Source organism: Pyrus communis, chromosome 13 (assembly GCF_041283825.1).
Source record: "Pyrus communis isolate YQ-2024b chromosome 13, ASM4128382v1, whole genome shotgun sequence".
In the NCBI taxonomy this organism is placed as follows: Eukaryota; Viridiplantae; Streptophyta; class Magnoliopsida; order Rosales; family Rosaceae; genus Pyrus; species Pyrus communis.
This window is the reverse complement of record NC_142577.1, coordinates 23573165-23685772: the sequence shown is the minus strand read 5'-3', so window position 1 is coordinate 23685772 and position 112608 is coordinate 23573165. Positions and strand designations below refer to the sequence as shown.

General features: G+C 37.9%; 17 protein-coding genes, 1 non-coding gene and 1 pseudogene across 31 annotated transcripts; 8 read left to right on the top strand and 11 right to left on the bottom strand.

Annotated features, from left to right (window-relative positions):
* The first annotated feature begins 3793 nt into the window (after nt 1-3793).
* On the top strand, nt 3794-5167 carry LOC148691971 (uncharacterized). The gene is made up of 2 exons (XM_088683463.1): nt 3794-3996; nt 4436-5167. Exons 1-2 carry the CDS (start codon nt 3811-3813, stop codon nt 5165-5167), a joined length of 918 nt encoding a protein of 305 aa, XP_088539589.1. The 5' UTR covers nt 3794-3810.
* Nucleotides 5168-13002: 7835 nt separating this feature from the next.
* TRNAK-CUU (transfer RNA lysine (anticodon CUU)) lies at nt 13003-13075 on the top strand. Its single transcript has one exon. It is a non-coding gene; the product is annotated as a tRNA-Lys (tRNA).
* A 530-nt stretch (nt 13076-13605) lies between these two features.
* LOC137736437 (transcription factor bHLH74) lies at nt 13606-15541 on the bottom strand. Of its 3 annotated transcripts, none has more exons than XM_068475704.2 (7): nt 15398-15541; nt 14996-15151; nt 14758-14823; nt 14583-14651; nt 14321-14404; nt 14076-14213; nt 13606-13860 (listed from the first exon to the last, which is right to left on the bottom strand). In XM_068475704.2, the coding sequence occupies exons 1-7, from the start codon at nt 15407-15409 to the stop codon at nt 13810-13812; spliced, it is 576 nt and encodes a 191-aa protein (XP_068331805.2). In that variant the 5' UTR covers nt 15410-15541; the 3' UTR covers nt 13606-13809. The 3 variants fall into 3 exon arrangements, with proteins under 3 accessions (XP_068331805.2, XP_088538601.1, XP_088538602.1); XM_088682475.1 differs by lacking the exon at nt 15398-15541 and adding an exon at nt 15245-15377; XM_088682476.1 differs by lacking the exon at nt 15398-15541 and adding an exon at nt 15272-15325.
* Nucleotides 15542-19263: 3722 nt separating this feature from the next.
* Nucleotides 19264-25739, top strand: LOC137737433 (RNA polymerase II C-terminal domain phosphatase-like 3). 2 transcript variants are annotated; one of them, XM_068476898.2, is made up of 12 exons: nt 19264-20319; nt 20454-20586; nt 20687-20742; nt 20837-20894; nt 20982-22418; nt 22682-23278; nt 23361-23507; nt 23603-23865; nt 23969-24080; nt 24204-24461; nt 24742-24788; nt 24888-25739. In XM_068476898.2, exons 1-12 carry the CDS (start codon nt 19604-19606, stop codon nt 24949-24951), a joined length of 3888 nt encoding a protein of 1295 aa, XP_068332999.2. In that variant the 5' UTR covers nt 19264-19603; the 3' UTR covers nt 24952-25739. The 2 variants fall into 2 exon arrangements, with proteins under 2 accessions (XP_068332999.2, XP_088538387.1); XM_088682261.1 differs by having other exon boundaries at nt 24686-24788; nt 24888-25150.
* A 2980-nt stretch (nt 25740-28719) lies between these two features.
* LOC137737348 (coiled-coil domain-containing protein SCD2) lies at nt 28720-34171 on the top strand. The gene is made up of 17 exons (XM_068476796.2): nt 28720-29356; nt 29841-30013; nt 30464-30539; nt 30675-30716; nt 30809-30871; nt 30963-31012; nt 31097-31124; nt 31329-31403; nt 31657-31767; nt 31853-31913; nt 32229-32348; nt 32463-32584; nt 32788-32857; nt 32967-33008; nt 33124-33164; nt 33571-33697; nt 33830-34171. The coding sequence occupies exons 1-17, from the start codon at nt 28991-28993 to the stop codon at nt 33949-33951; spliced, it is 1689 nt and encodes a 562-aa protein (XP_068332897.2). The 5' UTR covers nt 28720-28990; the 3' UTR covers nt 33952-34171.
* A 5511-nt stretch (nt 34172-39682) lies between these two features.
* Nucleotides 39683-43818, top strand: LOC137736861 (serine carboxypeptidase-like 45). 2 transcript variants are annotated; one of them, XR_015954819.1, is made up of 11 exons: nt 39775-40137; nt 40251-40352; nt 40431-40526; nt 41020-41112; nt 41245-41318; nt 41393-41674; nt 41775-41899; nt 42005-42097; nt 42186-42303; nt 42405-42740; nt 42839-43818. XR_015954819.1 is itself a non-coding variant. In XM_068476162.2 (10 exons), exons 1-10 carry the CDS (start codon nt 39882-39884, stop codon nt 42552-42554), a joined length of 1389 nt encoding a protein of 462 aa, XP_068332263.2. In that variant the 5' UTR covers nt 39683-39881; the 3' UTR covers nt 42555-42754. The 2 variants fall into 2 exon arrangements, 1 of the variants encoding a protein (XP_068332263.2); XM_068476162.2 differs by lacking the exon at nt 42839-43818 and having other exon boundaries at nt 39683-40137; nt 42405-42754.
* On the bottom strand, nt 42745-46016 carry LOC137736862 (protein NEOXANTHIN-DEFICIENT 1). Of its 8 annotated transcripts, XM_088682633.1 has the most exons (13): nt 45746-46011; nt 45580-45649; nt 45361-45419; nt 45115-45262; nt 44944-45027; nt 44453-44516; nt 44203-44249; nt 44024-44078; nt 43890-43928; nt 43613-43781; nt 43431-43491; nt 43278-43334; nt 42745-43146 (listed from the first exon to the last, which is right to left on the bottom strand). In XM_088682633.1, the coding sequence occupies exons 4-13, from the start codon at nt 45171-45173 to the stop codon at nt 42891-42893; spliced, it is 891 nt and encodes a 296-aa protein (XP_088538759.1). In that variant the 5' UTR covers nt 45174-45262; nt 45361-45419; nt 45580-45649; nt 45746-46011; the 3' UTR covers nt 42745-42890. The 8 variants fall into 8 exon arrangements, with proteins under 8 accessions (XP_088538759.1, XP_088538757.1, XP_088538758.1 ...); XM_088682631.1 differs by lacking the exon at nt 45361-45419 and having other exon boundaries at nt 45115-45198; nt 45746-46016; XM_088682632.1 differs by lacking the exon at nt 45361-45419 and having other exon boundaries at nt 45115-45198; nt 45580-45646; nt 45746-46016.
* Nucleotides 46017-47793: 1777 nt separating this feature from the next.
* LOC137736860 (pentatricopeptide repeat-containing protein At5g13270, chloroplastic) lies at nt 47794-50734 on the bottom strand. The gene has a single exon (XM_068476161.2). The coding sequence runs from the start codon at nt 50606-50608 to the stop codon at nt 48314-48316; it is 2295 nt and encodes a 764-aa protein (XP_068332262.2). The 5' UTR covers nt 50609-50734; the 3' UTR covers nt 47794-48313.
* A 1722-nt stretch (nt 50735-52456) lies between these two features.
* On the bottom strand, nt 52457-54725 carry LOC137736249 (F-box/kelch-repeat protein At3g23880-like; annotated as a pseudogene).
* A 2210-nt stretch (nt 54726-56935) lies between these two features.
* LOC137736248 (F-box/kelch-repeat protein At3g23880-like) lies at nt 56936-58168 on the bottom strand. Its single transcript, XM_068475554.2, has one exon. It carries the CDS (start codon nt 58166-58168, stop codon nt 56936-56938), a length of 1233 nt encoding a protein of 410 aa, XP_068331655.2.
* An 828-nt stretch (nt 58169-58996) lies between these two features.
* LOC137736247 (uncharacterized) lies at nt 58997-60362 on the bottom strand. Its single transcript, XM_088683462.1, has 2 exons — nt 60139-60362; nt 58997-59360 (listed from the first exon to the last, which is right to left on the bottom strand). Exons 1-2 carry the CDS (start codon nt 60360-60362, stop codon nt 58997-58999), a joined length of 588 nt encoding a protein of 195 aa, XP_088539588.1.
* A 4003-nt stretch (nt 60363-64365) lies between these two features.
* Nucleotides 64366-66000, top strand: LOC137737869 (tRNA dimethylallyltransferase). Of its 2 annotated transcripts, none has more exons than XM_068477442.2 (7): nt 64366-64541; nt 64631-64763; nt 64909-64952; nt 65033-65143; nt 65223-65315; nt 65395-65501; nt 65606-66000. In XM_068477442.2, the coding sequence occupies exons 1-7, from the start codon at nt 64450-64452 to the stop codon at nt 65731-65733; spliced, it is 708 nt and encodes a 235-aa protein (XP_068333543.2). In that variant the 5' UTR covers nt 64366-64449; the 3' UTR covers nt 65734-66000. The 2 variants fall into 2 exon arrangements, with proteins under 2 accessions (XP_068333543.2, XP_088538367.1); XM_088682241.1 differs by having other exon boundaries at nt 65575-65705.
* A 7-nt stretch (nt 66001-66007) lies between these two features.
* Nucleotides 66008-66816, bottom strand: LOC137737870 (light-regulated protein, chloroplastic). Its single transcript, XM_068477444.2, has 3 exons — nt 66553-66816; nt 66306-66467; nt 66008-66204 (listed from the first exon to the last, which is right to left on the bottom strand). Exons 1-3 carry the CDS (start codon nt 66735-66737, stop codon nt 66129-66131), a joined length of 423 nt encoding a protein of 140 aa, XP_068333545.2. The 5' UTR covers nt 66738-66816; the 3' UTR covers nt 66008-66128.
* Nucleotides 66817-68345: 1529 nt separating this feature from the next.
* On the bottom strand, nt 68346-75093 carry LOC148691970 (uncharacterized). The gene is made up of 5 exons (XM_088683461.1): nt 74971-75093; nt 74393-74674; nt 70543-70642; nt 69421-69531; nt 68346-69146 (listed from the first exon to the last, which is right to left on the bottom strand). Exons 1-5 carry the CDS (start codon nt 75091-75093, stop codon nt 68725-68727), a joined length of 1038 nt encoding a protein of 345 aa, XP_088539587.1. The 3' UTR covers nt 68346-68724.
* An 889-nt stretch (nt 75094-75982) lies between these two features.
* Nucleotides 75983-78722, bottom strand: LOC137736959 (inactive leucine-rich repeat receptor-like protein kinase CORYNE). The gene is made up of 3 exons (XM_068476287.2): nt 77710-78722; nt 76576-76894; nt 75983-76325 (listed from the first exon to the last, which is right to left on the bottom strand). The coding sequence occupies exons 1-2, from the start codon at nt 78573-78575 to the stop codon at nt 76582-76584; spliced, it is 1179 nt and encodes a 392-aa protein (XP_068332388.1). The 5' UTR covers nt 78576-78722; the 3' UTR covers nt 75983-76325; nt 76576-76581.
* A 3382-nt stretch (nt 78723-82104) lies between these two features.
* On the bottom strand, nt 82105-89476 carry LOC137736958 (ADP-ribosylation factor GTPase-activating protein AGD3). The gene is made up of 19 exons (XM_068476285.2): nt 88849-89476; nt 88072-88148; nt 87664-87764; nt 87507-87577; nt 86985-87047; nt 86846-86890; nt 86660-86725; nt 86496-86543; nt 86312-86407; nt 86190-86231; nt 85896-86111; nt 85620-85751; nt 85279-85503; nt 85047-85133; nt 84628-84963; nt 83956-84101; nt 83769-83862; nt 82741-83231; nt 82105-82581 (listed from the first exon to the last, which is right to left on the bottom strand). Exons 1-19 carry the CDS (start codon nt 88891-88893, stop codon nt 82467-82469), a joined length of 2496 nt encoding a protein of 831 aa, XP_068332386.2. The 5' UTR covers nt 88894-89476; the 3' UTR covers nt 82105-82466.
* Nucleotides 89477-96619: 7143 nt separating this feature from the next.
* LOC148691969 (uncharacterized) lies at nt 96620-99646 on the top strand. The gene is given in 3 exon segments (XM_088683459.1): nt 96620-96769; nt 96772-97266; nt 99542-99646. Coding segments are annotated over 3 exon segments (750 nt in total).
* Nucleotides 99647-101195: 1549 nt separating this feature from the next.
* Nucleotides 101196-103110, top strand: LOC137737277 (uncharacterized). Its single transcript, XM_068476714.2, has 2 exons — nt 101196-101617; nt 102029-103110. Exons 1-2 carry the CDS (start codon nt 101363-101365, stop codon nt 102929-102931), a joined length of 1158 nt encoding a protein of 385 aa, XP_068332815.2. The 5' UTR covers nt 101196-101362; the 3' UTR covers nt 102932-103110.
* A 126-nt stretch (nt 103111-103236) lies between these two features.
* Nucleotides 103237-106064, bottom strand: LOC137737278 (trihelix transcription factor ASR3). 2 transcript variants are annotated; one of them, XM_068476718.2, is made up of 3 exons: nt 105138-106064; nt 104619-104660; nt 103237-103918 (listed from the first exon to the last, which is right to left on the bottom strand). In XM_068476718.2, exons 1-3 carry the CDS (start codon nt 105814-105816, stop codon nt 103638-103640), a joined length of 1002 nt encoding a protein of 333 aa, XP_068332819.2. In that variant the 5' UTR covers nt 105817-106064; the 3' UTR covers nt 103237-103637. The 2 variants fall into 2 exon arrangements, with proteins under 2 accessions (XP_068332819.2, XP_068332820.2); XM_068476719.2 differs by having other exon boundaries at nt 103237-103915.
* Between the last annotated feature and the right edge of the window lie 6544 nt (nt 106065-112608).

The following is a 112608-nucleotide window of genomic DNA, read 5'->3' as shown; positions in this document are numbered from 1 at the left end:
CCAAAATCTCTATCATTATTCATAGTTTTTGCTTCACTTTTACAATGTCTTCTTCTTCAAGGATGACGTGGGAAATCGATCAACAAAGGGAAGAATTGTTTAACCAATTAGAAGGAATGCTCAATCTCCAGGTGGCCCAAAATGAGAGGGAATAGTATAAAGAGCATAGAAGGAGAGATGACGAAGTAAGAATGGGCAGAGCCTCATATTCCCGTTGAGTCATCCAAGCTGTGGGTTAGATCTGCAGGCCTAGCCATTTCAAAAACCTTGATAGAAACAGGCAACGACGAGGTATGGAACTCTTGGACGATTATTTTGTCCGTAATAGTGCATTCCTTGATACATACTTTAAACGTCGTTTTAGAATGGAAGGACATTTGTTCAACAGAATCATGATTACTATTTACAACCATGATTCTTACTATGTGCAAAAGAATGATGTTTTTGGTGCTATGGGTCTCATTCCTCAGCAAAAAATTACTGCTGCCTTGCGGGATGCTTGCATATGGAGCATTTGTAGATCAAGTGCATGAGATAACGAGGATGGGGAAATCAACCATTCTTGAGTCCCTGATGAGGTTTTGTAGAGCAATCAAATTTATCTACACCGCATAGTACCTCCGGAAACCTACTGATATGGACTTGCAAAGGCTTTTGAAGAAGGGTGAGATGCAAGGTTTTCCTAGGATGATTGAAAGCATCGATTGTGTGCACTGGACGTGGAAAAATTGTCCAAGTGCATGGCAAAGTGCTTATGGGGACAGAAAATGAGCAAAAAGTATCATTTTGGAGGCGGTGACATCTTTTGATACATGGATCTGGCACACCTTTTTCAGGGTTTCGGGAGCTCAAAATGACCTCAACGTCCTTACCCAATCCCCAATGTTTAACGATGTCCTGCAAGGAAAGACACCAAAAGTCACGTATTGCGTCAACGGACGTATGTACGACGAGCCATACTACCTAGTAGACGGCATTTACCCAAGGTGCTCAACATTTGTCAAAACAGTGCCACGTCCGCGAAGGGCAAAGGAAAAACACTTTGCAAGCTGTCAAGAGGGGTGCAAGAAGGATGTGGAGCGTTGTTTTGGTATCTTCCAAGCTCGCTGGGCAATCATCAAAGGTGCTGCCAGATTGTTTGATAGAGAGTCGCTTCGATCCATCATGATGACGTGCATCATTCTTCACAACATGATTGTAGAATATGAGTACGATTATGATGTTGTTGATGAATATGAGTCAGACACGATGAACAATTCAAGAACACGTATATATTGTGCTCATGAAACCATCGAAGAACCCGTCCAACATGAGCCATTAGAAAATGATGGATGTTACAATGAATTGATCATTCAACGATATACTGCACTTCAAAAGCCATATATGCACAATGCTTGGCAAATTGATTTGATAGAGCACCAGTAGGAATTGAAACAAACTCAAGATACTTACGTTCATTTAGTGTGTTTGTTTTTTTTTTATGTGTTTATTTAATTTTATTTGGTGTGTTTTTTTTAGTTCATTTAGTGAGTTTTTTAGTATTTGGTTTGTTTATGTAATTTTATTTGGTGTGTTTAAATGTCTTTTGAATAAAGATTCTCTTAGTATAAATTAATTACCAAATTATGAAATTATGGTGTAAAGTAGATGATAATGAGAAAGTATTTATAGAAAAGTAAAAACAATTTTTTTTAAAAGAATTTTCAAATTTTTTTTCGGATTTTTATTCATTTTTTACAATTTTTAAATTTTTTTTATTCAACTAATTAATCTTTGCCGTTGGATTTAAAAAAAAAAAAAAGAATTCCAACACTCCAGATTGTGCCACGTGGCACAATGGTAACATTTCTAAATTTTAAAACTATTTTTTTTTAATTTATAAAGGAGAATAATATCAACCGTTGATCTCAGATCCAACGGTTGATATTAAATAAGATTTTTTTTATTTTTTTTTAACCGTTGCAAATCTGACAATCCACGTTTTCTTGTCGTTGAGATCCAACGGTAACAATTTGAAACTGCACCGCGGGCCCCATTTGCTAAAAACATGTCGGGTGACGCACCCTTACGCGTGGGTGCAGTGCACGCACTTGACAAATAAAAACAAAAAAAACGGGCTGACGTCAGCCTTGCGTCAGATAGCCTTCGAGCTCGCGGGCTGGCAATTCGTGATGGGCCTAGTGCTCAGGCATGCCCTGTCCCTCCGGCTCCCACACGCTAAAGTCAATAGGCCGGGCTCTCGGGCCCTGTTTGCTGGCCTGTCCCCCAAGCTCCAGCTAACGCTGGAAGTGCTCTAATTGGTGGTGAAGTGTAGGGCACATGTTTGGTTTTAAAGAAGAGAAAGGATAGGATTTTGTACAGATGAAATCACAAGAAACCTACTGTGCTTTATCAAAAACATTTGACAATGAACAATTTAATGCACATTCGTAACGATAAGTACAATTTAATTACGATAATGAGAAAAATAAATTAAAAGCTAATAAACACATTCACGTCACTTTGCCCACCAGGACATAAATGTCAATTTACACATTTGGGGAGAAATTAAATATAAAATTAGGAACGGATCGTCACATAACATAGAAATATGGATTGTTCAAAAAAATAAAAAAATAAACAGTTTAGATCTTTGACCGGGCCCAATTGTACCATCTGATGTGGCAAGCTATGAATACAACCAACATTCAATGAAATAAATTTATTAATTGACATAGCATATAAAAATCACTTGTCACCAATGTAGTATTGCTATTTTTTTTCACTAAAAAACTACTTCTTTTGAAATTAAGCAAATAAAAAAAATATTTAGTAATAAAATATCCTAGTTTTAAAATCATGCTTTCATTAAAAACTAGAGCTAGGCCGCTAATGAATATATACGTTCATTAGTTTGTACAAATGGCATTATTTACTTTTACACATGTATTTCCTCTGTTGAAAAAAATAAAAAAATAAAAAAAAAACAAAGAAGAAAGAAAGAAAAAAAGTGACAACTGTCACCTATTACTTCAACAACCATCGTTGCCACTGTTGTTATCACCACCACCCCACTATGTCTACTTTTATCATTACACACAACTATATTGTTTTCCAATAAATTTTACTAAGCGTCTTTCCATTGTTATTCATACTCACATTATTTTTAAAAATAATATTTATTAAATAGTTGAATTATTTATTTTATGATTAATTATTCTTAAAGCATACAAGAATCAATCTCTTAAAAAAGCACAAAATCTTAAAGTGGCCCTAACAGGTTAATCCTCGAGTGTTCCAATGTATACGAACCTTTCTTTACGATCTCGTTCGACTAAACCTTAATGAAATTTAAACAAAAAAAAAAAAGGACCGATAACATTGAGTACATATAGAAGTGCTGATGGGGCGGGTTTGGGTCGAAGGTGAAAATACCATCTCTGTCCTGCCCCAATCACCTTGATAAAAAATTTCCCAAACCCTTTCGCATTCTCCATTTTTCTACTCTTCATGCACGACCCATTTGGGGCGAACCACGACGACCCGAACTAAGGGAAAAATTGTCATTTTAAGCTTTGCTAGCTCAAAGATCTAGGTTCCATGAACCCAGTCAAGATCCACATCAATTGACGTTACTTATCTGAGTAAACCGTGTCACTCAAATAGGTGGTGTGGTTGCAGCTGTCAATCAGTAGTGAGACCCCTTAAACGTACATTAATCTCCACCTCAGACCTTCCTCCATCTTTTTAAAAGCAGGTCTTGCCCTTCATATGACCCACACAACTCAGAGCGGGAGAGAGAGTGAGAGTTTTCCAGAGAAAACAGTTTGCATGGGTGTATGCGTAGACGAGTTTAGAGCTGCAGCTAACGTTAATTCGACCAAAAGAAGTAGAAATGGCTGGCGTATGCGTAGACGAAAGCAGTACCAAATGAACCCTGAGGATGACCAGCTGGTTCAACAACCAGCTTCTCACGAATCGCCTGTCTCGATTGATCCTCCGCTGTCTCCACGTCAGGTAAGGTCGAGCAGTTTTTTCTAATACATATTAATTTGTGGGTTTTTCTCAAAGAATTTTTTTTAGATATTAAAACTTCTCTGTCATCTTTCACATTTTTTTTTCACTAAACATTAATGCCTTTTGCAAAAAAAAATTTAAACAATGACGTATTATATATAGTAAGGGGCTAAAAAAATAAACTGCTATCGATCCCTTTTCAAACTTTCAGTAAGGAACTTTGATACCGTAATTGTTTTTCTATTTAGTCAATTTAAATGTCGTTGTTTTAATTTTTCTAAAATCGAAATGCTATATATATATATATATAATTTGAACAAAATCTATATATTGATTTCCACATTTATCCTTTTACTTGTTGGAGGTTTTCATTTTTGGCATGTTATTTATGCCTTTTTCTAAGTATAATATTAATTTTCTTGTTTTGAATATTTCTTAGAGAGAAGCAGAATTCCATTACCATATCCTAGAGGTAAAGGATGGAGGAGTATGGCTCCACTTACAATTGAACGACATGGATTATTTACGACTTTGGACTCTCCGAGCTAGAAGGGATGCTATGCGACATTTAACATATCCAACAACGCACAACCGGTTGCCTCCAAGATTACCTTATGATCCTTTGCACGATTTTGGGGTCGACTTGTTTGTTGTACCGCGAGTTTTAGAGTATAATTATCAAACAACAGAGAACATTGCAGTCAACATTTGCGTTATGGATGCAAGTCCTAGCACCAACAATCAAGAAGGTGTCCAAACCGAAGAGGATCTTCAAACAACTGTGCACGAGAACAACAATGTTGATGTGGCAGTGGCTCCAGTCGAAGAAGATCATCAAACTACGGTGAATGAGAAAAACAATGTTGGTATGGCCGTAATTATGGAAGATCATCAAGCAATGATGATAAATGCAAACAACAACGTTAGAGATAACGTAAATGTTGCAAATGAGATGATTTTTCCTAGTTTACATGATCATAGTGCATTTAAATTGTCTTCGCATCACCGTTGTGTGGAAGTGATATTTCTGGATCCTCTTATGAGTTTGGCTATCCAATTGACGATTTCTGGGACATTGGTATGGATCATATGGATTTTGACTTCATCACTTCTCGCTGTCCAAATGAAATTTTTATGCATGCAACTCCGTAACGAAGAGACAAGAGACTAGATGCAAGTCGATAAGTGTATTTTTCTTAGGTACAATGATATTCTTCTATGTATGAGTAATGTTATGTAAATCAACTTTTTTGACTAAATTTATAAACAATGTGATATGACACTAACAGAAAATAAGCACGTTAATTAATTGCAGTTTATTATGGTTGGACCTTATTGTATTACAATTTAGGGTAATGCTAGGGAAACTAAATGTGTAGACTAATTTTTGTAAACTAAATGATGTGGAAATTGATAATTGGATTAATATTTAAGTGTTGATTAACATATTTATTTCTTACTGGTGACGCATCATTTAATTTACAATTTTAGTCTACCTAGTTTACTCTACAATTATTGCATGTTCAAATCAAATGGTAATGATACCTTATTCTTTAGGGTGACACTATCCACACACATCTTTGTACCTTTCACATACTCTTCTTCAAGGTTGGTCTTGAGATTTTGGAGGTCCTAAGTGAGACTCAAACGGAGGCCTTACATGGTTTAAAGTTTTGGTTGCTATATTTCCTTTTATATTTTTTTATTGTATGTAAATAGATATAATGCCAAAATAAATAAATAAATAAATAACAACAAAGCAAAATGAAGCATAATGTGGTGGTCATGTACCTATCTGTGTTCTCTACATTTTTGGTTCAAATCTCCTTACTTTTTAAATACAAAAGTATGGTGTGATGGCTATGTACCTATCATATCACCATACAAATACAAATACCATGATCAGAACCATTCATGTTCTTATTATCATCTAGATTTTATTTTGAGAAAAAATTATGTGCTAAACTAATAACTGGTTATGATATTAGTAGCAGCTTATAATGTACCCTTTTTATTGCATTTTTCCTCACGCCCTAAAGTGACGATGATACTTTCCCCCTCTCTCGTTGATTTTTGTCAGGTTAGTTAAAATTTCAAGATTCATGTCTTAAACAATTAAACCAAATTAATCTAACAGTAGATGTAGTAGTACTATAATTTTCTTTTTAATATGGATGACTAAATAGTTTTCAAATGGAATGAAAAATAGATGACTTTTAAATGGTGGCCAAAAGAATAAATGATTTTGGTTATGACATGTATTTTATTAAATGATATCATATAAGAAAGGGGGGGCCCTTTTAAAAATTATATTGGACTTTTAAGAATTTTAATTTATCATGATATTCCTAACTACAAATTTATTAGCAAAAGTTATCTTTTATAATGAACGAAATTAAACTATAAATATTTAAAAATATAAATAAAATAAAAAACAGTGTAGCTCAAAAAGGCCCCAAATAGTTACCCCGCACATGACCAAAGGCCAATATGAATGAAACATGGTTGAAAAATAAAATAAAAATTAACAAATACAAGAAAGTTGGCAGTCGAACCTGTGCACGGCCACATGAAAAGTACTAGCACTTTTCAACTATGCTAGGAAAACGTATCTTATATATATAGTTAGGGGTGGACAAATGAGTCAATGACCAGTGGGTCGAGGCAGGTATTTGCGGTTCGGGGTGGGTCGGGTTGAGGTGGTGGTATTTATTGGGCGAGGCCGGGTCCAAATCTTTAGAATTACGGGGTCCTGAACTAATCCGTTGCTAAAATGGAATGATCAACAATCATTAATCAAATCTCACTTGGATTGGACTTGTTTCTCCAAGTGACCTAGTCTCTTCTTCCTCTCCCAGACTCCTACTTGGCTTATATTTTCCCACTCATCTCCTCGATGACATCACCAAACTTAGACCATCATCGATTCACCAAAACATCCTCTAGTCAGCAAACCCCGTCTTCCTAACCCTCCTTAATCAGCCATTTCAGTTCCCAACTCGAAAGCCTCTTCGACTCCTTCTCCTTCTCCTTCTCTCCCAAGTCCTAAGTCCTAGAAATTGACAATATCGTAGATCCACCACCTCTCAACACCTGCAAGTCGAGAAACCATTAAATCCGACGAACTAAAAGAAGAAAGTGCGAATGAGTCGAAGATTTGGAAAAGGTGGAAACTTGTCATCGAATCATTAAGCGATGGCGTTGGGACCAATTAAAGTTGCAAATAGAGAGATGACTGAAGTTGCAGACAGAGAGATGATTGAAGTTGAAGACATCGGCAGCGGCAGAGGCCTAGGTGATGCAATAATTAGGAAATGGTGATTTCTTCAGTTTTTCATTTGGGAAAAAGGAAGAGGAGAGAATGGAGATTGTAATACCCTGAAAATTTAAATATATGAATATGTGGAGGAAATCGAAAATAAATTGATTTATGGTTATGAAAATTTAATTGAGGAATTTTAAAATTTTGTTTCCGGAAATTATTATAATTTACGTTGTAAAATGTATCAATAAGTGAAAAAGACGAACATGGCCTGATTTGGCTTAATGTAGTTATATGAGGATGTAGTTTATCCTCATATATTTTATTGTATTTCTTGATGTATTTGGATAGTACTCGTTGATACGAACACATGGGCGCAAATGGAATGTAAATTGGAGTTATAGCAAAAAAGTTATAAACGAATAAAGATAGGGACTAAATGGTCATTTAATTATTAATCTGGAAGGCTCCAAATTTGTTGAAGCTTTGATCAGGAGCCACGTGTGTGGCTATGATGGGAAGAAAAGAAGAGAAATGAGAGAAGGGAGGGGGGACGAACGAATCAGAATGGGGGATAGGAAAGAAAGTGACCAATCAAGGAGAAAATAAAGGAGAGGGAAATGAGAGAAGGGGGAGGCACATGATCCTCGACCCGCACCCTTTGCGACTCGACCCGACCCGGTTGGAAACAATGGTTTTCGAGGGTTCCTCCAGCCAAATTCTCGCAATTTAAGCCGAGTCATCACCTGGGAAGTACCCCACCACCCTTCCTTTACCTTTTCCACCCCAAATCCGAAGAGTTTGGGCTCGAAATCATGAGGAATCGCACAGGTGGATGCGACAGACCACGCCAGGAAATTGGCCAATTCTGGATGCAAACATGTCGATCTTCTTCACCATTAGACTCCCTTTGAGCCCTGGAACAAAGCCCAATCAGTTCGAAGGGCGGTGGAACACCGAGGAAGGAAAATCGAAGCACCCCGTTTCTAGGGTTTCCGATGGGTTTGAGTGAAATTGGGGCTTTTCCCGGTAAAATTGAACTTCGGCCCAGGTATGAAAGTTGTTCCTCTCATTTAGCTCTACTTGCCTGTAAAATTTGGTGAATTTTAGTGTTGGTCGGAATTTGGGATTTTCGTTCACTGGAAACCGCCACCTGCGGCGGCGCGTGGCCAGTGAATCGATGCTGCCTTTTTATGCAAATTTCGATATTCTAATAGAATTGATGGGTTCGATTATTAACACTAATGTTGGATATTTCGGTTATTTGAATATTTCCGAAAATGGTTTAAAAAGGATTTGTGAACTACGAAAGGCTTCATCTCGTTCAAGGATACGTAGGCAATCTAACAGGAGTTAGATGTAGCCTTAAAATAATCGAGATTAATCTTTATTGAAAATTAGAAAGAAGAAAAGGGATAGGGTGTTTAGTTTAAAGGTTAACCTTATGTTTTTGGTAAATAAATTTAGCTATAGATTTTGTGAGAAATTAAGAATTTATTAAATAAATTGTGATTAATGGTAGTAAGTAAACAAGAGTTTATTTTTGGCCCACCACTAAATGTAGTTCTGGAATTAGTTTCCGAAATAAAAATTTTCGGGTCGGGGCGTTACAGAGTTGATGTGAAGATGAGAAAGAAAAAAACATTGGTAGTATGCCCAAAACTGGAAGAAAAAAAAAAGAAGTAATGGAACCCATGGACCCATTTGGAATTAGCCCATTTCAAACGGGTCAGATTGGGTTCGGTTCTCAAACTTAAAATCCCTCTAGCCAGCCTGGCCTGTTACATTTTAAAACAGATAGATCTGGTTCCTCCAAATTTGGCCCAGCCCAGCCCAGCCCGTGCGCAGCCCTATATAGAGTATTAAGATGGTTTTTAGAATTCGGTTGACCCAAAAAAAAAAAAAAAAAAAAAAGGGTCGTCTTCTTCCCTCGCTTGACAGAAGGTGATGAGTGCCAAGAAAGTGGTGCATAAAAATCACGTTTCCACAGGATTTCTCTGGAATTTGGAAACCACCTTGCCTGGTTTGCACCATTAATTGTATTGATATCGTGTCCTCCTAATTAGAACTGGAACAACACCTATTCCCCACTTTATTTTCTTCCCAACTTTTTCCTCCCATCTGTCAAAACAATTTTCTCACCCCTCCAACAAAACCCTATCCTCAACTCTCTCTCCGTTTCTCCATAGCATCATCTAGTACTGCCCTTTTGATTATATCCCAGGAACTTCATCACACGTAATTATATGTACATAAAATGATGAAACAAAACCCAAAAAACAAACAAACAAAAAAGAAGAAACTAAATAATTAAATGCAAACGGCAGCTTGCTAGCTCAGAGAGCTGGATTCCATGAACCATATCAACAAACGTTACTTACATATAATAATCTTATTAAGAGAGAGATTGATTAAAGTGAAATGAGAGTGGTGACGAAAAGATCCCGACTTCATCTGAGTAAATGGTGTCACTCAAATAGTTGGTGTGGTTGACGGGCGTCAGTGAGCGAGACCTCCAGGCGTACACTGATCCGCGAATTCCTAGAAACTGACAATTCCAGCGAAGAGTCTAACACCTTCCTCCCTCTCTTTATAGCGCCCAGGCCTTGCCTTCATATGACCATACAGCTTAGAGAGGGAGAGTTTTAGAGAGAGCAGTTTAGTGTGGGGAGGCGTTACTAACTTACTAGTTCATATCATTCTTTGAAAATTTATTAAAAACCAAAAATGGCCGGTGTTCACGAGAAAAACAATGTTGCAGCATCTGCTGCTGAAGATAATCTGGCCGGAAGCAGTAGAAGTAGCGGGCCTCTACGTAGCGAGAACTCGTACCGACGGAACCCTAGGGATGAGCCACTGGTTCACGAACCAGCTGCTCGCCAACCCCCTGTCTTGACTTGTCCCCCTCCGACTCCAGATCCCCGTGTAAGCTAATTACTTGCCTTGTGATGTCCTTGTAGCTTTTTCACCGTACATATTGATATTTGGGTTCTCTCAAGATATACTTTTTCTTACATAGCTGACTTTATGTTTCTCATGACTGATATATACATGTCATGCCTTGATCTGATATGAATTATCTAACCTCTTAATCTTAAGTTTCTCATATACGAATCACTGAGTTCCTTTTCTTTTCTGATCTGAAATTACACATGAACTCCTGTAGTGATGAATAAGAAAATTTCTAATAATTGAAAATTGAAATATAATGTACATTTGTAATACTTTCACAAACATTTGCGCTTACAAAAGCACAACATCTACATATTTCAATTTAGATAATAGCGTCGATTTCAGAATAGTTTCGCGCCTAAATTTTTCAAAGTGTTATGTCGCGTGTCAATTATAAAAAAGGTAAGTAGGCATAATAGCGATTATTTAAGAAACGTTTGGCACATATATGACTTTTAAATGTTCATAAAGTATTTTGTGTCGTGTGTCAATTTTATAAAAGATAAATTTGATAGTAGCGTTGACCTTAGATCAATTTGGTGAGTATATTGTTTTCAGAGTGTTCGTAACAGTTTGTGTCGTGTATCGTCAATTGCATGATATATAGTTAAGTTAGATAACATCATTGATTTTGGCCTGATTTGTTGGTTCATATATCTCGTAGTGTCCGGAAATTGTTTTGTATCACGTGCCAATTATATGATAAGTTGCAAATCGATGATATAACCTAACTTACTGTATCATATAATTGACACGTGAAACAAAATAATTTGCAAATATCTTGAAAACAAAACACAGGCCAAACCGGTACAAAATCAACGATATTACCTAACTTACCTCATCATATAATTGACACACGGCATAAACAATTTGTAAACGCTCTAAAATTATATACAAGCCAAATCGGTCTAAAATCAATGATATTACTTAACTTGCCTTATATTTCATACAATTGATGGCACGTGGCACAATACAATATACAAACTCTTAAAAAAAAAAAACACTAAATCAGTCTAAAATCAACGGTATTACCTAACTGAGTTGAAGTATACATACTTATATGCACACATATTTAAATGAGTTGAAGTGTAATTTTGCTTATTATTTCTCTACATTCACAAATGATTACTTATTGGTAGATCCTTCTGCATTATTTTCAGCTATTCAATCCACAACAGATGAGGTTTTTGTTCCAGAAAAAATTACAGAATAGCGACGTCAAGGCAAATGGTCGCATTGTAGTACCAAAGGTTAGAACAAAATAAAGTACATATGCTCAGAACCATGTATTAAATTTCAGTTCTGATATCATACGTATATAATAGCACTGTGCTTCTGCTTGAGTTGTATCATGACCGTATATGTATTGCTTCAGCGAGAAGCCGAAAGCCATTTCCCTGTCCTCGTATCAAAGGAAAGAGGACTGTGGCTGCACTTGGACGATATGGATTATATGCAAGTTTGGACAGTCAGGTTCAGGTTAATATCAAGCCAACTCCCTATTTAACCTTCTTTTTTCTTTTTCTTTTTTGCTTTAATTAAATTCTAAAATGTTATCGAATATTTTTGCAGGTTTTGGCCCAACGAAAGGAGCAGGATGTATATACTTGATCATACAAGTGAGCCTAAGCTCTAACTCAACTACACAATTCATCATATCATCATATCCTCAGACCACGCTTTTTTCTTAACAGAGAGCTGATTTTCACGCACCACTTTTAGCATTTCACCCACCTCTCCTTAGCATAGTTATGATGGCTAGATTTGTTTTGAGGATATTCTGATCATTATAGTTTTTTCAGGGAGCTTCATTCAGGCGCATGGCTTGGGCGCCGGGGATACGATAACATTGTTTAAAGATGATCGTCTTGGATCCTACGTGAGTGATTCATGTACATTCGTATAATATGTACAACCACATGAAGGTAATTCATTGACTTAATTGCTTGTTGGTTTAACACTTTTGCAGCTTATCCGAGCTAGAAGGGATGCTATCCGACTTTTAGCTCATCCTACGACGCACAACCCCGTTCAGTTACCCCAAAGATTACCTTGTGACCCGTTGCAGGATTTTGGGGTCAACTTATTTGTTGTACCGCGAGTTTTGGAGTATAATCATCAAACGATAGAGAACATTGCGGTCAACATCGGGGTTATGGATGCGAGTCCTAGCACCAACAATCAATTCAGTGTCCAAGCTGAAGAGGATCAGCGCACGACTGTGCACGAGCACAACAACGTTGAGGTGGCAGTGGCTCCAGTTGTAGAAGATCGTCAAACTACAGTGAATGAGAACAATGATGTTGGTACAGCCGTAGTTACGGAGGATCATCAAACAATGATGATAAATGTGAACAATTACGTTAGTGATAACGTAAATGTTGCAAACGAGATGGTTTTTCCTAGTTTGGATGACCATAGTTCGTTTAAATTGCCGTCACTATCACCGTTATTTGGCAGTGATATTTCTAGATCCTCATATGAGCTTGGCAATCCAATAGACGACTTCTGGGACGTTGGTATGGGTCAAATGGACTTTGACTTCAACTTCTCATCACCCAAATAAAACTTTCATGCTTGTAATGACATAACGAAAAGAGACGAGAGACTTGATGTAAGTCGATAAGTGTATCTATCTCGTCATTTTGTTTTAGGACAGATGTATTTATGAGACGATGTATTCTTTGCTGATTTTTTGTTATGACGTATCTGTGGAACTATATCCTACCATTTTTGTGATGCATAACTTATGTTTACATCGATAAAACGTTAGTACAGGAATAAGTCAACAAGCCCGTCTAGCTCAGTTGGTAGAGCGCAAGGCTCTTAACCTTGTGGTCGTGGGTTCGAGCCCCACGGTGGGCGCCAAGATATTTTTAGCATTATTTTTTGCTTCATAAACAATGGGGCCAAAATTACAAAAACACATAGCATTGTGGGGGCTTCCGTAGTTAGGTCACTTTGAACTATGTGGCCTCCCTCTTCATGTGAGAATTTTTTTTACCATTTACAAAAAACGGGAAAATTGCAGAGCTTCTTCTTCAACCAGTCACCATCCAATTACCAAATCTGCTGGCAACAAATTGGACAGTGTCTCAGCCAAAGGAAATCTGCTGGCAACAAATCATATACTATTGGAAACTCGTTCGGTTCTTTTTGAGAAGAAGAAACTTGAGATATTGTAGTTGACTTGATACATATATCAAATTCAAACAAAGGTTGATGGTTGGTAACTAAAGCTGTTTTTCTTCGGCGCTTCGCTGCACTAAGTGCGAATGGTTGTAGCGTGTGTGCTTGGAGTGATAATGTGCTAGTCCGGTGCTTAAAATACCACTCTGAAGCAGTATTTCAATGTACTAGTCGGACGATGTGAAAGTGCATTTGGAGCTCTTCACTGAAGAAAGTCGGGGTGATAGACTATACGATGAAAGTCGAGGGAAGACAACATTCTCTCCGATGCAATACAGCAGGATAGTGATACTCCCCTCATTGATTTCTACCAGAATGGGCAGAGGACACTGCCCAGTTAAACTTAACGCAGTTACTTTACAGCTCCTACATATTTCACAAAGTTTGTGCTTTTAACCACAAATAGTAAACTAATCGAGTCTGTTTCCCATCTCGCTATTTTCTTTCTTTTCCCAGATTGCCTGCAATTAAAAGCATTCAAAAAATGACGTAAGAAATATATAGAGGACCTTTTTCTTATTTGGTTTTCTAATCAATAGAACTGGGCATGTAAGAGCTTTACTGATTTCATAGAGGACATTTTTCTAATTTTTAACAAGGTGAGAGGGTGCAGGAGTTGACTAATCCATCATCCTCAAAGTAATTTTCTGTTCCTGATCAAGTTAAGTGTCACTACCTGATGGATTAAGCTGGCTTTCTGTTCCTCTGTAAGTAATATGGAAGCGGAAGTCGGTGTAGCGTCTGCCAGAGACCCGAACTGGGTAGAGCTAGGCTCTAGCGCAGACGAAAATTGAGGTTCCAAGCAACATAGTCTCTGAGGTATCATTATGTATATGATGTAGGAATTAGGACAGTTCGGAAGATTCAAAATGTAGTTTAACAACATAATGATTAATGATATATATTCTCCCATCTTAGTACCTCTGAAGCAGATGGATTTGCACTTTGGTTCAGCTCGCAGAAGTTCAGCATGAGATCCACCGAAGCAAGCTGAGCTGCGAGGCACTGCGCAAAGTAACAGGACCTAAACTGTCTTACTGATCATATATATATACCAGGTTTTTTCTTTTAATTCAAGCAATATTCTAATTAATCGAATGGAAAATACGGGAGATTAAGCAACCTTCTTCTAGCTGTAGCCTTTTCAATTAAAGGTGGAAGTAAATAGTAATGTACTTATTACCTCGACTTGATTCTGCAGTAACTGGACGTATTTGATGATCTCGTCCAATATCTGAGCCTTGCCAGTTATCTATAATTGTCATACATATAAAATGAAAGATTTTAACTCTCAACTACTAATTTTCTCTGAGAAAATCGTGTAAAAAATAACGCAAAACTTGAATATAAGGCGGTACCTGATCACAACCGGGAACAAGAGACTGCAAAAGTTTCATACTCATACTAATTTTCTCTCTTCTTGCCTGGAAAATCAAATTTGAAATTTACATCCATTTCAAGTTATTTTGTAAAAAATATAGGAGAGTCGAGCCTCTGCCAGGTTAACTAGACTAGAACATCGCTCCCGCAATATAGATTAGATTAGAATATCGCTCGAAGTCAAAACAAAACAGGAAGAACTTGTAAATAAAATACCCTTTCAGCAAGGCTGTGACTATTAGTTGCTTGACCCCTTCTTGCTTTCACACGAACCCCATCTCTTTGGAATTGGACCGCTTTATCTGCAGCAGCAACTTTGCTCTGTTTATTTGCTCTGTTTTTGTTCATCTGTTTGGTGAGCTTCTCTTCTTCCTAACCAAGATTAAGCACCAAAAATTAATTAAGTGTTAATTGCATCATTTCACACAAGAAAATAAAACCCAATTCCCAAATCATCACCCCAACCATTCTAATTGTGAACAAGACCCTGACCCAATGACGAATCTTCTGCTGCTTAAGGAAGAAAAAAAATCCCAAACCATCCAAAAAACAAAACCAAATTCCCAAACTTTCAAGAAAATGAAAACCCAACTCCCCAAATGCAACGTGAAATGCTACCTGCGAAACCATTTTCTTCCTCTGTTTTCTCCACTAGGGTTTTTGAGTCATGAGCACCACGACATGTATGTTTCAAGTATTTCAACTTTCAATGCATGTAGCACCGAAAGGGACTAATCCAATATCCCCCATGAGCCAGTTTCGAGTATCGAGAAGCTCATCAATTAATAAGGTTTCATGGATATGGACACGCAGGGGAATCTCCTGGGGTTTTTCTCCCATCTGAGTTAGTATAATTGGAGAGAAACGGGCGGTGAAAGGGATCGGTTGCTTTGTTTCCCGAAATGGGGTAGACAGTTTCTTGGCTCTTGGGGCACGAAATACGAGCGGAGAGAGCTATCTGGGTGGGGGAGGTATTGGGGAAAAAGGCCAAAGGCTGCAAAATTATGAGTAGCTTGGGTGTTGAATTGTAAAGTTCGATGGGTCTGGTTCTTCATGATACATGTGATAGATACGTTGGCTGATGAGACTGAGAGGGAGAGTGGGCCTTTTGTTTGAAATCAGACAGTCTCAGAGGAAAGCACCACATCATGTAAAGTTTTATTCTTTTATGTATCAACGCATGCATGTAATGGTTTCAAATTTAAAAGTTTGTGATGTTTCGCTTAGGTACCGTTTGCTACGTGGGACGGGACGGAACAGAGTAGGACAAGGCGTTTCGTTCCACGTTTGGTGCGCCTAAAACGGGTGGAACGAGCTGTTCCACGGGACGATTTTTGGGTGAATTTTCGTTCCACCTCATCCCCTGGAACGACTCGTTCCACATTCGTGGAACACAAAATTATAATCTCTCCGTCTCCTTCTTCTTCCTCCTTGTTTCCATCGGAAGGCATCTTTGCCCCGCTCTGTTCCGTTCCGTCCTGTCCCGTCCCATCCCGTCCCATTCCATTCCGTCCCGTCCCGTCTGCATACCAAACGATACCTTAGGACATGGATTTTGCTATTTCTCTTCGGTTGTTAACGAGAGGTTTTGTATTTAAATATTGTGAAAGCGAATTTGATACTAATATATTTTGAAAGATGATCCGTCCTCTAATTGTATCCGTTCATCATATATCTTGTGGTCAGAAAATCTTGTAAATTTTTTTTATTCAAAATTGAATACAAACAGTACCTGACGAAAATTGATTGTACGATGAACGATACATGATCACGATTGAAGGATTCCGAAGATCCTTACAAAGAGGATCCGGAGAGGATCCTCGTAAATATATTCTCTCATATATGACTGTAAATATATCGTTTGTGTAAAAAAAAAAGAATTAAATAACAAAAAAGTCTTTTATGTTAGCAGTATTTTCATATGTACCTTTTCTATTTTTCTTTTCGTTTACTTATGCAATCTTGCTACGTTTTAATAATTAAACCTTATCTTTTCTCTGTAATTCAAACTCAACCAACCCAGTAATAATCGGTCCAATTAGGAGAGATTAAATAAAGTCTCAGCTGGAGCCCCATTTGTTCATTTCATCATAACTATGAGCTCAAACATCTCTCTTCTCCATCTACTACGGGCTTGAATTCTCTGCTTGCATTTCTGTCCTCTTCCGTCTTCTCTTTTTAATTTAGAGCATTTAAAACAAATCTGAGCATTTGAAATTTTACCGCATATTTAAAGAGTCTCATTAAATATGCGGCACAATTCCAAACCATCAGATTTATTTTAAACAATCTAGATTAAAAAGAGAAGGTAGGCGGGAACAAAAATAAGAAGGGAGATAATTCTTCTCCATCTACTACATTGGTTTTCTTCGGTCTGAACACTGAAGTGGTTGTGTGTGCTTTGTGGGAGCGTACCATGTTCAAGTGTTGGCTGTGTTGTCCTCAAAGTGGTAGTGATGTGGTTGGAGCCGGCGAGTGTAATGTACAACGACACCCAGCTACCACTAGAGGAAGCAATGCGTACTTGTCAAATGACATTCCCACGTGCATTTTCCTAAGAATTCCTAACTCACATAAGATTTCGAGTTATTTATTCTTACAACTAATTAAAAGTGTTTCAAATTTGAATTTTCTTCAATCGGTAAAAAAAAATCAAATTTTCTTCGATAGTTCAGACTTCTCAATAATATGAAAATGAACAATCATGATTCAATTGAGAAAATATTGTTTTTGCTTACTTGTTAGTCTTATGGATATGCTATTGAAGACTTACCCCAAAAAGATTATACTAAGTTGGTATACTTTTGTCTTCCATGTTGCCTTTGAAATTCAAGTTGTTCGACTTTTGAGTTGGCAACGTATCATAAGGCTTTCTGACGTAGATATATTTGCACCCATAATAGTTGGCTAGACTAAGGGCTGGTTTGGTATTACTGTGTTTTGAAAAAAAACTATTTCTGTTGTACTGTGAGAATAAACTCATATTTGTTGCTTGACGTTTTTAGCTTTTTTTCACCAAAACTGTGAAAATAAGCTGTTTTTAAGTGTTCACCAAACATCTTTTTGAGTTCATCATTTTTTTATACCAACTTTTTACAAAAGTACATTGGTACCAAACCAGTACCAATTGTGTTCAATACTATAAATAGTTAATCACATTTGCTGCAAAATAAAATCCTGGAAAATGTTGGTGCCGAAAAAGCAAAACACCAAAAACAATGGAAAAAACCGACTACTTAATGTACACAAAGATCACTAATAGCAAGAAAATACGAATCACAAACAGCAACAACAAGAAATTGAAAAATGAAAAGCTAAAAAAAAGATAAACAAAAAAAAAAAAATTGAAAGCTATATGGCGAGATGGGCGACGGCGAGATGAACCCGACGACAATATGGGTGAGGAATTGAGGTCGGCGAGGTGTGAGAGACGACGACAGTATCATGTAGAGTAAGGGTTTGAGTTTGAAATACGGATGTGCGACGTCGTAGGAGTGTATTTGGGTTAAGTGTAAAACTTGTAATAGAACTTGGTTCGATTAAGTTTGGTTTTCAAATTATTGAAACTTATGATGTAAAACTTATGGTGAACTACTAAAATGTATATTAAGCTCACTAACATAAAGTTTAACCAATTACAAGTTTTGAAAATTCATCGTGGTCAATCATTTTCATTAAAAAAAATGAGAGTCGAAATGTAACTTTAAAATCCTCAAAATAATCTTGAAAGGGACCGGCATGAAAAGTTGAAATGTCTTAAATAACATTGCAAATGATTTATTTTAGATGAAAACTTAATGCAAATAGGATCAGATGACCAATTAATAATTTTCGAAACTTAATACGACAAATCGTTTAAAATTTTAATTTATACGATAAATTAAAAATATGAATACAAGTTTATATGATATTTTAAAAGTTTACTCTTAATTTTATTACACCAATTTTAATAATTTTTTATGACTTGATGTGAGGGCAAAAAAGGCGAAAAAGAAAATGGAATAGTCTTTGGGCGGCGATCTATCCAAGCCTCCAGGTCACAACCCACAACTAGTCAAATGAGGAAAGGGATCCTCTCCCTTCTTTTTAATTCATTAAGTTTGAAAATTCAGATCGTTAAAATTTGATTTAACAGTTACAAATTATGATCTATTTTAAAAATTATAATAATTTTAATTGTTGAACCAAATTTTAACAATTTGGATTTTCAAACTTGATGAATTAGAAAGAAAGGATTGGGAAAGCATCCCCTTCCTTCAAATGAAACAGCCTCCCATCGAGATTAAAGTACCAATTTATTCCTAATGGAGCAAATTTGCTTTTGTCATTTAAATCCCTCACCAGGATCACCTAGCTTTTTACGACCAAAAAGAAAAATGGATCACCTTGCTTTTCCGGATTGATGACGTGGACGGTCCAGATTTAAACTCATTGCGTGTACTAGATTCCCTCGTCCTTATAAACTCTCTCCCCTTCGTCTCCCCGTCTTTTTACTCTCTCATCGTCCTTTTCTCTTATTTTTCCGTAATTTTATTTTCCTCTCCCGATCCGAAAGCGTAAATAATCCCAAAGATCGGGATCTCAAAACTCCGCCAAACAGATCTGAAAATCCAGAAATTTCTACGAAAGATTCAAATTCTTTACATTTCTTGAATCCCATCGTAATTTACGGCGTTAAATTTCCACGTCTCTGGAAAAAAAAAATATAAAAAGAGGAAAAATTAAACCCTAAAAGTCAATTTTGTGTAAGCGAAAGAGATTATGTAATTAGTCTGTGGAAATTGTTTTGGTGGTGGGAAAATTTGGATAATTTTTTAGTGATTTATGGTCGCTGGTGGATTTGGGTGGAACAATTGCAAAGAAATCGAGGAAATTTTAGGGGGTGGTGTGATGGGGAAAGATGATGAAAGTGCGAAAGTGGTTGAAGATGTAGAAGAAGGTGAAATTTCGGATTCGACTTCGGTGGAGGAGATCAGTGAGGAAGATTTTGTCAAGCAGGAGAAGCAGCAGGAAGTTAAGGTGGTGGTTCCGCCGCCGCCGCCACCGCCCAAGGATCAGTCTAAATCCAACGGCGGAGATGATGCTAGGGTTTGGACGATGCGCGACATCTACAACTACCCGGGATTTCGGGGGTACAGGTCCGGCTTGGTTAACCTCGCTTGGGCTCAGGCCGTACAGAATAAGCCGCTCAATCAGCTTCTGCAGGTGAATGACCCCGACGAGAAATTGAAGCGATCGTCGTCGTCGCCGTCGGTGATTTCGTCCGAAAGGAGCAACGCGAAGGAAGTGGATGGAGTGGTGATTGTTGATAGTGGTGATGAAATGGATGCTGAGAAGGAGGAAGGGGAGTTGGAGGAGGGCGAGATTGATCTGGATTCGGAGCCTGCCGATGGCGAAAACACGGCGACAGCTGAGGAGGCTAGAGATGGTGTTTTGGTTTGTGATGATATGGATGTTGATAATTCCGAGACTGGTTTGAAGATGCGAGTGAGCTCGATTCGGGAGGCTTTGGAAAGTGTTACTGTAAATGAAGCAGAGAAGTAAGTGAACTGATTGCTGTCGAAATCGGATTGATTGGTGAATTGTGGGAGTGAAATGATGCTTGCCCAGTTTGAATAATTTGCTCTGTAGCTGTTAGACAATGTTTTCTTACAGTTTGGTTTATGTTTTGTAGATCATTTGGGGATGTTTGCCTCCAGTTACTCAACACTTTGGAGAGCTTGCGTGGAGTGCTTTCGGAAACTAATGTTTCCACAAAGGAAGCTCTTGTTCAACCGTCCTTCACTGCAGTACAAGCTATCAGCTCCGTAAGCCACCTAAGAATTGCTCACATTGATGTTGTTCTGTCCAGATATTTCCAGATTCTGGTTATTGAAGTTGTAGAGGTTTAATTGCTGTTTGTTGCAGGTGTTCTGCTCAATGAGACCTGACCAAAAGGAACAAAACAAAGATATTATATCAAGGTTCTTATGAGTCCGATGCTCCTTTTTTTCGTTATTAGAGTTTCTAATCCCGTCGATAGTGTAGTTATTTCCTTTGTTTTGTTTTTGGTAACAGGGTACTTTCTTCTGTGAAGAATGATCCTCCTCTTCTTGCCCCTGAGCAGATAAAAGAGGTGCACTTTTCGCTGCCCTAAGTGTAATCAGTTTAGGATACTTAGTTGATGTTATAAAGTATTGACACGGTTTCTAATTTCTTCCAGATAGGGGTCATGATATCCTCTGTGGATTCCCCTGATGTTTTCCTCCAAACTAGAGCAGGCATTACAGATAATGAGGTACAGGTTATTGGTGGGGTTAATAATAATAATTCTGAAGCTGTAAATGCCGGTTCGTCAGCTAATTTTGCTTCAGACACTGTTGTATCTGGGGTTTATAGCAATCCATTTATGTTGTCCGAAGTACCAAAACCAGGAGTGTCTATTTTGAAGGGTAGGAGGGTCGTGCTTCCCCTGTTAGACACTCACAAGGATCATGATGCAGATAGCCTTCCTTCTCCAACACGAGAGTCCCCATCATGTTTTCCTGTTCAGAACACATTGGTTGTTACTGATAAGATGGTAAAACCACAGCCTGATACCTCTAGGGTGACACCAAATGCTGGAGGTTCTGGATTGCATCCTTATGATACTGATGCTATTAAAGCTGTATCCACTTATCAACAAATTAATCGGACTTCTTTTTTCATGAGTGAAAGACTTCCAAGTCCAACCCCATCAGAAGACGGTGATAATGGGGATGATGATACTGTTGGAGAGGTTTCTAGTTCTTCTGCTAGTAATTTAAGAACTTCAGTTCCTCCTATTTTGGGACAGCAAGTTGTTTCTCCTTCCCCTATTCCTGTGGGTAGCTCCAGCATGCAAGAACGATTTACAGGTAAAAGTGCTGCCCCTGCAAGTTCTGGATCTAATATCACCATAAAAGCTCCAACTAGGAATAGAGATCCTAGGCTTCGGTTTTCCAATTCTGATATGGGTGCCTTGAATCTCAACCCACAGCCCTTGACAGTGCATAGTGCACCTAAAGTAGATTCAGTTATAACGTTAAGCTCGAGAAAGCAAAAACCCCTTGAGGATTCTAAATTTGATGGTCCTGCATTAAAGAGGCAAAGGAATACATTGGATAACTCAGGTTTTGTTAAAGATCCAAAAACTGCTTCTGGAAGTGGTGGCTGGTTGGAGGACATTGGTGGTGTTGGACCTCATTTAATTAGCAAGAATCAGACAGTGGAGAACACACAGTCTGATCCCAGACAGGTGGTTAATGATGTAAGTAGTTCTAGTACTGCAGATGGAAACTCCAATGGCCCAAACAGTTCAAATGAGCATTTGTCAGTGACGGATATAAGCACGGCTTCCCTGCCTGCATTAGTTAAAGACATTGCTGTGAATTCTGCAATATTTAAAGATATTGCTGTGAATCCAACCATGCTGTTAAACATACTTAAGCTGGGACAGCAGCAAAGGTTAGCTGCAGAAGCCCAGCAGAAGTCTGCTGATCCTGAAAAAAGCATGACAAATCCTATAAGCTCAAGTTCAATACTAAGATCAAATGCATCAGTGAATATTCCTTCAAAGACCGCAGCCATGTTACAGACACTAGCAGGAACACTTCCCGTTAGTTCACAAAAAGCTTCAACGGTTAGTGCTTGTGTACTTATATCCTTTTCCTAACTGTTGTTTTAGAATGGGCTAAAGCATGTGTTTTTTGCATTTTCTTCCTATTCTGTATGATTGCCCTGATATATTTTAGTTTTCCTAATTATTGATTTAGTTTAATTTTTATCTTCTCTTTTTTAATATTCTGTTTTTAGCGGATGGGTTGTTGGATAACCTTTTGTACTATTTAGATCCATAAGTCATGTTACGAGTTATAAAAACTCTTGGCGCTGCAAATTTTGCAGGATGAGTCAGGGAAAGTCCGCATGAAACCCCGTGACCCTCGCCGTGTTCTCCATGGTAATGCACTTCAAAAGAGTGGGAGTCTGGGACAAGAGCAGTTCAGAAATATTGTAACCCCACTGTCCAGCAGCCAGGGGAATAAGGATAATCTTAATGGCCAAAAGCACGATGGTCAGGTGGATATGAAGCTAGTCACTTCTCAATCAGTAGAGGCCCCTGACATTGCTCGCCAATTCACAAAGAATCTGAAAAATATTGCTGATATCATTTCTGTTTCTAATGGATCAACGAGTCCAACAATAGCTTCTCAGAGTCTTTCTTCCCAACCAGTTCCAATCAAGACTGAGAGAATAGATCCAAAGACTGAGGAGCAGGGTACTGGAAGTATTTCTGCTTCTGAAGCAGCTGCAGCAGGTCCCTCTCATTCTGCCCCCATGTGGGGAGATGTTGAACATCTGTTTGAAGGATATGATGACCAGCAAAAAGCTGCTATCCAGAGAGAGAGAGCAAGGAGGATAGAAGAACAGAAGAAAATGTTTGCAGCACGCAAGCTTTGCCTTGTCTTGGATCTAGATCACACACTTCTTAATTCAGCTAAGGTAGGATTTGGTCCTTGTGACCAGTGATTATAAGGGACCGTTTCCTCTGTAAATTTGTTCTAACTTATATTATCCTTTTCAGTTTATTGAAGTAGACCCAGTGCATGATGAGATTTTGAGAAAGAAAGAGGAACAGGATCGTGAAAAACCACAGCGACATCTCTTTCGATTCCATCACATGGGAATGTGGACCAAATTACGGCCTGGGGTTTGGAATTTTTTGGAGAGGGTAATTTTGTATATAAAATTTATTTTGGCTTAAATTCTCATTTTATGGTTTATTTGAAAGTGGAGAATTCATTGCATTGCCCCTTTGGACATCAGGCTAGTCAACTTTTTGAGTTGCATCTTTACACAATGGGGAACAAGCTATATGCAACGGAAATGGCAAAGGTGCTAGATCCAACAGGGGTACTTTTTGCTGGACGAGTTATTTCTAGAGGCGACGATGGAGATCCCGATGATGGTGATGCTCCGAAGAGTAAGGATCTGGAAGGAGTTTTGGGTATGGAATCAGCTGTTGTTATTATAGATGATTCTGTGAGGGTCTGGCCGCATAACAAAATGAACTTGATAGTCGTGGAACGGTAACCATGCTTCAATTTAAGATATAATAATCCTTACTGTCTTTGTACTTTGATGGGCTTGCTTGCCTTGTTACCTATTGCTTATGTATAAATGCTTTTGCAGGTATACGTACTTTCCTTGTAGCAGACGACAATTTGGGCTTTTAGGTCCCTCTCTGCTGGAGATTGACCATGACGAGAGACAAGAAGATGGGACTTTGGCATCCTCATTGTCGGTGAGGATGCCGCTCAACTGTCTGAGATTGCAGATAATTTTACATGTTTCTGTTTGATTATCTGTTCATTCGCTTCTCTGGTTCATTGAGAGTAATCAGTTATCTGTTGTTTTTTATGTATAGGTTATTGAGAAGATGCATCAGATCTTTTTCTCCCATCCCTCCCTAGATGAAGCAGATGTTAGAAATATTCTAGCCTCTGAGCAGCGGAAGATTTTGAACGGTTGTCGTATACTATTTAGCAGGGTATTTCCAGTTGGTGAGGTCAATCCTCACCTACATCCGCTGTGGCAGACAGCTGAACAGTTTGGTGCTGTGTGTACCAACTATATAGATGACCAGGTCACCCATGTAGTTGCCAATTCCCTCGGGACTGACAAGGTATTGTTTCTCCCATAATCTATGCCATGAGAACGAATTACTAAGACTTGATATCATTTAGAAATATGATTTTCGGGCTTTCCCAGCTACTCTTGATTACCTGAAAAAGGAAGAAAGAAACAAAGAGAGAGAACAACCCAAAACTCCGATGCCTCTGCCAGAAAAGCCTTGAAAAAACCAAAAAAAAATAACTTTTAGAAATCTTACTTCAGTGTTTTTCTCAGCTTTCCTTTCTGCTAGGTTCTCTTGCGTTGAGGCATGACATTAATTGTTTGAGCAGGTGAATTGGGCTATTTCTTCGGGGAAATTTGTTGTCCATCCTGGCTGGTGAGAAATTATATCTTGTTTGTTCATTTGTTTTCTCTGTCTTTGTTAATTTCTTTGGATTTTGAATTCGACATGGTTTTCCCTCTCCTAATTAACCAGGGTGGAAGCATCAGCTTTGCTTTACCGGAGGGCAAATGAGCAGGATTTTGCCATTAAACCATAAACAATCAGCACCCTAACCCTTCCGATAACTAAAACTGGTTAACGTAGGATCAAGTGTTGCATTGGAGTCGGGATGGAAACCTTAGATCATGCTGGAAGCAGCTAAGCCCTAGGCCTGACACTGGTTGGCGTCGTTTTGATTCATGTTTTCCACCCAATAATTGGCAGTTGCACTTAAATTGCCCAAGGTTTTGCTTTCATGGTCGGTATCATTGTGAGAAGAGGAATGAGGTGGTAAACTCTGGTCGAGCTTTGGTGGCTCTGTTTGGGCTCGATGGTTGTGGTTGGGCACGTTTTGTTCCCGATCAAATAAGAGATTGGTTGCCAGACATGGTCGCTTCGGGGACGAGGATTGTAAATGCAAGTTTTCTAGAGCCAAAACGTAAAATAAGAGATTGAAACCTAGTGATGGAGCAAATTGGCTGCACTAGGAGGTAAATTTCGGTGAAGGATGATGAGCGTATGAAGGGAAAGGTGGCGGTGGGGGTTGTCGGGGATACAAAACTGTATATATGGGGTACGAAAGACCAAGTCTGGCAAGGGAGAAATTGGTCATCCAAAGCTTGAGGCAAGCATTTGGATATTGGTACGGTGGGAAAAATGGCTGGGCTGGTTGTGATGGTGCCTGATTATACTTAATCCTTGTCCCTAATCAGCTAACTCATGATTTAGCTATTGCATTCACCTCCTAATTAAAATTGGTTTTCCAAGAAAGAAAACATCGACAACAAGCGAGTTAACGGATTTTCATGCACACGAAGTATGTTATACAAGATTTTTCTGCCTGAATCACCTTTTATATTGTTTTAACTTTTACCATATAGTTCGATACCAAATCCCGTTCTTTGTATCTTTCTTCTCACGTGACATACACACCAACGGTATTGAACCCTTAACATATGGAATCTGGTAAACCTAAGGAGGACAACTACCATCTGTATTCTACAGACAGGAACGTCCGCTAATTCAGAAATCTTTTTTGTCGAGGGATTGCTGGTGCATTAAAGTTTATGAGGCTATTTCGAGTAGTTGTCAAGAATTCAATGAGATTACATTTTTTTGGTACTTCTGCATGGTTATATAGGTAATGTGGACTTGAGCTTTCTTATTTAGCAAACGCGATGGTTGCCTACACTTTACAGCAACATTATTTGATACAAAAGCAATGGTCCAAATCCATATATATTTTTTTACAAGTGGCTATATTTTTCAAACTACTTCAACTTGTAAAAAGAGGTTGAATTGCAAGTGGTAAATCCACCTAGTAATTATGGTCTTCATATTTAACTTACTATGTTCCGGGTTTGAACCTTCCTCCTCTTCTTAATTTTTAACACAATACTTCTAATAAATGAAAAAAAAATTGTGGGGATTGGGGAGAGGGTCGAATATGCGTGCAAAAGACGAATGCATTGTTCGTATCATTTGGCTTAACTCACTTTTTATGAAGGATGTTTCTTGAGGTAAAGTCTCTTTGTTGGCTTGATCTTTTTTTTTTTTTGTTTTTTTAGTACATATATTTTTACACTAGAGAAATAGGGAATTTGGTTAAACTACACAATGGGTAGCCTAATTTAGTATCAAATTCGTCATCTACGAAATTTGAACCTAAGACCTTTCACTTTTAAGCGATCTCTCTTTATATAAAGGCCTCATGGCCCCTCCTCAAAGGGTCAATTAATTCTAAGCATTCGAGCTCTCTTATACACTTTGTCTCAAAATACTTGATTGATTTAATTAGGGTTTAAGGGCTTTGGAGGACAATCTCGAGAGGTCATCCCGCTGCTGAGACCATGGACCGTAAGGCTCTCAAGACATGGTTTGAGACAGACCAAGAATTCCACGAAGTATCTGATGCTAATGTTGGTGAGACAGAAAATTTGTGGAACGAAAAGATGTTGGAGCTCATCGACGAAACTATGCAGAGCCAGGCTGAGTTGATCAAGAGAAACACGGATACGAGAAACAATTGAGCGGCTTTCGTCCGAGGTACATAGGCTAAGGAATGAGAACAGAATTTTGAAGAGTCATCTGGCAAGCCGTAACGCCGATCATGCAAGATCTGATATGTTGTCAAGATCCAAGTCCATGGGGGCATCGATCCTTGGAAGGTTCATTGGATGGACTACTGGTTACTGATCTTGATTAGCCGGTTTTTTCAACTTAACTAAGTAGCGTTTAAGAAAATTTCAAATGTATTAATATATCTGTTAACTTATCATTGTACACATGAAGTTGTTAACGAATTGGTTTTAGAGATCAAAATAATTTACTTGTTTTTGTTTGGGGTGAATTTTAACCCTAGAAAAGTTGTTCATGGTCAGAAAATTTCACCTTCCAAACAAAAAAAAATTGCCAGTTTTCCACCAAACTCATGTTTTAGTGCACCCACCTCTATTAATTTTGTCAAATTTTGGTCAAAATGTAATTTTTTACCTCACGTGAGCCTATTTTTCAAGTTTATGGCTTAGGGTAAAAATTCAGTGGACTAAAGTTAGATCTGGTTTGGTACTGAGGTGATTCTGAAAAAAGCTGCTATCAAAAAAAGCTGGGAGCTGTTTTTGTGTTTGGTAAACACTCAGCTTCAGCTTTTTTTCACAGTTTTGGGTGAAAAAAAGCCAAAAACAAGAAGCTGCAAAACCCAGCTTTGAAAAATCAGTTTTTTTTCACATATGTTTTACATAAAAGTTTACCAAACACTCTAAGACCTGGTTTGGTACTGAGGTGATTCTGAAAAAAGCTGCTATCAAAAAAAGCTGGGAGCTGTTTTTGTGTTTGGTAAACACTCAGCTTCAGCTTTTTTTCACAGTTTTGGGTGAAAAAAAGCCAAAAACAAGAAGCTGCAAAACCCAGCTTTGAAAAACCGGCTTTTTTTCACATCTGTTTTACATAAAAGTTTACCCAACACTCTAATACTGCTTTTTTTTTCTTCAAAAGCACTTTTACAAAAAAGTTTACCAAACACTCTGCGGCTTTATTTCACAGCTGCTTATTCTCACAGCACAGCAGAAGCAGCTTTTTTTCAAAGCACAGCAATACCAAACCAGCCCAATACTGCTTTTTTTTTTAAAAGCACTTTTACAAAAAAGTTTACCAAACACTCTGCTGCTTTATTTCACAGCTGCTTATTCTCACAGCACAACAAAAGCAACTTTTTTTTTCAAAGCACAGCAATACCAAACCAGCCCTAGCCTGCTAAGAACACACTTTGATATACAAAGTATTCAACCACTCGTGTTATAACACTTGATATATTAGACCATATTTCTGACACATTAAAAAAATCTCTTCTCAAATGAGCAGCATTTGATTTGTTTTGATAGAATTTTTAACAAAGAGGGTAAAGTGGAATTAAGATAGTAAATTGGCAAGGCATTGATGTTTTTAATTTTTTTGATTAGACATTTAAAAATTAAAAATAATGTGTAAGAATTAAAAATAGATGCGTATATATCATCGTCCTTTGTTTAGGTGACATTTTGGGATGACGATCCTCTCCTAATCTAAGAATGAGGATCCTCATGACCAAGAGATATGGATTGTTAGATGAAAATCTAACGGCTACAAATAGGAAGGTCTCTTTAAAGTTATAATAATTATAATCGTTGGATTTTCATCCAACAATCCACATTTCTTAATCACGAGGATCTTCAATTCAACAGCCCACATCTCTTGATCACGAGCATCCTCATCCTTAGATTAGAAGAGGATCCTGATCCGACATTTTGTTTGACTTTTACCAAAATTATCACTCTACTTTTACAAAATCAGTCAGAGCATAAACTACGTTTACACCTTCAATTTACCCTTACAGAGTACACGTGACGTAATGCAACGTCTGACTAACGTATAGTAGATTTTACAGACAGCGGTCTCCAATCCAAAGACCCAAATACCTCTCACCCCACCGCACTCTCTTCAGTCTCCAGCTGAAAAAAGCTCCGACCTTGGAGCCTTGGTGTCCACTCCACCCCTACCTCCCGCACGACGATCTAGGCCTCCCATTGCCTCTAACTAACTGACTGACTAACTACCGCTCCATGGACCGGAGGGGAACCGACAGCCCTGTCTACGCCCGCCAGTGGACGAGCGAGTCCACCGCCACTGTCGGCGGAGCTACATCTCCGGCAATGTCGCCGGTTCGTGGCCACCACGCGCGGTCCTCCTCCGCCAGCGGAGTTTCCAACATCAAACGCACTCAGAACTTTGCCGCCAAGGCCGCGGCCCAGCGCCTCGCTCAGGTCATGGCCTCGCAGACCGCCGACGACGACGACGACGAAGATGATGATCTAGGATTCCGGTACAGTGCTCCCCCACCGCTCTCTCTTTCCAGGAATGCTAACAGTCCCGGTGCTAAGCCTGCGCTTCCGTCTTTGAGGTCCACTACTAGATCGCCTTCGCCCGCGGTAAATCTCTGAACTTTCCCAATTATGAAATTTTATTGAGATTTTGGAATTTGAAATTTGCCGGTTGTGAGTACTGAGTGGTTGAATGAATTCGTCGAAATGCAATCAGACCGTGCTTGAATTTGAGCGGAAGGGAACTGGACGTGGATTTAGTTGCTCGTTGTATTTGAATTCTGGTTGTACGTTGCTCTGTGTAGTCTAATATATTATGAGTTTTGTGAAATTCTGCCGTCTTCTGTTTGAAAAAGGCTGCCTTTTGTGGGGATTTAGACCAGTGAGTGGAAAGTTTGATTGACTGAGTGAGTTGACCGGAAACTAAGACGTCTAGATTTGTTCATACACGGCTTAGATTAGTAGAAATTTACTTTTTTGTATTTAGCAAGGAATGTGTGTGTGTGTGTGTCTATGAATGGTATTGTGAATGGATGGGGAGGTTCAGGCTTCAATGCAGATGGCTAATTGAATGTTTGGATGTTTTAATTAGTTAGCTCGGACCTCTTTAGACGAAACTCCACAGGTTCGCTCAACATCAACAGGAAGGCCAGCAATGTCTCTTCGTGCGGCACCTCCATTGGTACCACCCAATAGAACACCGAGGACAGCAACTTCCATGCCACCACTGGACCCTCCCATCACTAATAGCAAAAAAGAGAATCGGTAAAAAAATCTTCTCTCTGATGTCATTTATATAGTTGAAATGTTTCAGAGGTTTAGGAATACAGTAAAGGGATAATTTTTTTGAATTCTGTCAATGTCTTGCTCATATCATAGTTTACCTTGGTTTTGACTATCATTCTCTTTCGGGATTTCAAATGTATACATACTATGTAAGGAATCCGATTAGTATCTTGCTAACAATGTCATTTTTATGGTTGATATAACCCTAAACAAGGACGGAAAACTGAACTTCCTATGGGCTTTTGTGATTGGGGGATCATTACACGTGAACAGGCTGACTAAAAAATTAATACTTTATGTGTGTATGCCAATCTTTGCAACTTATTTCTTACTTTAAATAGATTTCTGTGTTCGCTTCTATGCCTGTGGGACAGTCAATTTGGTTGAATAATACAACAAGTGAAGCTAATGGATGTGCACAAATTGCAGATTCTTATCAGAAATAGGAAATTACAAATCAAAAGATCCAGGAGATCAACGTGATGCTTCTGCACTCCGTGATGAAGTATGCCAATGAATTGCATCTATTTCAGTTTATTTGCCCCTAACATCTGAATATGTGCCATTTTTATACTACTTTAGATAAATATGGTATTATTTTCTATTTCCTATTGGTATTTATTCACTGTTTAAAATGCAGCTTGAAATGCTACAAGAAGAGAATGAGAATATTCTTGATAAGGTGCCATAAGTCATCCTTTCCTTTTCTTAAATAAGTAATTAGTTTAATCGACCTTATCTCTGACTGATTCCGCTATGAAATTTATCTTACAGCTTAGACATGAAGAAGAGAAATGCGATGAGACAGAGGCTAGAATTAGAGAACTTGAAAAACAGGTAAGTTCTATAATACAATAATCAGCTGCATAATGTCTGAGAGTGTGCTTTTATTAAATACAAAGTTGACTATATGTTTGTGAGTCTTCAGGTTGCTGCATTTGGAGAAGGCATGTCTTTGGATGCTAAATTCTTGAGCAGGTGTACTAAAGTTCACATAACCTTCACGTCTGCCTTTTTCATTCTCATTTTCCTTTAATGACATTTTTTCTCGTTGCTTTGCAGAAAGGAAGCTGCCTTGCGGCAAAAAGAGGTAATTAGGAAACTTGAATGTTTTATGTTTGCCCCACCTAATTACAAGTCAAACCTACTTAAATTTGTTCATAGGTGACTCTCTTGGTTGAAATTTTTTGTTTTTATCTAACTTTAATCTGGAGTTTGCTAAACCAGAATTCACATGAATTGGTTTTAGAGAAAACAAAACAAATAAAGCTAAAGAGGCTTTTTATTGTTATAGGTTGCACTAAAAGATGCAAAACAATCAAAAGATGGGGCCGAAAAGGAGGTTGCATCCCTTCAGTCTGAAGTTGAGGTAAGCATGCTACCATTAGGTCATTGTCAGTCTGCCAAAAAGAGTTTCTAAATTCAAGTCTGAAGCATAACAAAATTTTAAATATATAGATTCAATATACAAATATATAACTTTAGGAAACAGTACTCGGGAAAGTGCTTTAATTAGTATTTTGAGAGTATAATTTATTCTACATTGGATCTTTGAGGAATTTTCTATTGCTACTACTGCAACATCTTTTAATATTTGTCTTTAACTTAATTGCTTGGATCAGAAAGCAAAAGAAGCGAGTGCAGTTGTTATGAGACAACTCCATGGAGCTGAATCTGAAGTGAAATCTCTACGGTCAATGACACAAAGAATGATATTGACTCAGGAAGAAATGGTATGTATACACATAGTATAAGCACTTGATAGAGCATATTAGTAAGCCATCTGGGGACTGATTATTTAGTATATCCATATTTCAGGAAGAAGTAGTCCTCAAGAGGTGTTGGCTTGCACGCAATTGGGGTTTAGCTGCAAAGCTTGGTATTCTACATGATATGCTATGTCGTAATTTCTAGCATTTAGCTAGGAACTCATGATACATTTATATGTTTTTATTTTCTTTTTACGTTAATTCTGACAATTAATTACCCATTGATATCTGCTTTTGTTTGCCTTTGCTTGCATTTTATGTTATAGAAAATAAACTAAATTTGGTAATGAAAATGAAAACTTGTACGAGATAATAAAAAGAGGGCAATCTCTTAAGTAGTCAGAGCTGTTACCAGCATAATAGGGTTTCATGATGCCCACCCTTCATATGACTCAATTTTACTCAATCTCTGTTGTGCCTTGTAGGTATATGTGCAGATATTGCAGTTGCTAAGTACGAATACTGGTCATCATTAGCTCCTCTCCCATTTGAGGTCGTCATTTCTGCAGGACAAAGGGCTAAGGAGGAACTTTGGGAAAAAGCTAGTAATCATCACTGCAGAGTTTTTTGTTTAGTATATATTTTTGTATTGTTCGGTTCCGTGACAAGAGTAGTTCATTGTAGTTATGGCATGCTCTAATTCGTCTTACATTGAACAGGTAATGGTGGTCTTGAGAAGAGAAACAAACTGTTGCAAGACTTGGATGATCTTACTGGAGAAGGAAACATTGAGAGTATGCTTGCAGTTGAAATGGGGTTGAAGGAGCTTGCTTCCTTGAAGGTGCACTTCTGATGCATTGCCTGTCTTATTTTGTTCTCATACTGTTTTTTTTGTTTTTTTGTTATTCTCCGACTCAGACTCACCATGCTAGATTAACATTGGTCTCTTTTTACAGTCTGTATTAGGTTGCTTCAGTGTTTTTCTTTCTGTAATCTGTTGTTTTTTCTTTTTCTCACTAATATATGATGTTTTGTTCAACGAAGGTTGAGGATGAAATTGTGCTTGCATTGGCTCAACAACGGCGTCCAAACTCTGTTCGATTATCATTCTCGGGTATGCATTGTGTTTTTATATCATGTTGGCTTGGCTGGTTGGCTTTTCTTCTGTTATTTGTTATCATCTAAATTTCCTACTGTCTTTTGACCCATACGGGTATTTTCAGATATCAAATCACCTGCTGATCCAAAGTTTACGGAGGCTATTGGTATGCATTTTTTATTTTTTTATATATCAGGTCTTTTGGGTGATCCATAGTTTGCCATATTTGAAAATAAACAAATAAAATTTAGTACTGTTACTAACTTAATGGTTTCTTGCAGAATTGAGTCCCGAGGAGTCAGAGGATGTTCTTTTTAAGGAGGTCTGAAATTTCCATTCTTTTTACGTATTTGTGTCCCATTCATACAAAATCGTTCTTTCCATATACGCATTTACGTAATTACATGTACACTTCAATTGCTGAAATTCTATTTAACTGATGCTATTTTGACCTACCTTTGTGGCTAATATTCAACGTAATAATATGGTTTCTATCCATAGAAATATACCAGCTTGTTAATCAACTGCCACATACATTTGATTTATAGCAACTCAATAAAAAAAGTTGAGGTAATTACTTGTCATAATCTTCAAACTTATTAGTCATTTCATTTTTGGTCTAATAAACATACTTGTCTATGCGTTTCTTTGTTACAAATCATTTTTCACAAGGACATGATATTAATTATTGTTAATGTAATGATATTAAGCATATTCAACTGTCACAGGCATGGCTTACTTATTTTTGGAGAAGAGCCAAAGTTCTTGGTATAGAGGAGGACATTGCCAAAGAAAGAGTTCAGTTTTGGATTAACCGCAGTGGGCATGCACCGTCTTCACATGATGCTGTCGATGGTAAGTTTTGTTTATTTTTTTCCTCAAAATTTTACGTTTCACTCGGTCCTTGCACACAAAACTATTGCATTCTTTTTGAGATTCAGTATTACAGCGTTATGGGGTTTTGTTTATACCCGTGTTTTTGATCAGTTGAGGAAGGGTTGATGGAACTCAGGAAGTTGGGAATTGAGAGCCGGCTGTGGGAAGAATCCCGCAAGGCAATTGATCAAGACTCTTCCGTGTCTGTTGCACAGAAATCTGCTCCACGGTGAAAAACCTGTGCTTGAAACTCTGGAAGTAAAGATCTGTTTGATGTATAAGCTATTGCAAGCTATTTTATGTTTACTTCTTTTATTTGTGTTAACTGGTTTTGTTGTAGCAATTTTCATCTGAGCTTCTGCTTGATACACATGAGAAGTGAGTTCCTCCCTTGTAATGCCTCTATATACATAGTCACGAATCACGATCAAAGAGTTCCTTTTTTTGTACAAATCGAAATTTTAGTACGCCATTTACGTTTCTTTTAAAGGAAAACTAATGAAAATGATTTGAAATCTTTGAGTTTTAACGATAAGGACAAAATAAAAGATAAAGTGAATAGTATCATGATTGATTTTTTAGTGTAAAAATGTGGTTTTTCGTTAAAGCGAACAGTATTAAAAGCTTTTCATTAAAATTTTCTTCTTTTAATTCCACCCAATTAAGTTCCTACTCTGAATTCTGAACGCATAGGAGCTGATCGGAGTATCACCATCTACTGTTGTTGTTGGTTTTTCTACCTTGCGGCATTCAGTTATCCACCAACCATTTTCATGCCATTATATGGTAGGTATAACAATGACTCCTGTCGTCCATTCCGATGCTTCTGTGTATGTTTGTGTATGTGGTTTTGAAGAATACGGAAAAGTCCACTCTTATCTTTCAACGGCTCTTTCTGCTGACTATGGATATCTTTTTCCCACAACCACCCCTTCTCAGAATTATGAGATGAAACCTGGACCAAGTAATAATGGTAATATGTACGAATGGCCAAGTGCTGCAGTGTCCTTCATTTTGTACAACAAAGTTTGAATCTCTCATCTTGCAATTTAAAAATAATTTATTGTAATTATTCTATTATTTGTCAAAATAATGTTTGTGAATAGTGAAATGTGCAAACAACTTATATCGACAATTATGTAATCTAAGTCGATAATATGGCAATACGCTTGTTGATATTAAGTGGTTAAACGTGTCACATGATTAGGTAATCTGGACTAAAAAATTTTAGCTTTATGAATCATATTTTCCACACAAGACCTGCAGTGCTTATAGTGAAATACTTGTTTACATGATTTATGATTCACTTCATTTATGGGTCTTGAGAAAGAATAACATTAGGAAAATGGTTTTGTCCTCTCACAGATGGAACGTCGTAAAATGGCCGTTGAAGGATAATAAATATTCCTAATCTCTCTCTCACTCACTGGACTGTCTGTCACGCGGTCCATGGCACTTAGCACGCTCTGCAAGTTTTGCTGAAGCCGCTGGCCACTGTAACTAAAATATTGCAAGTGCCCACCGGGGGGGGGGGGGGGGGGTCATAACATAAGCTTACCACAAGAGTATGGGCAACTGATCAACCAACTGGGACCAAATTAACAAAGGAGAGAGAGAGAGAGAGAGAGAGAGAGAGAGAGAGAGAGAGAGAGAGAGAGAGATGTGTACAATTTGTTTTGTATTGTGGAGGATTGGATGGCACTTAGGAGGATAGGCAGCATGTGCACTTGAATATGATAGTAAGTAGTGCCCCCCATTGGGGCCATGGCCTTCTTGGTGGACTCCCCAGTCCCACCCCCCACCCCCCACCCCAGTAAAAAGAAAAGAGAAAGAAAACAAAGCATTCTTTTGGTGAAAAGGTGCGCATACATACGAAAGAAAGTAAGAGTAAAGACACTGGAATTCTAAAGGTAATTTTGACCCAATTCCCCTTCCCTATCGGTTTTTCCCCTTCCCATTTTGTGCAATGGGTCCCTTCTTTGCTAATTTAGGATTATTATAAACCCTAATCTATGAACCCTACACACATTGCACACACAACCCTACATGTTTTACATCATTTAGAATCTTCCTCTTTTATAATTAAAGTTTATGGTGATTAATTATATTTGCATATCTGTGATTTAGAGTATGTAACAATGCATTGCCTTACAAAAATTAGCAAAAAAACAACCCTGAAATTACAAATTGATCTACCCTGGGCCTATCAATCTTTCAAACTATTAAGTCGATACTTTTTTTGAGCATTTAATCAACTTAATATTAACTTACATGAACAACAAATTAATGTCACATGAGTTAATGTTCATCACGTTATATCTATAAAGTTAATGCTTTCTTTGGAAAGGTTCTTATTTTCTTGCTCATAAAGATTTCTATTAGTCTACATATTATCTTTGATGTCCGTACAAGGAAAAAATGGTCCATATATAATTTATGGAATTTGTTTTGTTAGCTGGAGTTTTATATTAGGTCGTGTTTTTGCTTGTTTGAATAAAAAGTTTAACTGATAAACATGTTCATAGCAAATATTGAAATGCATGGAAAGTTTTGAAAAATGGAACCGATAGTTTATTTGACCACAATCCTTGTATTTTGTACAAAAAAGTGTTGAGCTATAATATGCTTATCTGAATCCTTTTTCTTATCATCCCGTTGCTTAAATGGTTCATATTGCTACTGTAGATATGCAAGTTTCGTTTCTTCAAATATTATATCATTGATTGGGTTTAGAAAAAGCATCATTAAACAATATGATCACAATTGTCATTAATCCAAAACTAGAAGGATAAAGTGTAAACTCACCTTCAAATTTAAAGATTAGCCTACAAATGGACATATCTATCATGGTTTTCCTCATAATTATTACACTGAAATCATTACACTGGATTAGATTATGCTTGGTTAAGAGGCTTGGAGTTGGAACTCTCATACTTTTCTCTCCACAATTGCATTGGAAGGTAGTTGAGCTTGAGATGGGACCGCAAGAAAAGAAAAGGCAAACGTGGTGGGTGGGGGGAGGAGGTTTCCAAGATGAAAATGTAGAGACATGCTGTGGGCGGGCGGCAAGGCAGTGGCTTTTGGTAGGGTTTGCCTTTTGTGTCTACAAAACGAGTGATCTAGGGTTGGTAAAAAAAAAAAATTTAAGGGTAATATTAGAGGGATCAAATTTAAAGACTAAATTTACAAACTAAATGACGTGTCACCAATAATAATAAGCACATTTATCAACGTGTAAATAATAAATCAATCATCAACTTCCATATTCTTTAGTTTTTAAAATCTTACCTATAAATTTAGTCTTCACATTATTCAAAAATTAAATGTCACATTACATAGCATGTTTTGCCTGCAGGCGTATTCAACCGCAAATATTTTCTCCAACGTGCTCGAGTGAAAATCATTGCCTCTTGACCCCATCATCACCACACAAACACTCATGAGAGAGAGAGAGAGAGAGAGAGAGAGAGAGAGAGATTTTCAACGCATCGATCTTCTTTTTTTTTTTTTTTTTTTCCTTCTAGTTATCACCTGACCCAATAATTCATCCATTTTGTCAAGTTAAAAGCTGGTCTGACTTTTACAAATTTAACTAATTTTTCTTTAGGGTTTCACAATTAACTGAAACTTTGAATGGGTTTAAATAAATAAAAAGAAATGGAGTAAAGAGGCCAAAATCTAAATCCATTGTCATTCACTTGTCCACGCACAGAAAACCAATTCAAATGTGAAAACCAACATTTATGGGTTCTAAAATGTGTGTCTAGGCCAAATATTGTGAGTATTAACTAAATAAATTACAATATAAAAACTGATTCAACTTTTAATATTACCTAGGTCTTTTATGATAAAATCTAACACCTATTGATTGTACAAATAAAAGGTTGAGTTGTTGGATACAAGATCCTTGTAATAGGCTTAAGTTTAGGGCAATATGTTGATAAAAAAAACAATATCATATAATAAATATTGGGTTACTTGCTAGAGAAGAAATTCTCGTAATAGGCTTTAGGAATTCTCTACATGTATACATGTATTGCTGAGACAAACTGACTACCAACGACTTGTATACATCTACAAACTACCTTTTCTTAGTATTAGAATCATGTAAACTGAAACTTTGAAGGGTTTTAAATAAGAAATGGAAAAACTCAATCCATTGTCATTTACTTGTCCGCACACAGAAACCCTAATCGAATATGAAACCAAAATTTATGGGTTCTAACCATGCGTGTCTAGACTCTAGGCCAATACAAGAAACAAAAAATAGACAATATCGACTCAGAAAGTTGGCCAGCTTTTCCACCTGTAAACAACTAAAATATAATCGAAAGAAAGAAACCCATTAAGGTAAACCTTTGCTTCCATTTGAAGACTCACAGAATGCTCATTGCTCATTGCTCATGGCTCCACTTCCATTCTTAGGCACATTTCCCAACCAAAGTTGAGCACAGGCACTTTTCATTGAAACCCTATTTTCTTTTTCTTCAAAAGTGACCTAAATATTGCAGAGATGCTAGCTGCTGCAACAGCCAACAAGTAAGTATATTTTGTTTGGCGACCATAAAAACAAAAATTTGCATGCGGATTAACTAGGGTTTAATTTGTGCGGAAAAATAAAACGGATAATAAGTTGGACCAGTTTCCAAGTTGTCACGAGCAAAGATTGAGACCTTACCTTAAGTCGAGCTCGATGGCTGAGAAGAAGCAAACAAGACATATAACGGAGTATGTTTTGTTGTTTTGTCCTACTTCACACGGAACCATCTACCGTGGAAAAAAGGAGGTTAGCCAGCTGCGGCTGAGTGCTGTACAGCCCACGTGCAAATACAATCTTATATAATTTATTAGGATAACTAAATAAGTTGAAAGATTAAATGTTGTATTAAGATTAGTCGTTCATATGTTTGTATGCTTTTAGAGAATTGATCAAATGTAAATTGGATTACATTAAAAATCTTCAATATGGACAAATATAGATTGAAATATGATTAATGTTAAAATCATCAATGCACAATGGCTTTTTTTTTTTTTTTTTATCCAAATCGTAGCCCATGAATCAAGATGCGATAAGTCTTTACTATTGGCATTGACCTCCTAAATCATCACTCATTTCAACCCTCACTATTTCTTAGAAGTTTAGAAAGTTGTAGTGCATTTCCGTGGAGACATAATTATTAATTACACTCTGGTTGGTTGTCACCTTCAACTCTTGAGTAATGCCATGCGTATGGCTCCTTTTCATTTCTATATAGAAAAGATTTATTTAATTCAGTTTTGGATTCACTGCAATTTCCACTACAAGGTTTAAGAGTTATTTGCAAAATGAGCTATGAGATTTAATTTTTACATTTTATATCACGTGATTTCTGAATTGCATTAATTTAACTTTTTTGTCAATTTCATCGACTAAATACTAAGTCACATTTTACATTGACAGTCAGTTTCATAAAATAATTAAACGAATAAAAAAAAGTAAAGTACTAAATATTGAAATTGACGGATGACGCGGTGCACCAGTCGAACCAAAGACTTTCTTTTGTGAGTTGTGACCCCAAAATGACCAATTCGGTGAATTCACACCAAGGGTCTCCTCCTCACATGATCACACACATCTCTGTTTCAGGCCCAAGTCTTTGAAAGGACAACAGTTCAAACAATAATAATTACAAAAACAAGATATCTCCTCTTATTTATGCTGGTTTGGTATTTTTGTGCTTTAAAAAAAAACTGCTTCTGTTGTATTGTGAGAATAAGCAGTTGTGAAATAAAGCAGCAGCGTATTTGTTAAACTTTTTTGTAAAAGTTCTTTTGAAAAAAAAAAAAAGCAATATTATAATGTTTGGTAAACTTTTATGTAAAACAGATGCGAAAAAAAACCGATTTTTCAAAGCTGGATTTTGCAGCTTCTTGTTTTTGGCTTTTTTTCACATAAAACTATGAAAAAAAAACTGAAACCGAATGTTTATCAAACACAAAAATAACTTCCAGTTTTTTTTTATATTAATTTTTTTCAGAATCAGCTGCTAGTACCAAATCAGGCCTTAATCTTTATATAGAGCCCCCACTCCGGCCAACATTGCAGCCCAGCTGACCTCCGTCCACTCTCTCTTTCCTTCCTTCTCTCTGGGCTCTTTGCTCTCTCCTCCCACTCACTCAACCCATGATTTCCCTACCATGGAACACCATTGTACTCACTCTAATTCTCTTCCACATAACTTCTTCCTCCATTGAAGCAGAAGCTTCTCCTTCTCTGCTCGACAGAATTACCGGGTTGCCGGGTCAGCCCCCCGTCGGGTTCCAGCAGTATTCTGGCTATGTGACCGTTGATGCGAAAAAACAGAAAGCTCTGTTTTACTATTTTGCTGAAGCAGAAATAGATCCAGCTTCCAAGCCTCTTGTCCTCTGGCTCAATGGAGGTCCCCATTTCTTACCCACCATTAAATTTTCCATCTTTTTACTTTTTACCACCTGGGTTTTTAAAAAAATGAGGTTTTACTTCTGTGTTTTTTATGGGTTGTGATTTTTCCAGGTCCTGGTTGTTCTTCCCTTGGAGTCGGAGCATTCTCTGAGAACGGACCGTTTAGGCCTAAAGGAGAAGTCTTGGTTCGAAATGAGCATAGCTGGAATAGAGGTGAGATCTTTTTTCGTCAATGCGGTTTTTCGAAACAATCCAACGGTGCAGATTGCTAACATGCTCACTGATTTGCAGAAGCAAACATGCTGTACCTGGAGACACCAATTGGAGTGGGGTTCTCTTACTCAACGGATACTTCTTTTTATGAGGCTGTAGCCGATCATATCACAGGCATGACTCACCAATTTCAAATTTGGTTTTCTATTTTTCCTTCACAAAATTAAAACTAAAATCGAAATGGTTATAAGACGGGTCCTAAATCTTTATCTACATTCCGTCTTCCAAATTTCTTCCAAATTTTCTCAGCAAGCAGAAAATCTTGCTAAGCAAGGAAAAAAGAAAAAAAATTATCTTCTGCACCCAACATTCAGGTCAACTTGTCTTCCTATCATCTTCCTTTGTTCATTTCCCAAAGACGAAGAAAGTATTCTTTTAATTTCAAAAGATCCACATGAAATCTTTTAATTTCCTTTTTACACCAAATATTCAAAAGAATATTTCATGCTGGGGTTTGCACTAATTTCATTTTTTTTTTTAATTTCGAAAAATTCACTTTACAGATATGCCATGTGTGATGGTGTTTTGTAATCATCCTTGTGGTTGACAAAAAGTTCTCCTTTACAGGCTATGTGTGATTTCTGAATTTTGTCCTTGTTATCTACAGCCAGGGACAATCTTCTGTTCTTGCAGAAGTGGTTTGAAAAATTCCCGCAATACAGAAATAGAAGCTTGTATATTACTGGAGAAAGCTATGCTGGTATATCAACTTGTCACTTTTGATTATTTCTCGATGTTGATTAACTCGATCCTAATGTTGAAAATATTTTCGACTTCTAACGAAATACCCCAACAAGAAATGGAGGAACTGATTTTATGTATTTATTTGTAGGTCACTTTGTTCCTCAGCTAGCAGAACTCATGCTCCAGTTCAAGGAACATCACTTCAATTTGAAAGGAATTGCTGTGAGTAATAAAATCTCGAAGTTACCAGCTTTCGCCGTCTAGATTTTGGTTTAAATTTTTCGTTTTCATTGCAGTTGGGTAATCCAGTCCTAGAATATGCAACTGACTTCAATTCAAGAGCTGAGTTCTTCTGGTCTCATGGATTGATATCGGATTCAACTTACAAAATGTTCAGTTCCGTTTGCAACTACTCGCGGTTTGTGAGTGAATATTACAGAGGCTCAGTTTCGCCTATTTGTTCGAGGGTGATGAGCCAAGTGAGCAGAGAAACCAGTAAATTTGTTGACAAGTATGATGTCACCCTTGATGTTTGTATATCATCTGTGTTTTCCCAATCCAAAGCCCTCCTTCCTCAGGTGAATACCCTCTATTGCTCCATTGTAGCGTGAAATTTTGGTTTGGTTTCACGAAGTTCGTATCCATCTTCTAATTAATTGAACTTGTTCGTTTTGGCAGCAAGTTGCTGATTCAATAGATGTGTGTGTTGAGGATGAAGTAGTTAATTATTTGAACAGGCCAGACGTTCAGAAGGCGCTTCATGCTCGTCTTGTTGGAGTTCGACAGTGGGCAGTTTGCAGCAAGTAATTCTCTTCTGAAGATGTACATTTAAAAAAATTCGAATGCGCCTCAAAGTAGTGTTCATGTCAACAGTTTTGCTTATGAAAATATCTTGTGTGTTATGGCAGCGTACTGGATTATCAGGTGCTGGATGTGGAGATACCAACGATCACAATCGTAGGCAAACTTATCAAAGCAGGAATACCGGTCTTAGTTTACAGGTAGAAGAATTTTAGACAGCATCAAACCATTGTGTTTCATCTTAAATGTTATTGCAGTGGACTAAACTTTCAAGTTTTAAACTTTCAGCGGCGACCAAGATTCTGTTATCCCGTTGACTGGAAGTCGAACATTAGTTCATGGACTTGCAGAGCAGTTAAGACTAAACACCACTGTGCCTTATAGAGTCTGGTTTGAAGGACAACAGGTGAATTTACTACAAGATTACTAAAATCTAAGAATTTTTGGTTGCTTCTGTCATAAATTGTAACGCGATGAATGCATGTTTCATGTTTTTATCACCTGCAGGTTGGTGGATGGACTCAAGTTTACGGTAATATTCTTTCTTTTGCCACCGTTAGAGGAGCATCACACGAAGCGCCATTCTCGCAGCCTGAGAGATCACTCGTGCTGTTCAAGTCGTTTTTGAAGGGCCGGCCTCTGCCAGAAGTGTTCTGATCTACTGATAAGTTACATTGTCGCCGGATTGAGATTATAAGAAGTTTGGTTGCAAAGGTTTAGTCATCTGAGCATGAAAAAAATTGCATTTGTTTGTTATTTGTAACAGGTTACATGGGTTTGTCCATGCTGTGGAAAGTAGAAGAATTTTGTAAACATCTCAAGGAAAAAAAGGAAAGAAAGAAGGTGCTTTTGTAAAATCCCAAGTTTCCATTTTATTTATTTTATTTTTTATAATACTTTCAAACAATTGATCTGTTAGATATTAAAAATATAAATTACAGCACTCCAAAAGATTAGTTGGAATATTATGTAACTCAACACAAGAACACAAGATCAAGAGGTTGCTAAAGAGTTCCTGCAGTTGGAAACTACAACTGGAGCTTCAACCTGCATTTTCATACAACTGAACTCCAATGCCAATACAGGCTTTGATAACATCACAGCTTCACAGAGGTTCTTGCCGTTATCCACGAGTTCTTCAGTTGCGTGGTTCTTTGTATCGCTAGTATGGATTTCTGATGATTGTCTTGTCTCGGTCTTTGGCATCGGAGATGGTCCTGATACTTGTGCTGGATGCACTGCTCGTACCCTATTACAAATCGATCAGGTAGCAAACTAATAATTAACACTTGAGTTAGGTAGAAAACGATGGAAGCATGCGAGTTTTAACATTTATGAAGCTTGATGAACATAAAAAAGCAACTCAAACTAAAAGAAAACCTGCACTCAATCCGGCAAGAGTACTTGAGAAGGTTGGGATAATATTCTGTGCCGCCGCTACAATTTCACAACAGAAGGAAGTATATTAGGGAAAAAGATACACTCTAATAGCATAGATAATTATGTGCACAACACACAAAGGGAGAAACTTACCTAAAACTCGGAAGTGACAATTTGATCGCCGGCCCCCTCCACCCAGCACTGGATTCAGGCACTGCCATCGTCCAACTCGCAATTAGAATATCGATGGTTGAACCACGCCAAAGGATGAAACCACAGAAGAAAAACATCAAACGTATACTAGTGAGATGAGATATTTGGATTAACCAACTTACCGAAAGTGGTAAGGTTGAAATTAAAGGAATCTTTAACCGATGAAGCCTTGATTTCGGTCACTTGAACTCCCATACATTCTCTTGGATCACAGAAAGCAGCACTGCTACCAATTACATTAAGAAATCCAATGTTTTTGCTCTTTGGTTGCCTTGAAACTGCTGTAATCCTCTGTTTTGTACAGAAATAAATTTCGTTAGCCGTAGTCCACCTTAGGGAGGAAGAGTTCACCATATGCAAGCTGCAAAAAAATGCTAATAATTCAAATGAAAATCACACCTTCGAAAACCTCGCAACTTGACTTGGAAGCCCTACTTCCTGCAAGAGGGGACTGCGACCAACATAAGAACTACATACAAAAAATAAGAAACCTTGACAAGCTCTGCGGCAGAGTGCCTTATGCAGCCTCACACCTTTCGTCCATGGTCACAAGCTTCATCACTATTCACAAGCACCTTAGCTGCCCAGCTGTTTGACAAAAAAACAAGTAAAAATGCTTATGATTTAGGGTTTAGAGTCCAGAACAAGTCTCTCCTAAAGATTACATGCTCTTCGGCTTATTACGAAGAAAGAAAGGGTTGAGGAAACATACGCGCAAGATGTTGGAGGGCTCCAAACAAGTCCAGCGATCACAACGAGCTGAGAGGGAGAACATAAACAGTCTTGTTAGTGAGTGGTTGAAGAAACTTCAGACGAATTCCTATCTATATTTTGCTAAAGCAAACATGGATTACTCCTGCGATAAACAAAAGTAGTGAACAAAAACTTGTTCATTAGCTTTCTGTATCGAGGCCCGAAAAAGTATGACTTTGTAAGGTGATGATTATGCAGAAGATATGAACCTCATCAAAGATTCCAACTGGACTGTCATCGTAGTTGGCAAGAAAGAAGCCACCAAGAGTGTACCTGTAAAGTGTAATCAAACACATATTTGGTGATCGGATTCTTTGACCATCCCGAATCCTATCAACCTTATTCTTCTTTATCGCTCAATCATTTAAGGCTTTTTATCAAAGCTGGTCTCAAGATTGGTATAACTCCTTACTTTGGTCTCGACAATGAAAATTGATAAAAGTGGTCCTTGAGTTTGTCCACTGTAATCACGAAAAATCTGTCAATATCCTTGTTAAATTGTCACGCGAAACCAACCCTCCACTTAACAATGATATTGACAGTTATTTCACAGAATGACCAAAATGACTTAGGATCAACAAACTCGGGGACAACTTCTATCGATTTTCATTTGCATGGACCAAAGTGAGGAGATGTATTCCTTTGAGGACCATTTTGCTTAAAAAGCCATCATTTAAACAACAATTAATAGTACATTTACCCAAATGCTTCAACTAGTCTGAACTCTTTCGGGATGCATGCTCGAACAGTTGTTGCTTTGACAAGGTGGAGCTGATACAACGCGCTGATCAGAAAAACCGGGCAATCAGCAGAGTCATTTGTCATGATTGAGAACAGAGAGCAAAACAAACTGAAGTTGTTGGACACTTACCTGCCTCTGAATATCCATGGAGGCTTTCCATAGGAACATTTTGTTTCTCCGACATCCATGAACTTGAATGACTTCAAGAAAGTGCTTTTACCAGAAGCAAATTTGAAGATGCCAAAATCAAGTCATTGAAGCTGTGTCCAGGAAATCCCTAAACAAAAAGTGCATCATTTATCAGAAGCAAAGTCCCTAATCATCTCATGGTGGTGGTGCCACCCCATGCAGTTACAAATTACAATGATCACTTGCCCTGTTTTGTTAAATACTAGCAAACACAATCTTGAATTGTAGAAAGAACTTCCATGCACCTAGGATGCCATCGTATTCTGAGTCAATCACACATTGAAGCGAGGAAAAGTCACGGCAATACATGATTGGCCGCCACCGTGACATCTCAGGTGTCGTTAAGTTTCTCTCGTACTGTAAGGGTGGCGGACACTAAATAATTAATTGATGTTTTATACTTACTAGGAACAATTGTGAGATTGGATATCAGGCATCGTCAAAAGAGAAATGATTTCCGCACGCCCGTTCTCTCCTTGTGCACAATATTCAATACATTAATACATGCATTGTGAAGATCAAGAGCACAGCTAAGTTGGAAAAAAAAGGAACGCAAACAAGCAAAGCTCACCTCAACGAAACGAAACCAACCAAGGAAAGCTGCACACAACAAAACTCAGCTCCTAAAGTTAACTGGCCGAGAAAAGAAAGAGAGGTAGAAACCCGGAAGAAAAAATGATGAGAGAGAGAGAGAGAGAGAGAGAGAGAGAGAGAGAGAGAGAGGAAGAATTCAAGGAGGTGAGAGAAGTAAAACCAAAACGGATAGAAAGACAGGGATTGGCTGGCTGTGCTGAGACACAAATAGCCGTAGTAGGACTCTAGGAATGGGAGAGGAGTGGATGTGGATAGGACTAGGAGTACTTTATCCAAACCCACCACAGGTTTTATTTGGCGCCAACTGAAAATAAATAACAACCACCCTCCCATTTACCAATACCAATAACATGGGCAATACCAGCACCAATACCATCAACGTTCAGCGACATGGAAAACCAAAACTGATGAGATGATACAATCATATAGATATAGAAGGAGCCTTGGAGGTGGGTTTTGTACTTTCCACTAATTAATCCTTTAGGCTGGTCTCTAAGCAGATATCCTGGATCCCAATATCACTATATATTTATTCTTAGTCTCAAAGTATCATTTTTATTTTCTTTTATATATTAAGCTAGATCGTATCCAACAAACTTTAACTCGTATTCTAAAGCATCTCCGAGAGAGAGAGAGAGAGAGATGATGTAAAACAATCAAAACTATGGTCTTTTTAAATTTGAAGAGTCATTGTCATCCGTTAAATAATTAAAAATAATAATAAAATTCAAGGATGGACTCATGAGCAAGGAGAAAAGGGAGAGAGGAGGTTGGTTTAGAAAATGGGAAAAGGATCCTCTACAGATCCTTTTCCTAGAAATCCCGTGATCTCACCCGTTCATCGTATATCATGTGGTTAATTTTCGTTAAGTACTATTCATATTTAATTTTAAATTTTAAATTTTGAAATAATTTTTGACCGCACGATATACGATGAATAGATGAGATCACGGGATCCCTAGGAAAAGATCGGGTGAGAATCCTTTCCCTAGAAAATGAGCATGTTGAGTTTAAATTGTTAATAATAAAATATTCAAGTATGTTAAAATAGCTAAAATAATTTTTTCGACACTGTTTACTTTGTAGTCTAACAAAAATTTAAAATTTCTCTTGAAAATGTTTTAATACTTTGGCAGGTTAAACTCCTCTAAACATAAAAGAACAAACTGTTTTCTATAATCTTGATAAGAGTAGCCAATAACATGTCAATGGTAAAATGCTTAGACATTTTAACAATTTTAACAAAGGATAATATTGAGGAAACAAAATTTGTAAAATAAATAATGTATCACCAATAAAAATAAGCACATTTATCAATCCTTATCAACTATCCTTTACTTTGACAGAAAAAACGTCAAAAATGACTTTCCGTCAACAAATGGCTTTCGAGACGGCTTTTACCGTCAGGTAAAGGCTTTTTTTCTTATATTATTTCAACGAATAATGGATATCATGCAAACAAAAACTTCTGTTGAATTCTTATAGATTTTTTAAACTTACAAAAAATAGGAGAATAAGTAGAAAAGAATAGCTTTTACGCCTTGTTAATTTTTGTATTTTAATATTCTTCAATATAATAAATTAAAAAAAATGTGTAAAAGAGAAAAAGAGACATGTAAATAACATTAATAATAACGATGATTTTGAACCACTAAAAAGCCAGAAAAATGTTGAGATTCTCATTCAAAGACGTGTCAACGAACTGAACACACACACACACAAAGGAAAGAAAAGCGGGTGAGTTCGGAGTCGCACTAACTACCTATATCAGTGTTCCTGGCTAGTGCTTCCGTCTTGATGCAGCAATCTTCAAGAGACACGTGCTTCATGTGTGCACTAACATGCAAAAGTATCACATACGACGGCTGAGTCTGTTTTTTTTTTTTAAATCGTATTCGTTCATTTCACATTATATGATATGTGTATTAACTTGTGCATCTGTTTTTTTTTTTAAATTGCAATCGTTCATTTCATATTGTATTGAATACAACATATAATATCAGCATAATATTGTAGATCAAATCGTGAACATAATGATGTTTATTAAAATTTCTATCATACATCAATGACGTGTTCAACATGAATTTCAATAGAAGTGCAAAAGTATCAATTTGATAGGGCAAAACTAAAGCAGGAACAACCCACAAAAACAACTTAAAAACGTGCATCACCAACACGTATCTAAGTCTATACATCCAAAAGTTTAAATTAAAATCTAAGATCAAAACAAAACTACCATCACAAATCACATCATGAATCATATTGCTTTTGTATCAAATTTTAAATGAATGCACCCCATTAGACGCACGAATGTATGACAAGATATGTGACCTGCCCGAAACCGGGGGAATGACTTACCTATACGATGATGCTGCCGTTTAACTTTCTCACTTGATCATGTTCTTTAACTTGATATGTCGTTACAGTGACATTCCGGATGTAGTTACGTTTCTCTTGGATATCAACTAGTAACCATGAGGTTGCTCTTTCAAACCATCCATCCAAAATGTGTCATGCCCAAATCTACATTTGAAATTTGCTTAGGTTACCAATAATCTCTGCAAGAACACTCCCCAAACTTGAAGTGATGGAATCTGTTGGAATCTCTCACAACAATTGCACGCCCCGTTACCACAGAAACATGTTTTGCAAACTCATGGCAATCTTTGCACGCCCTGATGTTCTTAAAAACCACAATAGGAGCATCACCTGGTATGGAAATAAGCCCAAATGCTATAGCAAGTCTCTCACTGTGGTCAAGAAGCTGTTCTTTCCTTTCAGGAAAACCGCTCAATACATCGTCCTCGGTAAGAAGCGAATCTTCAGCATCCCTGAAAGAAATGCTCAGCTCCTTCAGTTTCGTGTATATCTGTTCTATCTGAGGATGGTGTTGATCACCCACTATAAACCGATGCTTTTCACCTTTGACGGTTATCCAGCTGCATCCGATTTCTTTCCTCAAGTTCCTTTCAGCCATCATTCTTCTATAAACTGCAGCTTCTTCCCACTTCCCGGATGATGCATACAAATTAAACATGATAATGTAACTAGCAGTGTCCTCCGGGTCCAATTGGAGGAGGTTCTCAGCTGCTAACTTTCCGAGCTCAAGATTTCGATGTATCCAGCATCCACCCAATAAACTTTTCCAGCTCATTGCATCGGGTTCAAACGGCATGCTCTTTATCAGATCAAGTGCCTCTTGTAGTTGCCCAGCACGGGAGTATATGTCAATCATACAATCGTAATGATCAATGTTTGGTTCTACATGATACACACTACTCATTGATTCCAAAAACTGTTTTCCGTCAGTCACCAAACCTGAATGGCTGCAAGCAGTTAAAACTGCTATAAATGTAACTGAGTTTGGCTCAACGCCGGAATCCTGCATTCTATTGAAAAGCGTAAGAGCTTCGGAGGCATTGCCGTGATAAGCATAACCACATATTATTGCAGTCCAGGCCACAGTATCAGGTTTATCTATTGATTCAAATGCTCGATAGGCACAGTCCAATCTGCCACATTTTGAGTACATTGTAATCAATGCACTTGCTCCATGCAAGAATGCAATGAGCCCTCTTTTTATTGCATCAGCATGAACTTGAGTCCCCAAATTTATATCTGCGATTGCAGAACAGGCTTGAAAAATGCTTGTATATACAAACGAATTTAAGGTAACATCTTTAGTAATTAAAGATTGAAAAATCTTGACACACTCCTCAAATTTCCCACTCTGGCAATAGCCAGAGATTATAGCACTCCATGAAACATCATTTGGTTCATGTATCCTTTCGAATGCTCTGCAAGCAGACTCAAATTTTGCACATTTTACATAGAAGTCCACTAGAGGAGTTCCTACAGAAACATCAGAATCCAACCCAAGTTTAACACTGTAGCCATGAATTTGCCTTCCCATATTCAAGTCCTGCAAACCAGCACATGCCTTGAGAACTATCGAAAACACAAAATCATCCACCTCTACACTTTTCCTAACCATCTCAGAAAACAATTCCAAAATCTCCCCCGGTTTCTCATCTTCAGTATAGCCTACCATCAATCCAGTCCAAACCACAGCATTCCTTTCTTCCATCCTATCGAAAACAAGCCTAGCACCCTCTAACCACCCACACTTCACATACATGTTTGCAATCGCCGTTTCAACCGAAACATTACTACTCATTTCACTTCTTATCACATAAGAATGTATCTGTTTCCCAAGCTCCAAAAGCGAATCCTCCGTCAAGGAACTTAAAACGCTTGTAAAAATTGATGCATTCGGTCTAATCCCAGTCTCCAGCATTTTTGAAAACATCGAAATAGCTCTTTTCAGAATACCCTTCTGCGCATATGCCGATATAATTATAACCCAAGAAACCAAATTCCTCTCAAGCATCTCATCAAACACCTTCTGTGCATCGGATAAACTTCCGCATTCGCAGTACATCTGCAGAGCGTCGTTCTCAAGAAACTCAGGTGGGTTCTTCACTGTCCTCCTTAACCATCTGTGCACAGATTTTCCATCTAACAACGAACCCTTTAATCCACACATTTCAAATAAACATTTATACGATTGAGGACTCACGGATACACCGGCTTCGTTCATCTGCTCGAGAAATTGGCGCGCTTCTCTGAGCTTCCCTTGCTTGGAGAGAGAAACCAAGTGCACATTTTCGACCTGGCCCAGTTCTGTTTGGCGGGTTTCCATCGACGGACATGTGGATTTAAGAGACACCCACGATGGAATTTGAGCAAAGTTGGAAGCTTTTGCGAACGGAGTCTGATCGGGATGGTGTAAAGCGCGGGAATGCAGCAGAGAACATTGGACAGTGAAGGAAGACGACATTCGAATTTAAGCTTTTGATTCCCAAAAATCTTTACTTTACAGTTTACGCGCATGGGATTTCGCAGGAAAAGAAGAAAAAAAAAACCGTTGAAAAATGCCAGAAAAATTTTAATTTCTATAAAAAAGTCGGCAGAAAACCATTTCCGAAATAAAATAAGAAGTTTAATGAAAAGCTCAAATACTGTTTATTTTAACAAAAATTTATATTTTTACATTAAAAAGTTAATGCTGGTATTATTTCTTTATCCATTATTTTGTCTTTATCATTAAAACTCAAAGTTTGTAAGTCTTTTCATTAGTTTTTCTATCACTCCTGCTTTTTGTTTGGTTGAGGAGAAAATTCTGGAAAACGAATGAAAATCCAGCAAAATCGAAATTCTTATATTATGTTGGGACAAAGAAATTTAAGATTATTAAGAAATTTTAAAATGACAAAATTTTATTTCTTAAAATTTGTAAATTTTCTTGTTTGGTTAATCTAAAAGAACAATGAAATTTTAATACGAAATTTGTTATTTTTAAACTCTCACCATAAAAGTTTAGAAATGATACATATTTACGATGAATTTAAACTTGGGAATTGGAGGCCTCAACTTTCAAATTTTGTCCAAGTAAAAATTCTAAATTTCTATGTTTATGAATTAAAATAAAAAAAAATTAGTGCATGTCAATTTATAAATTTTAACTTTTGTTAAAATTCCGAGTTATTTCCCACCTGCAAAGATTGTGTAAAAGTTTGATAATTCGTCCAACAACTTGCAAGCAGAAATGGAGGCTTCCTTGCATTTCCGCGGGGTAGAATCCCCTGCCACTCGCGAAGTCCAAGACTCTCGCATTGCCGCTGCCGTCCTCCGCGGCTGCGCCGTCGCGATCGTTCTACGCTGCTGTCGAAAATGCATGCAGAAGCAGTAGGCCGAGAGCGAAGAGCGAGAAGAAAAGAATCGAAGCTATGCGTGGAGAAGAAGGGGAAGAGAATGCGACAGAGAGCCGCGGCTCCGATGTGGTGCCGTTTACGTGCGTGATGAAGTTAGGAGGATCGTAACTGGCATCGGCGGAGAGAATGAAAGAGGTTGCTCAGCTCGTTGTCTGTTTTCCCGATGAAACTCCTGTCGTTGTGCACTTGTGCTCCATGGGGAAGACCACTAATAACCTCTTACTTGTAATGCACTTTTCATAATTGTCTAATTAGTTTCTTTAATTGTCTGATTTAAATGGTTAAGAATGATGAGATTGAATGGCTGTGATTTGTGTATAATGTATGCATTTAGGCTGGGGAGAAGGCCGTCAGCTGCGGGGTTTCAAATGCATCAGAAATCGAAGAATTGAGCTTTATAAAACAACGGCATCTCCGGTTAGCTCATAGCGCCAATAAGCAGGAAAACAGCTTTAAGACTTTTCCAGTAGCCCTTAGCCAAGGAGAAAATCTCAAATTCCTCACATTTGTAGGTTTGGTGACGATTCTCAGGACCTTAGTCATTCGTCCGACAGTCAGCCAACGAAATAAGTTTTTCCATTCCCTTCCTCTATTTTAGGCGGCAAAGGCAAATCCACATACTTTCTAATTGAAGGGTTTAACGGGGCAGCGCCTGTGGCCGTGCCATTCATGTACCTGCCGTCCTCAGGACCAAGGCATGTACGCCCGTTACAAGTTTCGACCATTTTCAAATCCCCAAGGGGATTACTTCATCCAAAATTGGTGGCTTCAGAAGCTCGGCACATTACTCAGCATAATACGACGTGTGATATATATATTCACCTTCTTCACTCTCCTGTAGTAGAAAGAGCTGACGACCATCGTTTCTGTTGTGGTGGTCGGATTCAATTAATAAGAAGCGGACCAGATGAGTATCAATGAAGGGACAACTTTTGATCAGAGTGCTCCACGTACGACTTGCACACTCTTCTACATTTGAGTAAAGATTTGACGGGCAACCTCAGCAAGATTTCTGCTATGATTTCTTCAGCAAGGTAGTCGATTGACTTTGCCTTTTTAGTTTTTACTTGATCAATTTTCCAAGCCTTTTTCTGTTGGAAGGCGAAGAGAGAAATTATGACAATTTAGAAACTTTCTTGATCGTGGTCAAAAGTGCATCTTATAGTGAAGACTCAAAGACTACTTGAAGAAGAAGTGTATGTGGAACAACTCGTTCCCTGGTATAAGGAGAAGGAGAAATATTGTTTAAAGATGGCACTGTATAGCCTAAATCACACACGTGTTTTCCTTGTACGACCACGAGCTTGGAATTCTTGCGTTACAAGTTACAACTATCTTCAATAAAATGGCTTTATGTGCAGTGGCGAGACTAAGCATTCCTAATAGTAGGGGACAACGTTCCACTGCCTCAGGGATTACTCGATGTGCTACTTCGATCAAGACCAACCGAAGCCTAGTAGGTGAGCCTATTCAAGTTTCGAGATGCAAATGATTGGATTGGGGTGAAAGAAGATGATATGATCGATCAATTGGTATTTATTATTTTCCTCTTAGGTGAGCCAATTCAAACAAAGCCTATTACCATGAAAAGTTGTGTTTCTTTAATTTGCTCCTTTTTATTTTCACTTGCAACCATGATATTATCTATCAACCGGAATTTATTCTCAGTAAAGACGCAACACTTTTGTGCATGATATGTTCATTTCATTCAGCGTAACACGTTTTGCACTAAATCTAAACAAAAATGTCCATAAACTGACGTGGATATGCAAACAACAGATGATTTATCATCACACATTTTTTTAGTAAACCAACAAAACACATTCAGGGCACGAAATAAAGAAAATAATCTCAATTCTATGTATAACGGAGAGGTAAGGAATCAAATAGCTTAGGAATGGAAAAAAAGTATTCAAGCATTCCACATGTAAGTTGGGAAGGAAAAATTTGCAACATATTGTTCTTTGCCTGCTGGTACTTTAGAAAGTACAGCTCCATGGAGCTAGCCAATTGATTAGTAGGAAACAACGTTGCGCTGGCCAAGTAAGATAAGACTCTACAAAAGGATTCATTGATGAGTAGCCATCTAGAGCAGTTGCAGCATCTTTATTTCCGGTCTTGAAATCCACCACTATGGCCCGCCTATGGCCATCCAACAATTTTGTCATCACCAGTTCATCACAGTTATTGAAACCACGAACGCTAGGACGATATCCTTCGAAGAGTACACTATTGTTACCAAATTTTTTCATGACCCACAAATGAAGCCTATAGACAAAATATTCTCCTCCGTCATCAATCTGAAACATCTGAACCAAGGCAAGAGAATCTCCATATCTTAAAACATAAGATGGGCGACCTGTTTTTCCAAAATCTTCAGGCATCGCAATCTCATGGAATAATTCAGTGCCGAAATCAAACGACACAATGAGACGTTCTTTGGAATCTTTGTCACGGGGTAGAATCCAATGCATAGCATCATTAAAAAATGCGTCTTTCGAATTACTCAAGAGCCACGAGCACAAATAAGTAGGAAAAACAGCAGTTGCAGCAGCACTTAGACTTGTCCAACATCCCTTGGCCAAGGAGTAAACCTTAACCCCCAACAAAGATTTCCTTACGGTAACAATTCTCAAGACCTTGTAGTCATTGGTCAGAGAATCATAACCAAAGAAATAGGTATGTGTACCCTTAAAGTTGCTCTTCTTAATATTAGGGCTAGGCAAAATCACATACTTTCTGACTGAAGGGTTCCAAATTATTGTGCGGGCATCTTCGTCCCGAAGGTCTTCGTTGTCAGCAAGGCATATAAGCCCGTTACAAGTTCCGACCATTGACAAATAACTAAAACAACGTTTAATTACAGCTGGAGTTGGTGGTTTGATGAGCACGGTGTAACCAGATGAAGAGCTAAAGATATTCCCATAGTACGAGTGAAAACTATTAACATAGTGCCCTCCATTCTTCTTCAGTAAGAGGAGTTGGCGCCGACCATCGTTGTTGTTTTCGTGTTCAGATTGTATTAATAAGGTGCGCGGCTGAGATAAGTGTCAATGAAGGTGCAACTTTTGATCAGAGAGTTCCATGACTTGCACACTCTTCTAACTTTGATTATAAAAATTTGAAGGGCAGCCTGATCAAGATATCTGCTACGATTTCTTCAGGAAAGCAGTCGACTGACATTGCTTTTTTACTTGGACTTTTCAAGTCTACGTTCCGATCCATTGTTTACAAGAGATTCCGCCGTGAAAAGGAGTTGGTGATTAAGGGGGAAAATTTTGGCAATTTATAGGTTAGGGCAGGTGAAGTTATGGGGCTTTCGTGAATAACAAGGAAAAGAGCTGGGTGGGTGACTCCATTTTCGCTATTTTTGGGAAGGAATTTATCCCTCCTAAACTTAAGCTAAAACCAGAAATTATCCCTCCTAAATGCTAAATCCTGAGCAAATCTCTAATACCCGGTATCATATTAACCAACCAATCAATATTATATTATGAAATTAATCGTTAAATTTGAATCTATTGCCTACTCTCATTCAATCTCTTGCCGACACTGTGGAGAATTGGAATTGAGAAAAGGGAAGGGGGAGGGGGGGGGGGGTGGTGACACGCCCAACCCTGATATTCTCTAAACACCAGGGTAGGCACGTGCTAGGCGACATCTGAAGATGACGAAGCCATATTAAGATGCATGATAACTAAAAACAATTAACCGACATAAATAAAACTTGTAAATTTAATTATAATGAATATGCAATTGTGGAACGTGTTTAGCATACAATTAATCTAAGACACTAAAAAGAAATAATATTAAATTGAATGAACAAGGGATGTGTCCTACACCGAGAGGACTCGAGGATGCCGATGTGGGAATGCCTTGATGCCGGGATTGTACGCCTTGATTCTAAGTCCTGAGGGGGCGCAAAACAAAACATGAGTGGACCAAGTTAATATATAAGTAATACTAAAACAGTTATTCATCAACGTACTAACCCCAAAGTTTATGAAAACTCAATAGTATAATATGTAATAGGTTTTTCCGAAAACCCTAGCATGCCATAAAACTTCATAAAACATATATTATATATAGTGTGCTTAATAGTAGTAGCACAAAGGTGTGTGTATGTGTGTGTGTGTGTGTAAATCTTCATTCGCCCGAAGGCCCCTACATCACCCGACCGAAGCCATAAATAGATATCATTCGTCCGTAGGCCCCTACATCACCCGACCGAAGCCATATATAGATATAATTCGCCTGTAGGTAGTATCATTCGCCCGTAGGCAGGACATTCGCCCATAGGCAAATCGTATGAGTAACCACTTAATAAGCACATAAAAACATGAACATAATATTTCTAATATATATATATATATATATCAAACGGAGCTCAATAGCTAAGACGTCATATCGTAAAACCACATTCATAACTATGTATATAATCATCAATCATATATACCACAAAGAACGTAAAGTCGACAAAGCATGATATTTCATAAAGTGTGAAACCAAGTTACTCATAAACGTTTCATAAAACTTATCCATAAAATCATGTTTTTCATGTATGAATTTCTAATAGTAAAATCATGCATTTTTTGCGCCTCCTTAGGAATTAGGATCGAGACACATGATCCTGGCGTCAGGACACAATGGCATAGGTATCCTCGAGTCTTCTTAGTGTAGGTATCATTCCCTTGTTCGTATCTTTTTATAGTAATTTTTCCATATTACTCTTAGTTAGTTGTATGCTCTAAATACGTTTCTGCTTTGGTATAATTGTTCTAATTGCATATATTTTAGTTATATCCATGTTTTAAAATGGCTTCGTCATCCTCAGGTGTCGGCCAGCACGTGCCTACCCTGGTATGTGGGGATATCGAGGTTGGGGCGTGTCAAGTAATAAAGCGGACGAAAATAGGTTGGGGCTCGCCTTCAATAATTGAGAGCAGACTTTGGAGCTCATGTGAATGAAGAACATATTTGATGAATCTAAGGACTTGAGCATGACAAGTGCACAGAAGCTGCTCGCTAGGATCCCTTCGAAATTATTAGTGGCGCATTTAGAAGTTAAGCAAGCTTTGTTTCATTCAGTTTAACACATTTGGCATTTAATTCTAAAAGATAGGTGATATGCAAACAACAGACGATTCAACGTAATACATTGCAAATCTTGGATAATGCATTACTGCACTACGAAAACAATTATGTATATGTGAAATTCAATACGAGCATATCTCATTTAAGTTGGAAGAAGAAAACATGGAAATTAATCACGAAACTTTTTGTTAGATATTGTTATTCTATCTTACTAAACTCCAGAAACTGTTTCTGCAATTGTCTAATAAGAAGCAATAAGTTTTCCAAATAGATATGCATTAGGCTATATATCCCAGTAACTAGTAGGAAAGTGCATTGGGATGGTTAAGTAAGACAAGGCTCTCTACAAAAGGATCCATTGATGACGAGTAGCAACGTTCTTGACGAGTTGCAGTTTCTTTAGCCATATCCACCACTACCGCGGTTTGCTGCCTATTGCAATCAAACATTGTGATCACCAGCTCATCACGGCTTTTGAAACATAGAGGCCTAGGACGATCAGTCCCTTGCAAGACTACACTATCTAATTTTATCCACGATTTCACGTCACCGTATTCTTTCATGACCCACAAATGAAGCTGATGGACAAAATGTCTTTCGTTGTCGAGGAATGTAGACTCAATCTCAATCAAGGCAAGGGACTCCCCACGTCTTAAAACATAGCAGTTGGAACCTTTTTTTCTTAAAGCTTCAGGCATCGTGATCTTGTGAAATAATTCAGTGCCCAAATCAAAGGACACAATTAGATATTCATCAAGGTTTCTGTCACGGGGTAGAATCCAATGCAGAGCACCATTCACAAACACATTTTCGAAAACATGCACAGCCATAAAATAAGCAGGAAAACTAGACCTAGGGCTTTTCCAATAGCCCTTGGCCAAGGAGTAAACCTCAATCTTAACGTGTCTAGAGATGCTCACAATTCTCAAGACCTTATAGTCATTGGTCCGACAATCATAGCCAAAGAAGTAATTCTGTTCAGGCAAATTCTCCGCCCTGGTGGAAGAGATGTTAATAGAAGGCCTAGGCAAAATCACATACTTTCTAGCTGAAGGGTTCCAAATTATGGGGGTGGGATCGGTGGCATGAGCGTACCCGCAAGAAGAAACCAATATGAGCCCGTTACAAGTTCCAACCATTCGCAAAACCTCATACCGACAATTTATGTCATCCAAAGTTGGTGGTTTGAGAAGCTCGGTGAACTTAGCACCACCAAATCCAGGGTTAGGGTTATCTTTATAATAGAACAACGTCGAAGAGTAATACTTACCCCCTATCTGCTTTAGTAGAAAGAGCTGACTACCGTCGTTTTTGGTGTAGTGGTCGGATTGGATTAATAAGGAGCGGCTGAGATAATTGTCAGCGAAGGTGCAACTTTTGATCAGAGAGTTCCAAGACGTGCACACTCTTGTAAATTTGATTACAGATTTGACAGGCAGCCTCGGCAAGATTTCGGCTAAGATTTCTTCAGGAAAGTGATCAACTGACGTTGCTTTTTTACTTCGACTTCCCAAGTCTACGTTCCGATCCATTGTTTACAAGAGATGCCGCGGTGAAAGAGTTGGTGATTAATGGAGAAAATTTTGGCAATTTATAGGATAGGGCAGGTAAAGTTACAGGGCTTTCGTGAATAACAAGGAATTGGGCTGTGGTGGTGACTATTGTCGTTATTTTTTAGAAGGAATTTATCGCTCTTAAACTCTAGCAAAACTCAGGAATTCTCTCTCCTAAACCCTAAACTCTGAATTTTTGTAGAGATCAATTAGAAGGGATAAATTTTCTCCTATATCAATTCGAGATAACACCAACACATAAATATATAAATGAGATAATTACAAACATAATCCCTTAATTATCTACATATTATTTCCTCTTCTTTTAGAAGGAATTTGATGGACTATTTTTCTCACAGGCGTGTCAAAAAACTGGCATGGATATGCAAATAACAAATATTCAACATTACACATTTTTTTTAGTAAACCAACAAAATGAATTGAGAGCGCATAGTGAAGATGTAAGGAATCGGATAGCTAAGGAATGGGAAAAAGTATTCGAGCATGCCAGATGTAAGTTGGGAAGAAAATCATAAAAATTAGAAAATAAAAGGAGAAAGGAAAACTTTGTAACCCATTGTTCTTTGCATGAGGGCGAGTTTTTGCACAACATAAAGGTTGCACCTTCGTGATCGAAAGTTTGAGCCGTGCAAACAGTCTCTTTGCAAAGCGAGGGTAAAGCTGCATACGATATACGTTCCCCCGACTCTCATAAAGGGAGGAGATTTATTGGCTTGGGATCGACCTTTATTGTTCTTTGCCTGCTGATACTTTAGAAAGTAGGGCTCCATGCTGTTAGCCAATTGATTAGTAGGAAACAACATTGGACTGGCTAAGTAAGATGAGACTCTCTACGAAAGGATTCATTGATGGGTAGCCATCCAGAGCAGTTGCAGCCATTTCTTTTTCACTCTTGAAATCCACCACTATGGCCCCCCAATCTTCATTCAACAATCTTGTCATCACCAGTTCATCACAGCTATTGAAACCAAGAGGGATAGGACAGTATCTTTTGAAGAGTACACTATTGTTATCTAGTTTAGTCCACGATTTCACCGCGCCATATTCTTTCATGACCCATAAATAAAGCCTAAAGACAAAATATTCTCTGTTGTCAATCTGAAACAAGGCAACAGACTCTCTCCATATCTTAAAACGCAACATGGGCAACCTGTTTTTCCAAAATCTTCAGGCATCTCGATCTCGTGGAATAATTCAGTGCTGAAATCAAACGACACCATGAGATGTTGTTCGGGATCTCTGTCACGGGGTAGAATCCAATGCATAGCATCAATAAAAAAATTAATCAAGAACGACACGCACAAATAAGCAGGAAAAACAGAAGTTGCAGCAGCACTAAGACATGTCCAACGTCTCTTGGCCAAGGAGTAAACCTCGACCCCTAACAAAGAATTCCTCACAGTAACAACTCTCAAGACCTCGTAGTCATTGGTCAGAGAATCATAGCCAAAAAAAAAGGTTTGTGCACCCTCAAAATTGTTCTTAATATTAGGACTAGGCAAAATCACATACTTTCTGACTGAAGGGTACCAAATTATTGTGGGGGCATCTTCGTCCTGAAAGGCTGCTTTTGTCCTGAAAGTCTTGGTTGTCAGCAACGCATATAAGCCCATTACGAGTTCCGACCATTGACAAATAACTAAAATAACGTTTTATTTTATCCAGAATTGGTGGTTTGATAAGCTCGGTGTAACCAGATGCATGGCTATGTAAGACGAAGTCAAAAGGAAGTTTCATCCAGCGTGCTTTGAGGAGTTTAGCTCTGATACCATGAAGAGAGTTGAGGTTCCACTATAAAACCAATTGGCAATAAGGGCGGAGCTCAACTACTTATAACCACATGCAAGGTCCGTTTTCTCATCAATGTGAGATTCATTCTCAACAGGCTAAAGATATTCCCATTTCACGAGTAAAAACTATTAACATACTGCGGTCCATTCTTCTTTAGTAGAAGGAGCTGGCGTCGACCATCCTTGTTGTTGTCGTGTTTGGATTGTGTTAATAAGCGTCTGAGATAGGCGTCAACGAAGGTGCGACTTTTGATCAGAGAGTTCCACGACTTGCACACTCTTGTAAATTTGACTATAGATTTGACGGGCAGCCTCATCAAGATATCTGCTTGTTGGAATCTTATTTGGACTCTACAAATCATGATAAGGAATTGTCACATTATAATTATAATCAGTTGAAGTGATGGAATTGTCACATTATCATGATAAGGAATTGTCACATTATTAGGTTAACTTCCTTTAAAGTAGGACCATATGGCAAACATGTTGAAGTGATGGAAAGCCCCACGTCTATAAGGATTGAGTAGTGCTGTCAGTTACCAATTGCTGTCCATAATAGGTGGAAGGCAGTTTGGATCAGCATCTATATATGGAATGGTCCCTGCTCAAGAGGAAATGGTTCTATACAGAAACTAGCCCTATTCTAGTGAGAACATAAGGTCCCCATTGAGTAGAAGATATTTCCTTATTCACGGTTCCATGGCTTTATCTGCAGGCATGCCCATCCAAGTCTACCTAATGAAGCTGCCCAGCGTTGTTTCTTGAGTTCTGAACTTGTCCCTCAATGTGATGGTGCTTGATCATTGTGTCAATGTCCATAACGTCAAGGCATACCTACCCAAAGGTGAGAGTAGTTATTTCTTTCTTTCTAACAAATGCATTTCGGTTGAATTCATAGCCAAGTTTTTCTTCAGATAAATGTATGTCTATTGTAATTTAGGGTTCTTGATAATTGTAAAGTTCCAACACTGCTACGATTTCGTCAGGAAAGTGGTCAACTGATATTGCTTTTTTACTTGGAGTTCTCAAGTCTACGTTACGATCCATTGTTTACAAGGGATGCGGCGGTGAAAGAGAGTTGTTGATAAGGGAGGAGTTGGCAGTTATTATAGGTTAGGGCGGGTAAAGTTATAGGGCTTTCGTGAATAACAAGGAATAGGGCTGGGTGGTGACTCTATTTTCGCTATTTTTTGGATGGAATTTATCCCCCCTAAACTCTAGCTAAACCCAGGAAAATACCCTCTAAACCCAAACTCCAATGCCGATTTGGTATCCTACTAAATATATACGGTGAGATAATAACACATAATATATGTATATATATGTGTATGTGTGTGTGTGTGTGATGAGATAATTACAAACATAATTCCTTAATTATCAACATATTATCTTCCTCTTCTTTCTTATCTCAGATCGTGGACTATTTTTGTCACATGCATTCCATGTTCTTCAAACCAATCAAGTAAGTGTAGTCAAACTCGGATTTTAGAGGATTTAAAAGACTTTAAAAATCCTAGTATAGTCAATTAAAATATTTTAAAGGATTTTAGAATTCATTCAAATCTAGGTGTAGTCAATTAAAAGATTTTAAAATCCATCCAAATCTATGTTCCAGAAATGAACCCCATCTCATTGAAAGACTACACAAATCTAGAATAAAGAATTCTAGAATATTCACTAAAGTTGGTTAGCTAGATTATCCAAGTTAAAGTAGTCCCTTGTAGAAAGGACTAGAAGGTTGTTTCTTAAGTTGGTGGATGAGTCTAGAAGAATGATGAGGTTTCCACCAACATGCAAGATTAGTGTAGATAATTCTAGCATATGAAGTAGTGGAATTATCTAGATATCTCTAGGATGATGTTTCCATGCTTCTCCAAGGTTCCATCCATGCCTATAAAAGGAGAAGGCATCCACACCATTTGTATCAACCAACCAACCAACCAATCAAGAAAGAAGTAAGAATCAAGAAGCGAGTAAGCAAGGCAACCTAGTGAAAGTAAGAAGAGTAGTCTTGTGAGCAGTGTGAGTGGTCTAGAGTGTGTCTCTAGAAAGAGTGAGTGCCATAGTTTCTAAAGAGTGTCCTTGAGATTTTGTGTTGTAATATTTTGTGAGGTTAATACAAGTAATTTGTTTACTTGTCTTGTCTCTCCAACACTTGTGTTAGAGTTGTGTACTCTAATTTTTTCCCCAACAATCTAAGTGTATTAAAAAAATTAAGATTTTGGAGGATTTTAATAAGTTGTGGATTTTGTGAGATTTGAGAGCAAGAAGTATATATAACCAAGACTAAAAAGAATACAACCTCACCCCCTAGGATTTCAAATCATTTTCCATCTGGGCAGTCCTCAAAGCTCTACCAACCTCAGCCACACACAGGTAACCACTATATACATTGGTGGAATCTCATCCCCCTAGGATTTCCAATCCTTTTCCATCTGGGCAGTCCTCAAATCTCTACCAACCCCAGTCACACACAATACTGTAATATCCCACATCGACCAACGGAGAGGGGGTGATGTGCCTTATATGTACATGCTTCCCCAAGTTGGGCTATATCTGGAAAATTAGACTTAGAATAAGTATGTGGCTCTAAGAGGCGACATGGTTCTGACATAAGACATCCAAATGATTAGAATACTCACAAAATATGCAGGACTGCTGAAACTAGGCTCTGATACCATTTTTCTATCACATCACAGGCTCGACTCCGTCGTAGCATGATATTGTCCACTTTGGGCCCTGACCACGCCATCACAGTTTTGTTTTTGGGAACTCACACGAGAATTTCCCAGTAGGTCACCCATCGTGGGATTGCTTTCGCCTGAACTCGCTTAACTTCGAAATTTATACGAAATCCGAAGCCAGTGAGCTCCCAAAAGGCCTCATGCTAATTAGAGGTGGGTATGTACATATAAGGCATAGAGAATCCACTCCCCTGGGCGATGTGGGATCTCACAATCCACCCCCTTAGGGGCCCAACATCCTCGTGAACATACTTTCGGCCTCGTCGGCACACTTCCGGCCAAGGATTGGCTCTGATACCATTCTGTCACATCCCAGACTCGACTCCGCCGTAGCACGATATTGTCTGCTTTGGGTCCCAGCCATGCCCTCACGGTTTTGTTTTTAGGAACTCACACGAGAATTTCCCGGTGGGTCACCCATCCTAGGATTACTCTCGCTCGAACTCACTTAACTTCGAAGTTCCGATGGAACCCGAAGCCAATGAGTTCCCAGAAGGCCTCGTGCTATATGGAGGGAAGCATGTATATATAAGGCACATCACCCCCTCTCCGTTGGTCGATGTGGGATGTTATAATGTTGCCCAGGGGAGTGGATCCTATATGCCTTATATGTACATACCCATCTCCAATTAGCACGAGGCCTTTTGGGAGCTCACTAGTTTCGGATTCCATAGAAACTCCAAAGTTAAGCAAGTTTGCGCGAGAGCAATCTCATGATGGGTGACCCACTGGGAAGTTCTCGTGTAAGTTCCAAGAAACAAAACCGTGAGGGCGTGGTCGGGACCCAAAGCAGACAATATCATGTTATGGCGGAGTCGAGCCTGAGATGTGATAGGTACCATAATGTACATTTGTGGGCCTATGACAAAAGGGCAGTTGGTGGTGATGGCAAAAGGGCAAAAGCTCACCAAAGTTATGTTGATCTATCAATTGAAAAAGAGATGGAGTCGTGATTGTGTCAAAGGGGACCCGAAAAAGGAGGGGATAAAGTGGCTATCGAGTAAAGTAAAGCAAGGGGAATGATTTTTCCTTTTTTTTTCAATAAAAAAATTATATGAAAATCCATCACAATCCACCAAAATCTACAAACTAAATCCATTCAAATTCTTTAAAATCCATATGAATTTTGTAAGAGTCTTAAATCCTCCTAAATTCTATCAAATCTATCACTTTTAAAATCCTTTAAAATCTTAGTTTGACTACACCCTAAATGTTCAAATAATTTTTCAAGGGGCATTCCAAGCTCTCTTTGTCATGACTCATAAGATATCACTATTTTTTTTTTCTTTTTTGGTTTTTGTCTATTTTTTTTTAGTATAAATAATATTTTACACTAATTTACACTGGAAAAATGGTGGAAAGTTTGAACCTACAACACAGTGGGTTGTATAGTTCAATGATTTATTTACTATAAATCAGGCAAACATCTCATCGAGAGTAAATGATAATGAGGCTAGAAAATGCGTCAAAGCCCTTCACCGTGCCTGCTTTTAGAGTAGGGACTTGTCTGGGCTAGTACCAGAATGTGGACCATATCACTAGTACCCAAAAAAAAAAAGACAGTTATCAGTGTCACCAAACTATGGGCACATTATACGCTAGGCCCGTAAAAAAACGAATCAGGCCCGCGTTTTGTGAGTTGAAGCAAGTAGAGTATAAAATTTTCATCAGACGGCTGACAACGTAAAGCTTCAGCAGCTCAACCATGGTGCAGAGATTTTTCTCAGTTCGGCAAATGGACCTCCAACAAGACCACCACTCCCACCCTGTTCTGCTTCTCTCCGGCCCTCCTTCCTGGTGTTACTCACAATTCCAACTCTCTGTCTCTCTATCTCACTCTCTGTCTCTCTCTCTCTGATTGCTTTCTGGGGTATCTTTTTTTGCAGCGGAAAGACCTCCTTATTATTCCAGTTTGCATTCAACTCCGCAATGGAGGCCGCCCACGATTGCAACAATGGTCAAGTAGTTTTCATCTGCAACCGACGCAGATTAGAGGCCAAACCCCCTTATCTTTCCCAGGCAGCTTTCCACTTCCTATGTTACCTGTATTTTTTAATCTGAAAACTGAAAAGCATTATATTTTGGGCCACTCCCCGCCCTTTGGTTTTGGGGTGAAAGTGAAACCTCAACCTACGTAATTAATAATTGCGTTAAAACTGCTCAGGGCGTTGATTCATCCTCTCAAGCATTTCAACGAATACAAATGAAGTAAGTCAAGAGACCCTTTAGAGAATGAACAATGGTGATGCAAAAAATGGGATTTTTGAGAGAAGAAGTGTTTTGTGTAGGTATGTGGACGATGAGGAAGGAATTAAGAAGTATTTTGCTGCATTTCATCTGCACGATACATTTCCGGTCGCAGTTGTCATCGATGATTTTGGAGCTTTCTTTGATGAAAGGTGCTTCCTTTCTTCTTTGTTCATGGACTTTCAACTTTTTACAAAGACTAATTCTTTTGTGCTTGCAATTGATTTGAAGGAGCTGCCAAGAAAGATATGGAAACCCACGAGGAAGAGACTTGGCAATGGTTCGGACACTGGCTTTGTGTCACAATGCCATGATCCATGCCAAGTGAGTGACTGTGATTTCAGTTGGCGACTTTATTCTCACTGTTAGTAACATTTTGATACGGTTTGATTTTTTATGGTAGTGAAACAAGGCCTTGCAAGCTTGTGTTATCAGATACACACCGCGGAGACTCCCCGCGGTTGCTCTTCATCTACAAAAGATGGGTTTCGACCATTTTTACAATTCAAGGTTGGTTTAGTTTAGCAGAAGGGGTGGTTATACATTATAAATTTATGTAGAACATATTGCCTATTATAAGCAGGGTTTTTCTTTTTTCTTTTGGTATGTTGAAGGCGATGGCTCAGGATCGTTCATTGTAAAAGACTATAGCAATTCAGGGGGAAGAAGAGTGACTGCTAAGTACTCGGTGGCTCTCCAGAATCTTTTGCTAGAGGAGATCACTGAAGCAAGTGAATCGTAGGTGTATCGAATTTAGGCTCAAAATTGGTCCAGGATCCATTACTTTCGATCCGTGCATTATGTCAGAGTTAATATCTGCTTCACCTTCATTAGTTTTGCTCAGTGTAAGTTCTGTAAAAATCCTTTGGGCTCTGTGATGTGCATTCTCTGAAACACGATTTGATCAGTATTTCGATTTTCAAGTTTCCAGAAGCAAATTAGGTACGTCTCTTGTTAGTTCAAATATATGGAGAACTTACTGATTCATCAATTTATACGGTTTCGGAGAGTTGTAATTGTTTGTAACTAGAATCTTCCCACTGGGTTTATTACAGTTTCATGTACATAATTATTCACAGAATATTACAGTGAGCAGTAAAAACTGAAAAGAGACGAGAAAATATCCCATGGAGGGGCCTAGTTTACCCCTTTCTGATACTCTGGCTCACAAAATTCTCCTCCCAGATCATCACAAGCCTCCCCAGGAAAGACCCTGCAGCAATCATCAAGACAATTAATCAGTTAATCATAACACGAAAACTAGAGATCTTAAACCATTTGAAGATGAGTTTTACGAAAATCGATTGATCTTACGTCTTGGGACTGTCATACTCTAGATAATCTCTATCCAGCTGCTCAGAACTAGTCCTGGCTGTGCTGCTCCTGCCCTCTTCCGGTTTGAGCTTCACTTCGGGATACATTTTGGCATCACAAGCTTCTCCTCCGACTGTTTCACAAGCCTCTGCCGGAAAAACACTGCACATTCCAGAGTCAACGGTTGAAACAATCAATCGGAAGATTAAGTCCAAGACGGATTGAAAAAAAAAACGAATTGACTTACGAAGTGATGGAGCTGTAATCGACAGATGAAGGGTCGTCTGTCACATTGGCTGCCCTGAGGGAAGGGCACCTTGAGGGTTGTAGTGGCCTCGGAAGGGAGCTGCATGGCAAGGCCAGGGACTTGGTGGTTGCAAAAGCAAGAGATGACACTGATGAAATTGGTGAGAGATGTAGAGTGGCCTGCATTTTGATGGCTTGTAATTTAGAAGTTGGTTTTAATTTGCTGCGTCTAAAGAGGGGCAAAGTTTCAACCAACTATATAGCATCAGCTTTGGGACATGACTTGGATGGATATTGGATAAGGTGGGCATATAGATATTTTGAGACAAGAAATTTATTGGTGAACCATAAAACGTTGAGAGACACCCATGAACTTTGGACTTTTTTCTCTCCTATTCTCCATATCTTCCCCTTTGTTTTTTAGATTAATTTATGCACGTTTCTTTTCCTTCTTTGCACGCCATGCTTATTTTTGTCACTTGATACTCTTTTAATTTATTCAATTCAAAGACAAAAACTACGCAAGAAACGAAATGAGTGTGAAATCGTCTCCCTTTTTTTTAGACGTTTATATAGAATGCACAAAAGGAAGGTACCGCCTTAAAGATGACAAAATGTTCCATGGGTTTGGATATTCGTGGATACCCAACCTAATGGTGTGGTGAAGGACAACAAACAGGTATGGGTGGGTTTGGGGATGGGAATTCACGTTTGAAATAATGGTTGTGGATACAGTTATGGGGAATAAATTCACCAACGGAGTCGGGGGATGAAGGTGGCTAACCACCAGCTGCATCCCAAGTCAAAAGGATGACTCAGTTTGGCTAACTACCGAACAGAAGCATTGGGCTATCCAAGTAACTAGTAGAATCACTTTGTTGCACATTCTTCTTCTCTTGCTAATACTCGACAAGGCGATTGTCGTTTCAATGTCTATCAAAGCAAGAGATTCCCCATATTTGAAAATCACACAGTTCAAAATTCTTTTTCTCAAAGCTTCGGGCATCATTTTCTTGCCAAATAATTCAGTGTATTTTTCAAGTTCAACGTGCCCTCTTACACGTATGGAACCACCATACATGCATGCAATCAAATCGACATCATTCAAATGCAGATGTAAGCTAAGATAGTTAAGATGGTAATTCAGGCAAGGGAAGGTAAATTGGCCTTAGTCAATCAACCCGCTCTTATTGCATGTCAAGATTTCAAGGGTATGCGGCCCACTACTAATCACATCAATATTATCCTCAACTTGCATCTTATCACCTACTATCTCAATAAGCATTACGATTTTATCTCAAAAGACTTCAATAATGTAACTAGCTAGTGGTGGCTTTGTCAATTTTCTTTGTGTCAAATCTAGTATTCTTTTTCTGGATTTTTATGTTTATTCCTATAATATAATTTTGTCCCCAAATTATATATATAAATACACACACACACACACACACACACATATATATATATATATATATATATATTCTTTTGTATGTATTCATTGCACTTTAAGGTGTAACCGTGTAACACTAAATATGCATGTGTTTATTTCATTCACATTAACACGTTTTTGAATTGTAAAACAGGTGTATCAGTAAACTGGCATGAATATGCATTGCCAAAAACTTAGAAGTGAGAAAAAGAGAAGAGGCATGAGGCAGTTAAATAGCAAACACCTAGGAGGATTTTGGGTAGTGAAATAATACCGGATAATTAATGGAGGATTTAATTTAACTACTACAAAGGATAAAAGTTCCCAGAAATCTGACAAGCTTAGCAATAAATTTCAAATAAAATTTGAAGGAAGAAGAACACATAAATAGTGTAAGTGCTAAAATCCATAAGTCACACCTATTGCTGTTGTATCTTGCTTGCTCCTGAATTAGTAGGAAACTGCATTAACGTGGTCAAGTAAGACCAGACTTTCTACAAACGGAAGGCACTTTAACTGGTAGCTGTCGCCAAAAATTGCGATGTCATTAGCTTCGTCGGTCTTCAAATCCACCACTGCAATGGTTCCCAGCTTAGTAGAGTCAACAAACACCAGTTCATCCTGACTTTTAAAACCAAGAAGCATCCAACCCTCCCTTTGAAAATTTGGCATATAATACTTTTGCAGTTTTACACTAACATTGAATTCAGTCCACGACTCCGCCACACCATACTTTTTCATGACCTACCCTTGAAGCCTACACATTCCCGCGTCGTTAGCATGTTCAATCTCAATATCAGTCAAGGCAAGAGACTCTCCGTATTTCAAAAAGACACAGGTATTCGAACCACTTTTTCTCAAACCTTCAGGCATCATAATCTCGCCAAATAATTCAGTGTTCAAATCAAAAGACACAATATTGATATGTTCTTGCCCATTTTTGCCACGGAGTTGAACCCAATGCAGAGTACCATTCACCAAAACACTTTTGGAAAGCTTCCTATAAGCAGGAAGAGCTGCAGCACTAAGGGTTTTCCAATAGCGCCAGGCCAAAGAGTAAACCTTAACTGCAAATCGGGTGTGCCTACAAAAAATATTCACAATTCTCAATACCTTATAGTCATTAGTCCGAGAATCATAGCCAAAGTAATGAGTTTCTTTATCCCCTACCGTAGCAGTGGTCCTTGTAAGAATATAGAGATTGGTTAGGATTGAGACACTTGTCATAAGGATGTATGTCTTAGTTAGTTAGTTAGTTAGAGATCTTATTCTCTATATATACCTCAATGTAATAGCTTAGTAAGTAAGAAAATATAATATACAACAGATTTCATTCTCTCTCTACACACTTCTCTTCTTCGATCTCTCTCTCTCTTAATACTTGAAACCCTAGCTTCTTCTCTCTACGTTAACATGGTATCAAGAGCCATTAATGCTCACACTGCTTCTTTCGATCTTCTGGCTGCTTCCGCTCATCTTCTTCGTCTTTGACACTGTCTGGTTCTCGATGGATTCTGGTATTTTTCTCGTCGTCTGTGATTTCTAGGGTTTCTGCAAATCTTGATTTTTTGCTCCAGATTGTGTGCACGCAAGGTGTTTATCAGTTGGTTTTTAGCATCTGCAACTATGGTGACTGCATTGCAACTGCAGATTTTACAATCGATCACTAGTCTTATTTCTACTATTTCCACATATGTGAATGTTAAACTTGATGATTCTAATTACTTGAATTGGCAATTTCAAATTTCAAATGCAATTGTTGCTTGAGGGACACGTTATCATGGGGTTTGTTGATGGATCGCATGTTTGTCCACCTCGATATGTCATTTGTTCTGATAATTCTACTGCTTCTGGTCTTGATGCTGCAAATTCTTCGACTCGGTCTGAGACTGAAGATTATATTGTTGGGAAAATGCATGACCATGCCCTAATGCAGCTGATCACTGCTACTCTATCACTAGTTGCGATTTCGTGTGCAATTAGTAGCACCAGTGCTTGTGATTTGTGGAATCAATTGAAAGAATAGTTTTCGGTTGTGTCTCGGACAAGTATTTTTCAGCTTAAATCTAATCTTCAGACTATTCGAAAGGGATCTGACTCGGTGTCTCAATATCTACAGCGTATCAAAGAAGCTAGGGACTATTTGTCTGCTGCTGGGGTTACATTTGCTGATGAAGATATTGTTATTCTTGCCCTTAATGGTCTTCCTCCTGAGTATAATACTTTTCGCAGTGTGATACGGGATCGTGAGAATGTTATTTCTCTCAAGGAATTTCAGGTGCAATTGCTTGCTGAAGAACTGATTGTTGATAGCACGGTGTCCTCTCGGTTCATGACTGCCATGATTGCTAATAATTCTAGCCCCAAATCCTCTACTGGTCAATCTCAATCTGGAAGTTTCACAACTCATCTATCTGCTCATAATAGTGGTTATTCTGGAATTTCTAATGGTTTTCGATCTTTTAATAACAACAAGAAGGGCAAAGGGAAGTTTAATCAAGGATATAGGTATCTAATCCTAATCCTAGACCGTAGTTTTCCAATCAGTTCTCTAATCCGAACCTTGGTTTTTCTCGAGTTCTTGGTTCGCATCCACCTCAGTACTTTGGTCAAAATACACATCCACAGGTGCCTTGTCAGTTGTGCAACACATTTGGTCATACTGCTCCATTTTGTAACTCAAAACCAATGGACAGACAGGGTTGCCACATCTGTGGTAAAGCAAATCATACTACCTGGTATTGCTTCTTCAATAATAAGGGTCCAAATTTTGGTGGTCCTCACCACTCTCAATCGACTACCAATGCATATGCTCCTTCTGAACCAGTATGTCCTCCTTAATCTCATATGCAAGCAATGCATACAGTTACTTCTCAACCTTCTTCAGGCTTTACTTCTCATCAACAACCCCAACTCTGGATCACTGACTCGGGAGCTACAAATCATATGACTGTCGATCTCAGCAATCTGTCTTTGGCTTCCCCTTATCCTACCAATGAGACTGTGCAAACTGCGAATAGTGAAGGTTTGCACATATCTCATATTAGTAGTTCTATTATTCGCACACCTTTGCATTCTATTAAACTTAATTCAGTTCTCTATGTACCTCAACTTTCCAACAACTTGTTGTCCGTACATCGGATTTGCCTCGATAACAATTGTTGGTTAATATTTGATGTTTATTTTTTCTAGATTCAGGACAAAGTCACAGGGAGGATATTATACAAAGGGAAGTGCAGTTATGGACTCTATCCTATACCTTCAGTCGTCAGTCATCCCTCTCTTCCCACTCACGGCTCTTCTCACACTACTACCTTTCTTGGTCAGCGTGTTAGCTTTCATCTTTGGCATAATAGGTTAGGGCACCCTTCTAATACCATTGCCAAAATAATGTTGCACAAGTCTTCCATTGTTTGTACACAAGATGATATTCCTTTATTGTGTCATGGCTGTTTAGCAGGCAAATTCACTAAGCTACATTTTCAGTCTAGTGCTCATAAGTCTGATGTTCCTTTTGAAATTGTACACAGTGACCTTTAGCGTCCTTCTCCTTGTACCTCCATTGATGGATATCGATATTATGTGACACTTATTGATGAGTACACTCGATATTGTTGGTTGTTTCCTCTTGTGAATAAATCCAACTTTTTTAACACTTTTGTTACTTTTCATTCATTTGTGCAAACTCAGTTTTCTGTGTGTATTAAAACTTTACAAATTGATGGTGGTGGAGAGTATATCAGTGCTAAGCTTCAAAATTTCCTTCACAGCAAAGGTATTTCACATCATAAATCTTGCCCACATACCCTAGAACAGAATGGACTGGCTGAGCGTAAACATCGCCACATTATTGAAACAACTATCACTTTATTGCAATCTGCACAGTTACCCTCTCAGTTCTGGTCTTTTGCTTGTCAAGCAGCTGTGCACCTTATCAACCGTATGCCTACTCCAACCTTGCACAACTATTCACCCTTTGAACGTCTATTTGGAGTCCCTCCTCTTTTAAGTCATCTTCGAGTGTTTGGTTGCTCTTGTTTTCCATTGTTGTGACCCTACAACAACACTAAGTTACAACCTAAAACCACTGAATGTATCTTTCTTGGATATGCCTCGAAGTACAAAGGTTTTATCTGTTTTGATGTCTTAAAGGGTAGAACTTATATATCCAAACATGTTTTTTATGAGTTTCGATTTCCCTATCTTCATTTAACTCAGGTACTTCAGTCTAAGTCTGCTCAGTTGCCTATTTCTCAGCCCTTTATTTCATTCCCTGTCCTTACTATGGATAACATGTTTGTTCAGCCTCTCTCATTATCTCACTCACAGTCCCAATCACAATCACAGTCTCTCATATCCAGTGTTCCCCCCTCAGTTTCATCATTAGTTTCACCAGCAATTTCATCATCAGTTCCCTTGTCTCCTAGAACATCACCTGCTTTTGTTTCATCTCAGTCCAATATTGTACCTGCCAGCTCTTCACCTTCACTCCCTGTGGATCCTGATTTTAGTCCTGGTCTACTTCAAGTGGTCCTGCCTATCGCTCCACTTAATCTGCATCCCATGCAAACTAGAAGTAAAAATGGTATAATCAAGAAGAAAGTGTTTCTCAGCAAGGTGCATGATTCTAGTGGTGTTGATCTCACTCAAGTGGAACCTGCCACTTACAAGTCTGCATTAAAAGTTCCTGTTTGGCTGAATGCTATGAAAGAAGAGCTTGGTGCATTGCATCATCAACAAACTTGGAGTTTAGTTCCTTTACCATCCCATAAAAATCTGGTTGGTTGCAAATGGGTGTTTAAACTCAAGAAGAATTTAGAAGGCTCTATTGCTCACCATAAGGCTCGCCTGGTTGCAAAGGGGTTTAATAAAAAACCTGGTTTGGATTATGGGGAGACATTTAGTCCAGTGGTTAAGCCAACTACTGTGTGCTTAGTTCTAGCTTTGGCAGCTCATTTTCATTGGCCTCTTCGACAGTTGAACGTTAAGAATGCCTTTCTGCATGGAGTGTTAAATAAAGAGGTTTATATGGCTCAACCACCTGGGTTTGAAGATGTTTCTCGTCCTGACTTTGTTTGTAAGTTGCATAAGTCTTTATACGGTTTGAAACAGGTTCCCCGAGCTTGGAATGAGAGATTCACCAGTTTTCTTCCTTCCCTTGGATTCCAGTCTACTTATTCAGACTCTTCTTTATTTGTCAAGACTGTTGGGAGTGATATTGTCATCCTTTGATTATATGTGGATGATATTATTATCTCTGGTAGTTCTTCTATCATCATTCAGCAGGTCATTCACTCTCTTACTACTGAGTTTGACATCAAGGACTTGGGCAAGCTTCATTACTTTATGGGGATTCAAATCACTAAGACTGCTCAGGGTTTATTCCTGTCACAAACAAAATATATACAGGACCTATTAGCGAAAGTTGAGATTGTGGAGTGTAAAGCTTGTGACACACCATGTCTTCCCTACAACCGACTGCTTAAGAATGATGGCACTCCTTATAACAATTCAACTGCAAACAGGAGCATAGTTGGTGCGTTGCGATATCTCACATTTACTCGTCCCGATATTGCATTCTCAATTCATCAAGTGTGCCAGTCTCATTTCACCGCCGTTAAGCATATCTTGCGTTATCTCAAGGGTACATTATCAGTTGGCATTTCGTATACTAGGGGTGACTTATCATTAAAGGCTTTTAGTGACGCAGACTGGGCCGGTGACCCTAATGATCGCCGTTCAACAACTGGCATGGTGGTGTTTTTAGGCAACAATCTTATATCGTGGTCCTCTAAGAAATAACACACGGTCTCTCGTTCTTCCATAGAAGCTGAGTATCGAGCTATGTCGTCCATCGCTGCTGAGCTTGATTGGATCCAACAATACCTGCAGTTCATGCATGTTATACCTGCTCCTGCTCCTGTGCATTTCTGTGATAACCTTTATGCTATTGCTTTGTCCTTTAATCCTGTCCAACATCAACGGACGAAGCATATTGAGATTGACGTTCACTTTGTGAGATAACGGGTTGCTAGGAAGACACTGCTTGTTCAGTTTGTTTCCTCCTGAGAACAATTTGCCGATATACTAACAAAAGGTCTCAATGCTCCTCTATTTCGATCTCATTGCTTCAACCTCATGCTTGGTGTTCCTTCCCATGAGTTTGCGGGGGGATGTAAGAATATAGAGAATGGTTAGGATTGAGACACTTTTCATAAGGATGTATGTCTTAGTTAGTTAGTTAGTTAGTTAGTTAGTTAGAGATCTTATTCTCTATATATACCTCAATGTAATAGCTTAGTAAGTAAGAAAATATAATATACAACAAATTTCATTCTCTCTCTACAAACTTCTCTTCTTCGATCTCTCTCTCTTAATACTTGAAACCCTAGCTTCTTCTCTTTATGTTAACAGTCCTAGGCCAAGGCAAAACCACATACTTTCTAACTGAAGGGTTCAAAATTATTGTGCGGCCACCGGGGTACCAAGAAAGGCATGTAAGCCCATTGCAACTTCCTACCATTTGCGCAGGAGCTCCGAGTTTCATAACTAGTGGTGCATTAAGCACAATGTACTGAACTGCTGGTTTAGGGTTAGGGTTAGGGTTATCCCCAAAATACAAAGAGTAGAAGGCATGGCCCCAGTTTATGAGAATGAGCTGATCAAAACCATCGTTTTGATTTTTGTGTTTGGACTGGATTAGTGATGAACGATTGAGATGGATGGCAATGAAGGCAGAGCTTTTGACCATAGAGCGCCATCACTTGCAGACGGCGTAGCATATGATTAAATATTGAAAACTTTAACGAAAAACTTCAGTACTGTTTATTTTAACGAAAAATCATATTTTTATACTAAAATGTCAATCCTGCTACTATTCCCTTTATCCTGTCCTTATCGTTAAAACTCAAAGTTTTCAAATCATTTTCATTAGTTTTCCTTTAAATATTTTGAGGGTAGTCTTAGGAGGATTTCTCATAAGATCTCTACAGGAAAGTAGTCGTTGCAGTAGTACTCGACTAACATTGCTTTTTTGCTACGATTTCCCAAGTCCCCATGTTTCTCTTCTAGCTCACAGTTACTGGGTGGTTTGGGAGCTTTTCCGGAATCCATGTTTCCGATTTGCTGGCGGCGTTGGTGATTGTGGTTAGTGAGAGATAGATGATAATTTATAGGTAAGGGGTAGTTGATTATATTAATACTAAAAATAAAAGCAAAGCCTAAGAATATTGTTCTTGAAAATAACGACATATGCAGGCCAAGGCCCAAGAAGCTCCCAATGCATTTCATTTGGTTCTTTAAAAGCCTTCTTGGTATCCAACTAAAAAAAATTATCAATTTCAAAAAAATATATTAAAACCATTTCTTAAGAACAATTTTGTATAAGACCCAAAAATTTATTTGATATGAAATTTAAAATTTATTGATAAATCTTAGCAATTAAAGAAATAAGAAAGGAAGAGAGAAGAGAGAAGATCGAAAGGAAGAGAGGAGAGAAAATCGAAAAAAAGAGAGAGAAGATCGAAAGGAAGAGAGAAGAGAGAAGATCGAAAAAAAGAGAGAAAGGAGGGAGAACTGGGAGGGAGAACGGAGAGAGAGAGAGTGGGAGTGAGAGAGACACAGAAAGCTGAGGGAAATGATTGGAAGAGAGAGAGAGACAAAGGAAGAGGAGAAGAGAGAGAAAAATCATAACATATTGGAAGAGAGAGAGAGAGACAAAGGAAGAGGGGATAGGAGAGAGAAAAATCTTAACATATTGGAAGAGAGAGAAGAGAGAAGGAAATGATCAATGAGTGAGCGGAGAAAAGAAAATGAGAGAAAATATAGGAGAGAAAATGGAGAGAGAAATGAGGTTAAAAATTACTGTTTTTTGTTTTTCATAAATAAGCTATTTTTCAAGTTGATTGAATTCACTTTTTAAAATATTTTGACCAAATAAGAATTATTGACTTAAGACTTAAAACTAATTTTACGTTTAAAAAAAAAATTAATTCAAATTGCATACCTAACAAACCCTTAATTTTACAGTTATATTATGTCTAGTTATTCCAAATACATTAAAAAGCCAACAAGCAAGTACACCAACAAGCAACCCTCAACCACAGTGGTGGAGAGGAGTGTTACCTTACATCACGGCGTGTTTGAATCATACCAGCTCTCTAATCTAACAAATTTATCGTTTGACAAAAAAAAAAAAAAAAAAAAAAAAAAAGTAAGTACACCACCAAATTCCAATACATGGGACTACGACATCGACATTGGAATTATACGAGTCGCTGGCAATCTCAGATGGGTGAAGAGGTAGAACGATCTTTCCCGTGATTTTGAAAACAGCCAGCAAAGCCCTACAATCATTGGGAGGTGAAAAACAAAAATAATTGATATGTGCCCCCACATTGTTAATCTCCTCACTTTTACTCCAAAAGTTCGATACTTCCTTGACTTCCAGCTTCTTCGCCACAGTGAATATCCACAGATTTAAACAGTGAAAGTATACAATTCTAAGAGAAATGTGCAGATTGCAGAAGCAAATATTTCTGAAGTCTAAGTTCCCCAAAATCTACAGAAATAGGAGCTTCAACATAAAATACTTACATCTGATCAAAAACTGTTCAGTTGGGTTAGCATGTGAACAAGTTCATCGCTTGAGGGTCTCTCCGCGGGCAGATCGGATAGGCATACAACTGCGATTCGCACTGCCATCAACATCTCATCATCTTCCTCCCCTTCTTCCCCTATTATACTCTTATCTAATGCTTCCCGTGCCTCGCCTGCTTGCTGCAAGTGCCGCAACCAGCGCCCTAAACTTCCACCACTAGCTGCTTCCCCAAAGAAGGGATCGGTTGGATCTCTTCCGGTTAACAAAACGCCCAATATCATCCCAAAGCTGAAAATGTCGCTCTTATCCGTGTACCTGGTGAAATTGAATATGTTGCCTTTAGCAAAAGAGCGTATATGTTTTCGAAGGAAAAAAATGAAAAAAAGCTCCTGTTCTAGTTGTTCTTTCCATTCACCTATTCACAGCCAAAGCTTTCTTCCTAAAGGGAGTTTCTCTTTTCGTTTTCAATACTACAAAGCTAATAATTCAGTACAAACAACGCAACTGTTACATACAAAACCCCACAGCTTAAATTCTAAGGCAAACATCAATAAACCATTAATATAGCCTTGAATCTTAACTAACAAGCATTTCACTGTTAACTATCAATAAACCATCACGAGGTAATTTCGGAGTTCTATGCCTTGTCAAAGAGGGATGATTATCAGAATCCAAAGTCCTTGAGTAGAAGAGTATTGGGAGGGAGTATTTTTCCCTCCAGCGCAGGGAAACAAAAAGCGCAAAAAACTGGAGACAGATTGCAATGCCAACCACACCAGTCACGCATCCCAGTATTAGGGGGATGTCCATGGCCTTGTGCAGGAGAGAAAGCCATTTGACAGAGCAGAAGCTAAATGGCTAATACAAAATAAAAGCTGGCAAACCTAATTCAATCCTGCCCGAAACTACAAACGTGTGCCAACATTTTGGGATGTGGAATACCAAACTCCTGATAAGTATTCTAAAAGCAAAGGAAATTAGTAGGAGCTATGGGGAAATATCATAAAACACAATTACCATTTCCGCATATACACATACACCTACATAGCTCCGTCAATAGAATTGCATAGTAGTTGTATAAAACGAAACATTTACGAATTTCGAATATCATCCAAGATTGATATGTGTACCTGCCATTCTGGAAACACTCCGGAGCACTGTAGCCAGATGTTGCTCCATTCAAATAAGGCGCAAGCTTGGCCAACCCGTAATCTCCCAACCTCGGCTCAAACTCCGAATCCAACATAACATTTGTAGGCTTTAAATTGCAATGCATAATCTGAGGAACATACGAATGCAGATACTGAAGACCCTTAATTACCCCGACGGCAATCCGAAGCCGAACTTCCCAACTAAGCTGCAACTGGGTTTCTCTAACTCTATTCATAGCATCCTCCAAGCTCCCATTAGGCATAAAATCATAAACCAAAGAGAACCTATCGTGTTCGCGAACATAAGCCCGCAGGCTCATCAAATGCCTGTGTCTCAGGCCAGCAAGCACTTCAAGCTCCTGCTGTATCCGCCGCTTCGCCGCCTTGCTCTGAGCCTCCGGCGAGCCACACTCTGAAAAGGGTCCGAGCTGCTTGACTGCAATAATCAGCCCAGTGTCCAGAACAGTCCTGCAGTACTTCCCATTGGGGCTAGAACCCAGCAACCGGTTTTCACTAGCTAGTGCTAATTGGAGCGTTTTGGGGTCGATCTTCGGGGAGAATATGACGGGCCCTTTGAGAATTGGGGTTCTGCTGATGTAGCGGACAAAGCACCGGACTAAGAGTGCAGTGAGGAGGGCACAAATTAGTCCGGTCAGGACTCCCAACACGATGCTCAGAATGATTCTTTGGAGCTCGTTCTTCGAGTGGGGATGCTTCGCCGGTGACGGAGGCTCGGTTTCTTGGGACTGCACAGTCCCTTGCCGGCAGCAGAAAATCAATAGCAAAAGGAGAAGCCTTGGGATTGGATTGTTCATTTCCGAGGTGCTTCTTCTTCTTCTATCCATTCCAATAGAAATCCAAAAAAAAATCCCAGCAAAAATCAACTGAAACCCAGTAAAACCCAGATGAAAATTAGCAAAACCAACATCAAAGCTGCAATCTTTCTTCAGAATCCGACCAAAAATACTCAAAGCAACAGCTGCTTTGGCATCAAAAGCTCAAATTTTTGTTCTATTTTTCTCAGGGCTTCAGCCACCGTGCAACATGGAGGCGCAGAAAATGCAACGCCGCCGAGAAACGCTTGCAGCTCTGCGGGAAAGTGAGAAAACCCCATCAAGGAGAAAGCTTCAAGGTGTCATGAAGGAGGGGAGAGAGATAGAGAGGGAGAATATCAGATAAAATTCGAATTTTTTTATGGGAAAATCTTCAGAGAAAAGACTCAACGAATCGTTTCGTCACCGATTCGCATATTTTTTTCTCTTCAAATCAAAACACTCTTTGTTTTTTAACACTCTTTTAAGTTTAAACCCACTACTGAAACTACTGAGTTGAAATGCTTGCAAAAAATGGCGACCGAAAGACAAAAAAAAAAAAAAACAAGTCCCAAAGCTTGAATTTCACACAGAAAGCGAGTCCCTTTCTCTTCACAAACTGAAACTACCCAACTGCACAAAATCCCTCTCTGGGTTTTGGGAGGAGAGAGAGAGACACTTTCTGTGGCTGTTTGCTTTTTTTTTTCTTTTTCTCTCTCATGCTGCGGAGGACAAAACTGGGCTTCCCGCCTTTCGAATCCCCGTAAGCGGTGGGGTCCACGGAGACACGTTGGCACAGTGTCGCTATCACGAGTGGCCCGAAAGCTAAACATCGAACTGCGTGAGACAACGCCAGGAAAACGCTAGACACGTCTCCGCCGCTGGTTGGTGAGGGGAGGAGATTCTGGCCGTCTAGGGAATTTATTCCGATTAGAATAATACTAAAGAGACTATCTATTACCGTAGTGTGCCGCTGTTTGTCTTCGTGTAATGCTAGGAAGTGATTTTATACCTCCATCTCACTTTTTTTTTTTTTTAAGTCATTAAATTGAATAATCAAATAAAATCAACAGACAAATTAAACATTTCGTGCGGATAAAAACTTACATGATAAGGAATTTCGCTACCTTAGGACCATTATAATTACGGTTGTTTTCCAAAGCTTCGATCGCCACCTCTCCTATTATCAAGTCACCAATTTCCATAACCTTCCAACACTAGACAAGCATTGGTCCCCAAAATACAGTTTTCTGTAATAGATGAGTGGTCAAAAGAGGGCATGTAATATCACTTCTCGTAATAAAATGATGCATACAAAAATATCTTCACATAGTACTGTTTTTTAGACCGAACATTCAATTACTGTAAACTCGGTTCATCTAAGATATTTTTAATATATCATATTTATAAGAAATTCGAAAACTCTAAAATAACAGTATGTCTCAAATAAATCATGTGTCGTCCTGTATTTTACTTTTTAACCAAACGTCTCGTAATTAATTAGTTTGAAACACTTCATGACACGAGTGTCTCCATCTCATAGGAGTCTCTTTCGGGGATTACAGATTAAACGAACGGTGATGAGTAAAGTGATTATCTTTTTTGCCTTTTGAGTTTGTTATTGAAACAATAATTAATAATTTGTGTGGGAATGAAAGCTGAAGGGAATAATCTTTGTTTTATGGTTGGCTCGGTTTTCGCTTTCCAGTGTTTGTGTTGTAGACCATGATAGGGTGTGTCTCGGGACCGGTGAAAGGCCAACACGCGTGCACCTGTGGGCCTCTTCCTTTTCAGGCCCAACATGAGCGTCAAGGGCTTTTCTTTTTCGCATCCAATTTCAGAAATAAAAATAAACAAATAATATAAAAATTAAAAAAAAACTTTTTTTAATGGGAATTATGCTTCCTTATCATGTTTTGTGTCATAAATCAACAGAGTATTCCACTATTATTACTCATGAGTCATGGCAGTTGAGTTATGAGTTAGCACCATCAGTCACTGGATAAAGTATCCACTAGACCGACCAGCTTGTCATGGGAACAACTTTTAGAACAACGAGGATATCGTTACTTTGATGTTATTTATCGATGTGTGAGTCTTTTATTGTATTATTAGTATAAAACACACGGTGGTGTACTTGTACTTTCGTAGACGGAAGTTCTCATCGCTGCTCATACCACTATGGGCTCGTGTGAACTGCAATCCTACGTAGATGGAGTGGAATGATACTCATAAAGTCTAGCTCATTTCTTTGTGAGAGTGTCTAACAATTGCATTTGGTCAGACTGTCATATCCAAAATTGCAAGAAAAGTTATAATTTTATTCGTTATGGTTTGAGTAGAGTTTTGTTATAGCTTTCATATTTTGAATTGTCGCGGTTTTTACATATCTAGGTTACTAATTGTTGCAATTCAAAAAAATCATAATTAGCTAACGGGTAACATATGGGAGTAAACATAACATAAGGGGCCTATTGGAGTCTAATCCTTTACTTGTTATATCAAAATGTGAGATAAACAGAACTAAACTGGACACGATGAGTTATGAATCTACAATAAAGTGAATTATTTAACTTATTCTTACATATAAATTATAAGTCATGTCGTACTGTCCTACCAATCTCATCCTAGGACGCGATCTCTTCCCACCTACCAAACGAACCCATAGGGCTTACGGTTTAGTTGCTACAATTGTTGGAGGGAGACCCCATACAAGGCTGTCTGGTACGTGATGGGGTTGGGTTGGCCTACTTGCTACATTTGACTCTCCAAGAGCTAGCGTAACATCATCATCCCTGACCTTCAGAAAATGTCAGTGCCACCGCAACACATTTGACACTTCAATTCACAAACTTTGTATTTTACGCTGACATGGATAAAATTTGGTGATCCAAAAATCTGTATATTTGATTGCCTTGTCTATTTAGCAAATTATATTTACATTTACTGGTCCCGTCTACGACAATGACATACACGATTGAAGGACGGAAAACGGACAGTTTTCACTCACGGAAAAGGCATTAGAATTCATAAGCCAATCAATTGAATGTGCTCAAAACTCCATATTCTCGGTGGCAAGTGCTGCTGGGTGGTTTTGTCCAAATGTGAAAAATGCTTGAAAATGCTCTAGAAAGCTAGGGGTGTAGGATCTTAGCTCGACTGATCATGCGCTAGTGGAACCTACGGTGCACTGCACAATATGAAGAACAGATGCAATCAAGTAGCCAAGTCTAGTTAAACGCGAGTGGTACAGATTTTATGCAAAATCAGTTGAAAAGAATGTTCTAAATTATTTTGATTTACGAGAGAACAATTTCAAACTCGCGTGCCAGGTTTCGATTACACTTGGTGCAAAGTGTAACATTCCAATTACACTGTCCAAATCAACTAGCTTAATTCATACCTGCTACTTGTAATCAACTCTTTAACACAATTGAAAGACGAATAACAAGAAATATAGCATTTTTTTTTTTTTTTTTGTATTACCTTCATATTTTCTATTGCGGCTTTGGAAACCCTAAACCTAGAACAACATAAGGTTGAAGTTTCGAGCTTCATAGAGTTACAGCCACCAAAAGCTTTCACTAAAAGAAATGATGTACAAATACACAATGGCCTACACTAAATCCTCACAAGAACACATTACAGAGCCCTTGGCTGAAAGCTACCGCATGCTTTCGGCTTAGACCACCGGAGCCGTTTTAGATTACAACACCGGCTGACATTTTTCAACAATGCACCCCATCGGTATCCTCCAACTCTCAAAACCACAAAACACTTGCTTATATTTCGTTCAAAGGATAAAAATCTCTCAAATTTACTGACTATAATTATACAAATGTGATACCTTTGTTTCTTTTGATAATGATCATCCCAGCACTCATGAAGTTGGCCTCGGATAGTTTCATTACTAATACGACAGTTTCACCCATTGGAGTCTGATAACATAGCAAGGACTTCACTATCATCGAAGTTCGACTCCACTGCTAGTTCGAGGGGGGTTTTTCCTTCCCCATTTAATGCCCGTGGATCAGCTCCCCTGCAGATGCAATAGAGCCCTTTCAGTTGCAAATCACAAAAAAAAGGCGGAAACACAGCATTTTAAAGAAACTGAGAGTTTGTTCAATATGCACAGATTAGGCAAATGTAATAAATGGGTTTTAAAAACCGCAAATCCAACCATGAGATAAATTATCACCTTGTAAGAAGCAATTTTGCGAATGTGTTTTTGCCTCTGAGAATACAACGGTCGAGTGGTGTTGTACCTCTTGAATCAGTCACATTTATATTCACTCCATACTGTAAGAGGAGTTCAAGCATACCAATGTCTGCGGTTTCACAAGCCAGGTGAAGCAGAGTGCACCCATCTAGATCCTCCACCTGCTGGCCTTCACTTGTACCACTCAAGTTTGAAGAGCTAGGAGACGACTTGTCCAATGAATCCCCAGCTAAGCAGCTCGGGCTTTGGTCATGGCTAGTCTGCTCATGCATCAGCATTACTTTGGCAAGGGTTAATGAAGAGTTACAAGCTGCTTGCTCATACACCGCATTCAAATCTGGCTCAGAATTAACAATGTGACGATATACAGCTTTCTTGTCATTAGCGCGAACACCCTCCCAAATCTGTTGTGCTACCAAATGAGTATATTGTGCATCTTTTGGTTTCCGGACAAAAAGCTTTTCTGCGTACTGCAATTAACAAAAGAATACACATTAACTTCCACATTTCTGAAGCAGTCTGTAGATTTTCAACTAGTAGCAAGTATAGTCAGGAGATCAGTTCGCTATATAATACAAGACTTTCAAGAATGCTCATGTATCATAAGTTGACAAAAGTTAGTCCAGAAATCATTAGTCTTTTAAAAACTAAGATGAATTCAAGCAAGGCTTATCCATGTCATAGAGGAATAATAATGTTATGCCTTTATACACTATGTACAGCCGTTCTTGCAAGATCCCTAAGCCATGATCACTAAAAAGCAGTAAAAGAGAGGACGACAAGTATCCCAACGAGCCAAAAAAGGTTCAGTCTCAAACTAAAGTCTAGACAAAATTGGTTTTAGTCTTTAGTATTACAAAATATGTGTTTTTCAGATTGGCTGATGTTCTGAAACAATTGCCTCACTACCAACTTAGCATTTAATACTATAATGTTAGCAATTAGATCATAAATTGAAATGCTTTCAAGTTATCCAACTAGTAACTGTGAGCCATGAAAGGACATACCTTTGCGTGAATGAATTTCTCCTTTACAGGTATAGAATCACTCTGACCAGGTTTGCTGATAAAAACTAGTTGTTTTTTATCGGACTTGTATGACCTTCACCAGAAGAATACAAGTGAATACTCACAACAGTCCAGTAGAGAAGAAACATATGCAATACTCGAAAAAGTTGTAACAGAGAATCCCTACCCTGTGGATATAAGATCAACCTGAAAGGCACTTCTTGATTGCAAAAGTTCCTCCCAGACAGAGTTGGCAAAGGCATTACCCAAAGACTGAAACAAATTTATAACGGAAGGCTCCCACACTTTGACATCCAGTGTAAGAGACCTTACCTGCAGTAAGACACCAAGAAGAAAATTTGCAGAAATTCAGTAACCGGTACAGATATCCAATTTTTGATAGGATAAGTATATTATAAACAAAAATAATTACTAGGAAGAAGTTACTGTCCATATACAAATATACAAACCAAAACAAAATTTGGTAATTTCCAGCATATTAACTACTTTACCAAGTTATCATTTGCATAATTCTTGGTTCTCCTGTAATTGCACTCACAATTCATTGCCAAAGAAAAGAAAATCTTGGAAAAAAGATTTAACATACCATTGGCAGTTTACACATCTCAAAACTTTCTTATTGCCATTTAGAAAAGTAAACCACATACTAGTAGGAATCATATGCGTAAGGTTCTTTAGACTCCTACTCAATAAATATTTGAGATTGTATGTGTAAAAAAGTAGAGGAATCAAGAACATGAAAAAAATAATAGTTATCCCTGCACAACACTTGTTAAACAGTGCATGGCTCACAGATATAACATGTAAAAAGGCCAAGTGAGAAAAAATTGTTATTAACCTTTGAGATATGTACACCTAGATTACGATGAACACCAGAGCACTCAATGCAAACGAGAACACCAAGATTTAATGATGCCCAATCTGGCTCTGGGGCACCACAATCAGCACACTTATCATTCCCACATACTCGTCGTAGCATATCAATCGTCTTTTCGGTTTTTAACGAAGATCTTTGGTGTTGTGAGCTTCTCAACGGGCGCTCAGAATTTGCAGAAGTAAGGCTCCTCTCAGATACAAGTTCTTCAACTCCAGTGTGATCAAAATCAGAACTCTCAAATGAACTACTCTCACTGGCAGAACGACGATGACTTCCCATGGGACTAGCAGGCAAAAACTGAAATATAATTGAACCAAAACCATCAATGATACTATGAAAATCAATGGCCACATAATCATGTAAAACTTCAAAACAATTACCCTCTCAGGAGCTTGAGAGCTAAGTAATGACGCAATAACCCCTGTTATCTTTTCAATCCAATCCATTTGATCAAGTGCACTCTCTGCCTGCACTGACAAGCATAAATCAATATCATTCCAGGAACCACTAGATAAAAATAACCATAAAAGACTCGCCATATTAGCAAGTTGAAAAACCAGATAAATACATAGCAAGCCTAAGCTCACAAGGGCCAGCTACACTGAATCGAACCTGCAAAGTATAATTCTTTGTTGGTGAAATGATTCTGAAACAAAACCTCAGATCTGACTGGTCAGCATCAACTTTGATAGTTGATGTAAGCAGATTCACTGTGTGATGAGCAACAGATTTCTCATCATGCACTCCACCATGATAATGAGAAGAAAGCCACCGACTCAGCAGTCCAGAACCAAGCTCAGAACTATTCCTCTGACCAGAAAGTTGATTACCAGAACCCTAAAATTTGTAGACAAAAAAAAACAACAAAATTTGATATTAATATAATAACCCAGGACAAACTTCTAGCCTCCTGCATCCAGACTCCAAACTTCTTTCTTGAAAAGAGTACTTACGGATGGTTTGCTGCATTGTTTCCGATAGTAATAGAGCATTCCTCGGCTATCAAGAACAAAAAACCTTCTCTTCCAGTCACCTCTCAAGTTTGAGGAACGTTTTGAGAGGTAACCTTGCCTAATGGTTTGAACCTGATTATTGCTACTGTTAAACTTGTCTATAGTAGTACTAAACGTAGAGATGAAATAAAAACAACTGCACCATGAAAATGCATAAAGAAGTTGAGCATAGGTCACATCAATAAATTAAAGGCAAAATATGAAGCTTCATCAAACCTTTCCCTTTGCAGCAGACTGCATAACGGCCTCTATCATTTTATGTGAACTTCTACCAATGGCTTGTATCCCATCTCCATTAGGAGATCCATTAGAACCATTAGAAGACCACCTACTCTCTCGATCAACCTGTCGTTGGTAATCTTGCATCCTTTCATGAAGAGCAGCCTGTTCATAGTTGGATCTTTCTCTTGATTGTTGAGCATATGTCAAGACCTAGGAAATAACAAGAGGTCCAATTTAAAATGATTCTTACTACAAACATATGAAAAAGGTCCAGAACATGTAACAAACCTGATTAATATATGGCTCCATTTGATGCAACAACTCATAACCCTACACATGACAACAGTTTAAGGTCGGCATGCTAATGATAAAGCAAGCAAAACATAGAGCAAGCCTGACTTTCAATCTACCTGTTTGAAGTAACGAAGATGTGCATCCATTGTTCCACTGACCGCTTCCAGAAATTCAAACCTCTTTTTCGCTTCAACATTAGAAAGAGCAGTCACCTGCGAATAGAAAGGTCCAAATCATAAATCCAAGGCCTCAATGGCGTGAACTCATTGATTTCTGGCAGAACAAGACTGAGAAAGTTACCAGACTAAAACGAGCGTGCTCAAATGTAGTTCTTGCATTATGAAGTTCCTGCAGTATCTCTTATAGCGTATTAGAATGTAAAGAATGGATAGTTTCCAATAATATAGATAAGAGCCCAGGTTTATAGAATAAAATGAAAACAAGAAATTAGCACCACAAATTACCTGCTCAAGAAGGGTAACCACGTCACTCTTTGTGCCTTTTCTCAGAGAGAGAAATTTCTCACGAGCCTGTAAATAGTATCAAAGTATCAAACCAAGTGTCCAAAACCAAAACTATTTCAAATTGTTTTGATAATCTCAATATAGCTGGAAGATCTATCAAATTAATTAAGGATATGCAGCACACACCTGGTCATAAATAAGGCTAGCCTTGTCAAAACGTTTCCGTGCTTCCTGCACAAGGACAGTACTCAATTGGACGCTAATGATATTGAAAATAAACTAAGTGATAACCTAAATTATCTAACGAACAAATCTTTCACAATACCTTGACTTCATGCAAATCAATATTCACAAATTGTAAGAGTCTGTCATTTAGCATAAGCTCAACCTGTAGGGGGAAGGGAAAAACAGGTTAAACAAGATAACAACTCTACATTATCCATGATAACGAATAAACTAATCATCCAACAGGCAACAAACACAGAGAACTTGAAAATGAAGAGCATGAAAGACATTTGATATATGTAAGGACTAGAGAAGCTAATGCACCAAAAACTTCTTGTGACTGCATAAGCCGCAGTGTATTACAGTTAGCCATGACATCTACAAAGTTGAGTTCCTTTTGTTCAAGTAAAACTACTTTCTAACACAAGAGTTAAAAAATGGAAATAACATCAAGCTTCAAAAGGAATCCATTGCAAGCCAAAATTATGGGGAAACCCTTTCAAGTTTCAACTAATAACTATATTTCTCAAATAGTATATTGAATTGTAAAATCATAATGAAGCCAATTAGCTTCCAGCAATAGATTTGACAATGTAGATTACAAACAAAACAAAGTTATTACCTGGGATCGAAGAACTTCCTTGTACGTCCCAATTTCTCTCAATGCGATAGTAAATTTAGTCATAACAGGACCTGGTGAAGAAGACATGAGTTCAATTATTGATTTGAAAATCATCAATGCGCGATTTGGTACTCTTTTTGCTGACAATTTGGCATACCTCCAAAAGCCACACTAATTGGATCATTATGCCCCCCGCCAAAAGTTTCTAGGGCGCTAGCAAAAGCAATGTCCCCATCATATGCTTCCCCAAGCCCTTCCCTGCAAGCAAAACAAAAAAAGAAAAGGCCTTTAAGTAATTCCCTGACAAAACTTCACATCCAAGTCTAGTGCGGGTTGATTTCCATCCAGAAAAAAGGCAAGGAAGGAAGATCCACAACCACTTCATCACATTTATATTAGTCTCGAAGTTCAAATGTTCTCCATATTTGAGAGCTATAAAAGTGCAAACAGCAAAAGATACTAAGTGGCCAAGTTTGTTATGGTGCCAAATTTACATTTTACATTATCAGAAATGTAAATGAATTTGCAAATGCAAAGCTAAAATGCATCCAAAAACTAGGCATACGTGTATTTTCGGCATCCTTTGTAAAATCTCAAACTTCTCTCCCTCAACGTTTCTGCATTTTCCTCCATGGATAGTATCTGCACCAACAAAACTAACATAAGTTACCACATACCCCAGCCGAGCTTATGACTAGAAATTATGTCATAACATACACAAGTATGAACAGCATCTGTGATATTTGTTAGTGAAAGTTCAATGCCCATGAATAATGGATATAACCAGAATGCAATGACATGAATCCTTGCATTCAGAAGTTGACAATGACAGTATTATTTCTATGGATCTTTAACCACAAAGAAAATATAATAAGAAGGGGAACAGTGAGCTATTTAACATTCGCTACACTTGTTACTAGGAGAGACTGAGTAATCTAAAGCCCGAGAAGAGCATTAGCAGATTTAACATGCATCTTTGCAACGTTAGTATCTTCGGTCCTAAGCAGAGAACACAACTGCAATATAACTTTCTGTTTTTCTATGGAATCCGAAATGATTGAAAGTTAGAGACAAACAGTACTACGGAAAAAAAAAATGCAAGCAATTAGCAATCGGAAGATAATAAATCTATCCATAACAAAGTTGGGTCTGCCTTGGAACTCAGAAATCACCACCCACCAACTCCCCAAATGAGATTCAAGTTCCAAACTTTCTTTTCACTTCCGGATTTTCTCAGCAGACAATCACGGCATTTGGAAGAAAGAACAAAAAGCTCTCACAAAAACCATACAACCAAACAACCCAGAAACAGAAACACAGAGAGAGAGAGAGAGAGAGGAACCTGCTTGCGGAACATAGGAGAGTCATCGAGCTTAGTGAAATGCATTTTTGAGAGCTTTGATTTCCCTTCCAACTCTTTCTTCAAAAATATCAATCAGTACAACAACAACTCCTCTGCTTCATCTTCTCCGGCGGGTCCAAGCAGTCAATCTCGCCCACCAAGATCTTTGCACATTTTAGATTCAGGTCCAATAAAACCCCAGAAATAAGGAAAAACCCAAGTCCAAATCACAATCTATATCTGCCAAATCAGCTCCAGCTTGCATAAATTTAGACACTCTGAGGAGCTACACACCTCCACCAAACCAAAAACCCTCTTTTATTTTTAGTTTCCTATTTTTCACTATTTTAAAGTTTGAGCTTCAAAACCCTAGAAGTAGTAGCAGTACGGCCCACCCAAAAGAAGAGAGAGAGGGGGAGAGAAGGAACCCCACGAAGAAAGAAAGAGGCAAGAAAACATTACCGCACGAAGGTTTGAGTGTTTGTTAAGCTTAAGCCGCATATAGATGCACACCTATAATTACAGAATATGGGAGTCTTGGGAATTGAGAGCGAGTGTTTTTGTGTTGTTTGGATTGCGATTAGGCCATTTTTCAGTGAAAAATGATGAGGGGACTCTCTTTAAATATGATTCTTTATGAATTTTTCCACCATTTATATTTTTAGTATAATATTTATAATATTGACATATAAATTATTTTTAAAAATTGACAGAAAATTCATACTGAGTTTTATTTTTGCAAAAGTCTCCTTAGTATTAACCTAAAAATGTCGAAAGGGATTGCTACAAAAACTTGACACTACTACAAGCTAGTTTGGCATTGTTATGCTTAAAAAAAAATTGTTCGTGCTATGATGTGAGAATAAGTTTATTTTTGCTACTTTACGTTTTCAGCTTTTTCACCCAAAACTATGAAAATAAGTTATTTTTAAGTGTTTACTAAACACCTTTTTTAGTTCAATTTTTTTTATACTCACTTTTTATAAAAGCGTCTCAGTACCAAACCAGTACTGCTTCTGTTTGCGCTCTCTCCCTTCTCTTTTAATAATTGGGACAAGGAAAAATATTCAAAATTCTTTTTCTTTCTTTCACTTTCTTTTTTCATCTTTGCTTTATTCCGGAATTTGACTTTCTTGTTACTTGTTGAAGGCTGAAGTTTCCGGGATTTGACTTACTTGTTACTTGTTGAATGATGAACTTTGTTGATGCATAAAATTAGAGAGATTTTAGAACTATGTAAATGTCAAGTTTGTGATCTTTATAAGGTTGTTGCAGTCGCCTAATGAGGATAGGAAAGCAAACAGAAAATGTACGAGGTTCACTTTAAGTTGGGCTACATCCAAGAGGATAGAGTAGTTCTAAATAATAGTGAAGAATTTACACAATACATAGGTTCAAGCATAATCAACTAGTGAGTTCTAATGACGAGTTTATGTACAATAATGGCATTAGGAACTAATTGTAGGAGAAATGTCTACTTTTATTGTCAAAGAGAGTCTCCGGCTTCCATCTGCAGTCGATGTGGACTCTAATAGCTTTATTTTGACATTGAAACGTGTCGCATTGTGATTGCCTCATGGTTGGAAAGAAACTCTTGTATTTCGGTAGGGGTGCCTTAACACGAATCTTTCAAGTAGGTCCTTGAAAATATGAAGTTGACCGGTAATCGACAGTTTCAAAATTGGTGAAGTATGATACAAATAAACATAGTAAAGTGTGACAAACACATTTAACTGACATGGACTCGATCTCAACAAAAAACTACAATTTAAGTAGAATTAAATTAGAATAGTTCGGGATGTGTTACATCTTCAAAAATCTTGTGTCGGACCTATGTAGAATGAATCGTTCCTTGTAAATGACAGTGTAATGCATAACTCTTCAGCAAGATTAAGATAACGAGTGATTTTTTCTTTATTTAAATTACAATATGATCATACATTTAAAAACTCATTAAAAGTATAAAGATAATGGGATCTAGCTGAACTGATTATTTTACGATTACTATTGTTGAACTCTTAAAATCGAATATCAACAATTCATCCATCGGTACTAACGGTCTACTAAATTTTGATTATTTCAGGGATTGAAATCTAATTTTTCAAATATTTTGGCAAATTTTACATAAAAATTGTGAGCGGCAGCTCATTGAGACGACACGTCGTTTGGGCAATTAGTCCTCTTCAAGGTGAAATCAGGGAGCCTTCCGAGTTTCTGTCAGTTCACTTTACAGGGTACGAGAAACGAGGACGACAGGTCGCACCAACGCACCTCCACGGCGCGTGGATTGAATCCGACGAGAAACGAGGACGACAGGATCGCGAGTCGTTGGATGGTTGGATCCGACAGCTGCAACGAATCCGGTTGTTGAAACGCGCCAAGCGGCCAGTTGAGAAACGTGGGAGTGAAAGAGATGCTTCTGTCACTCACGGAATGGCCACTTCATCAAGGTGGGACCCGGTGTAAATTTCCCTCCACATCCATGCCCGACAGACAACTCTGGAGTTTCGAATCGCAGAGGAAACCCAACAACATTTAAAAGGATAGGTATCCTATCCAAATCTCTTGGATCAAGTCCTCATTACCAACTAATCGGAATTCTTTAAAATTTGATTAAATAATTACAAATAAGGTTTATTTTAAAAATTATAATAATTTTAACTATTTGATCAAATTTCAATAATCCGAATTATTTGATGAAGAAAACTTAATAGAAATGATCAGGAGAAGATCCCTTTCCCATTTAAAATAGCAATAAGAGTGTAATGCAATTTACCAATGATAAATTAAAACACAAAGAAATCACTCATTTTCTCAAATCTGAAAATTAGGGGTGGGGGAAATGGGAAATTGATCATCTAGGCCATGGAACACTTAGACTAGCGTGATATTGTAAATAAGTGATAAGCGATAAATGGTGGCTTATCTTGATAATTATGATATTTTTCTTCAGTGCATTGCTTTCAAGATCCAAACCTAGATTGTTGTGGACCTCATGATGACAAGAGGCAAGTAATGTCGTGACAAGAGGCAAGTAATGTCGTTTCTACTAAAAACATAAACAAGTGGCAATCGTTTTGTTGAATAGTGATATTGTCGGTACTAAAACTTGACTACATGTGAGAATCTCTTTTGGTGAATCGCATTTTTCTTTTAGTCTGTTATTGGCCATAGTTTTGCATACAACGTCATAGTACAAGCAACAATATAATAGTCTTAGCTGAAAAAAAAATCTGACTCAGACGAATAAAAACATGTACTTGTCATATATATAGATGAAGAAAAACATGTACTTGAGATATATACTTAATTGAGATCAAACCTAAAAAAACGCAAGGCAAGATTTTCCCTTTTATTTATCATTCAAGCAATGAAAGGTTAATTAGTTTGTAATATCTTTTAAGAAAACAAAAATCTTTGTTCGTCATCGATTAAAATGGGAGTCTCGCATTGGAATTACAAAGTGTAATATGAATTTCTTATTTGTGTTCACACGTGACATTATGCACAATGGATTCTGAAGGAATATCCGAACATGGTTCAATTTTTTTTCAGGGTAGTTCTTCCTTTATCGTTAGCATGGTTCTTTCCTTGGATGCTCCGGCAAAAAATTGGGTGTAAAGATTAATCATAATTAGACAATAATTGTCACCTATTAGACTTGAGTACAAGGAAATTTTTAAAAATAACGTTTATACGATCAAGTAACGTTACTAATATACATATTATATAATATAATTATAGATGACTAACAAACAAATACAAGTTATAAAATAAAGATATCAACAACACTAAGTGACAATGTATACGTAAGGCTCAAAACTGTTCAAGCTTGCACTAGGTTCAATTCATGTTTGGCTATTTGAAGCTCGGCTCGTGAAAGAATCATGCCAAGTGTAGTTTGGCTCGATTAAAAAGTAAACCAAGATTGAGTATTGGTATATTCGGTTAGTAAAGCTCGTGAGTAGTTTGATTTTTTTTACGAGACAACTCGAGATAGGCTTGAGCTCAGCTCGGTAGTTCAAACTTAAACAAGCCAAGCTTCAGTACAATGATATTCGATTCAGCTCTTCTAGTTTACACAGAATCAAGATGTTTCTCGATAATTACACTGTGTAGCCATACTAGATTGGCTAAGCAGCCGTGAAAATTGTCCCAATGTGGAGAAGGAAGCACCCGCCGAAGATGGGGAAGTACTTTCCTTTTTCCACAGCAGTGGATGCCATTTTCTTCGTAAAAAGGAGGAAAGGAAACTAGTAAAGTAAAGAATGTGACTATTTGTACGTCCCATATCTTGCTCACTTTTTGACCATTTGCATTAATATTTTGCATTTTTATTACAAAATTAATTTTATAGGAACCTAGAGCCTTCACTTTCTGGATAAAATTATCGTCCTCTCCAAAGGGAGCTCTGCAGCTTCTAGCACGACTTTATCATCTAGCATTGCAAAGATTCCTAATAATATTGTTCCCTCTGCAGTTTGATTAATTTACCAATTAACTGGGTGAATAATTTTTAAATAAATTTACCACTTTGTACGGGTCAGATACAAACACTTGAAATTTAACGAAACCATGTGCAGTATGACACAAGCAAGCAAGCTAGGGTAGGGGAATCTTTAATTCGTACCATGATAGTTGCATACACAGGCATAAAGTTGCCGATCAGGAACAAGTGTCCTAGACTTGCAGGCATGTACTGGACTGATCATTGATCAAATTATACAAACAAAATGTGGAGAGTGTATCACACGTCGGAAAAATAAGAAAATTTTCACGTATTTAGAAAGAGTTTGACTACTTTTTATATTATCAATTAATTTTATTGTAGATATTCAATTTCTTTCGTCATTGTATCAAAGTATGTTATTCTTTTTGTGAAGTCCAATAGTTACACGTGCATCACTCCATTTGTTCTTTAAATTTATCATTACATGTTGATGCAACATGATATTGGACTGACTCCAATATAGTTGTAGACACGTAGTATCTTAATCAATGAAATAAGCTTACCCACCCAATTTAAGTTGTCTATCATTCAATCCAGTTTTCCCATTTTCACTATTTATGTTTTATACAAACAACATTTGACAGACAAAATTCGGCCGAAATGCTATAGATATAGGAATAAACTCTTAACCAGTTGAATTGCAAGTTTCTTAATCTTCGGTCATGAGTTGTATGCAAAATTGTCATCGATTTATAGCAAAATTTGCTCGGAGAACAAAGGAATATATATACATATTGCAATGATTGATAAATTATGTTGTTTTGGTTGAAACTTTGGAACAAGAGATTTTTCAATGTGTCCAGAACATAGAGGTACGTCATATATGATTATATAAGTGGAGAAATTTTTTGTTCTTATCTCTTCACTTGCAATTGTACAATGACATGTGGCACACCACTTCGTGTTCCAAAAAAACTTAAAAATCTCTTGAGGATGATACATAATTTAAATTAAAACACGTGTGATGCATTATATGACAACCAAGATCGCCAAGGAACTTACACTGAAAAAGGCAAGGGATCGATGCATCATCATAAGTTGGAATAAGAAACAAAAGAAAGGAGAAGGGAGGAGAAAAATAAGGAAAAGAAAAAGGAAAGGGTTTAGCTAAAGCACCGACAGATTAGGACATGCCATATGAACGAAGAACTAAAGTGAAACATTGTGTTGCTTTTCTTCTCTTGTATATGAAAAGAATATGATCAACAACTTGCTTTCAATCCTTAAACTATTAATCCCCGCTTAATCAGGCTGTAATATTTCGATTTGCTGCTGCCTCTATCTCGTTGCATATCTTTTTTGAGATGATGATATTTTGATTACTGGCTCATTTAGAAAGTATTTTTAAAATGCTAAAAGCGTTTTTTTGTAAAAAATGATTTTATAATCAGTCCTTAGTAAAAATTTAAATGAATTTTGGAAAAACAATTAAATGATTCATGCAAGAAGCACCAGTTATGTGATTTTTGTACGAAGGAAACACTTCAAAATCTTTTACAGCCCAAAAATATTTTCTTTAAAAATAGTTTTAATCATTTTAAAAGTACACCTCCAAACGAACCCTAAATATGTTTTTGGTTTTACCTACCTTAAACAAGTTACAAAACACCAATCACCAAATGAATGCTTCTTGTTATTGAAGGATCAGTTAGTATGTTAAAACCAACTAGTTCTTAGTGGTACTTCTCTAAATAAAGTAAACATGTCCAGTTGTCACAAAATTACTAAAATACTCTATGTGGAATGAATGTGGTATCAATAATGTCTAACGTCTATATCGATAACAATATTGAAACGTTACACCATTAAAATGTTATCTATCGATATTATCAATGGTTTAACAACCCCATATCAATCCGTCATTTAGTAAAAGAAAATGATTGGTAATTCAACATCCATTTAGCTAATGGTATAAAAAGAAAAATACATTTTTTGTCTAAAACGAAGTGGTGTGGCTTCAACGCCACAAGTGTTTTAGCCGTAAGATTTTATGTTTACAACTATTTCGATTCTCTATTCTCAGTCTCGTTTATTCTCGTATCATTCAATACTTCGCAACAAAGAAGAAATTTCTTTAAAGAAGAAGAAGAAATGGGCAAATGAACTTTGTTTGAGCCCCTTTAATATTGACCCTAGTCGCTATCGGCTCCTAAAGAATCCCAAAACTTGTCTTTCATGGACAATAGATAGAGCAAGAGCTAGGCCCATCTGAAGTCTATTTCATATCTCAGCAAGGAAATAATGACGGCCCACCTTTTTGTTCTGAGACGATTTGAGAGGCCGAACCAATGCAGTCTTATTGTCGTTATTCAATTTTCCCACATGAGTCTCTTTGCATAACTCCAAAACCAAAGCCCTATTACGGTTTGGTAAAGGTGTTGGAGGTCGTATTCTCTCCTCCCACATTTCTTAAGAGTTTCCAAATTTTGTCAACATTTGTGCACCAAAAAGTTCCCCCTAAACCAATAATTGTGCATAAAATAATCATATTTTACATGATTTGTGTAAAATTAATGTGCATGATATGCCGGTTTCTAACTTTTATTGAGTTGACATTCTTGTTGCTAGTTGACACGTTCCTTTCCGAGTATTGTTTTGCTCATTCATTGTAAGGTATTTTGGTGTTCCAAAAATTTGAGTTTGATGCTTATAAATCTGGTAGGATGGAAAGTTTGAACTAATAGGAGTGAGTGCTATTATTTTCTTTTTGGTCAAACGATATATTAGATTAGCTACCGATGGGTTCGAGTCCGTGCCGTCATGTAAGAGCTCAACTCCTTTCCACCACTGTGGTAAATGACCACTTGCGAGTGAGTACTATTGTTGAGTGTTACATACAAGTCTTCCTATAGAAAAATGGGCCCAAGAGAAAATAGAAAACAAATGTACTATGATAAGGTACCAAAATTATTAAAAATGAATGCATCAATACCGCTACAATAATGTTATAGTAATCAAATTCAAAACATTGTTTAAATAAATAAATAAATCTAATAGAATTATAAGTTTTGTATCTTCCTTACTTCTAGTTAAATTTGGACTTTAAATTTCTTGGGCCTAATAGGTTATTAGTTTTGGGCTGCAGTGGAACGAGGCCCAGTCTACCTTTCCCATTTTCCTTCTATGTTTGGGAATTCCACACCAATTAGGATTAGGACTGCAATAATCTGCAACCTATAAAATGTCCCTCCCTGTCCGTATCCCTTGGCAATTCGCAGAGACCAGAAGATTCAGCTCTTCTCTCTTCCCATGCAAGCAAACATGAAGGGCACTGCTGTAATAATCATCTTGCTCCTTTTATCCTTCTTCAACTTCTTGCATGCAAAGGACGTAGACAAATCACGTACCGGCAAACCGGCACGTTTGGCTATAACCTTCTCCGACGAGGACTTAATACGACCCATCGAAGTCCCCCCCACAACGACGAACTTGTCGTCCAGATGTTGGTGGCAAACACGAGAGTGGATAAGATACTGATCGACACCGGCGCTTCAGTCAACATTATTTTCCTTTCCGTTCTAAAGCGGATGGGGCTCAGCGAGAGAGACATTGTTCAATGCCGCCGAGCAGACAATATCGTGGCCGCGTTCGGGGCAAATGCCAGACCTCTGGGGATCATAACTCTCCCGGTCACTGCTGGGATTGCGCCCAAATCCAGCACTGTGATGGCGGATTTTTCCGTGCTGGATGATTCTTTGGGTTTAGGTTACAACATCATATTTGGAATTCCGGGGTTAAACGCCCTAAGGGCAGTACCGTCAACTTACCACCTCCTCCCCCGCTTCCCAACGGAAGCCGGAATAGGGCAAGTCAGAGGGGATCAGCTGCAAGCTAGAGAGTACTATAAGCCCCGGCGCCAGCTGGAGCAAGTGAGGAGGCAGAAGACTCAGAAGGATGCACGGGATTGTGTAATTCTTTTAGGTTTGATTGTTTTACTGTCAATTTTGCTGCGGTTTTGAAGAAAGTTGCAACAGGACTCCTATCTCCAAGGAACCAACAATTTTCTAACGACCATTTGGTCTAGTAATGTATGGTTTTCCACTTATATGTGTTGACTCACTCAAATTGTATGAGCGAGACTAGATGAATTTTTTATTAAACGCTCATTTTCTTCAAAAATTCATTAATTGTACAGTAACCGTGTATCCAATTCCCTTTTTTCAAGATCCATAAGATGTGTGAATTTCTTTCTGGTTATATTGCCAACAACAATTGGAAAGCTGCTAATATTCAAAGAATAATACTTGCATCTCTCACTTAGGAGAACAACTTACATGACATGTGTTCATCGCTACAGTGACATCCTATACCAATGAAATAAAGATATATGAATAAAAACTTTCACATGTTTTCAATTCATTGACACGCGACACCGTCATGAGGGTTAATACGTGCCATGTAACTCCTTCTCCTCATTTGGAGATGAGCTGATTCCCCTTTGACATGGACCAATCCTCTCTTGCCACATGTTCACGCTCAAACTCCTAAACCATGTGTCAAGAGATGATTGATCTATATGAAATAGGAGAATGAATTCATCTCTCCGAGTGGTGAGATTGTTCTATGTTTTCGAAATACGGGTCGACCACTTGTATTGTAACACGTGGTGCACCGATCCGTATTTCAGATGCACAGAAAAATATCTCCTCGAGATGAGGGATACAAGTATTATTCATGTTCAACTTCTTAGTTCCTTTAAAATGTTCACATATCGATAGCAAATATTGTGCACAACTCTGTAACATATAAAAACACAAAAAGCCCGGTCGGAAATAAATCGAAGGACCAAGGCCTATGGGCTGTTTTGACAAATTTTAAAATTACCAGAACCGGTAGGAAATATATGAATAAAATTTAGAGAACTTTAGCGAAAAGTTCTCAATACTATTTACTTTAACAAAAAATCATATTTTTACATTAAAAAGTCAATTCTGGTACTATTCATTTTACCCCTTATTTTATCATTACCGTTAAAAATCAAAATTTTCAAATAATTTTTATTAGTTTTTCTTAAAATTTATTCCCGAAGGCGGTTCTTTGCTTTATCCTGCATGTATCAAGACGCCCTGTACGGATGCGAGGTGCGGCGTCGTTCTGTCGGATTTCTATCATCAACCGGAGCCCTACACACGACTGGCCCGTGCCAGATTTAGGGCTTCCTCGCGTTGTGAGTCATTTATAAAGCACACTAATGGGAGAGTCCCGTCACACTGTAGGCTGCCGCTTGCCAGAGGAACCCTGAGAGCCAAATTTTCCTCCATTCTTCAACACAGCAGTCTTGACGAAGGGTATGAAAAAAGCCTTCGACTTTCCTTCGACTTTATGCTAATTTTTCTCATGATAAATATTTAACTGCAACCATGGTTATGAAACTTTGCTCCTATTAATTAGTTTTACGTGTGTGTGTATAAAATATTTGTGTTTTCTCATGGAGGAATGCATATATTTCACTTCTTTCAAATGACGTATATATTAAGATCGGGATAGAGTTTAATTGCTATATTAATCAGTATAATTCATGCAACTCAATCATGAAATGAATTAGAAAAACCTGAAAATTGTGAGAGGCAAATGTTCAACATTTTGTCCTTAAGCCAAGCTTAAACCTCACTATGGTGCTCATGATTGATCAGCTGTTGTCTCTTTCTTAGGATACAACGATCGTATTCTTGTAATAGTAGCACCAAATCACAAGGTTTCAGTGAACCATGATTTTGTTGAATACTCTCTCAGGTGGACTCAACGAGACACTCTAATATCTAGTGCACTTTATGTATGATCATGTAAACATGAAAGTCTAGTAAGAAAACATGTGACTATTAATGAAGAGTCAAAACTGTAATTCTTCATTTGAATTTCATGTTTAGAGAGACGCATCTTTCCATCAAAATACACCACTACTAATTTTCATTCAATTAATAAATCTAATTTTATAAGAACCCCAATAATAAATATCAACATATATCACGCCTCTTTTGTGATTCAAATATTCAATCATGGCTCTGTCCCTGAAGGGAAAGATTCAAGGTTAGACGTCTTTTATCGTTGTCAAAAGAAATACCTGATACATGGCTCTGTCATTAATTTGATTTATTTCTATTTGATTAAGTTTTTCTTTTCCTCTAGACATATGGTTTCTTTTTTGTTTGTTAAATCTTTGGTGTTTTTCATTTCAAGAAGCAGGTGATCATGTCGAACTCTAAGCGTTCTGGAGAAAGAGTATCCTTTTCCGATGAGGATCTAAAGGGTCTTGAAGTCCCCCACAACGATCCACTCGTTGTTTCATGACGGTGGCAAACACTAAACTGGACAAGATCTTTGTCACCAGTGGCTTTAAGCACAATCTTCTCTACATTTCCACTCTGGAGAAGAAGTTGGGGCTCACCCGGAACGAAGTCACCTGTCTAAAAAAGCTTGTGCCGGCAACTATGGCGAAAAGCTTGAACCTATTGGGACAATCACCCTCCCTGTCACAGCTGGTGACAGCCCCAGAGACCGTACGGTCATGGTTGAATTTATGGTGATGGACAATCTTTATGCGTACGACATCATCTTTGGATGCGGAGGGTTGGCTGCGCTGCAAGCGTTAGCTTCAACATATCATCAAGTCATGCGCTTCCCTACTAAAGCCAGAATTGGATAGTGCAAAGGAGACCAGAAGAAAGCTCGAGAGTGTGAGAAAGCTCTCCTGGAACTGCCGCCGCGCAGGGCCTAGAACCGCTCAAACCAACTGAAGGCTAGCTAGTCACTCTAAGGTTGCTTGGGTAGAAAGAAACTAGCTAGCTTCTTTTGAAAGACCGTTCGAAATTCGGATCTTCGGTTATGTGCTCAGCTTTGTTGAATGGATGTTATGGTATTCTGTGAACCCCTAAACTAGTTTTCTGTGCTGGCCTTCTGTGCCACATAATGTTCTGTGAACCCTAATTTAGTGTCTATATGGCATGATGCGATCCATGCATTTAACCTCATTTTCTTTGAATCGCTTTGGTATTGCCACCCTCAACATCGATGGATAGAGTAATGCTTCATCTTCAATTCTTCATCATCATGAAGCATTTCTACTGCCCATACTCGTTCCCTAGAGCAAATGTGCTCCCCTATTTTGCCTAATTAGCGTCATTTTTTTCTAAATATATTCTGGTTTCAAGTTTGAACTAATTACGATCTGATTTAACAAAAATAAAAAGGATCTGATGATCGAAAATGACATAAATTAGTTGTTCCATAAAAAATAACATGTGAGTACAAGTACGCGATAGTTTCATTTGGCTTTTTATGTATGTTTTCACATTTGAACTTTTGAATTGTTAGGAATGGATTTTGAAATTTTCAAAAAGATTTGTAACGAAATTGGAAAAGAGAATTTCATTATGCAATTTTTTATATTGAAAATAGAATATTGATTTCGATCTAATGCAAAAATCAGGCCTTCTCATAGAAAGTAATTTTATGAATGGTTTTACCGCCACCGTAATGTTTCGATCCAATAATGAGTTGAACGCTACGCAACGTGGCAATGAACGGATTTGGATCCTCTCCTGAGTTAATGGAGAGGATCCTCTTGACCCATCATCATGGACCGTTGGATTTTTATCCAATAGCTACAATTATTATAACTTTAGAGAGACCTCCTATTTGTAGCCATTGGATAAAAATCTAACGGTCCACGATGATGGGTCAGGAGGATCCTCTCCATTAGCTCAGAAGAGGATCCAAATCCGCAATGAACCTGCTCGATGTATCATCTATCCTAGTGGGACCCACTAACTGTTCGTGTATCAATTTTAAACCTTCGGCCATTAGATGGACTAGATGTCCCATATATCTGGCCCAAACCAAAACGGATTAGGAAACTTGAAAAAAAAAAAAATGAAAATCACAGGGCGGTGCTTTGCCTATTTGATATCGGTAACTTGGTAACTCTGGCTTTTGCATAAAAGCCTCTCGAATCAGTGAAATTCTTACACAGCAGCACACACGCATCGAATCCTTAGACAACAATCGATGGGCGACAGCTTCAGAGTTCGCGCGGACAAGGTTTTTGGATCGATCCCTTCGTCGACCTCGTCGTTCCCGAAAGTACAGCAATCCTCGCCCTGGTCCGTTACCGGCGACGCGGTCGAGCGCAGAGAATGGAAGCGGGGCAAGGACGCCGGTACCTCATCCAACAGAGACCAAACCCCGTGCTCGTCGTCGTTTCTGGAGGACGAATGGGGGATCAAAGCGTCGATCGGCAAGGACCCCACTCTGGATTTCGAGGTAAATATTTTTATTTTCCAAAATTATTTGATAATTCGTTAGAAATTAAGCTAGAAGAAGAAGAAGTAATTGTCACACATTTACACGCATTGTTCATGTGAATTGATAACCCCAATTGAATTCATAGGAATTTAGTACTTATTGTGTTCTAATTAGAATTATAAGCTGAAATTTTAGTACTTTTTTTGACTGATTTGAAGAAGAATTAATGTTTGATTACAAATACTCGATCTTGGTCCCAATTGGCACAATAAGTCGAAATTTTAGTACTTTTTCGGCTAATTGATGCAAGAAACTATCCAATTTATGTTCTTTAGTTGTAAAGTTAACTTGTTGCTGTTGGTTATAGTAAAGACTGAATCGTTGATATTAATTATTATGGTCATCTAATTTGTTTCCCATTGGGTGCAGGAAGAGGAAGATGAATATGACAAAGTGGCGGCGGGAACAGAAGGCGTTAGCGACCGTTTGTTCATGGATGAGATTGCCAATCATGGGCCCTTTTTAAATTCTCAAAATGTGCTTCATGGTAGCAGCAAAGATCCGCGTGCCAATTTCCTGGCTGCTAAACTTAGGCTGAAAGAAGATGATGCTGAAGCTCGAAAGTCAAATTCTACCCTGGCTGCTGCTTTACCAGTCAAGAAACAGACTGTAGAATCACCTGAAGATGGTGGCCGGCCAAAGTCTATATTGAAAAGGAAAGGCCATACCTCAGATACGAAGGTGCAGAAACGTGTCAGGTTTGATCCTGCTTTTGTAGCTCATAATCATTCTAAAGAAGCAGAAGTTCAGTCTGATGTGAATGGAATGGTTTCAGGTCCAAGCCCTTTCTCTATGAAAGCAAAAAGTAAGCGCCCAAAATACCGTGAGGTACCTGATTATTTGGTGAATCCCTCAAAGTATACATGTTATAGCTTCGATACAACAGCCAAAGTCGATGAAGTTGCCAACGCCCAGGCTTGTACAGAGTACCTTACTCCGGATGAGAGTTCAAATTCAGAGTCAAGGTCAGAGACAGAGGATTCTTCACCTAAACTTCCCGTGTCTGTGACCTTTATTTCGAAGAAGAAGAGAGGAGATGACAATGCAGTTAATGATAGCAACAAAATGAAGCTAGACAAGGAAGATGACAAAACGGAGTCCTTAAAACGAGCAGGCATCCCCGTTGGCATTGCAGCCGTTGAAGTCCAAAGTGATGTTAGTGCGGTTGAGGAAGAAGGTTCGCAACCAAGCGCACCAGTTGCAAGTGCTTGTGTACAGAAATCTGGTCGGAAGTATCGGAAAAAAACAGTATCCGATGAGTCTGATTCTTGATGTGCTGGATTTTTCGTCCTCTCGTACTTGAAACCACGCAATCATGTAGCCTCACAACTTAAGCTTCGCGGAATGATGGGTTATCCGACTAGTGTTATGAATGTGTAAGAATTTGCTTCGTTTGATGATTTTTCATATTTTTTTTTTTTTTCAAATATAAATGTCACTGCGTTGGTGTCTGTTGCCTCGTCACTGATTTCAGTTCAAATCAAACCTTACATCCAAATTCTGTAAGATTTTTTTCGTGTGCTGTTTTTGCATATGCAAGTGCTGTGCATATTGGTATGAAGTGGAAGAAATTTGGATGGAAAATTCATCTCGTATTGAGATTGGTAACGGGCGGAATATAACCACAAGGCATTATTGAGAGTTTATTTCTTTGACAGGAAAATATCATAAGAGCTGGACATTTATATGAAAGAAAAACATTAAACCTTAAAAACATTGTGCTAACTCCTTTGAAATTTCTAAACCCTTGTGTGTATGGACCCTATGAAATATAAATGGGGAAAAAATGCCACAAAGTGACACACCAAAAATAAAAATAGGAGAAAATTAAAAGAAAATGTAGAATGACAGGTGTAAATGCTCTACTGGACGCTGCCATCCCACCATATAAATTTTAATCCACCAATTTCTCAGCCTCCGCTAACATCTATGGGGGTTTCTTGAAGAGGACTTCTCTCTATATACACTGATTTCTGCGCTACAATTTCTCGGCGATTCGCATGAATGCATCTGCAAGCTTGTTAAGAACAGCAACCACGTTATCGGAATGCTCTTTCCTCTGCTCCCGGTCGAGTTGAGAATGGGAATTCTGAGCGTGGAGGTAGTCAGCCAGCACTTTGCTATTCCTTTCCATGACATCAACCAACTGATTCTGCAGATCGGATGCTTCCTCCTCTCCTTCCGTTGCAAAACGCTTCCGCTTCCGGTCTTGAGAGGTAGATCCAAACTCTGGGATTGAAGCTGGGTGTTTTGGGTCTGCTACAAATCGTCCAACTCAAACATTAGGCAAAAAAATTGATCTTGCTTAAACTTTGATCCGTTCCCGTTTAAAAATGCATTAACCCTTAAGTTCGGCAGACATATTTACCAATGTTAATTAAACTAAGTCCTTGTTCAACCAATCGTCTCAACTAAATTCAAAGGGGGTGATAAACTGTATCCCTGGCACAATAAACTAACAGGTTCTTGATGGTAAGCTTAAACGAGAATATGTACAACAGAAAGTAAAAGAAAAGCTACAAAGCAGACGGGGACAGAATAACTATGCATTTCACATTTTCACCCTTCAAGTTTGAAGAATCTTGTCGAGCATGTTCACCACACAAACAAGAAATTGTGATAGGCCAAGTTGACACAGCAAATCAGCAAAACATCAAATCGGCAGTACATGTACATTACATCTCGGATTTAATCCATAGAGGATGTTTAAGCAGTCATTCACAACGGTAAATAAGGAGAAGCTGGACAAGGCTAGAAAGGAGATGAATCCTACTCGGACAAAAGCTAACGAAATTTCTTAAGTAGTTTTCAGTCAGATGAGAAGATTCTTTCATTTTCAACCTGGACATGTTCATGAAATTAACTCCCGACACGAATTTTTGTTTGCAGCTCAAGTATTAGTTTCTTTTTCACGGTAACAAAGAGTAGTACAAGAAAGGGTTGAGGCAAACAGAATTACCTTGTCCTTGATGTCCTTGTGGCATTGGTTTGTACACCTTCTCTGTTAGCAATAACACACCAACAAAACAAGATTTGAAATATCAGTAATGCTGTCTGCCTAATACCCCAAGTAATTCTCAATGGCCAAAAACATTCATAAAAAGACAATCTCTTTGAATTTTTTTCACCCCACCCCACCCCACCGCAAACTATATCTAACTTTTAAGCATATCAGACATAATGGTCATGCTTCACTACTAAAATATCCATTTTTTTTCTTCAACCCAAGATATAAAGAGGCAGTGAATAAATCTAGAAAACAAAAACTGTTTCTTGATTCGTCCTTGATATCAATCTAACGGCTAGAAAACACGAGACGGGTGAATGGAAGAAAGAGAGAGTTCGAAAATGCAACAAAAACCCAAAGACATTAATCAAAACCCAACAAAAACGCAGCCAAAGGTACCAAATTTTGAAGCTTCCACCCCAAAAATCAAATCTTTTTATCCAAAAAGAGTCAAATTATATTTGAATATACCTGATATTGGCAAGGGAGCTGAAATCACCGGACCCTCCTTGAACCGGACTTCCTTTTCGGGGCTCCGACCGGACTCGTCATCCAAAAATAACCCGTCCTCAGTCGGTCTCTGTATGCTATCGAACAAGTTCTCAGCCTCCTCCGCCATCCCCTCCTCCTTCAACTCCTCGGACTCCACCCGGTTCGGACCCGGTAACGCCAGCGTAGTCGGAGTACCTGGAACCGCCTCCATTATATCGTAAACCTCCTTATCGAAAAACCCCGGCAGCTTCCTCTCTCTCCTTAGGTCGTTCCTCATCACCCAAAAGGACTCCGTTTCGTCCTTCCTCTGCGCCTCCCACTCCCTGATCTTCTTGAAGTCCCCCGCCAAATTGCTCCACCGCTTCCTACACTGGACCGGCTCCCGGTTCACCCCGTGCTTCTTGCAGTAGTTCGACACCGCCGCCCATTTGGGCTCTGACTGACCCGACCCGAAGTCCGACCTCGGAGTCCGGCCCCCGCCCCGGCTCTCCGCGTACCGCTTACCGTTTATCAGCACGAGAATCTCCTGCCGCGTCCAGCGTGGCAGCCTCGGCGCCTTGCTGGAGTCGTCACCGGACGTGGGGTGGCGGGCGTCAGCGCCGTTAGCGTCGCCGTCAACGGGGCTCAGGACCACCTGCTGCTCCAAGGCCATGACCATAAATAACAGAAACGGATGAAAAATAAGAGAAAATATTTGAAACGCACGTGACTTGATGGCGCTTTACTTTGAAAGTAAACGGCGTTTTTCGGAGGCGAAAGGTCCCCCCCTAAACGGCGTTTAGAAGAGAGGAGAGGGGTGTTAAGCTTGCTCTTACCTCTCTCTACCTAAAGCAATTAGGGGAGGAGAGGAGAGAGAGTGAGGGGGTTTGAGGGCTTTTTGGGTGGGTTATTATGGAGAGTGGCGGGGTTTATCTCTATAATTCTCTATTAATTAATGAAATTCTCATTGTCAACTAAAAGAGGGTGAAATGACTATTTAGTCTTCTATCATAAAAAAAAACGATGGCAATAATGTAATTTCACAGGTCCAAATTTTACTGTTTTTATTGAAGCCCTCACCAACAGGTGATGTTCAAATAGCTCCAATATTAAAAAAAAAAACCTCCCACCCCCCCTCCACGTTCTCTCTCTCTCTCTCCCTCTCTCCTTCTCATTTTCTAAAAAAATGTGTTCATACACACAAAGTGTGTATGCAAATGCTAGTTATCTAATTATCTTTGTGTTTTTACTGCTTAATTATACAGATTAATTTGACCCTTAATCCCTTATTAAGGTTGTTTTTGGCTATAATTACCAATAAATGGGGATTTGTTTTTTTTTTCTTTAGTTTGTTACCATAACAAGGGTTAATTAACTTTTAATTCCCTGTCTTGGAATCTCTAAGGGCACTCTAGGCATTAGAACCACTCTAATAATCTAATCTAATCTAATCTCATTTGCATTAGGTCATTTTCCTTTGTGTATAATATGGTATGAAACGCGTTTTGGGGCCACCTTTTATCCTTTTTAGTTTTGTTTTATTGCCCTTTTTTTTTTTTTTGTTTAATTTGTCCAAGTATTGAATATTTTTAGATATGTTTCTTAAACTTTTGGTCAAAGTTTTTAATATAAAACAAAAATCATGGGAATTTCATCTGGAGGAGGTTGAATATAAAGGCATGATAAACGCATATATTTTTTCTCTTACCACATATTCTGCTTGATTTTATTTGTTGTTTTTGTTTGAATTGTTAACTTTGAATGTCATAAATAAAGGGCGTGTGAAAACTAAAAAAAAAATGTAAAAATCGCACCCTATTTGTTGATTTGATTGGCACTTTGACACCCTCTACAGTTTGTCGTATTTTCACAAATTCTATCATACGTAAATATCTGTATTTTTTTTTGGTCAAATGATAAATTTGTTAAATTAGATGTTAGATTAGAAAGCCAACAAGGTTTGAATTCATGATGGGGTGCAAATGCCACACTTTTCTCCACTACTTTGTAGAGGGGCCACTTGCATATGTAAATATCTATATATAAAAATATGTATTTTGGGTTACAATTATAAACGCGCTTTTTTTTTTTTTTTTTCCTACCACACATTCAGGTTAATTTTGTTTGTTATTTTCGTTTGAAATATTAAATTTGAATGTCATAAATAAAGAGTGTGTGGAAGATTTCAAAAAGTGTGAAAATCAACACATGTTTTTGGTACGGATAATGCTAGAGAAACTAATTTTTTTTCTATCAAATGATGTGTCACCAATAAGAAACTAGTACGTTAATCGATACTTAAGTAATAATCCAATAATCTACAACCACATCATTTTGTTCAAAAAATTTGATTTCTCTAGCATTATCCATTTGGTACAATGTTTTATATTATTGACATGAAAATTGACATTAAACTGTGGGGTGACATAGAGTTTATGAAGAATTATATTTTGAAAGCCTTAGCATTTCTTATTTTCATTGACACTTTGTACATTTTATCGTATTTACATCAATATATATATATATATATATAAGAAATATGTATTTTGGGTTACAATTATAAAGAAAGTGGCTAATGACAAATCCATGGTGTGGAATATAGAGGCTAAGAAGGTGATAAGGGCATCCTACCCTACCACTTAAGTAAAATTTTCTCCACCTCTCCTTTCGTTCTCAACCTCTCTTAGCGTCTTATCCCGTTGAATCATTTGCCCTAATCTTTACTTAGTCGCTAATGCTTATGATAATGGACGGCCCCTCCAACAATAAAGCCACTTTTTTTTTGTTATATGAAGTTTGGACAAAAAAATTATTGAGGGTAGGTCACTAATCACTGCCCCCTCCTACTACTAAAACATGCGTCACTTTCCCAAATCACGCCTCTCTCTAATCAGGTCATTTTATCTAATAATAATAATCTAGGATTAGTAATAATCATATTTGTGAGTAGAGAGGGTTAGGAATTAGGAGGGTCATATTCTGCCTGTGATGTAGTGGGGACAAACTACAAAGGATGATCCCTATATGCCAAGGCCAGCCAATTTGTGGTACTATTCTTGTTGCACGCCTAGGGCTGCACTTGCATGGACTCATTCCCAGTTACTACATGGTCACTCTCACGACAAATTTCCATCACAATCTATGATATTCTATTCTGAGTAAATTGTAGTTATGATCCCTTAACTTTAACTCAATTGGGGCAATGGTCCTTCAACTAAAAATTCATTACCATTGGTCCTTTAACTCATCAAAACGTGCAGTTATGGTCCCTTAACTAAAAATCCATTACCATTGATCCCTCAACTTAATTCAACTGGAGAAATGATCCATTAATTCTAACCCAATTGTAGCAATGGTCATTCCAACATAACTCGTTTTGACAAAATTTTTGATGAAGTTGACGAAAATGACCATAATTACACACTTTGATGAGTTGAGAGACCCTAATTGTATAAATGGTCATTCCAACATAACTTATTTTGGCGAAATTGATGAAAATGACTATAGCTACACATTTTGATAAGTTGAGGGACCATTACTCCAATTTGATTAAAATTGAGGGACCATTGCTACAATTTACTCTTCTACTATCTTCTTTGGTGTCACTTGTATTTAGAAATTCTAAAAAGTGATTGGAACACATTTACATGTATTATAATATGAGTGGCAATCCCTTTCCCCATTTTGCTAGCCTTTCTCCTTTATTTTCTCACGGATTGTTGTTGATCTATCATTTTATCTTCGCATTTCGTCAATAAGTGCTTCATTGGTGAGGTTCTTTCTTTCTTCATTAGTATTTTAATCTTGTGTTGTGTGTTATCAGCTCATTCTAGGTACTTTGTTGGAATTGGTTATTCGTTGATGGTGTTGTGCAAAAATTCATGTCGGTATGAACACTAGTTGGTTTGTTGTCCATTCATATCTGGAGTTGGTGCTGCTTGTTGTCAAAGATTATGCTCATGTCGTTATATTCAAGGTTTTGTGTAGAAATTCTCAAATGTTAATTCCCGAAGGGCTTGACCTTTTCATAAAGAATTGGGTTTCTCTAGCTTTGGAGTGTAACCTCAATCCTCTGAGTTTGAGTGTGGATGATTTTAAGACTTTGATGCGTTCATTTGTTTATTCTTGGACCGCCTTCAAATCCACCGGGTGATAATTAGTTTGGTAAAGTTGGCATTTTATGTCTTGTTAGAGTTTCTTTGAATTGAGGACATCTTTGATGTTATCTCGAATGTCCTCTTTGATTGTATTAATTCTTAGTATTAAATAAAACGTATCGTCTCAAAAGAAATGAATATTAAATTTCAGCTATACTAAAAAAATATACTTTTATATCATGAGTGAACTGTAACATTATGTAACCATATATATGATTGTAACACCAAAAAATTTAAGAAAAATTAGTGAAAAATACTTCAAAACTTTAAATTTAAACAAAAAACATTCAAATAACTTTATTTAATGATAAAGACAAAAAAAAAAAAAAAAATCAAATGCTATATTCTAGGCACCACGTGCCACATGCCACTCACATACTCACGTGTGGGCCCATGTGATCTATTTGTCCACGTATCTCACATGGCCTGTGATGTTTTTTTTCTTTCCGTTCCTTCATCTCTCCATCTCTTTTTTCTTTATTTATTTCGTTCTCATATTCCACTCAGTGTGGATTTTCTCTTTCCTCTTATCTTTCTCTCTCTTTCTCTGGACAAAGTTGGATAGGACTTATGGGTCCATCCTTTAACTCTCTTACATTGTAAAAATTAAAATTACTATTCTCAAATTAAAATAAGCATCGACTTAAAAAAAAAAAAATCTTCATTTTTGGATTGTTATATTATTACATAGTTTGTATTATTTAACTCAGATGGCATGCCACAAACTCAAAAAATTTGTTCAAACTAACGTTAAAATCTTCAAATTAAAATAAGCATTGTTTCTAAAACTAAAAAAATAGAAGAACTTTTTCATTTTTTAATTGTAATATTATTAATTGGTTTGTCCAAATGATGCATAGTTGTATTACTTATACTCTTTTTCTTTTTAAATTATCTCCTCACTCCCATCTCACCATTCCCAACCCTCTCTCTCTCTCTCTCTCTTTCTCTCTCTCTCTGTATATATAGCTTAAATTATTTTTCATGAAATACACTTCATTGTTTATTAATTTCTTAATAAAAGCATTATTTTGTCAATTATTTTTATTAAAATAGTGTCATTATTTTTAGAAATAGTGTGATTGTATATAAACAGTGACCATTATTTAAAAAAAAGGTATCATGGTTTCTACAAATAGTGTCACTGTCTAGAAATAGTTACCATTGTTTTAGAAATTTACTATTTTTAAGTAAAAATAACTCTTAGTAATAAAATTTTATTAAAGATTTGTTAATAATAATTTTGTTAAATTTTGGTATGTAATAAATAATTCATATATTATGTCTTAAAAAATATGACTAATTTTGAAGTTATACATAACAAAAAATAAATAAAAACAAAGAGAGAGGAGGAAGGAAGGATGTGAGAGAGAGAAGAGAGAGATGATATTGATGGATGCAAAAGGAGAGAGATGATGGTATCGAGTGAAAGAGGAGAGAGAGATAATGGTGATGGCTGAAGAAAAAGATGGGGACGGTGACGGAGGGTGGGAGAGAGAGAAGGGTGGGGTATATTAAATTTTTGTCTTTTTCATTAAAACTTAAGTTTTATTTATTAAATAAAGTTATTATAGTGTTTTTTGTTAAGAAAAAGTTTGAAGAAGCCATTTTCATTAAAATGCTCCCAAAAATTTATCCTTAACTTCATTATTTTAGGGTAACTAATTAGAAATACTAATGACTTCCCTTGCGTTAATGGGTCTCTTAGGGATAATGACTTTCAATACATTTCACACAAAAATAGTAATTAATATGGGCTCTTATATGGTACAAAATTGGAAAATAAACAAACTACACTAGGGCAACTTGATTTCGACACGCCAAGCAAGCTTACTTATGTTTATTTTTATTTTTTAACAAATGATATTATTTAGGTGTAGGGGTAGGTTAAGCCTCACAATGAGCTACCAATAATGTTGTCTAAATTTTTTTTTGACAAGAATCGAACCTAAGACCTCTCACTTATAAGTGAAGAAGAATACCAATTAGACCATAGTACTAAGTGATAGCTGCTTATGTTTTGATTTCTTCTTTCTTCCATATTTTTGTTTTCTGAGGGTTGGTTCGAAGGAACTGCAGGTTCGTTGTGACCTAGGACATTAAGAATATCATCAAAACGCGTGGCTGTGTGTTTTTAGCCTCTAGACAGTGGGAAATTAGTGGCTTCCATTCCACATCAGAGCAAATAATTATAATTAGTGCATACATTTACGGTAATTACAAGAATTAACTGGTCTTTTGAACATGTCAAAAGAGAAGGGCATATATGGCAATCTAGGCTATTAAGCTTTAACAGTTAAATGACCTTTAAGGCACCATATATGTGCATGCATGGCAAATAAGTACGTAGTGCGAGATTGCATCATTTACATCACCCCGAATAAATAAAATACTTCCTTGAGTGACAGATGCAACGGATGAGACTAATCACTAGATAATATGGAAATTACCCTAATTAAACTCTACAATTTGGGAGTCATATGGTCGCATAATTCCGTTTGGGAAATTTTATGTAGACCCATTTATCTTCTTTTTACATCTAACTTATTATTTTTTATCTTGAAATTCCAAATGTGCCTAATAATTATCTTTCTGCATCCAACAATAACAAAAAGAAAATAATAATAATTTAGCAATAGGCAACTCTAGCCACCCTATCTCTTCAAATCTCAACCACCCAGTTTCTAACCTCCCGAACTCCCCACCGCCACCTCCCTTACCACCCACAACAATTTGGAAATTAGAACATTATTCCCAACAACCCACGATTAAAAAACCCAAAAGAAACATGTCAATATTTTTTTTTCTTTGGAAAAATTAATGGTATTATTAACATATGGTCCATTAAATTTGACACGTCGACAATTTCGACCTAATTCGGACATGTTAGAAGGACTGCATGGAAGAGAGAGCTATTGTGATCTTTGGGGGTTTCACTGTGGGTGATAAGAAGATGGCGGTGGGGGGTTGGGGAGGGGTAGAAATTGGGGGTGGTTAGGGTTTGGAGTGATGGTATGGCCCGGGTTTTCTAGTGTTGGAATTTTATATTTTATATTTTTGTTCTTTTTCATTATGGGTGTAGAAAGAAAATTGTTGGGCAGATTCGGAATTTCAAGATTAAAAACTATAAGTTGGGTGTAGAAAGAGGATAAATGGGTTTGAATAAAACTTCTCATTCCGTTTTGCGACCTAAACTAAATATTCTGAAAGATAATTAATATCAAAATATTTTGTTTGTTAATGAGACTTGTAACAACTTTTTCTACATTACAAAAATATATATATATATATATAATTAATTAGCTTAAAAGCTA

Coding starts and splice junctions, on each gene's coding strand:
- LOC148691971 (XM_088683463.1), top strand. CDS start 3,811: ATGGGTGTATGCGTAGACGAGTTTAGAGCTGCAGCTAACGTTAATTCG. Junction 3,997..4,435: donor CTCCGCTGTCTCCACGTCAG/GTAAGGTCGAGC, acceptor AATATTTCTTAG/AGAGAAGCAGAATTCCATTA.
- LOC137736437 (XM_068475704.2), bottom strand. Junction 14,824..14,995: donor GTCACAGCCTTGCTGAAAGG/GTATTTTATTTA, acceptor TTGATTTTCCAG/GCAAGAAGAGAGAAAATTAG. Junction 13,861..14,075: donor AAGCCAGCTTAATCCATCAG/GTAGTGACACTT, acceptor TTTTAATTGCAG/GCAATCTGGGAAAAGAAAGA.
- LOC137737433 (XM_068476898.2), top strand. CDS start 19,604: ATGGTCGCTGGTGGATTTGGGTGGAACAATTGCAAAGAAATCGAGGAA. Junction 20,320..20,453: donor ACTGTAAATGAAGCAGAGAA/GTAAGTGAACTG, acceptor TATGTTTTGTAG/ATCATTTGGGGATGTTTGCC. Junction 23,279..23,360: donor CACTTCTTAATTCAGCTAAG/GTAGGATTTGGT, acceptor TATCCTTTTCAG/TTTATTGAAGTAGACCCAGT.
- LOC137737348 (XM_068476796.2), top strand. CDS start 28,991: ATGGACCGGAGGGGAACCGACAGCCCTGTCTACGCCCGCCAGTGGACG. Junction 30,540..30,674: donor CTTCTGCACTCCGTGATGAA/GTATGCCAATGA, acceptor TTTAAAATGCAG/CTTGAAATGCTACAAGAAGA. Junction 30,717..30,808: donor ATGAGAATATTCTTGATAAG/GTGCCATAAGTC, acceptor TTTATCTTACAG/CTTAGACATGAAGAAGAGAA.
- LOC137736861 (XM_068476162.2), top strand. CDS start 39,882: ATGATTTCCCTACCATGGAACACCATTGTACTCACTCTAATTCTCTTC. Junction 40,138..40,250: donor TGTCCTCTGGCTCAATGGAG/GTCCCCATTTCT, acceptor TGATTTTTCCAG/GTCCTGGTTGTTCTTCCCTT. Junction 41,900..42,004: donor CAGTGGGCAGTTTGCAGCAA/GTAATTCTCTTC, acceptor GTGTTATGGCAG/CGTACTGGATTATCAGGTGC.
- LOC137736862 (XM_088682631.1), bottom strand. CDS start 45,611: ATGCCTGATATCCAATCTCACAATTGTTCCTA. Junction 45,199..45,579: donor CAATCTCACAATTGTTCCTA/GTAAGTATAAAA, acceptor TTCTGGTAAAAG/CACTTTCTTGAAGTCATTCA. Junction 43,492..43,612: donor TTTCAACCTTACCACTTTCG/GTAAGTTGGTTA, acceptor GGACGATGGCAG/TGCCTGAATCCAGTGCTGGG.
- LOC137736860 (XM_068476161.2), bottom strand. CDS start 50,608: ATGTCGTCTTCCTTCACTGTCCAATGTTCTCTGCTGCATTCCCGCGCT.
- LOC137736248 (XM_068475554.2), bottom strand. CDS start 58,168: ATGGATCGGAACGTAGACTTGGGAAGTCGAAGTAAAAAAGCAACGTCA.
- LOC137736247 (XM_088683462.1), bottom strand. CDS start 60,362: ATGATTTGTAGAGTCCAAATAAGATTCCAACAAGCAGATATCTTGATG. Junction 59,361..60,138: donor CTAAAGAAGAATGGACCGCA/GTATGTTAATAG, acceptor TTGGAAAAACAG/GTTGCCCATGTTGCGTTTTA.
- LOC137737869 (XM_068477442.2), top strand. CDS start 64,450: ATGGTGCAGAGATTTTTCTCAGTTCGGCAAATGGACCTCCAACAAGAC. Junction 64,953..65,032: donor TTTCAACGAATACAAATGAA/GTAAGTCAAGAG, acceptor TGTTTTGTGTAG/GTATGTGGACGATGAGGAAG. Junction 65,144..65,222: donor GGAGCTTTCTTTGATGAAAG/GTGCTTCCTTTC, acceptor ATTGATTTGAAG/GAGCTGCCAAGAAAGATATG.
- LOC137737870 (XM_068477444.2), bottom strand. CDS start 66,737: ATGCAGGCCACTCTACATCTCTCACCAATTTCATCAGTGTCATCTCTT. Junction 66,468..66,552: donor GATTACAGCTCCATCACTTC/GTAAGTCAATTC, acceptor TGGAATGTGCAG/TGTTTTTCCGGCAGAGGCTT. Junction 66,205..66,305: donor GAGTATGACAGTCCCAAGAC/GTAAGATCAATC, acceptor TGATTGCTGCAG/GGTCTTTCCTGGGGAGGCTT.
- LOC148691970 (XM_088683461.1), bottom strand. CDS start 75,093: ATGGATTCCGGAAAAGCTCCCAAACCACCCAGTAACTGTGAGCTAGAA. Junction 70,643..74,392: donor TTTTGCCTTGGCCTAGGACT/GTTAACATAAAG, acceptor AAAATGGAGCAG/TATGACCAAATGTGTTGCAC. Junction 69,532..70,542: donor AGAACTCGAGAAAAACCAAG/GTTCGGATTAGA, acceptor CAAGATTTGCAG/AAACCCTAGAAATCACAGAC.
- LOC137736959 (XM_068476287.2), bottom strand. CDS start 78,575: ATGGATAGAAGAAGAAGAAGCACCTCGGAAATGAACAATCCAATCCCA. Junction 76,895..77,709: donor GAGTGTTTCCAGAATGGCAG/GTACACATATCA, acceptor CAATTTCACCAG/GTACACGGATAAGAGCGACA.
- LOC137736958 (XM_068476285.2), bottom strand. CDS start 88,893: ATGCATTTCACTAAGCTCGATGACTCTCCTATGTTCCGCAAGCAG. Junction 86,544..86,659: donor TGGTTACCCTTCTTGAGCAG/GTAATTTGTGGT, acceptor GAGATACTGCAG/GAACTTCATAATGCAAGAAC. Junction 82,582..82,740: donor GCAAAATTGCTTCTTACAAG/GTGATAATTTAT, acceptor TTGCATCTGCAG/GGGAGCTGATCCACGGGCAT.
- LOC137737277 (XM_068476714.2), top strand. CDS start 101,363: ATGGGCGACAGCTTCAGAGTTCGCGCGGACAAGGTTTTTGGATCGATC. Junction 101,618..102,028: donor ACCCCACTCTGGATTTCGAG/GTAAATATTTTT, acceptor CATTGGGTGCAG/GAAGAGGAAGATGAATATGA.
- LOC137737278 (XM_068476718.2), bottom strand. CDS start 105,816: ATGGTCATGGCCTTGGAGCAGCAGGTGGTCCTGAGCCCCGTTGACGGC. Junction 104,661..105,137: donor AGCTCCCTTGCCAATATCAG/GTATATTCAAAT, acceptor TATTGCTAACAG/AGAAGGTGTACAAACCAATG. Junction 103,919..104,618: donor ACAAGGACATCAAGGACAAG/GTAATTCTGTTT, acceptor GACGATTTGTAG/CAGACCCAAAACACCCAGCT.